The sequence below is a fragment of the Delphinapterus leucas genome, chromosome 20 (genome assembly GCF_059928025.1).
Source record: "Delphinapterus leucas isolate spDelLeu-1000000601 "Yukka" chromosome 20, BTC_Dleu_Yukka2, whole genome shotgun sequence".
NCBI lineage: Eukaryota > Metazoa > Chordata > Mammalia > Artiodactyla > Monodontidae > Delphinapterus > Delphinapterus leucas.
The window spans coordinates 14,771,327-14,901,143 of record NC_143148.1 but is presented as its reverse complement, the minus strand read 5'-3'; the positions used below and the strand labels follow the sequence as shown (position 1 = coordinate 14,901,143).

The 129,817-nt window shown below is 38.3% G+C and overlaps 2 protein-coding genes, 1 long non-coding RNA gene, 1 other non-coding gene and 1 pseudogene across 7 annotated transcripts; 4 read left to right on the top strand and 1 right to left on the bottom strand.

Moving 5' to 3' along the window:
• Nucleotides 1-2,255: 2,255 nt before the first annotated feature.
• Nucleotides 2,256-17,542, top strand: ZNF527 (zinc finger protein 527). 4 transcript variants are annotated; one of them, XM_030761362.2, is made up of 6 exons: nt 2,256-3,037; nt 4,709-4,830; nt 5,850-5,924; nt 7,267-7,393; nt 8,021-8,116; nt 15,338-17,542. In XM_030761362.2, the coding sequence occupies exons 3-6, from the start codon at nt 5,892-5,894 to the stop codon at nt 16,909-16,911; spliced, it is 1,830 nt and encodes a 609-aa protein (XP_030617222.1). In that variant the 5' UTR covers nt 2,256-3,037; nt 4,709-4,830; nt 5,850-5,891; the 3' UTR covers nt 16,912-17,542. The 4 variants fall into 4 exon arrangements, with proteins under 4 accessions (XP_030617222.1, XP_089758384.1, XP_030617221.1 ...); XM_030761361.2 differs by lacking the exon at nt 2,256-3,037 and having other exon boundaries at nt 3,112-4,830; XM_089902258.1 differs by lacking the exon at nt 2,256-3,037 and having other exon boundaries at nt 3,111-5,924; nt 7,267-7,383.
• A 9,981-nt stretch (nt 17,543-27,523) lies between these two features.
• LOC111181240 (uncharacterized) lies at nt 27,524-49,514 on the top strand. The gene is made up of 3 exons (XR_002646415.2): nt 27,524-27,628; nt 45,882-45,992; nt 47,119-49,514. It is a non-coding gene; the product is annotated as an uncharacterized LOC111181240 (long non-coding RNA).
• Nucleotides 49,515-61,371: 11,857 nt separating this feature from the next.
• Nucleotides 61,372-121,663, bottom strand: ZNF569 (zinc finger protein 569). Its single transcript, XM_030761355.2, has 6 exons — nt 120,746-121,663; nt 119,341-119,503; nt 91,979-92,036; nt 71,100-71,226; nt 70,696-70,788; nt 61,372-63,303 (listed from the first exon to the last, which is right to left on the bottom strand). The coding sequence occupies exons 2-6, from the start codon at nt 119,343-119,345 to the stop codon at nt 61,478-61,480; spliced, it is 2,109 nt and encodes a 702-aa protein (XP_030617215.1). The 5' UTR covers nt 119,346-119,503; nt 120,746-121,663; the 3' UTR covers nt 61,372-61,477.
• LOC115802602 (U6 spliceosomal RNA) lies at nt 113,587-113,693 on the top strand. Its single transcript, XR_004023104.1, has one exon. It is a non-coding gene; the product is annotated as a U6 spliceosomal RNA (small nuclear RNA).
• Nucleotides 121,664-124,296: 2,633 nt separating the features above from the next.
• LOC149744609 (small ubiquitin-related modifier 2 pseudogene) lies at nt 124,297-125,445 on the top strand (annotated as a pseudogene).
• Nucleotides 125,446-129,817: the final 4,372 nt, after the last annotated feature.

Below are 129,817 nucleotides of genomic sequence, written 5' to 3'. Positions count from 1 at the left end.
AGAAAGGGAGAAGGAACCCGCTTCCTATTTTCCAGTTTTTTTAGTATCTCTCTAGCAGCATTTAGATATATCTAGTATATCTCTAGCAGAATCTCTCTAGCTTGCCTGTAGAATCTTTCTGCTTTCTCAGCACCAGTACCAAACCTAGTTAACAGCCAGCCTGACACCCCTCTTCAGAGCTTTTAGGTTCTAGTAAATCCATCTCTTCCCCTTTGTTCCCCAAGCTCTAGGGTTTAGCTGCTTCCTGAAGTTACAAATCTCTCCCCTTTTTGCTCTTTGAGGCCTTCCTTCAAAATTGTGTAATCAATTTCCTGTAATTAAATCTTCTGTTTGAAATTCCCAGCATAGTTCTGCTTTCTTGATTAGACCCTGATAAACAGAGTCCTACGACAATTTCTTTGAGCAGTACAAACACTTAGTTGACATACTTTGAGGACCACTGCCGTACTCTACTGGAGATGACTGGGCTCAAACCAGTGTTGGACTTGGTGGTATGAGACAAGAAAAATAAAGTACAAAAAGTCTTCTTATGATCAATTACTGACATATGAAGAGATAGTCATACATACAGTTTCTCTAAAGGTACACCTTACCAGTCAGGAAGTATCTTAAATTTCTAGCACTTTAGAATGAAACATCCAAGAAGATCTCTAACCTGCGTGATAGTTAAGTCCAGGGAAGAGCTGTGTGATGTATTTGTCAAGCACCAAACCACAATTATTATCCAAAGAATTCTTTTTTTTTTTTTTTTTTGGCTGTGTTGGGTCTTAGTTGTGGCATGTAGGATCTTCGTTGAGGCATGTGCGATTTTTCATTGCAGCGTGGGCTCTTGTGACGTGAGGGCTTCTCTCTAGTTGTGGCATGCAGACTTTCTCTCTCTAGTTGTGGCACATGGATTCCAGGGCACGTGGGCTCTGTAGTTGTGGCGCTCGGGCTCCAGAGCATGTGGACTCTGTAGTTTGAGGCACGTGGGCTCTCTCGTTGAGGCACCCCAGCTCAGCAGTTGTGGCGGGCAGGCTTAGTTGCCCCACAGCATGTGGGGTCTTAGTTCCCTGACCAGGGATCAAACCTGCATCCCCTGAATTGGAAGGCAGATTCTTTACCACTGGACCACCAGGGAAGTCCCATCATCCAAAGAATTCCTAACTTGTAAATTTCCCATTAAAGCAACCCAACTATTAAATGTTTGTGGAGCCTTAAAAAATAATTGCTTGCTTTCTTCTGAATGTAACAATGCAATGTAACAACAGTTTCACAGAGTAAAGTGCAAATCACTTTAGTCCTAGTAGCCAGACTCCCCTTGTCCAAGACTCTGGGGCTTTAGCTATTTGAGGGCTCTTTCTCGGGAGGGGATTGGAGGGAATCTCCAAGGATGTGTTCTTATTTCAAGAACTTCCCTTTGCTTCCACACACCCCCACTTACCGAGATCTTGACTTGGGTGCACCTTCCAGATCTTCCAAGGTCTGGGGAAGAATGTTGGTTTGTTTGGAACCTTCACTGACAAAGACTCTCTCCTTGACCAAACTTTTAGTCAGACTCCTCTGAACCCTCTTCTTAACTAGGCTTCAACCTTTGGGCTTCAATGTTTGTCTTTGCAACACCCACTTTTAGCAAGAATTCTGTCATGTCAGTTTAGCTTGAGTTCTTGATATCTGATCAGTCTCAATATCTAATTAAATTCCTCATCCACCCAGGTGGTATCTGATCACTCTGGCCAGCCCTCAGCAAGAATCCTGTTGGTCAGTATAGTGAGAATTCCTCCCTACCCTTTATGTCTCCTCTTTGTAATTTTCCATGAACTGACCACCCCCCAACCCCAACTTGCTCCTTGCCTATAAATCCCCACTTGTTCTTGCTATATTTGGAATTGAGCCCAGTTCTATACTGAAGTCTCTTTCCCCCTATTGCAATATTTCCTGGATTAAAAAAAACAAAACCCCTCAACTACTGTTCAGCTCTGGTTTTCTTTAACATCACTCAGGGGTTCACATTCTTGTCCTCCTGACTGTGGACAGTTTTTCTTAAAGCTGGGCCCTAATTAAAGTTTTAAAGTGAAAAGGAGAAACAGCAATAAACCCCAGAGCTGTTGGCTACAACATTATAAATGGCTTTGGTGCAAATGAGCATCTTCCTACAACTGGAATATAATTACCCTCTGTGCCTGGCATCACATATGGGGCAATCAGAGAAGGGATAGTAAAAATAAGGATAACACTGACCCCACCCATGGCCGGAGGTGAGGGGTTGGGTGGGGGTGGGAGAACAGTTAGACCTGGAGACAGGCACACACACAGACACACAAACACTCTTCTCCCACGTACTCAACCCCAAAGACAAGCCCAGAAACACCGTCCATTATGGGTAAACTCCTGCGATCTCTGGGATAAGAACACAGTTACAGAAACGTCATGCCCAAAGTCAGCCACAGTTCTTCACACACCCACAATCACTCTCCCATTCTTGGCGGGACAGACCCACAATCTGTCACACAACGACCCACACTCACGGGCGTGACTGAAAATACAGAAGCTCACTACACCGACAGAACCCGTCGCCCCGTAGTGAGCAAGCACAAAAGTGTGCAGCGACAGTCACACACACAAACCGCCCCACCTGAGCATTCAATAACAGTCACGGACGTGCACAGCTTCACCACTCCCTCACACACAGTAGCCGAGTCATCTGAGTGCCCAAGATCGCCCAGGGTCGCACACAGCGTTCCGGGTACCCGCACCTGCGGCCTCGGTCACCTGTAGCGCAGGCGCGATGTCGAGGCGTGTCTCGGGGCCCTCTGGGAAATGTTGTTCTTTCCGCAAAGAGGCCGAGGCGCAAAGCGTTCTGGGGCTCGTGGTCCGCGTGGTCGGAAGGAGAAGCTGAGTCGTTAGTGCAGGTTCCTGCAGCTGGAGTTTACCCAGCGGAGCTCGGTGTCCCGCGCGCCTCAGTCCCCGCCCCGCTCCGCCCCGCAGGGGATTCTGGGAGGCGACGTCGCCGGTCTCGGGTCGTTGGGCGTGTTTCCAGAGCCAGCGGCGCTGGGAGGTGAGTAGGGCCTGGCTAAGCGCGAGAGCTAGAGGGCAGGGCCGGGCTTGGGGTGGACCGGCAGGGAACGGGGTGGGAACCAGGAGGGCGCCGCCGAGGAGACTGTGTGACAGGCTGCGGGTGTGACAGGGTGTGATCTTCTGTGTCACCGTGTATGTAATTGTGCGCGACTGTGACCGTCTGTCTCCGGTATAAAACTCCGAGTCTATGTGTGTTTGTGCGTGACTGTCTCCGCAGGTGTAACTGTGTTATTGTGTATGGGTTTGTGAGAGATTGCGGGTGTGACTTTGTGTGTGTGTGTGTCGCTGTGTGGGTGTGTGTGTGACTGTGTTTGACCCCTTGTCCCTGTGGATATAACTGCGTTTGAATGTGTGTGACAGAAGGTGTCATTACGTGCCCATGACCATCTATATCTGCAGGTATAATTTTGTGTGAGTAATTGTGGCAGGATATGTGACTTTGTGTGGTATGTCACTATGCATGAGATTGTGTGTGACTGTCTCTCTGTTGGAGTAACTGTGTATCGTCATCTCTATCTTTGTGTTAATACCACTGTGTATGTATGTGACATTACAGTCGCAATTATGTGACCATATATATGTGTGTGATTGGGTGAGAATTTGTATGTGTATGTCAGACCTAGTGTGTGATTGTGAGACACAGAAAGATTAAAATTACTCACCCACATTCACACAGTTACTAAATGACAGAATCAGGACTTAAGCCCAGGCAATTTGGCTCCAGAGGCCTTGCTTTTAATTGCTAAACTCTCTTGATCTTTCCCACGCTGTGAGGGTGAAAAATGGGGGCCCTGAGTTCTGAGGGTGTTGAAGAGTATTGTCTGTGGTCTTGGACTAGGACCCTTCTGGACATAGAACTTAACCTGGGTATCTTTGTTTGGTCCCCTTGTGAGTAACAGAACCCAATCTAAAGACACTGTGGTGAAACCATCCTCATATTGGCTGCATTTGGGGGAGGAAAGCCCAACCTGAAAGACCAGTCTTCCTCTCCTTAGGCCATGGAGTTTGAGATTTTAGGTTTGTCCTTGTCAAAACTCTTCCATGTCTGGTGCTGAGAGAGGCTGATCCCTGGCTCTTTTTCTCACATACCAAGTGAACTAAGTGTTTGGTTCTGACTTCACGTAATAAAGAAAAATGCTCTCATTTCCTTTTCAACTGTGTGTGTAAAATCTAAGTGGCAATAAGGGTGGCACTTCTCTATGCCAGGAGTTGGCTCAAGCAATCTTGACAGTGAGGAAAGGTTCTGACAGTTGGGTTGATTTGCCCAAGGTCACATAGCCAATGAGGAAAGGAATGGAGAGTCAGTGTGTGTCTGGGGGTCTATATAAAGCACAAGTCTTTCACAGCACCTTTCAGTGACTGATGGTTCATCTCAAACTTGAAAAGTATTATTCAAATGATACACAGCGATTTGAAACAGCAATTTAAAAGTTTTTTTTTTTTTTATGCATGTGCTACTTAGAGCTCCCAGGTGCTGAGAAGACTTCACTGATTCTCCTCTTGGGTTGCAAAGGCTTTTATAAACAAATTCAAGCTGCATTACACTAAGGAAATAATTTTCTTACAGATTGAGTTGGTTAGTGCAGAGTAGCAGAATTAGGGGGTTGTATTTCTTAAATTCTAAGTCAAACACAACTATCTTTGTTTTCAGAGTGAAGAAATGTTGGCTCTGAGAAGACAAGGAACTTGTTTCAGGCTGTGCAGTTTCTTATTGGTTTGGTATTGAAATTTGTCAATGTTTGCCTCAGGCTGAATTTCTGTGGAGTAATAGAGGTAACACCTGCCACCTCCGAATATGCTTCTCTGAAAAACATATAGCATTGATTTCTCAGGTTATGCTGAATATTTCCCATACAAACATTGTGGTCTCTTGAAAGAGGACCAGTTTTTGAGCCACACTGCAGTTTGACTCTTATGACTTTGAGTTAGCTGTTTAAGCTTTTTGAACCTCAATTTCACTTGGTGGTAAAATGGGGATAATAATACCTACCTTTGCAGTTTTGTGAAGATTAAATAAGATAATGACATACACAACATGTGTAACATTGCTATTTATATTACAGGAGCCACAGTAAGATTTATTTATTTGTTTATCAAATATGTTTTTAGCACTTACAGTGGTTCTGGCATTATTCTAGCACTAGAGATATACCAGTGAACCCAACAAATCCTGGCTGTCTTAAATCTTATACTGTTGTTTGGGAAGACAACAGTTAACAGAAAAAAGAAAAGTAACATGTCCAATGATGTTAAATGCTAAGAAGAAAAATAAATCAAGATAAGGAAAAATAATAACTGGGAGGGAGATTCCCTTTAGGTAGAATAGGGAGGTCCCTCCAATGTTGTTAACAATTGAGCACAGATAAGAATGAAGAGAGGGAATGTGCTGTGTCCAGGCAGAAGGAAAAGCCAAGGCCACAGCCTTGAAAAAGGAGTGTGGACAATGTTTGAGGAACTATAAGGAAACCTGTATGCCTGGAGTAGGGTGAATAAGGGGGAGAAGAGTGGGAAATGAGGTCTAAGGGGCAGCCAGGGTTAGATCATAAATTGTCTTATTGGTGATAGGATGGACTTTAGATTTTGTTGAGTTCAGGCTGTGTGTCTTTAATATCAGTCAGGAGTTCAGGGGTTAAGTTCAGCTTTGGCCTTTTTTCTCAGATCTTGGAACAGGGTAGGGCTGGTCCATGTAAAGAAACTAGAGACCATAAAGGGGCAAAAAACTCTGTGAGTCTCAGATCAGCAACATAGGGCTGCTCTGCCATTTTTTTTCTTGTTTAACTCTCCCTTCTCAGGACTTTGTTCTCCAAAAGAGAAAATTGAAGAAGGAAGGAAGAATGGCTGTTGGACTATGTAAATCCATGTCCCAGGTAAGTTGATGTTTTCACTTTGTTTCCAGAAATTCCACATCATTTTTCAGGACTTTGGGACCTCAGAGAGAGTCACAAGTAGCCCAGTGAGTGCACTCTTCACTTCTCTCTCTCCACTATTTGTTCATATAATCCTTCTACAAAACATTTAGTTGCTATTTTTACTCAGTGTTGTGCTTAAATGTATGGTGGAACAGAACTTTTCCTCTTTAGATGAATCACGATTTGTTGTGTTGGAGATGAATGCAAGTGAAATAAAGGATGGAGTGTGATTATCAAATAGGGAGATCAAGGATGGCTTTTCTGAGAAAGTGACAGTTGAGCAAAGAAAAACCTGAGTGAAAGTAGGGAGTAAGTTTTGTGGAGATCTGGGAAGAGCTTTAAAAAAGTAGAAGGAATAGCAAGTACAAAGTTACTGTGTTGGGAGCATGTTTGATGTGTTCCAGGGATAGCAATAAGCCAGTATCCTCAGACAGAAATGTGCATTGTGAGATTAGAGCAGTAGCTGGGGACCAAATTATGCAGGCCCTTAAAAGTCATGACCAGAACTTTGATTTTTGTTCTAAAGGTGAAGGAGAACCATTGGGGTATTTGTGATGTGATTTGATTTATGTTTTAAAAGGAAAATAAATAGCAGAGAAGTAACAGTGGAAGGAGGGAGGCCAGTCAGGAGACTGCTGCAATAATCCAGGTGGGAGGTGATAGCTGCCTGGACCATGGTGGTGGCATTGGAGCTGGTGAGATTCTGGGTGTATATTGGAGATATAAAATATGGGATTTGATCAGGGATTGGTTGTGGAGTATGAGAGGAAGAAAGAAATCATGAATGACTACAAAGATTTTTGACCTGGGCAATTGTGTAAATGGTCATGCCATTTACTGAGATGGGAAGACAGGGTGGGATGAGATAAGAATCAAGAATTGAGTTCTAGATATATTAAATTCGAGAGACCTTTTGGATATCCAAGTAAAGTATTGATTATATATCTAGAGTTCAGGACTGGAGATGTGAATTTGAGAGTCATTAGTGTATTTAAAGCCATGGGACAGGATGAGATTATCTTGAGGGTAGGGTTGTGGTGAATGTAGATAGGAAAGAGGTCCAAGGACTGAGCTTAAGGCATTCAATATAAGAGGCTGACAAGAAGAGGAGGAATCAGCAAAAGAGACTAAGAAGGACTGATGTAGAAGGAAAACCAGGAGAGTGTGGGTCCCGTGAGTCAATAGTAGAAAGCATTTCAAGGAGATGATCAACTGAGTTAAATTCTTCTGAGAGAGACTGAGGAAGATGCTAGGACCATATGGGAGTACTTGGCAAACAGCATTTTTTTAAAAATTTCAGGGTTTGGTGACCTTCAGGGATGTGGCTCTAAATTTTTCCCAAGAGGAGTGGGAATGGCTGGACTCATCTCAGAAGGATTTGTACAGAGATGTCATGTTGGAGAACTACAGGAACTTGGTATGGCTTGGTAAGGATATGTATCCCCCATAATTCAAATCTTCCCTATGAGATGTTTATGCTTCCTCCATTGGGAATATCTAGGGCATCTTAAATGCTTAGCTGGATTTCTACTTCGTGTTCCCAGGAAATTATTCAAAGTAGTTTCATAGAGTTATAAATGAGTATAGTTCCCTTTGCTCTAGAAAGATGGTTTGGGATAGCAGCATTAGTATGGCGTGGAAATTTTTTTAATTGCAAATTATGGGGTCCCACTATAGACCTACAGATTCTGGGAATAGGCCTAATAGTCTGGGTTTTAATGAGCTCTCCAAGTGGTTCTGATACCCATTAAAATTTGAGAACCACTGTGGCTTCTGATTCAGTAGGTCTGGTTGGGGCAGCCTGAGAATTTGCATTTCTAATAAGTTCCTAGGTGATGGTTCTTCTGCTCTAGTACTTTGAGAACTGCTGCTATGAAAGAAGCTTTGCCTCATTCTCCATTCAAACATCTTTCCATTCTCTGGCCCTTCCTCTAATGTCCTTTCTTGCCTAATGACCAAGAGATTGAGTCTGAGTCTGGAACAGCAATAGCAAGTTGATTTGTTTATCTATCTGTCTGTCTTGCTGGCTCTCATTTTTCTTCTCCTGTAAACAGGACTTTCCATTTCTAAGCCCAACATGATCTCCTTATTGGAGCAAGGGAAGGATCCTTGCATGGTGGAGAGAGAGATGTCAGATGGTCAATATGCAGGTGAGTGACGGGGAACAGAGAGGGCTGTTGTAAGGTGACAGCACAAGTGGTCATAAGAAGACTGCCCTGCATTTGAGGAGGCTGTCCTGGGCTTCAGGGGGTCATTTCCTCTCTATTTATATCAAGTTATATTCTCAATAATATTTCTACCTCTACCCTGAATCTTGTTCCTTTTAAGTTCTTCTTTCCCCTTTATGGATAGAGTTATATACATTTCTAGATTTCTTTTTAGAGTTTTTATTTTTATCAAAGTTATGCTTGCACATTGGTTGAAGAGACAAGTTGTTTTATAAGGCTTATTCCTTTAAAAAAGGAGGTCTCTTGCCCGCTTCCCAGTTTCCCTCTCCCTAGAGGGATCCACTTTCTTTACTTTTGCAGCTTCTTTTGGTGTCTCCTTCACGTCTCTAATAAATATGTTTATGTTGCTATTTCTTGATTGTTTTTTTCAGGTTTAGTCCTCATCCAATATCTTCACTAAGAAAATAAGAATTTAGTACTTTCTTATCCTGAATCCAACATGTGTGTGAGCATGCACGCGCACACACACAATTTCTGTCTTCCTATCTCACTGATATCATAACTTTTAAAGTTTTATTTATTTTTTTAATTGAAGTGTAGTTGATTTACCACGTTGTGCCAATCTCTGCTGTACAGTAAAGTGACTCAGTTATACACATATGGACATTCTTTTTTTTAATATTCTTTTCCATTATGGTTTATCACAGGATATTGAATATAGTTCCCTGTGCTATAAGTAGGACCTTGTTGTTTATCCATCCTATATGTAATAGTTTACATCTGCTAATCCCACACTCCCAGTTCTTCCCTCCCCCACCCCCTCCCTCTTGGCAACCACAAGTCTGTTCTCTATGTCTATGAGTCTGTTTCTGTTTTGTAGATAGGTTCATTTGTGTCACATTTTTAGATTCCATATATAAGTGATATAATATGGTATTTGTCTTTCTCTTTATGACTTATTATGGTAATCTCTTAGTTGCATCCATGTTGCTGCAAATAGCATTATTTCATTCTTTTTATGGCTGCATAGTATTCCATTGTGTGTGTGTGTGTGTGTGTGTGTGTGTGTGTGTGTGTGTACCACATCTTCTTTATCCTTTCATCTGTAGATGGACATTTAGGTTGTTTCCATGTCTTGGCTATTGTGAATAGTGCTTCTATGAATATAAGGGTGCATTTATCTTTTTGAATTATAGTTTTGTCCAGGTATATGCCCAGGAATGGGATTGCTGGATCATATGGTAATTCTATTTTTAGTTTTCTGAGGAACCTCCATACTGTCTTCCATAGTGGCTGCACCAACTTACATTCCCACCAGCAGTGTAGGAAGGTTCCCTTTTCTCCACACCTTCTCCAGCATTTGTTATTTGTAGACTTTTTAATCATGGCCATTCTGACTGTTGTGAGGTGGTACCTCATTGTAGTTTTGATTTGCATTTCTCTAATAATTAGTGATGTTGAGCATCTCTTCATGGGCCTGCTTGCCATCTGTATGTCTTCTTTGGAGAAATGTCTATTAAGGTCTTCTGCCCATTTTTCGATTGAGTTGTTTGTTTTTCTGTTGTTGAATTGCATGAGCTGTTTGTATATTTTGGAGATTAAGCCCTTGTCGCATCATTTGCAAACATTTTCTCCCATTCCATAGGTTGTCTTTTGGGTTTTTTTTAATGGTTTCCTTTGCTGTGCAAAAGCTTGTAAGTTTGATTAGGTCCCATACAAATATCTTAATTTTTATTGAACCACTGTTCAGTGTTTACATTATTATGGCTATTAAGTGCTAGTCGTAGCTGTGCTGTGCATATACCAAGGTTACTTTTTCTGTACTTTTTCTTTTTCTTAGCATTAATAATTATCTGGGGTTTTGTCTATTTTTTTCCCTTAGTTTTCTATATACATATTCCTAACTCAATTCTTAACTCCTGATCAATTGTTTAAATCTCTTAAGACACTCAGACACATTAGGTTATCTATTGATTTTACCTTCTTGGAGAAATCTCTCCAGAGTCTTCAGATATGCTTCACTCTAGACAAATGGCTCATTACATTTGCTTGCATTCTATTTGGGTTTATCTAACGTTTTCTCATGATTAGATTGAGGTGGTGCATTTTTGAAAAGAGTGCCACAGAAATAATGTTGTATCCTTCTCAGTGAGTGCATCATACCAAAGGATTGATAATATTGATATATCTTATTATCAGTGATGTCAATTTCCATCACTTGGTGAAGGTGGTATCTGCCTGGTTTCTCCATTGTAAAGTTACTATTTTTCTATTTATAATTAATAAATATTTGGGGAAGATACTTGATACTATTCAGTTTCTTCTGAAACTTTTGCCCACTAATTTTAGCATCCACGGCCCTGTTGGATCTTGTCTGCAACAGTTACCACTGTTGTGGTATTGACCTAATGTTGACATTTTTATTTCCTTCTTTTATTTACACATATTAACTAGGATTGTTCTGTCTGGAAGAGCTGTTTCACCTCTCCCATTTGTTTATATATTAAAATATTTCTTCATATTTATGGAATGATGGGTTTTTTTTCCCTATGAGTTAAAACTACTGTATCATTATTTTGTTGCTCAAAGTGTTCCAGCTTTGACCATTTAGATCTTCTTCAAGTTGGTTCCTATGACCTTTTAATATGCCCCACTTCGTGGTTCCAGGTGTTCCAGGTTCATCTTGTTTTCCTTTCCCCAGCCTTGAATCAACCACTTCTCCAAGGAGCCCTGGTTCCTTTTATTGGGAAATGATGTTTAAAACCAAGGTCTGGGTACTAGGTGTACTTATTGCTACTGGAAGTGATTTCTTCTAGGCCCTCACAGCAGACTGAGCTGGAAAATATATGTATGTATAGCAACACACACTTTTAGACAGACACACTTTTATATTTATTTCTGTCTTTATTTTTTTAATACATTAAATTATTCGTTTATATTGATACCTTGATTTTAGTCCTACCCTCCACAGGGTTTATCATAGCCTTTCTCCTTTACTTATTTGTAATTTCTTCTTCTGACAGTGAGAAGCAATGTATTTAATTATTTCCTCCATAGTGTACACACAAAGTAGTTTCAGAATTTCTAACCTATTCCTCTGTGAGAAATAAATTTACTAAGTAGATTACATTATTTGTGTTTAGGTACAAATGTACTTTTTTAGTCTTAAGTATTCAGTCAAAAACTATTTTCCAGAGTTACTTAGGTTAGTTCTTCTAGGTTCATTTGTTTCTGTTGATTCCTACTACATCCTGGTTGATTTTCCTTTTTTTTTTTATATCTGAAACATTACTATGCTCCTAAGAATCAGACCTTTGCAAGAATGTATCCTCAGAAAAGTGTCGCTCCCTCCTCATCCTTACTGTATTGTTTCTGTTCCCTACTTCTTCCTGCCCCTTTCTTACCCACCCCTTGTAGATCACCAGTCTTTATTTTCAGGTTGGTCCTTTTTATGTTTCTTTTACACAAATGAGCAGATATACCTGTAGTTGCATTTGCCCTTTTCACTTAGCTATAACGACATGATTTGAACTGCGAGGGTCCACTTATATGTGAATTTTTTCAATAAATACTTACTACACGATCCGAGGTAGGTTGAATTCATTGATGCTGAACTGCAGATTCGGAGGGCTGACTGTAAAGTTATACCCATAGCCCCTGTATTGTTCGGGGGTCAGCTGTACAGGAAATCACTCCATATGAATTCATGGAGAGCTTCCTCATTTTTCTGACAGCTGCAGAATACTCCATTCTGTGGATGTTATGGTAATTTATTGAATACTCTATAATGTGTGAACATTTAGGATGTTTGCAGTAGTTTACAATTACAGACAATGCTGCTATAAATAACCTTGTAAATATGTATGTTCCTGTTGTTGAGGCTTTATTTTCAGGGTTGTTTTGTAGATGTAGGATTGCTAAGTAAGTGCATATGTAGTTTAGGAATTGACAAATTCCTCCCCAAAATGTTGTACCTGTCTGCTTTTTATATTAGTTTCTTATGGCTGCTGTAACAAATTACCACAAATGTAGTGGCTGAAAACAACACAAGAATATTATCATACAGCTCTGGATCCAGGTCAGAAGTTCAAAATGGGTCTCACAGGGCTAAAATCAAGATGTTGGCAGCCTGCCTTCCTTCTGAAGGCCCTCGGGGAGAATCTGTTTCTTGCCTTTTTATGCTTTCTTTAGGGCCTTTATCATCTGTTTATTTTCAACTTTGTAAAATCACCTTGTTTTAAACGTGAGCTTTATATGCAGTATAGAATTGAGTTTTGCTTTGTGAACCAGTCTGGATATCATTTCAATTTAATAGGTGAAAGTCCAACCATGTTTTTAATATGTTTGGGCTTAATTCTGTACATTGTTTTGTGTTATATTTTCTGATTTTTACAGTTTTTAAAAAAGACTTTAGCTTGTCTGTTTTCCTAGGCTTTTTTTGGTCGTGTAATACTATAGTTTTTATAATAATTAGAAAGATTCTTCTTTTGTTCTAGTGCCTTCACGGTTATAGGGCTCTGTTTCTTTAGACAGTATTTATTCCTTCTATTACTTGATTGGTCAGCTTTAAAAACTAGCCTTTGATTTTTTCACCTGTTACAGATGTGTCAATAAGTAACCTTATTATACTCCCCACCTTGTTTTCCCAAATTTTGTTACTTGTATGCTTTTTTCATTGTCCAGGCATATTATATTTACATGCTCTTGTGTCACATTTATCCCAACCTTTCCTTTTGTCTTAATTCTGTAGTTATATATATTTAGTGTTTTCCACTAGGTCATTTTGCTGAAATTTCTCTGGATTGGCTGAAATCTGTTCTCTAGCAGTTTCCTCAAAAAGAGTTCATGCAAACAATGTCCCCCTAAGCTCTACCTTGTTCATAATTGGCCATTCCTTCCTTAAGTTGTTTATAGCATAGTATTGGTGTTGAATGTTGTTACAAAGAAGTCTGATGCCAGCTTGATATTTTCCCTTTATGTATAAGTGTCTTTATATTTTGTTCTGATCTCCTAGATGGGTACAGGCTAGGGTACGACTACGGGTTAGGGTTAGGGTACGGGTTAGTGTATGGTTTATGGTTAGGGTACGGGTTAGTGTATGGTTTATGGTTAGGGTACGGGTTACGGTTAGGGTACCGGTTAGGGTCAGCGTATGGGTTAGGGCTAGGGTACGCTTTAGGGAGAGGGTATTTATTAAACCTCTCCCACTCTCCAGATATCACTTAGCACGTAAAGGTATATTATTCGGGGTCCAGCCATGGAGAAGACTTTAGACACTAGGATAAGAGAAAGAACACACACATTATAAATAAATCACATTAGGATTTTGTTTCAAACCTGTACATTAAAACACTAGTGCTTAGGAAATCTAATGGAGGCAGAAGCAGTAAAGGGTAGTTTTATGGGAATAACATCACAGATTTTCTGTAGAATACACAGATTTTGACTGGTTAGAAAGTTAAGGAGGAATGCTTTTGTTCTGAAGACATAAACCCTCTTCTAAATTGAGCTGTTATTGGAAGTTAGAAATTTTTTGTTGCTGTTGTATTGCTTTGTGTTTTCATGATTATTCTGCTTGCATCTCCCTTGTTAAACCTTTGATTTGGGGAAGAGTGCCATTACTGGAAATGATTTTACAGAATTCTCAAAAACAAAAGGAAATGGTTCTCACCTAAATATTAAGCAATAATCTCTATACTGGTGTACTAACAGAATTATGATTCAGGGATAATAATTCTATGAAATGTAATTAAACACACAATATATTTTTTTCTTTTAAATTTCCATTGTTACTTTTTTAAAGTACAATTGTAATTCAAATTCTTTGTAACAAGTGGAATTTAAAAAGATTAAAGGAAAAGATAATATTTTACCACTTGCCATTCTTTCCCACTCCCTGAAACGACCAGCATAAATGTGTAGCTTTCTTATTTTATCCAGGTGTTCTATACATCTGGAACATCATGTTTCTCACTGTATAAAAACAGATTTAGCTCTCACAATTTTTTTTTTTTTTTTTGGCGGTACGCAGGCCTCTCACTGTTGTGGCCTCTCCCGTTGCAGAGCACAGGCTCCGGACGCACAGGCTCAGCAGCCATGGCTCACGGGCCTAACCTTTCATTTTAAAGTCATTTTATCAGGACATGTTTTAGTCTTGACCATTTTGGGTCACTTTTTCCTGGTAGATATGTTCTCTCTCAGGTTGGAGAGTCAAGTTTTTATTTCTGGAAATATCTTTTTCTTTTTTTACTGATGAAGTTAAAAATATAGGAAAGTATAGAGAATAATATAATAATATAGTAAAGGATTTCCTATCGATAAACAATTTTTGTGTTTCTGAATTGCATACTTCATCATGTGTATTATTTATTTAATATACTGCTTGATTCAATTTTTAATATTTAAGAATTTTGCCTGTTATCCATGAGATTGGTCTGATATAAGAACAGTGAAATAGATCAGTGGAACAGTGAAGAATGTACAAAAATACACCCATGTATATATGAGAATTTAGTATTAGATAAAAGTAGTTTTTCAAATTAGTGGTGTAAAAAGATTTTCTTAAAAGTTATAGATAATATTTGTATAATATTGGGTTTTGGAAAGTCTTTCTTAAAATGACATAAAGGCCAGGCTCTATAATGAAAAAATTGGAAGATTTGAGTTCATATAAATTTTTAAAAAATTTTATCAGAAGCATTATAAATCAAGATGACATGTGACAATAAAATTATAAATGAAGATGACATGTGATTTGAGGGAGAAAAATGCTCAAAAGCCTTAATGTCTTAAATTTATAATGACTTCTATAAATCACTTAAAAGAAATGCCAGTGTAATTAAAATATATGCAAAGTACCTGAATAAGGAATTCACCAAAGAAGAAACCATAAAATATATAAAAGGTACATAAATATATATGAAAATGCTCAATTTTATAATCATAGAATTGCAAATTAAAACAATAATGAGGTACTCTTTACTTGTAAGGGCAAATATTTTTAGAATGGTGTTAGCCAGTGTGAATGGGTTCGAAGACATATTTCATGTTGCTGACAGGAATGTAAACTGATAAAAAAAAAAAGTCATAACCATGACTTTCTCCCCTCTTTCCTCCAAGTAAATTCTTTAATTTCTTCTATAACAGTTTTCTTTCTCTTTGGAAGGGTAAAAAGGAGACATTTGCTTTCTTGATATTTTTCAGAATGGGACTCTTTGTATGAAATCAAGGCATTATCTCCAAAATGGTACATTGATGAAGAGGAAATATCCCAGGGGATGATAATGGAAAGACTTACAAGTTATGGCCTTGAATCCTCCAGTTTCAGAGAAGCCTGGAAATATGAGGGTGAATTTGAGCAGCATCAGGGAAATCGGGAGAGTCATTTCAGGCAAGTGACAACTCTTAAGGAAATCTCTGCCATGAAAAGAGACAATGAATATAATAATTCTGAGATAAATGTTCTCTTGAACTCAGTACTTTTAACACAACAGAGAGTTCCCACAGTAGAACAAGTACATAAATTTGATATTTATGATAAAATGTTCCCCCCAAATTCAGTTCTAACTGAACATAAAAGACTACATGCTGAGAAGGAATCTTTGATAGGTAATGAATGTGAAGAATTCAACCAGAATACATACCTTAGTAAAGATGCAGAAATTCCTCCTGGGGAGAAACATTACGAAAGTAATGATTTTTCAGATCTCTTAAGTTTCCACTCATTACTTACTCAACATCACACAACTCATCTTGGAAAATTATCCCATGGATACGTTGAATGTGGTGCTGCTTTTAGCTGTTATTCGTTCTTTACTCAACCTCAGAGAATTCACAGTAGAGAGAAACCATATGCATGCAATGACTGTGGAAAAGCCTTTAGCCATGACTTCTTTCTCAGTGAGCATCAGAGAGCTCATACTGGGGAGAAACCATATGAATGTAAGGAATGTAACAAAGCTTTCAGACAGAGTGCACACCTTGCTCAACATCAGAGAATCCACACTGGAGAGAAACCCTTTGCATGCAATGAATGTGGGAAGGCCTTTAGCCGTTATGCCTTCCTTGTGGAACATCAGAGAATTCACACAGGAGAGAAACCATATGAATGTAAGGAATGTAACAAAGCCTTCAGACAGAGTGCACACCTTAATCAACATCAGAGAATTCACACTGGAGAGAAACCCTATGAATGTAATCAATGTGGAAAAGCCTTCAGCAGACGCATAGCCCTTACTCTGCATCAAAGAATTCACACAGGAGAGAAACCCTTTAAATGTAATGAATGTGGAAAGACCTTTGGCTATCGCTCACACCTTAATCAACATCAGAGAATTCACACTGGTGAAAAGCCGTATGAGTGCATCAAATGTGGGAAGTTTTTTAGGACTGACTCACAACTTAATCGACATCATAGAATTCATACTGGAGAGAGACCTTTTGAATGCAGTAAATGTGGAAAAGCCTTCAGTGATGCTTTAGTTCTAATTCATCATAAGAGAAGTCATGCAGGAGAGAAACCCTATGAATGTAACAAATGTGGGAAGGCCTTCAGTTGTGGCTCATACCTTAATCAACATCAGAGAATTCATACTGGAGAGAAACCTTATGAATGTAATGAATGTGGGAAGGCTTTCCATCAGATCTTGTCCCTTAGGCTACACCAGAGAATTCATGCTGGAGAAAAACCCTATAACTGTAATGAATGTGGGAACAATTTTAGCTGTGCTTCAGCTCTTCGACGACATCAGAAAATTCATAATAGAGAAGCTCTCTGATTATGTATAACAAGTATAAGAAAGAAAACATTTAGTCACCATTCAGTCCTTATTAAATAAATATCAGTGAGTTCTTCAGTTAGTAATTCTATGAATGTAGTACCTATGGAGAAGCCTTCAGTTCATGAGCATCCCTTATTTGAAATAGCCTGAGTAGTAGACATCTGTTACTTTTGAATCTGTTCTGTACCCTATTTGAGACTTATCTCACCCTTAATGCATATCATTCTGATGAAATTGTTTAATCAGAAAGAGCAGTAGATTGGTCATAGGCAGGCCAATTATTTTCTTCAACCTCATGATGGATAAGGGATTTACAAATGGCCCTGTCTAGACCAGTAGAGTCCTAGGCGGTCATTGTTATGGGTAGTAAGAAAAGATTTTTTTTCCTCACCCCAGAATTGCAAGTTTCAAGGATTTAGTAAGGTTAAAAACTCACCAGTAGCCTTTTTGCCACCACATGAAGAAAGCCTTCCCAGGATAAATCTAACACAAAGGAAAACTGAGGTCAGAGACAGAAATCTGAGGATGCTGTTTGATCTTCTGTATCCAATCATGTCTGAAGTCTACACCATCTTTTACTTTTTCATTTTTGTGATCCAATAAATTTTCTTTTTTCTGCTTATGTTAATTTGACTTGGGTTTTTGCCTCTTGGAATCAGAGTCCTGACTCATACACCCCATGTTTGCTACACATGTGAGAAAGTCTTAATCTTTTATATGGCATAATTGTTTATCCTGAGGATAAGCCTCATAACAAGTATATGAAAGTTAAATACACAGCCTTCATAAAGCTGAGAGAATTGTTACATTTTATTTGTTGATAAAAACTAATTTAGTATTCATTAGTCTGTTTCACAATAAGGAAGAATTTTTAAAAATTCACTTAGTGAAACTTATTACCAGGCTTTCTCATAGGGAATTAAAATCATTTGTGGCAGTGACTCACTATAGACCTTTAAAGTAAGATTGGCCAGCTAAGAGAATAATGGATCCATCAGTTTAATGAATGGCTCTTCATCTTAAAGGAATTATTTGATTTTCTACTTTCAGCATGGGTTTAAACATATCATGTGATAGAATAAGATGGAATTGTAAGTGAGGTCTTTTGTGGGTGGGTTGTAAACTTGGTTTAAGAAGTTTATAGATAACTTCTTTGGAACGAGACATATTAGACAAGACATTGCTGGCAGACAAAAAGAATGAGCCATTTTCAACTAATGGTTAAAGTAAAGCAGTTGGAGTCTAAAATTTTTAGAGTATAAATCATTACTATTCAGAGTAATGAGAAACAGGAGGGTGTGGGGCAGTATATTCCTGTTTTATCTGAGTGTATATACGAAGGTAAACTTTAATATGGAGACGTTGCCACTTTGAAGAGTTAGAACCAGTTATAATCTTGGGCATTGTCTGGAGAGCATCTATAGAAACAGATCAGGACAAATGAATTATGAAAAAGTGAAGGATTTACATGTGTATATATGTGCGTGGAGCAAAACAATGACTACTAATATAATTTCTTTAATAGTCAATTTATACTTTAATAAAAATCTGAAAATTATTTTTCTTAAATATTAAGACAAATTCCCTTTGAACAACTTAAATTACAGACCTAGTATAATTGAATACTTCAAACCTTGAGCAGAAACAAATATAATGGTTTTAAAACACTGCCAAACTTGCATTATATCTAATCTAAAATATATTAATAATCGTAAGCTAAATTCATGTAATCATTCCTTTATTCTCATATTTTCTGGAGGTATAGGAACACTTATTTGAATATGTTCTAAGGGTTTAGTTATAACTTACATCAGAAAGCTCCTCAGGGTTACTCTAAACTTACTAAGCTTAAAGGAAAAAAAATAATGACTCAGACCAGTGATGAGTCTGAGTTGTTCACTAATTGATTCTTGATCTAAGTATGGCACCTGATTTCTTCCTCCAAGGTGATATAAACCCAAGCCACTGATTCTGTTTTTACAGTTAAACTTCACTTGTAATGTTGATAAAATCTGTTACACCCATGCCTTTAGCACAGGTGTTTGTACTTTACAATCTGATGTTTCTCCTCACAATGAGGTACCTAAATTTTGTTTATCTGCAACTATACAATCCATTGTCTTATTGTGATATACTGACTTGATCTTTTAGCATTATAACTCATGCTTTATTAGTATGTTATAGATATTAGGACTAGCTAGAGATTTCCTATCCTAAGAGATAAGAGTTTGAGTCTGTTTAGTTAATTATCTTTAGGACATGAACTAATCCATTTAGGACTCACTGGTTAAACCTTTTCCACTTGGTTGAGTGTGATCAATGGCAATGAATTTTTGGATTTCTTTTTTAATCTGGTTATTGTGCTGAACGTATCTTTCTGCCTTGTTACAGTTTATGCAGTTTTTGCTTGTCATATAGAAGAGTTTTCTTTATTTACTCTTGCTTAAGTAGAAGGTTTGTATTTGTGTGTTTATGTGTATGTGTTTTATTTAAAATTTTTGTATTGAGCACCTCTTCTGTTGCAGGCTTTGTTCTAATCCAGGCTTTGGAGGTAACAGTTGTGAGTTAAACAGACAAAAATCCTTGCCTTCATAGAGCTAATTTCTAGAGAAGAAGATAGACAATAAAAATATATATATAAGTAAAACTTATACTATGTAAGAGTAACTTCTAAGGAGAAAAAGATGAAGGAAGAGCTGGGTGACCAGGTTGATATTTTAGATTGTGTGGCCAGGGAAGGCCTTTTTTGAAGTTAACTTTTGATTAAAGACCTGGGAGAGATGAGAGATCTGTCTATTCATGCTACATATATACACACATACACGTACACACATATACACGTGTATAGCCCTTATCTACCTAACGGAAAGGAAATGCATATATGTATATGTATGTGTGTGTATATATATGTTTTATACTTTGTTCTTACTAAATTCTTTCTCATTTTATTATGCCTCTGTATTTATGTATTGCATTTTAACATTTTTCCTTTTAGTCTCATGAACTCATGGCCTTCTACAGTCTTAACACAGTTTAATTATAATGTATATATATTTTTTGATGCTCAAATTATCAGAATTTAGCCATTGGGGCCACTTTAAGCTAACTCCTTGCTCCCTTCAGCACTGCTGCCCTGACATCTCTGCAAGCAACTTTACTTTGTGGCAATAAAAGGATATTCCAGACCCATCCTAAATGTTTTCTGTCCGAAGTCATGAAGTTAGCTACCTTCCAAGGAATTTAGGGAGGGAGAAAACAGGCATATACTTTTGAAATGAGACAGGCTGGGACCTGGAACCTGGCACACTTTGCTACAGTGCGTGCACCTGGACAAATGTCTCTTGGAGAAACAGAATACAAAAAAACTATATAGGACTAAAAATAACTGCATGCATGCGTAGTTGGGGCAAATTATGAACAAGATACAAAAAGACCAAAAACCCAACTGCCACTTCTGAGGTGTCGAGGGCAAAATCAGGGTACTGCATATAATCCCTGCACACAGCACCACCAAGGAGGTGAGCCGACCACCTAAGCCACCCTTCCAGCCTGACCCTCACCCCATTTAGGGATCAGCTCACACCCCCACGCACACACCAAGAGCGAGCAAGGGCATCTGTTACTTGTTTTCTCTCCCTTGTGCTGCAGCATGAGTCCCAATAAAGACTTGCCTGAATTTCTCATCTGGCCTCATAGCAATTTCTATTGATTAAGGAGTCCAAGAACCTTGGTCAGGAACAGAAAGAGGTTATGAAATCAGAAATAGAAGTTTTCAAATAATTTTCCTCAGCAAAAAGTCTTGTTAGATGGATTTGGGGGCCTGAGAAAGAGTCTAAAGTAAGACTGCATTTTCCTTATATACTATATTTTCTATTGTTCCTCTTGCCCAAGAAGAAAACGATGGCCCACAGTAGAGCTCATTTTAATAAGAAATATATATTAATTACTCTATAAAACTTGAAGTTGTTTTAGGATTTGTGAATATTGTTTCAATAACATTGTTAAAAAAAAACCATTTGAAAATTGATAATTTAAAATTGCCTCGATTGATGTAAATGAGTCAAAATGGCTAAGCTTCTTCAGGTGTGTTAAAATTCCACTTGCTCTCTTCCTCCTAATAGAAGGTTTTCTTTCCTTTTAAAAGTATTTCAGACATCTCTTCCTGAGCAAATGCAAAGGTTTTTGTGATGTGTTGATAGAAGTAAATTTTCCATGGAGTCCTGTACCCTTTTAGCAGTTACTGTATTTGGATGCTAGGACTGCACATGAATTGAGGGCAAATTTGCTGCTATTATGATTGGGTCCCTTTTAGAGACAGCTGGAAAAAATGTTTCCTTTTTAGAGCATCATTTCACATTGATTCTAGTTCTTAGAATATTTGCCGTACCCTACTTTATTCACAGAGTTCAGGACAGGGAGACAATAAATTGTATGATAGAGAAAAGCAGATTGCTTGAAGCCATGAGTTGAGGCTACTTTAGTGACAGAAGAATGAGTCACTTTCCTGGTCAGCTTTCTTAAGGCATTTGTGTGGGGGAATTTCTCACATGTTCTTCCAGAAAGAGTAGTGGAAGTATCCACTCTTGATTATTGGCACATGTATAGTTGTTGGCATTAGACCTTCACATGGATGTCAGGTCTTTTAGTTGGGAGAACCTGAAAAGGTGATTATACTTCTTTCAGACTCAGTTTGGTTTTCTGTAAAACTAAAATAATTACAGCTTTCCATGTTTTTGTGAGGATTACTTGACTGTAATATATGTAAACAGTTAACATGGCAATTATTAATGATGAAATTAAGTAGGAAGTTGAATTGCATGCCTGAGAGCCAGCTGCTTATATGAGACAGAATTGCAAATTCTGCCCCTGTGTCCTGTTTCCCAGTGTATGGAGTCTCAAACAGCCGTGCTCCTAGCCCTTCTTTCTGATCCCGGAGAGGGAACTGCAGTTCCAGAGTCTCTTCGGAGCTCCCTGTTGGGATATATGGGGCTGTTAGGACTCTGCCTTCTATTAAAATAGAGGCCAGGAAGTGTATGGCTCTTGGTTTTTAAATTTTGCATTTATATTTTTGGACCTCAATTCCTAGTATATTACCAAAATTGTTTAGTCTAACACTCAGTTCTTGGTTCTTCCCCCCGTCGTTCCCAATTCCTAATCTCCCCCATGGGCACATACACATCTGTGTTTGGTATGCATCCTTAAATGTGTATATATCCCCTATCAAATAAGTCATGTTGTGTGTTTGAAATTTATATTATTGGTGTTATGCTATAAAAGTGTCACTTTTTTCTACTCAGTACTATATTTTGGATTGATCATGTTCTTCTGTGCACAGTGCTGTTATGCTATTCAGTGCTTCTAACATTTGCATAGTAATTCATAATAAATGTTTACTACTTTTAATTTATTCATTTCTGCATACAACTCCTGGCTGGCACAAAGAACATCCTGGTATGTGTCCCCTTGTGGACCTGAGCTAGGTTAGACTACTTGCTGTAGAATATTGTGCAAAGGATTTTTTTGCACAGTGTTATAAGGTACAACCAGATTACTTTCTAAAATGGCTGCAACTATTTACATTCTCCCCAAGAGCACCTCTGTGTCCTTGTAAACACTTGATAAGTTTTATCTTCCTTGAATGTTTTAGTTTGCATTATTGTTATTGACTACTGGTGAGTTGAAGCTTATATCTCTATACTTCCTCATCATTTGGACCTTCTATCAAGTGGGTCTTTATTGTTTTAGCCATGTTTATCTCTTATCAAATAGGTCATCAAATCTATTTACAAAAGTTTAGTTAAAATGTACTTGTAAGTCCGTCTGGGCTTTAGGGTTTTTCTTCTTTTGAGGGGATGTTTCTATATTATTTCAGTGTACCAGGTTTATTCAAATTTTGTTTCTTGTGCCAACTTTGGTATTTTATATTTTCTAGAAATGTATTAATTTTGTTTAGGTTGTCAAATTTGTTTGCAAGTAGTCATTCATAAGATTCTTTTGTAATTATTCTAACTTCATTTGGATTCTTACTCATTTTCTCATTTACATCTTTGCTCTTTTATTTTTATCAGCTTTGACAGAGGTTTACCTAACTTATTGATCATTGATCTTCAAAAAAACCTATCTCTTGGTTTTGTTATCCTTTTCTCTTATTTTTCCTAATTCTTTGATTTCTTCTGCCCTTTATGTTTGTCATTTAATTCTTTTTTGAGTGTGCTCTGTCCTCTTAATCTACATTTTTGTGTTTTTTTTAACATCTTTATTGGAGTATAATTGCTTTACAATGGTGTGTTAGTTTCTGCTTTATAACAGTGAATCAGCTATACATATATCCCCATATCTCCTCCCTCTTGTGTCTCCCTCCCACCCTCCCTATCCCACCCCTCTAGGTGGTCACAAAGCACCAAGCTGATCTCCCTGTGCTATACGGCTGCTTCCCACTAGCTATCTATTTTACATTTGGTAGTGTATATATGTCCATGCCACTTTCTCACTTCGTCCCAGCTTACCCTTCCCACTCCCCATGTCCTCAAGTCCATTCTCTACGTCTGCATCTTTATTCCTGTCCTGCCCCTAGCTTCTTCAGAAGCATTTTTTTTTTTAGATTCCATATATATGTGTTAGCATACGATATTTGTTTTCCTCTTTCTGACTTGCTTCACTCTATATGACAGACTCTAGGTCCACCCACCTCACTACAAATAACTTAATTTCGTTTCTTTTTATGGCTGAGTAATATTCCATTGTATATTCCAAATCTACATTTTTGAATTGAGAATTTAGTTTTTTGTTTTCCCTGCAAATGTACTTAAGTTGTATGTTTCCCTCTACTACATAGGTTGTGTCCTACAGTTTTGGCATTTAGCATTTTCATTGTTGTATTCTGTCCTATGCTGTTGCATTGTACATTTCCACGTTTTGTAGTTTATTTTAGGGGTTCCTCTTTAACTCACAATTTTTGGCTATCTTTTTGTTATTTGTGTCTAATGCTATTACATTAGAGGTTTATATTAATTCTTTGGAATTGAATGAGCCTTCCTTTATAGCCTCATATGTAATCAATTTTTATAACTGTTACATGTATATTCAGAAAGTATACGTATTTTGAGCTTTTGAGTATAAATTTCTCATCTGTTAGGGCAAACCATTAAACTACTGGATCTTTATCAATCTGATAAGTGGGAAATCATATCCCAGTGTAGTTTTTATTTGCTTTTTTCTTATTATGAATGGGTTTGAGCTTCTTTTCTGTGAATTGTCTATATTTCTTGCCCAATATTCAGTTGGAAAGTGACCTTTTACTTATATAGTAGGGAAGTTAGCTCCTTATTAAGTGATTTGCAATTTTTTTTCCAGTGTATTATTTGTTTTTTGAATTTGCTTACAGTCCTCTTTTGCCATGCAAAATTGATTTTTATGTTGTCTAATTTACCAATATTTTCTTTTAAGGCTCTTAAGTTTTGATTCATATTTAAAAGGCCTACATCTTGAGACAATTTAAAATGTTTCACATGATTTCTCCTTTACTTCTGTGCTTTCATTTTTTTTACATTTTAAGTTTTTTGGTAAGGATCTCATTTTACCCCCATATGGCTATCCCATTTCTCAGCGTCATTTACAAATAATCCACCTTTCCCACTTATTGTAAATGTCAACTCAAGCATATACTAAATAAACAGATGTAGTTTGGTACATTTATGTATTTCCTATTCTTTTAATACCTGTTATATTAAGTCTACTATCTCTTGTCCGTTGTTTTCAGAGAGGGGTTTTTGCCATCTCTGGCTATAATTGTGAATTTGTCTGTTTTTCTTTTTTAGTTCTATAAGCTTTTGCTTTATGTGTTTTGAAGTTCTTGTATTAAATGCCTAAACCTTTGGGATTATTATGTACTCTTAACTAATATATCCCCGTATCATTACAAAATGAACTTCTTAGTCCCTGGCAATATTCTTTGCTCCCAAACCTACTTTATCTGGTATTAATATGCCCACTCTAGCTTTCTTTTAATTAATCTTATCATAGCATATCTTTTCCCATCCTTTAACTTTTAACCTATTTGTGTCTTTCTATTTAAAATGCGTTTCTCATGAAGAGCATACAATTGGTTATTGTTTTTAAAATGCAGTCTGCAAATCTCTGCTGTTTAATTGCAGTGTTTACACCATTCACATTTAAAAAATGGTTGAAGTGAAATTTACATAATATGGAAATAGCCATTTTTAAGTGAACAATTTAGTAGTAGTTAGTACATTCACAGTGCTGTTCATCCACCACCTGTCTAGTTCCAAAACATTTTCATCATTCCAAAGTAAACCCCTTACCCATTAAGCAGTTTCTCCTCATTCTCCCCTCAGCCCCACTAAGGAAGGCAACCACTAATCTGCATTCTATCTCTATGGATTTATTTGTTTTGGATATTTCATATAAATGGAATCATACAATATGTGACGTTTTGTATATGGCTTCCTTAGCATAATGTTTTGCAGGTTCATCCATGTGAGCATTATTTGTACTTCAGTTTTTTTATGGTTGACTAATATTCCACTGTATGTATGTACCATATTTTGTTTATCTGTTCATTGTTGGATGTTTGGTATATTTACACCTTTTGGCTATTATGAATAGTGCTGCTGTGAACATGTGTGTACTTGTACTTGTTTTCAGTTCTTTGGGTATATACCTAGAAGTGGAATTGTTGAATCATATGGTAATTCTGTGCTTAACTTTTTGAGGAACTGCCAAATTGCTGTCTACAGTAGCTGAAGCATTTTACATTCCCACCAGCAGTATACAAGGTTTCCAGTTTTTACACATCCTCACTAACACTTATTTTCCTTTTTAAAGAATTATAGCCATCGTAGTGGATGTGAAGTGGCACTTCGTGTGGTTTTGATTTGCATTTCCCTAATGACTAATGATGTTAAGCATCGTTTTGTGTGCTTGTTGGCCATTTGTATATCTTCTTTGGAGAAATGTCTATTCAAGTCTTTTGCCCAAATTTTAATTGGGTTGTTTGTCTTTTTGTTGTTGAGTCATAAAAAGTTATTTATATATATTGGATACTAGACCCTTATCCTATACATAATTTGAAAATATTCTCCCTTTCTGTCGGTTATCTTTTCACTTTCTTGATAATGTCTTTTGATGCACAAAAGTTAATTTTTATTTTTAAGAAGTCCATCTTGCCCAACCAATGAGATGTGAGCAAAAGGGATGATTATCATTTCTGTGCCTGCTTTATCTGCCCTTCCTCTACCCTATTTGCTGGAAGATACTGAGAATTTTAATATTTACCTTTGCCCCAAAGATGGAAACTACTTGTTCAGGAAGGCAGAGCTATCCCACCAGTCCTGGACTGCTCACCCTTAGACTCTTACATGAGGGAGAAATGTATGATATTTAGGTCACAGTATTTTGGGGTCTTTATTATATCACCATAATCTACACCCTAACTTATACAACTCCAGTGTGCCATACAAATATTACCATTTTCTGTTTGTGCCATGATAAAGGTTGGGAAGCACCATGATCTGCACCATTTCTTCTTGGTCCCTTTTGCTAGCCCCTCCTCCTCAGTGTCATAAAGGGGAAAATCCTTTCTCTCCTATCCATCCAGGTATTTAGCTTATTCTGGCCCCAAGATAAACACTGAATACCTTTAATTCTTGTAGAAAAGTTGAGCATATAATGGGTGTTGGCCAAAGGAAGATATTGCCTTGCCTTGGGAGGCACCTGGGGTAAATAAAGGTTGGTGGGCCCTGGTGCTGGAAGCCCCCAGGCCCTGGTGCTGGAAGCCCCCCTCCACCAACCCCCCAGGAGTCCAGCACCCATGAAAGACTGTACCTGCATTATGGGTTGCCCTGGCATAGTGTTTCCTCAAGGGTTTCCTTCCTATTTGGGAGGCAAGAGCCGCCTCACCCAAGAAGACATTCTCATTGTTTCCGCAGCCCTCACAAGTCTTTTTCTCCTGCTCTGCTTGGCCTGAGACAAACAGCGATACCAGGAAAAACGAGCCTCTCAAAGTATATCTTTCAACTCTGAGCCCGGTTATAATGCAGTGAGCTACCAAAATTAACGTGAGCTGCTAGCTCCTTGGCTTGTTAGTCCCCCTGGACAAGCATCACCTGAGCGCTCCTCCCCTAGGAAGATCCTCCCACCTCTGGGGCTTGACCCCTTCCTTCCGGTCTCACGCCTACTCACCCTCCCCTCACCTCCTCCACTCCCCCGAACGGAGCTTATTCTTTTCCACTTCGGATTTCGGTCCCTTCCGTCCCACCCCTCCCTGCAATGCCCCTTGTCTGTGCAAGGGCACCACTTGGGACCCCAGCCCTAGTTCTTCCAGCGGATCAGAGGACGGGTCGGGGCTTTCTTTGGCTCTGGGGCGTATCCGGGGCCGCCCCTCGCGCGCGTTACAGCTCTCCGAGCACCGGCGTCTCCCTCCTAAACTACAAGCCCCAGAGCCCTTCGCACCTGAGCGTTTCCAGCCTTCTTCCGCACCCCCCACCTGCTCCAACTACATTTCCCAGGGGCCACTGCGGCCCGATTCAGTCTGGTGACGTAGCGGTGACGGTGGCTAGCGTTTCTCAGCGTGAGGCAGGTAAGTGTGTTTCCGTCCGGCTCTGGGGCGCTAAGCGGTGCGACCTGAAGCTCCAGAGGGGCCAGCCTGTGCGGGCCGAGGAGGTGCTGTCTCTCGGTCTTTGTCCGGGCGAGACGTGTACGTCCGGTTTGTTGGCGTGCGTTCGTCGGTGTGTCTACCAGGCTGCTCCTTCGAGTGTGTGTGTCAGTGTGTGTCTTTTTGTCTTGTGTTGCTACTAGGGTTGCGTGTGTGATGCCATAATAGCGTGTTTGTGGGGCCTACGCATGATCTGGTGTAGGGCGTTACCATGGGTCTGTGATTAAGGGGAGATTGTTGCAGCCTGTGTGACTCTGACGCTGTGTCACCACGTTGGTGAGACTGTGACCCTGTGTGGCAGTGGCAGTGCCAGTGTGAGCGTGCGACAGCTTTTGTGTGGCTGCCGCCGAGGGTAACCCTTAGTAACCCAGTGATTCCTTGGTGTTCGTGAAGTTCGTGAAGAGTTTCCTTTCTCTCTGCCTCAGATATGGCTGCCTCCACAAAAACAGATAGGGTGAGTGACTGAGAATCTGGCTTCCTTGGAGGAAAGGCCTGAGCCTTGCCTTTCTGCATTCCTCTTCCCTGTAGTGCCTCGCCTAAAAGTGGGCTCAAGCGGAGATATGAGTACCAATTTATGAAGCACGATCATGGCTCTCCCGGGCCATGGGTCTTTTCTAGGGTCTCTGATGCCTGCAGCTGTGAATCCCTCCTGCTTCTTCCTCCTTTTCCTCAATAGCCTTAGAGAATCCCTGGGAAAATGACCTCTAGGAGAGAAGGCAGGAATTTGAGTTTCAGTTTGAAGCTTCCAAGCACAGAGATTCTCCTGAGTTGCAGACTCGGTCTTGTAATGTGAATTCACAGATGTGGCCCCATATAGCCAAGAGAAGACAGCTGGAGTTTATGCTCCTCAAGGCCGCACTGTCTCTTACCTAAAGAGGGCTAGTTTGGGAGTCAGAGAAACCTATATTCTACTCTGGGCTCCATCACCTCCAAACCATGTCATTTTGGATGAGTTATGTTAACCTGGTTTCCATCATCTGTAAAATGGGGAGAAATACTTAACATTGCACTTTTGTTTTTTATTTTTTCCTTTTTTGAGAATCAAATGAGATAATATATACAAGTTCTTACCTAGTTGCTAGTATTATTGATTTTATTATTGCTATTAGAATTATTAAGGTGATTTAAACACATCATTTGAACATCTCTGGTGTGTACTTGCCCTGTTCAGGAGAGAAAGTTGTGAACTCCGTCCCATTGAACCTAAGGCAAGTTCTGTGGCAAAATGCAGCCATTTTGTCAAGGATGCAGGCTGCACCTTGGTGTCTAAGGGACTCAACTCCAGCTTTTGAGGGTTTTTTGGGGTTGAAGAATCTTCATGTGTTATCAGGGGCCAGAGAAGGAAGTGGGGTGAGTTTCAAATTGTATGTTTGGAAGCTGCAAGACAGGCCTGCAGCCTTCTATCTCCTTTTTCCTCCTCCAGACCTACAGGGCTCTGTACTCCCCACCAGAAGAGCCTGAACGGAGAAGTTTGTACCATTTAAGCCTTAAAGCCATGGCCTAGATGAGTTGGTATCTTCCCTCTTTCTTCTAACACCATCTTGTTTATCATGACTTATGCACGACATTTTGTCTAAAGTTTGCTATCCTAACAGCTTTCTATGAGCAATTGGTCCTCAGTTCCTTGCATCCCTAGGGATGAGAGGGCTGAAGATATGTTCTCAATTTACCCAATTCTTACTCTTATCATCCCTGCTCCCCCCACCCTCTCTTCATGTATTTATTCAGGAAACTAATTCCACCCATCCAGGGAACTTTGTGCTCCCCACAACCCTGATGATGCAGAAATATACATCTTGGAGAGAACTGAAAACCTTTGTAACTTACGTTGTCATGTGGAATATTTACCAGCACATGAGGCACAGGCACTGCCAGAAAGACATAGGCCAGGGATGGAGCAAGGCATTAGAAGGACCCTTTTAAATCTGAAATGAACCCTTTCATTTCAAGACTGGGGGAAACTGGGGAAGGGCGGGTGTCCCAGGTTTTGAGTAGGTCATTTTGGAAGGTAGTTGGTGCAGCAGCTGTTTACCAACAGATGAATCTGTAAAACTCTAAGACTGATCCATTCTCTTTGCATTTTAACATTTCTGAATTGGGGATGCCTTTTTTTCAACCAATGGCGTCTTCAGTTTGGTGAAATACAGTAACATTACCTACCTCATAAATAGTAGTTTTTAAGGCCAAAGAGGAGATAGTCCTGAGAGACCTGACGGGGACCACCTTCTTTAGGAGGACTTTAAAAGAAGGTTTGTGATTGATGACTTTAACACAGAGATGTGGGTCAACGGGGTAGGGGTTTGGGCAGGGAAATGATAAGAGATGAAGCACAGGGTTCATTGTTATTCCTGAAGGGTCCAGTTTAAAGTTGATGCAGTTTGAGTAATGACCGTGTATGTGGAACTCTGAGTCAGCTTTACCAGCTCTCTGTCATCAGGGTGTAGTGTGGCCCAATGGACTGTTACAAGTAAGGAGCTGATCTCCTTACCTGAAATTTGGGGATTCCTTGGACAGGTTCCCAGAGGTCCTTGAACTCTCAGAAGTTGTCTGTATGGAGTTGCATATTGGGGCCTAGGTGTATTTTTCTAGGGATCAGATTTTAAAAATTTGACTTAATTCCCAGAGAAATAACCCGTGTCCTAGCTCAGGCTGATATAATAAAATACCATAAACTAGGTGGCTTACAAAAACATTTCTTAGTTCTGGACGTTGGAAGCCACATCAGGGTGCTAGCTAGCATGGTTGAGTTCTGGTGAGGACCATCTTCCAGGTTACAGACTGTTAGCTTCTCCTTGTATTCCCATGTGGCCCAAAGAGGGAACTCTGGTCCCTTCATCGCCTTCATCCCATTTATGAGGTCTCTATCCTGATGACCTAATTATCTCCCAAAGGTCCCACCTCCAAATACCATCATATTGAGGGTTAGATTTCAACATAAGAATTTTGGGAAGACACAAACATTCAGTCCATAACAACTCCCAAAGTCTCAAGAACCCCTGGACTAGAATCCCAAGACTATAAGAACTGGCAAAGGTGTTTCCAATAATCTTGCCCTAAATCAGTGCCCTACAGTGAATGCATTGCTGAGTAATTTATGGCTTCTCTTTCACAGAAAGACTGGGCTTTTTCAGTCAGCTACCTCTCCATTGTTGGGAGGAGCAGGGTGCTTGTTATGAACATTTTCTTCTTTTGCTACAATCCTATACAACCTGTGAATATAAGCCCTGCTGGCCACCAGAGCCAGGTAATCAAGCGGCATCCCCTGGGCAGCAGCCACAAAATCTGGGACTCCAGATGTGTGCACAGGCTCCCTTCTGGGAGATACCAGCAACATGGAGTGAGGCAGAGGGATAGTGCAAAGTTGGTACCTGCCAGCCTTTCTGATCTTTGGAGAGTATTTCAGTAGACCTCTAGATATGTGTTAAGTTAGAAGCCTGCCCCTCAGGCTGAAGCTTTAAGATAAGCAAATAGGCCTCTTTCACAGAAAGCCGGGGGGTGTGTTTCATGCTGCTACGTCTGTGCTGTTTCTTTTAAGAGCAGCCAGGTAAGAACTGTTTCTGTTACCGAACCAAACTTGGGTCTGCTTGCTTGTGTGCGGTGAAGCCAATCTGCTGACACTGGGTTGTGCTGAAGGAAAGTGCAGCATTTATTGCAGGGCGCCAAGCAAGGAGTCCAGGGCAGCTAGTACTTAAAAGACCTGAACTCCCTGAGGGCTTTCAGGGAAAGGTTTATAAAGACAGGGTGAGGGAGGGGGTTTGTGGTGTGTGTGATCAACTCATGGACATTCTTCTGATTGGTTGGTGGTGAGGTAATCGGGAGTCAGCAGCATCAACCTTCTGGTTCCAACCAGTCTGGGGTCTACATGCTTGTGGGCAGCAGAGAGTTAACTTCTTCCATGTGATGGGGGTTTCAGTATCGCAAAACAGCTCAAAGGACATGGCTCAGAATATCATTTATAGCCCTTGAGGAAGAACTAAAGGTCCTTGACTTTGTTTAATGGCTAAAGTATTATTTTTGTCTTGCTTGACTGTTTTCCTTTCTGCATTTTCTCACTTCTTTGATTAAATTTATTCTTTGACTGAAGTTTTTCTGTAGACAAAAGGCAGGAGGATGACATGGGCAGGGGTCTATTCTGGGAAGGCCTCACAGGGTCCTGCCCAGTTACATTTCTCTGTTTGTTACAGTCCAGTCCGATTGGCAAACTTAAGCCGTGCTGGCCATGAGAGCCAGGCAATCGAGGGGTGTACCCTGTGCTGCAGCCATCAAAAATCAGAGCACAGATGTGTGCACAAGCTCCATTCTGGGAGATATAGGCAACCTGGAGGGAGACTGAGGGAGAGCATGAAGATCGTGCCTGCCTTCCCAGATCTCTGGAGAGGATTACACTCAGCCCTTAGATATGTGTTTAATTAGAAGCTGGGCCCTCAGCCCACAGCTGTGAAGATAAGCTAATAGGCCTCTTTCACAGGAAGACTGGGCATTTCAGTCTGCTACCTCTCTGCTGAGCCCTGGGATGGGTAGCTAGTAAAAACAAACAAACAAACAAAACCCCTCTTTCTCCATTTATTACAGTCCTGTGGGACCTGGGAACATAAGCCCTGCTGGTCACCAGAGCCAGGCAACCAAGGGATGTGCCCTGGGTGGTACCCACAAAAACTGGGGTCCCAGGCATGTGCATAAACTCCTTTCCAGGAGATACTGGTGACCTGCAGCAAGATGGAGGGAGAATGCAAAGATGGCACCTGCTGGCCTCTGTGGTTTTTGGAGAGTATTTCAATAGGCACCTATATGTGTGTTAAATTAGGTATCTGATCCTCAGGCTAAAACTTTGCAAATTCACTTCTTTCATAGATAGTTGGGTGCTCATTATGTTGCAGGAGAGGGAAATGTCATGACCTGGGACCTGCAGGAGTCCTTAGGACAGACCACAAAGTGAGAGTCCTCGGCTTCACACAGGAAAGAATTCAAGAGCAAGTCAGAGTAAAGGGAAAGCAGGTTTATTTAGAGAGATACACATTCCATAGGCAGAATGTAGACTGTCTCAGAAAGTGAGAGTGGCCCTTGGGCATGGGGTCATAGGTTTTTATGGGTTAAGTAATTTTGTAGGCTAATGAGTGGGAGGAATATTTTTGCTATTTTGGTGTAGGGTGGGGATATCCCAGGAATTGGGCCACTGTTCACGTTTTGGTCTTTTATGGTCCTCCTCGGAGCTGGCGTAAGAGGGAGTGATTTTTTGTTTTACAATGAAGGTATAATGAGCTAAAGGTCAATGACCGGACTATTCTCAAAGTCATCTTGGTTTCAGCTGGTTCCAGATAGTCTTTATCGCATCCCAACAGCCGTGCCCCGTCTTCATTATCTAGCATTTGTGTCCTACCCCTTTCCCTCCTGTCTCAATTAGGCTGCCTCTGTGCTGGGCCCTGGGAGGATAGCCAGGTGAGTCTGCTGGAGCCCTTTAAGAACTGTTTCTCAGTTTATCCTATCCTGTGGGTCTTGTGGATGCAAATACTATTGGCTTTCAAAGCCAGGGGTTTTGGTGGCTCATCTCAGGTACAGGTCTTAAAAGTTGCGGTTCCAGATGTGGGGTTCAAATCCTTTGCTCCTCAGGGAGAAGCTCAGAGTTGTGAGTTTCCTCCCAATTGTAGGTTGCCATGCCAAGGGTGGGGTTTATGGTGAGATTGCCTCTCAGCCTCTCCCTACCGGTTTGGTTTTTTAAATTTTATTTATTTATTTAACATCTTTATTGGAGTATAATTGCTTTACAATGGTGTGTTAGTTTCTGCTTTATAACGAAGTGAATCAGCTATACATATACATATATCCCCATATCTCTTCCCTCTTGTGTCTCCCTCCCACCCACCCTCCCTATCCCACCCACCCTCCCTCCCTATCCCACCCCTCTATCTCCTACCTGTTTTGATGGGGATTTTTTCCTTGTTTACCCAATACATGGGAGTTCGTCAACTAATTTTTGGATTTCTTTCAGAGGGAATTATTCTGTATGTAGCTGTAGATTCATTGTGTCTGCGGGAGAAGGTGATGAGTTCAGGATTCTTCTATGTTGCCATCTCAAACTAGATCCTCACTCCGCCCTTTTCTTGAGGGATAATGCTTGTCCAAATTCAGATAGCTCTGTTGACCCGTCTGTCCTGTGAAATCTCAGAAGTAAAACAGACTTCACTCTATCCTATTTTCTGTCCCCCTTTAGTCCCAGCTGGCACTTTTTCTGCTGCTATAATCTCATCTCTCTTCCTGGCTCCAGCTGAGATGGCTGATTAAACTCATTGGTAATCTCTTTATGGAATGACTATCCAGCCACACTCTTGGTGTTCTCTCCACAGCACATTTTCTCATTTTTTGCAACGTGAATAGGCTGAGAATTTTCCAAATCTTCAAGATCTGGTTCGTTTTTGCTTAAAAGTTCCTTCAAGGGGCTTCCCTGGTGGCGCAGTGGTTGAGAGTCCGCCTGCCGATGCAGGGGACGCGGGTTCGTGCCCCGGTCCGGGAAGATCCCACATGCTGCAGAGCTGCTGGGCCCGTGAGCCATGGCCGCTGAGCCTGCGCGTCCTGAGCCTGTGCTCCGCAACGGGAGCGGCCACAGCTGTGAGAGGCCCGCGTACCGCAAAAAAAAAAAAAGTTCCTTCAATTTATCTTCCTCTTCTCCCTCATTTTATAATAAACATTAAGAAACCAGGCTACACCTTCAACACTGCTTAGAAATCTCCCTAGCTTAATCCAAAGTTGTCACTAATTTCCACAAAACACTAGAACACAGTTCTGCCAAGTTCTTTGTCACTTTCTAACAAGGATCACTTTTCTTCCAGTTTCCAAGAGCATGTTCATAATTTCCATCTGTGAGCTCACCAGAATCACCTTTAACATCTGTATTTCTACGAACAGCCCATTAATGCAATCTAGGCTTTTTTCTTTTCTAAATTTATTTATTTCTTTTTGGCTGCGTTGGGTCTTCATTGCTGCGCATGGGCTTTCTCTAGTTGTTCTCTAGGCGAGCAGGAGCTACTCTTCGTTGCCGTGCGCGGGCTTCTCATTGCCGTGGCTTCTCTTTGTTGCGGAGCATGGGCCCTAGGCCCGCGGGCTTCAGTGACTGTAGCACACGGGCTCAGTTGTGGCTTGTGGGCTTTATGGCGCAGGCTCAGTAGTTGTGGTGCACGGGCTTAGTTGCTCCTCAGCATGTGGGATTTTCAGAGACCAGGGCTCAAACCCATGTCCCCTGCATTGGCAGGCGGATTCTTAACCTCTGCGCCATCAGGGAAGTCCGTAGGCTTTTTCATACATACACCTCAAAACTCCTCCAGCCTCTACCCATCACCCAGTTCCAAAGCCATAACCACTTTTTTTTTTTTTGGCATTTGTTACAGCAGCATTCCTACCTCATGGTGCCAAAATCTATCCACAACAGTCACTTCCCAGCTTAAACCTATTATTGTTTCCCTTTATCCAGTGGAAAATGCCTGATCTTTTCTGCATGAAATGCTTCATCATCTGGCCTCTGATTACCTAAACTAATCTCTCTGGACTCCATATGATTTTCTTGCAGTCTGCATAATCCCCACTCATTCTGCCACTTCTATGATACTACACATGAGGTTCCCTTTACCTAAAATCAAAATATCTGTTACTGTATTCCCAGTTTTTATGGGGTTTATTTAATTTGTCCATATTTATTCAGGGAAGGCTCCATGCCCGCCCCAGGGCTATGTCCCGTACTTTCTTCTGCTCTCCCAAGGCCTTCTGTTGTCTTTAAAACATTTATCAGAGTGACTTTTTCCATTTAAAATAACTTCTTTGAAATTATACATGCTGTTTGTAACATATTAAAAAAAATACACAGGTGTAACTTTTACTACAATTATTTTAATGTAATTTTTACATAACTCCCTTTTATCCCTATCTCTAATCCATTCAAACTCACCACGTCCTTAAGTTTTTCTCCTTGTGAAAAAATAAAAGACAAATGTTATTGGTTTTTGTTGCTTTTTAATTTTTTAAATTTTATTTATTTTTGGCTGTGTTGGGTCTAATTGCAGCGAACGGGGGCTACTCTCCGTTGTGGTGCACGGGCCTCTCATTGCGGTGACTTCTCTTATTGCACAGCATGGGCTGTAGGGTGCATGGGCTTCAGTAGTTGTGGCTCACGGGCTGTAGAGCGCAGGCTCAGTAGTTGTGCAGGGGCTTAGTTGCTCTGCGGCATGTGGGATCTTCCCAGACCAGGGATCAAGCATGTGTCCCCTGCATTGGCAGCCGGATTCTTAACTACTGTGCCACCAGGGAAGCCCCATTTTTTGTTGCTTTTATTTTTAATTTACATAAGCAATGTGGCACAATAGACTTTTTAAAACTTTTTTCACTCAGCAAAACCATGGCTAGTTCTTTTGTTTGTACTGCTCCATAATATTCCACCTGACTTTATTTGGCCATTCCCTGAGTGAGCGATACTAGATTGCCTCTAATTCCTCCAACAAACTCCACCCCTCCAACAGCATAACAAAAAAGACTATGATTAAAATTCTTATACATATCTTACAGAAATGTGAAATTTTCTCTGGGATATATACCCCAGAGAATGAGACTCGTGTATCATAGGGTTCACTTATACTTAATTTGACTAAGAACTGCCAGGTCACTCTCCACTACAACTGTATATTCCTGCTAGTAGTGTATAAGAGTTCCTCTTTCACCACACCACTACCAACACTTGGCATTATCCAGCTTTCTGATTTTCACAGTCAGCTATGTATAAATTGGTATCTTGTTTAAATTTTGTTTATCTGACTATTGAAAAGTTTGAACATTGTTTCTTTGACTTGTTAAATATTTGGTTTTCCCAGTCGGTAAAATGACTTCATATCTTTTTCTTGGAGGTATCTACGTTTTTCTTTTTGATTTGTATAGTTTAGTAGCATATTCTAGTTGATAGTCTAGATGATAGTTACATGTTAGTGCTAGATGTTGCAAATATCTTCTTTCAGCCTATCAGTTTTTTCTGGTAACTTTGGGGTCCTTTGCTTAATAAACATTAATTTTGGTATAGTGTAAGCCATCTTTGAAATTCTTTTTTACCTATAATTTGTGCTTCCTTGGATTTTGTTTTAAGGTCTCCCCAACTGAAGTCACAAATATATTCTACAGGATTTTTCTCCCATTTATCTTTCACAATTAGGTTTTTATTCCACCTAGAATCCTTATTTGTATAGGACTTATGGTCAGAACCCACTTATATTTTTCTCATGTAATGAGCTACTTTCCTAATATAATTTTCTAATAGTTTATCATTTTCTCACTACTAAAGAGTATATATATATATGTGTGTGTGTGTGTGTGTATTTCTCTACTTACGTCCATTGGTCTATGGGAAAGTTAACAACTAGAGGGAAGAGTCCACACAAAATTGCTCTCACTTCTGACACCAATTCCAAGTCTGAGGGGTTCCCAAAACTACCTTAAGTTGTTGGGTTTTTTTTTAATTCATTTTATTTTTTATTTCTTTATTTTTGGCTGCATTGGGTCTTTGTTGCTGCATACAGGCTTTCTCTAGTTGCAGCGAGTGGGGGCTACTCTTCGTTGCGGTGCACATGCTTCTCATTGTGGTGGCTTCTCTTGTTGCGGAGCATGGGCTCTAGGTGCATGGACTCAGTAGTTGTGACTCACGGGCTCTAGAGTGCAGGCTCAGTAGTTGTGGCACACGGGCTTAGTTGCTCTGTAGCATGTGTGATCTTCCCACACCAGGGATCAAAAACCTGTCCCCTGTATTGGCAGGCAGATTCTTAACCACTGCACCACCAGGGAAGTCCTTAAGTAGATTTTAGAATAAGATTATGAGGTAGCTCAAAAAATCCCACTGGGATTTTATTTGGAATCTCATTGAATTTATATATAAATTTGGAGAAATTTGATATTTTTATTTTGCTAAGTCATCTGATCCAAGAACGTGGAATATCTACATTTATTCAAAACTTCCCCTTTAAGAGTTTAAAGGTTTTTCCACAGTGGTCTTGTGTGTTCTGTGTTAATTCTTAAATATTCATTGCTAGTGTGGAGAAATTTTATTGTTTCTAATAAAATGATCTTGAATCTAGCAGACTAGCCAAACTCTCATAGCTGTCCAATAGTTTACATGTTCACTTGGGTGGATTTTCTAAGTAAATGAATCTTAATGTCCTCAAATATTGAGTTTTATTCCTTCCTTTTCAGTCCTCACACATCTTATTTTTGTCATCTTAGATCATTGTTTAGGAATTCCAGTAATATGTTAAACAATGGAAGTGGTACCAGTCATTCTTTTCCTGTAACCTATGTTTAAAAGGATTGACTAGTTTCTTCATTATGAACTACATTTTGCCATGGGGTTTTGCTGTGTATGTTACATATAATTAAGAAAGGTCCCATTTAGTCCTACATTATTGGAGGTTTCTTTCGCCCCAATGACTAGTCCTTGAATTCAATCAAATTACATTTCTGTACCATTCGCATTCCAAGGAACATCACTGAGGGAGCACCTTTTTCTCTTATCCTGAGGAGGCAGGGTCTTTATTCCTTTTCACTTCTGAGTTCCTTGTATCTCTGTCTTTAATGTAGGGCTTTTCCTTATACTGATACAAGTGGGACACTCCCAAATCCCTGCCCTTCCCATTCAGGAAATGGGAGACCTATCCTTGACAGCTCTTCTCTGTCATTTGCTTGCTCTGGAAACTTGACTCTTTCTTTTGTAATCAACAGGATATTTATGGTGGATTAAAAATGGGCCATAAATCGTTCAATGTTTTCCCATTGTGGGGAGATATCTGATTCCTCACTTCTTGAATCTAGGATGATCTTAGTGGTTAGCTTGACCAATTGAATATGGCAGAAGTAATGTTCTGTGGCTTCTAAGGCTAGGTCATAAGAAGCCGGTGCTTCTGCCTAGTTATCTTGGAATACTCACTCTTGGGATGCTTCATATTGGAACCCAGCCACCACACTGTGAGAAATTGAAGCCACACAGAGGCTGTATATAGATGTTCCTGGCAACTGCCTCAGGTGAGCTCCTAGTCAACAACCAGTGAGCCAAAGTGGATGTCCCAAATTAGATGAAAGACATGAAACTACACCTCCAAGAAGCTTAATGAACTCCAAGCAAGGTAAACTCAGATCCCCGCTGAGATGCAGTGTACTAAAATTCTCGAAAAACAAAGAGAAAAGTCTTGAAAGCAGCCAAGATAGAGACTTGTCACAAACAAGGGATCCTTAGTAAGATTAACAGCTGATTTCTCATCAGAAACCATGGGGGTCAGAAGGCAGTGGGAGGAAATATTTAAAATGCTGGGGGGGGGGTGTGGAACAAAAAACAACAACCAAAACTGTCAACCAGGAATTCTATATTGGCAAACCACTCCTTCAAAAATGAAGGAAAGGGCTTCCCTGGTGGTGCAGTGGTTGAGAGTCCACCTGCTGATGCAGGGGACATGGGTTCGTGCCCCAGTCCTGGAAGATCCCACATGCCGCGGAGCGACTAGGCCCGTGAGCCATGGCTGCTGACCCTGCATGTCCGGAGCCTGTGCTCCGCAACAGGAGAGGCCACAACAGTGAGAGGCCCGCATACCGCATAGCAGATAAACAAATGCTAAGAGAGCTCATGTCTACTACACCTGCACTGCAAGAAATGCTAAAGGGAGTTCTTAAGGCTGAAACAAAAGGACATGAGACAGTAACTCAAAGCAATACAAAAAAATAATGATCATTGACAAAGGTAATACATAGATGTACACATTAAAGCTATCACCATTGTTTTTCAGGTTTATAACTCTCTTTTTGTTTTCTATATGACTAAAAAGACAAATGCATACAACAATAATTATAAATCTATGTCAGTGGGCACATGATGTATAAAGATGTAATTCGTGAAATTACCACATAAAAGTTTGGGATGGAGCTGGATAACAGCAGAGTTAACGTGCCGTTAAACTAAGTTGGTATCAATTCACACTTGGTATCAATTCACAGATTGGTATAAATTAAGGGCATTAACTATTAATTCCCAAATTGCAACCAATAAATTACCTTAAAAACATACTGAAAAAGAAAGAGGGAATAAGAATTACACTGGAAAAGGCATTATTAGAAGAACTGAATAAAAATCATATAAGACATATGGAAAATACAGCAAAACAGAAGAACTATGTTATCAGTAATCACTTTAAATATAGATAACTTACAAATTAAAAAACAAAGGAAGCAGTATGGATTTTTTGATAACTTGATGCAACTGTATGCTGCTCACAAGTGATTCATTTTATACCCAAGTCACAAATAGGCTCAAAGATAAATGATGGGAAAAGATATTCTACGCAAATGAAGAGCAACCAAAAGAGATCTGGAAGGAGGGTCAAGATGGCAGAGTAGCAGGACGTGGAGCTCACCTCCTCCCACAAACACATCAAGAATACATCTACATGTGGAACAGTTGTCACAGAAAACTAACTGGAAACAGGCAAAAGATCTCCTACACAACCAAAGCAGCAAGAAAGATCAACATGTAACTGGGTAGGATGGGGGAAAAAAGACATCAGGTCAGGACTGGCACCCTGGGAGGGATTTGTAAGGAAGAGAAGGTCCACACGGGTAGACACTTGCCCTGGAAAGGGAGCATATTATATTGACTCACAATCTGGGCATCCCAGTCCTAGGGTCCTGAACAGAGGAGACAAGTCACCTTGCCTACTGGGAAATCCACTGAGACAGACAAAAGGATTGAAGAAGCCTAGACTCTACTCTCAAGGAGTGTGTGTGTGTTCTGGCTCACTAACAATCCATGCAGAGAGGGACTTGCAGTAGTGTGTGCTGCCTTGCCACACTTCCCAATCTGAAGGGGCGAATACCTTGGACCTGCTCACTCCTTACTACAGCCTGGCATGAGGTCAGGACAAAGATTCAGTCTAACTATGCAGAGATAGACCAGGGTGCCTAGGACATGATCCAGGCAGAACCATGGAGACCATTGTTACTGCATGCACAGGGGAGCAGCAGGGCTAGCTGGGCAGACATTGCAATGTGCAGACCAGGTGGCCACAGGAGTGGCTAAGCATTGAATCCCGGGAAGAGAGGCCCTGGGTGAGGACTCAATCTAGCTATAATGAAGCAGCCAGAAGGGCCTGGGGTGTGATCCAGGGGGAGCTACAGAACCCATTATCGGTGTGTAGAAGGAAGTGGCAGCTCTAGTGGCAGAGCCTATTGTAAGCATGCAAATGGCGGCAGCAGGTCCAACTGCATCAGACACTGTCAGCACACTCACTGGGCATTGCCACAAGAACGCACAGCAGCTAAGTGCTGAAACTGAGGCAAACTGGCCCTGGGCAAGAGTACCCAGCAATTCATTTCCCAGTGAGGGTGCCCCGGCTCCGCCGACTGCACACTGCACCTAGTGCCAGATCTGGGGCAGACAGATCCTGGGAGAAGTCTGCCACAGAGTCAGACCAGATGCCAGGTAGCAACACAGCCACCTCAATTCCTACAGCCACAACACCCTGACACCCAGCCCCAGTCTACTGCACACCACAGCCTTGCACTACATCTGGGATGAACAAAACAGAAAGACACGACCATGGGCTGCTTGTGAGCAGATGCCTACTCAGGCAGTGCATGCATAGGTTCTCTGTGACCACACAGGCCTCACCTGATTTAGCAATTACTTCCTTTGGGGCAGGACATGAACTCAAGGGCAATGGAACCTGATTGAACTTGACCTCAGGGCTTCTACCCTAACAACTGGAGAGCAGACCCAGCCCTGGAGAGGGTGATGACAGCCACAGGGTAAAGAGGAAGCCCCACCTCACATCCAGAACAGGCTCAAGGCACCACAATGCAAATCACACCCCCTATCAAGGGGATAATGGCCACCACACTCTGAGGAAACACATGGCTGGCATCCATGCCAAAAACAGCCCTCACACCAAAAATATTGGACACACAGCCTACACAGGGATGCTCCCACATAAAAACAGCCCTTCAAGAGCGCAGGGGATAACTGTTTCTTCTAAATTCATAGAACAGAGAAAGTTAAGTAAAGAGCATAGGGATTAATCTTAGTTAAAAGAATAAGAGAAATCCCCTGAATAAACAAATAATGAAACAGACCTCACCAGTCTACTAGACCCTGAGTTCAAAATGGAGGTAATAAAAATGCTGAAGGAATTAAGAAAGATTACCAATATAAAGTCAAATCACTGTAATGAGGAACTAAAAAACTATAAAGATGAATCAATCAAAAATAGACAATTTAATTGCTGAGATAAAAAACAGTCTAGAAGCAATGAATAGCAGACTAAATGACACAGAAGAATGAATAAGTGATCTGGAAGATAGAATAATGGAAGTCACCCAATCCAGAACAGCAGACAGAAAGATACATTTAAAAAAATTAAAGTAACATACAGGATTTATGGGATAATATAAAACCTGCCAACCTATGCATAATAGGGTTTCCAGAAAGAGAAGGGAGAGAAAAGGGAATTGAAAATGTATTTGAAGAAATTATGGCTGAAAACTTCCCAAACCTAAAGAAGGAAACAGATATCCAGGTACAGGAAGCACAGAGGGCCCCAAACAAGATAACCCAAACAGACCAATACCAAGACATATCATAATTAAAATTCCAAAAGTTAAAGAGAGGATTCTAAAGGCAGCAAGAGAAAAACAGTTACAAGGGAACCCCCATAGGCAATTAGCTGATTTCTCTGTAGAAATTTTGCAGGTCAGAAAGGAAGGGCATGATATATTCAAAGTTCTGAGAGAAAAAACCCTGCAATCTAGGATACTCTACCCAGCAAGATTATCATTTAGAATAGAAGGAGAGAGAAAGAATTTCTTAGACAAGCAAAAACTAAAAGAATTCAACAATACTAAATCTACCCTGTAAGACATATTGAAGGGTCTTCTCTAAATAGACAAGAAGCAAGAATATATAGGAAAGGGAAAACCACAATAAGAAAGGCAAATACATAAAAGGATTGAAGATCACTTAAATGAGCCAGTAGATAGATTTTAAAAGTCAGAAAAATTTGTAAAAGCGATAACTACAAGTAACAGCAAAAGGATAAACATAAATATGTAAAATAGGACATTAAAATCACAAAACGTGGGGGAGGGGAGTTTAAAATGTAGATATTTTAGAACATGAATTTGTATGACTATCAATTTAACACAAGTAGATATAGTTATGGGCCAACATACTTGAGCTCCACAGTTACCACAAATCAAAAACATATAGTAGGAACTTCCTTGGCAGCGCAGTGGTTAAGAATCTGCCTGCCAATGAAGGGGACACAGGTCAATCCCTGATCCGAGAGTATCCCACATGCCGTGGAGCAACTAAGCCCATGCGCCACAACTACTGAGCCTGCGCTCTAGAGCCCACGAACCACAACTACTGAGCCCATGTGCCTAGAGCCTGTGCTCCACAACAAGAGAATCCACTGCAATGAGAAGCCTGTGCACCACAATGAAGAGTAGCCCCTGCTCGCCACAACTAGAGAAAGCCGTGTGCAGCAATGAAGACCCAATGCAGCCATATATTAATTTTAAAAGTTCACTATTATTATCTGTCATCCATCCATCCATCCCTCTATTCACTCACTCACCATCCCTCCATCCATGTATCCATCCATCCTCCCTCTCTCCCTCCGTCCCTTAAAAAAAAATCAGAGGCAACAGAGGTCCTAAATGACATAATAGACCAGTTGGACTTAACAGATATCTGTAGGACATTACATCCAAAAACAGCAGAATACATGTTCTTTTCAAGAGCACTTGGAACATTCTCTAGGATAGACCACATACTAGGTCACAAAATAAGCCTCAACAAATTTAAAGAGGATAGAAATTATTTCAAGCACCTTTTCTGACCACAACAGTATGAAACTAGAAATCAACCACAGAAAGAAAAACAGGAAAATAATGAACTGATAGAGACTAAACAACATGCTACTAAAAAAACTAATGGGTCAACAATGAAATCAAAATACCTTCAGAGAAATGAAAATGAAAACACAACTTTACAAAATTTATGGGATATAGCAAAAGTAGTTATAAGAAGGAAGTTCAAAGAGATACAGGCCTTCCTCAAGAAACAAAAAAGTCTCAAACAACCTCCCTACCATGAAAAGAATTAGAAAAGTCAACAAAACCCAAAGTCAGTAGAAGGAAGGAAATAATAAAAATTAGGAAATAAATAAAATGGAGATCAGCAAAAATAGAAAAGATCAATAAAACCGGGAGCTGTTTTTTTTTAAAGATAAAATGAACAAACCTCTAGGCAGGCTCACCAAAAACAAAATAGAGAGGACATCAATAAACAAAATAGGAAATGAAAGAGGAGAAATAAATGATGTCATAGGAATACAAAAAAATCATAAGAGAATATTATGAACAGTCATATGCCAACAAATTGGGCACGATAGAAGAAATGGACAAGTTTCTAGAAACACAGAGCCTGCCAAAACCGAGTCAAGAAGAAACATAATTTGAACAAGACTGATGACTAGAAGTGAAATCATATCTAGAATAAAAAAAAAAAAAAAAAGAACCAACCTCCCTCTAAACAAAGGTCCAGGGCCAGATGGCTTCACTGAGGAATTCTACCAAACATACAAAGAAGAACTTATACCTATCCTTCTCAAACTCGTCCAAAAGACTGAAGAGGAGGGAACACTCCCAAATTCATTTTATGAAGCCACCATCACCCTGATACTAAAACCAAAGACACTACAAAAACGAAAATTTCAGGCCAATATCTTTGATATAGATGCAGAAATACTCAACAAAACATTAGCAAACCAAATCTAACAATACATAAGAAGGATCAGACACCATGATCAAGTTGGATCATTCTAGGATGGTTCAACATAACGCAAATCAATCAGTGTTATACACCACATTAACAAAAGGAAAGACATAAACCACATGATCATCTTAATAGATGCAGAAAATGCATTTGACAAAATTCAACATCCATTCATGATAAAAAAAAAATATCTCTCATCAACGTGGGTATAGAGTGAAAATACTTCAACATGATGAAAATCATTTATGACAAACCCACAAGCAACAAAATACTCAACAGTAAAAAATGAAAGCCTTCCTGCTAAATTCAGGAACAAGACAAAGATGCCCACTGTCCCCACTTCTATTCAACATAGTATTCGAACTCATAGCCACAGCAATCAGACAAGAAAAAGAAGTAAAAGATATCCAAATTGGAAGAGAAGAGGTAAAATTGTCACTAGTTGCAGATGACATGATACTCTGTATACAGAACCCTAAAGACTCCACACCAAAACTATTATAACTAATAAATCAATTTAGCAAGGTAGCAGGATACAAGATTAATATACAGAAATTTGTTGCATTTCTTTACACTAACAGTGAAATATCAGAGTATGTAAAAAAAAATCCCTTTTAAAATTGCATCAAAAAGAAATACCTAGGAATAAACAACCAAGGAGGTTAGAGACCTATATGCTGAAAACTATAAAACTGAAGGAAAACTGAAAATGATTCAAAGAAATGGAAAGATACCCCATGCTCTTGGATTGGAAGAATTAATATTGTTAAAATGGTCACACTGGGGCTTCCCTGGTGGCACAGTCGTTAAGAATCCACCTGCCAATGCAGGGGACATGGGTTCGAGCCCTGGTTCAGGAAGATCCCACATGCCACGGAGCAACTAAGCCTGCGCTCTAGAGCCCATGAGCCACAACTACTGAAGCCTGCACACCTAGAGCCTGTGCTCTGCAACAAGAGAAGCCACCACGTTGAGAAGCCTGTGCACCACAACGAAGAGTAGCCCTCACTCACCACAACTAGAGAAAGCCCGTGTCCAGAAACAAAGACCCAACTCAGCCAAAAATTGTCGGGAACCAGCTGCAAGCTGACACAGTTCTTGCAGCTTAAAGCATGGCAAAGTCCTGCTTAATCATTGACAGGACCCGAAAGAGTTATTAGAGAAGATGTGAGTCTTGGCCCATGAGGTTGCTTGCAGTTTCTCTAACTATAGTTTTTCCTTGGCATGCTTTGGTAGTCACAGTCTGTTCTCATGCATGTTTATATCCTGGTTTGCAGAATGTTTTGTACTATAACTTCAACACTAAGGAAATACTGTCTGATGATTCAGTTTGGTGATTTTAACAAAAAACATGTATTGTCTACTGCAGTATATAAAGAGGTTTGATGAGAAATAAAGTGTGTGTGTTTATACACCACCCTCCTGACCCTATCTCTTCTTAATCCCCTCACCTGCTCTCAGGACTTGTTCCTCAGTCTTACAGTGACTGACAAGTGGCGCCCGAACAGTGACCTGAGTACATGGGCTGTTGAGAGGGACCCCGGAAATATTTCACACGCAGACATATACAGGGTAAGTTGGATTGTACCGGGGGATATTTTAGATGTAGCCTTTCTTTCTGTTTTGTTCTCATCAGGAGTAAAAATGGGGCAAACTGGATTTAAGGAACGACAACTTTTCGTTCAGCTACTGTACTCTATGTTATCTGCTCAGGGTGTTAAGGTTACACATAAACAGCTTGATCATTTTCTTCATTTTGTGCAGGAAATTTGTCCATGGTTCCCAGAGGGAGGAACTGTTAATATTCAAACATGGGAAAAAATAGGTCAACAATTGAAAACTTTCTATTCCCTTCATGGACCTTCTAAGGTTCCTGTAGATACTTTTTCACTTTGGAATTTGATAAGAGATTGTCTTGACCCAACTCATGAGCTTCAGAAATTATTCAAAGCAGCGTCTTTACGCTGCTTCCCTTCTGCTCCTCAGTTACAAAATTCGCCTGAGGAACCTGTTTCTCCTACTGCACCTCCCTTGTTGGCGACCATGCCATCTTCAGAGTCCCTGGAGGAGGTTGATGAACTATCCCCAGAGGATGAGACTGAATTGGAGGAAGAGGCTGCACGATCCTGATTTTGATGATGGCATTTTTGCAGCTCTTAAGAATGTGCCTGCAGAATCTGAAAACTTTCCTATATTAGATAAAACTTCATTTACTGCTTTAGCCCAAGCTTTAACTTGGGTAAAACATTTACATGATGTTACTCAAGATGCTTCCCTAGCCCCTGTTGCACATTCTTCTGGCTCTTCCTTGCCAGCAAAATCTCCTGATGAGTCCCCTTCAGTAAATCAGGGGTCTATTTCTGTTTCTTCTACTTCCTCTCTGCCTGTGAGTCTTCCTTCTCCACTCCAAACTGCTTTATTTCAAGCTTCTAAGCAGGGGGAAGATATATCTTCTTTGGGGTTTAAAATAAAGAAGGGGGAATATACCACAACCCCGCACAATTTATTGCGACATTCTTTATATACTTTAAATTTTTTGAACGTAGATAAGCAAGGACAGACAGCTGCCGAAGGATTTTGGCATCCTTGTGCCTTGCCTTTTGCTGAAGTCCGTTGGCAGGATCCTCTTACTAATCAATGGAATGGTCCAGGATCCTATACTAATATGGGGATGAGGGCATGTTTGTATGTTTCCTAGGGACACTAAGGATCCTCGTTGGATACCTGAGCACCTCATGAGATTCTGTGGATCCAGACCAGATGGATGGTGAATTCCCTCCCCTGCAATATGGATCCAGACCGGATGGTGAACTCTCTCCCCCACCATATGAAGAGAATGCGGCTTGACGACACTTCCAATCCTCCTGAGAAACCAGCTCTCCAAGCTCATCAGTGTTGTCTCTCCTGCGCCACGTGGATGGCCAACCCTCCAACATGGGGCCAATTGAAACAACTGACCCAGAAGGCAGAGGAGATGTTGATGCAGCAGCAAGTGACTAAGTCCCCACAAACGTTGTTTGTGGCTATGTTGGCTATTATCTCTTGTCAGGTAGTTTTGGGTAATACTGATAATTATTGGGCATATGTCCCTGATCCTCCATTACTTCGCCCCGTAGAATGAAATGATCCCTCAATTCCTGTTTATGTTAACGATACTTCCCTTCTTGGCTATCCAAGCAGTGATTTTATTACCCCTCTCACTGTAACTTGTTTTTCATTTACTGCCTTTTCTTTGCGTGCCCCTGTTTTTCCATTCCTGCATTTTGGTATAACCAACACAAACAATACTGGCATGGATGTCTTTCGGTAGGACCCAGGCCTTCTTATACATATCAGTTCCAGTATTGGAATGAAACATGATCTCACAGGGAGTGGATTTTGAATATTATGAGGCTCTCCACTTCTTATTTTAAGGCTACAGAGGATCCTCCTAAGGACTTGCCTCCCTGCATTCAACAAATATTGTCCCCCTTTTCTAACCCCTCAGAACGTTTATGGTCATATCCTCCGTGGCATTGATGCCAATATTCTACACCAGTGTGGCATCGAATTCCTCATACTACTGCAGCTGTTTTGGACTGGTGTTTTCCTCAACCTTTTGCTGAACTTCTTATTAATAAGATTGAATCTCCAGGGGGATAGGTGGAGGGTGTCCTCTCCACCAATTTAGGAAATGTACAAAATAATATCTGGAAGTTGATGGCTGCTGTGGGGCCTGTTGTCCTTTCACATCAACAACATCCTGTTAGGAACTTAACCGCTTTTGTTATGGCTTGTGTTCCATCACCCTATGCTATTCTTACTGGTTCTCTCTACGTTTTTCAAAAAGAAGGGTTTTATGACATACGTTGTGATAATTGTAATTTGACAAATTGTATAAGCATGGGGGAACCAAACCTGGGATTTCTTCTTGTTCATCAGCCTCCCTTTGTTATGCTCCCTGTAAATGTTACAGGTCCTTGGTATTCTAATTCAGGTTTGCAGGTCATGCATGAACTTTCCCTTCTTTTACAATGGCCCAAGCGATTTTGGGGGTTACTTATAGCTGGAATTACAGTGCTCATTGCAGTCATTGCTTCTGTAGCTGCTTCTGATACTGCGCTGACTCAAAGTATTCATACTGCCACATTTGTGAATAATTTAGCTGCTAATGTCTCTAATGCTTTGGGAACTCAAGAAACTATTGATAGAAAATTAGAAAGTCATGTTAATGCATTGGAAGAAGTTGTTCTTATTCTTGGAGACCAATTAGCTGCTTTAAAAACTGCCTGTTCTATGCGTTGTCATGCAGAATTTTCTGCAATCTGTTAAGCCATATAACAGTGGCCTTGGCCTCAGATTAAGAATCATTTATTGGGAATTTGGTCTCATTCCAATCTATCCCTTGATATTGCTCCCTTACATGGGGATATTACAAATATCCAGCATGCAGCTCCCCTAGATGTAAATCCAGTGGAAATTGCTTGAGACATATTTACCCAGATTACACGTACTTTTGCCCCAAGTTCTCTTATTAACCTCCTTTATTCTATAATTGTTATTGGTATTTTAATATTATTGTGTATTTGTTGTTTTCCAGTCCTCCTGTGAATTGGCTTATGAGCAATTGCAGAACTCCAAGTTGGACTCTACTACCTCACATTAAAAAATAAGGAAGGGGGACATGTCGGGAACCAGCTGCAAGCTGACACCGTTCTTGCAGCTTAAAGCATGGCAAAGTCCTGCTTAATCATTGACAGGACACGAAAGAGTTATTAGAGAAGATATGAGTCTTGGCCCATGAAGTTGCTTGCAGTTTTTCTAACTATAGTTTGTCCTTGGCATGCTTTGGTAGTCACAGTCTGTTCTCATGCATGTTTATATCCTGGTTCGCAGAATGTTTTGTACTATAACTTCAACACTAAGGAAATGCTGTCTGATGATTCAGTTTGGTGATTTTAACAAAAACATGTTTTGTCTACTGCAATATATAAAGAGGTTTGATGAGAAATAAAGTGTGTGTTTATACACCACCCTCCTGACCCTGTCTCTTCTTAATCCCCTCACCTGCTCTCAGGACTTGTTCCTCAGTCTTACAGCGACTGACAAAAAATAAAGAAATGAAGGGAGGGAGGGAGGGAGGAAGGAATTTATATATATATAAAAAGAAATAGCCATACTACCCAAAGCAATCTACAGATTTAGTGTGATTCCTATCAAAACACCCATGATGTTTTTCACAGACTAGAAAACATAATCCTAAAATTTATATGGAGTCACAGAAGACCCAGAATTGCCAAAGCCATCCTGAGGAAAAAAGATCAAAGGTGGTGGCATAACCCGTCCAGACCTCAGAACTACAAAGCTACAGTAATCATAACAACATGTTATTGACATAAAAACAGACATATAGATCAATGTAAAAGAATAGAGAACCCAGAGTAAACCCAGACACCTACAGTCAATGAATCTACAAGAAAGGAGGCAAGAATACACAATGAAAAGACAATCTCTTCAATAAGTGCTGTTGGGATAGTTGGACAGCTACATGCAAATCAATGAAATTAAAACATACCATATACAAAAGTTAACTAAAAATTGTTTAAAGACCTAAATTTAAGACATGACACCATAAAACTCCCAGAAGAGAACACAGTCAAAGAGCATTCTTGGGCATAAATCACAGCAATATTTTCTTAGATCAGTTTCCCAAGGCAAAACAAATAAAAACAAAAATAAACGGACCTAATCAAACTTTAAAACTCTTGCACAGCAGAGGAAACTATCAACAAAACATAAAGACAACCTACTGAATGGGAGAAAGTATTTGCAAACAATGCAAACCAACAAGGGGTTAATATTCAAAATATACAAACAGCTGATACAACTCAATATTAAAAAACAACATAATTTAAAAATGAGCAGAAGACCTAAATAGACATTACTCTAAAGAAGACATACAGATGGTCAACAGGCACATGAAAACATGCTTAACATTGCTAATTATTAGAGAAATGCAAATCAAAACCACAATGAGGTATCACCTCACATTATTCAGAATGGCCATCACCAAAACTATAAATAATAAATGCCAGAGAGTGTGTGGAGAAAAGGGAACCCTCCTACACTGTTGGTGGGAATGTAAATTGGTGCAGCCACTATGCAAAACAGTATGGAGTTTCCTTAAAAAACAAAAAATAGAGCTACCATGTAATCTGGCAACCCCACTTCTTGGTAAATATTTGGAAAAAATGAAAACTCTAATTCCAAAAGATACATGTGCCTCAGTGTTCATGTAGCAGCACTATTTACAATAGCCAAGACATGGAAACAACCCAAATGCCCGACTGGCTTAAGAAGACATGATATGTGTGTGTGTGTGTGTGTAATGGAATATTAGTCATAAAAAAGAATGAAATATTGCCATTTGCAGCAACATGGATGGACCTAAGGAATATTATACTTAGTGAAGCAAGTCAGACAGACAAATATATATCACTTATATGTGAAATCTAAAAAACAATACAAATGAATATACAAAAGAGAAATGGATTCACAGGTACAGAAAACAAACTTATGGTTACCAAATGAAAAGGGGAGGGGGGAAGGATAAATTAGGCCTATGGGAGTAACAAACTACTATACATAAAATAGATAAGCAATAAGGATTTACTGTATAGCACAGGAGATTGTATTCAATATCTTATAATAATATATAATTGAAAATAATATGAAAAAATATATATGTAACTCACTTTTCTGTACGCCTGAAATGAACACAATATTGTAAATCAACTATATTTCAATTTTTAAAGGTTTAAAAGTTAGTTGTAATCTTTAAAGATATAAAAATATCCACTAGAGGAACTAAAAAAGTGATCTTGTGTAGATAGATTAAAACACAAAATGGGTTTTAGGTCTAAATTGTTACAAGACAAAGAGGAAATTATCTATTGATAAAGGTGTCAATGCATTTAGAAGATAAACGTACTTGCACTCAACATCAGAGCCTCAAAATATATGTAGTAAACATGTACAGAATTGTTGGGAGAAATAGTTCTACAATACTTGGGGACTTAAGTACCTTATTTTCAATAATGAAAAGTATATCTAGATAGAAGATCAATAAGTAAGTGGACTTGGACAACACAAAAACCAACTAGCCCTAACAGACATATTTGGAACATTCCACCCAACAACAGCAGATACACATTTTTCTGAAGTGCACATGGAACATTCTCCAGGATCATAAAGTAATTCTCATTTTAAACAACTGAAAGCATACCAAGTATCTAACTAATATGAAACAAGGTTAGAAGTCAATATTAGAAGGAAAATTGAAAAATTTGCAAATATGTGGGAATTAAACAACATACTCTTTAAATGACCGATTGGTCAAAGAAGAAATCACTGGTGAAATTAGCAAATACTATGAGATGAAGGAAAATAAAAACACAACATACCAAAACTTATGAGATTCAATGAAAGCAGTTCCCAGAGGGAAATGTACAGCTATAAATACCTATATTAAAAAGGAAGAAAATCTTAACCTAACTTTTACATCTTAAGGAACTAGAAAAGAGGAGCACACTAAACCCAAAACCAGCAGAAGGAAGAAAATATGGACAAAAGCAGATACAAAGAATAAATGAAACTTAAAAATAGAATCAGTGAAACCAGAAGTTGGTTATTTGAATAGATCAAAATTGACAAACCTTTAGATTTGTCTAAAAGTGGGGACATTACAAACCTTACAGAAATTTAAAGAATTATAAAAGAATACTACAAATAATTGTACACCAACAAATTAAATAATGTAGATAAAATGCAAAATCTCTAGACACAAATTACTGAAATTGACTCAATAAGAAATTGAGAATTGCAACAGACCTGTAACAGGTAAGGAGGTTGAATCAGTAGTTCAAGACCTTCAAGAAAGAAAAGTCCAGGTCCAGGTGGCTTCACCAGTGAATTTAAACTTTTAAAGAAGGATTAACACCAATCCTATTCAAACTCTTCTGAAAAATAGGAGAGAATTATCCCTAACACATTCTATGAAGCCAGCATTATCCTAATATAAAGCCAGACAAAAATACCACTAGAAATGAAAACCACACATAAATACCTCTCATGGATATAGGTACAAAAATCTTCAACAAAATATTATCAAACCAAATCCAACAGTACATTAAAAGGATTGCACAGCTTGACTAAGTGTGATTTATTCCAGGAATACAAAGGTGCTTCAACATAAGAAAATAAATGAAGTTAATACACTTCATTAATAAAGCAAAGGCCAAAAAAACCCAACATGATCATCTCAATTGATGCAGAAAAGGCACTTGAAAAAATTAAACAGCCTTTCAGGTTAAAAATGCTCAGCAAACTAGGAATAGAAGGGAATTTCCTTAACATGATAAAGGGCATTTATGAAAAACCCACAGCTAACATCATCCCCAATGGTGAACATCTGAAATCTTTTTCCTTAACACCAGGAACAAGACAAGACTATCTGATTTCACCATTGGTATTCAACATTGTACTGGAAGTCCTAGCCAGAGAAATTAGTCAAGAAAAATAAAAGGCATCCAAATTCTAAAGGAAGAACTAAACTATCTCTATTTGCAGATGACATGATTCTATACATAGAAAATCCCAAAATGTCCACAGGAAAACACTTGAGCTAATAAATTTAGTAAAATTATAGGGTACAGGATCAGCACAAAAAAAATTGTTTTTCTATACACTAGCAATCAACAATACAAAAAGGAAGTAAGAAAATTCTATTTATAATAGCGTCAAAAAGAATAAAATATGTGGGAATAAATTTAACCACGGGAGTGAAAGACCTGTACACTGAAAACTACAAAACATTGCTGAGCAAAATTAAAGACATTATTAAATGGAAGGACATTCCATTTTCACCAATTGGAAAATGTAATAGTGTTGTATTACTCTACCAGGTCTGCCTAGTACCACAGACTGGATGGCTTAAACAACAGAAATTTATTTCTCACAGTTCTGGAGGCTGGATATTCAAGATCAAGCTGTCTGCAGATTTGACGTCTCCTGAGGCCTCTCTCCTTGACCTGCAGATGGCCTTTTCTCTGTACATGCACATTCCTGGTATTTCTTCCTCTTCTTAAAGAACAAAATTCGTATTGGATTACGGTTCCACTCTTATGGCATCATTTAACCTTAATTGGCTCCTTAAAGGCCCTATCTCCAAATATAGTCCCATTGTGGGTTAGGGCTTCAACATAGGAATTTGGGGACACAATTCAGTCCATAACAACTAGTAAGATGGCAGTAATCCGCGAAGCAATTTACAGATTCAGTGCAATCCCTATCAGAATTCTAATACTTTTTTTCAGATTGGGAAAGCTGATCCTCCAATTTATATGAAATTTCAAGGGTCCCCAAATAGTCAAAACAACACTGAAAAAGAAAAACAAAATTGGAAGACTCACACTTTCCAATTTCAAAAACTACTTCAAAGCTAGAGTAATCAAAACAATGTGGTACTTACATAAGGGCAGACATATAGATCAATGGGATAGAGTTGAGTCTAGAAATAAACCCAAATATCCATAGCTGATTGATTTTTGGCAAGGGTGCCAAGAAAATTCAATGGGGTACAAATAGTTTCTTTAAGAAATCTGCTGGGACTACTGGTTAACTACATGCACAAGTATCAAGGTGAACTCCTGCCTCACTCCATTTACAAAAATTAACTTGAAATTGAACAATGACCTAAATTTAAGAGTTCAATTTTCAGATTCTTAGAAGAAACACAGGGGTAGATCTTCCTGACCTTGAATTTGACAATTAATTTTTAGATTTGACATAAAAAACACAGGAATCAAAAGAAAAGATAAATTGAAATTCACAAAACTATAAACTTTTTCTACAAAAAGACCTTATCAAGAAAGTGAAAAGATAACATATAGAAGAAAATGTTTATAAATCATGTACCTGTTGGCCATTTGTATCTTCTCTTGAAGAGACAGAAATCCTAACACAACTCTGCTTGCTTGTGGTCTATTTCAATTAAATGTGTGTGTGCATGCAATCACACTACCACTCTATTATACTGTCAGATTTTTCTTGGAATTCCATATGTTCTTTTACTGTAGATTAGACCTAAAACTGATTCCTACCTTATCCCCGACTGCCTCAATTCCTGTTTCTCTGCATACTCTAGGGTTAAACCAGCAAAAATCACAAGGCTGACTTCAGTGGTCAGTTTGGATATGTGTCTTAGTATCCCTAATAATGGTGAGACCTTCATGAGCAAGGGACACCTTCGATGGTGAACATGGTTAATGAGAAAATAGCTAGAACTTATAGGGATCTTCATTACTTGGTCTCATCCTGCTCAATAGTTTTTCAACTGTGGTTCCAGGAAGGAAGCTCTAGTTAGATCCCACAGTATTTATCAAGATTCTTCCTGCTGGTAGGAGCAAAACTCCATCTAAATTACCTTCTCAATTAGGTTATTTGAAACTCAAGTCATTTCAAGGAAAAGAATAGTGGAATTTTCTCTGTAAAGGTGACAATTACTCTAGTAATAGGCCAGTCTCGTCTCTTAAATATTAGCTCTGCATCTTTTTTTGTTGCCTTTTGTATTTTGGGCTTTGTTGATCACTTAACTTTTTCCAGTATTCAGCTTTAAAATCCCATTCCAGAAGTTAACTGGCCATTTATCCTAAAGAAAAATGGAAAACATCCTAAGATTAGGAAAAAGGCAAGGATGTCTTCTCTCACCACTGTATCTGGAAGGCCCAGCCAGTGAAATAAGACCAGAAAAGTAAATAGAAGGCATACAGATTGGAAAGAACAGCAGCAACAACAACAAAATTGTCTCTATTTGCAGATGACGTTGTTTTCTACATAAAGAATGGAAAGGAATCTACAAAACAAAAATATCCCTCTCCTGCCAATGAAACAGTTAAGTTTATATCTAACAATATATGTACAGGAGCTGAAAACCAGAAGACACTGACGAAAAAAATCAAAGATCTAAATAAGTGAAGAGACATATTGTGCTTATGGATTGGAAGTCTCAACACAGTAAAAAATTTCAATTTTCTCCCATGTAATATAAAGGTGTACTACAATTCTTATCAAAATCTAAGCAGCATTTTTGGGAAAAAAAATGGTGGATCTAAAGTTATAAGGAAAAGCAAAGGAATTAGGATAAAGCAGTTTTGAAAAAGAAGGATAAAGGGAGAAGAATCACTATTTTGCTACAGTAATCAAGACAGTGTGGTGTTGGTAGGGTGACAGATACATAAATCAATGGAACAGAAAAGAGTTCAGAAATAGACTCACATGAGTAGGCCACCTGATCTTTTACAAAAGTGCAAAACAATTGAATAGACAAAGGATAATTTTTTTCAACAAATAGTGTTGGAACAATTAGACATCATAAGCAAAAAAAATGAACCTTGACCTAAATCCTATACCTTATACAAATTAACTTAAAATATATCATAGACTAGGTAATATCCACATTAAAACTTTAAAATTTTTGTGCAGCCAAAAAACCAATATTTTAATAATGCAAATATTTGACAAATGGTTTGTATACAGAATATAACACTAAAAATAAAAAATTAATTACCCATTAGGGCCACACCCAGTGGCAGTGAGGTAAGTTTTTTTTTTTTTTTTTTTCGGTACGTGGGCCTCTCACTGTTGTGGCCTCTCCCGCTGCGGAGCACAGGCTCCGGACGCGCAGGCTCAGCGGCCATGGCTCACGGGCCTAGCCGCTCCGCGGCATGTGGCATCTTCGCAGACCAGGGCACAAACCCGCGTCCCCTGCATCAGCAGGCGGACTCTCAACCACTGTGCCACCAGGGAAGCCCAGTGAGGTAAGTATGCCTCTGCTTCACCAACAGGGTAGTATCAAGCAGGATGAACTTCTATGGTGGCCCAAAAGCACTGAGGTTGAACTAGGTTGTTCCAAGCAGTGCTGCTCAATAATCAGCTTCTCACCCTCCTCAGTGTTATCAGGGCCCAACAGGGAGCTGAACTTTCATCCCCACTTAACAAACTGTAGCAACAAAGGTGGTGATAGCCAACACCCTTTCCCCACTTTCATCTTCCCCATCTGTTCTAGCTGGGCTGAATGGAGAGCTTAACTTCCACCCCCATCCACTGAAAATGAGGCAGATGGCCATGTTCCACTTTTGCTGGGGTGGAGACTGTGGGGCCTAGTAGGGTGCTGAACACCTACCCCAACCTGGACTTCTAACCTACACCTAAATAGAGTAACTGCCTGCATAAAGGAAGGATCTACAGTCTAACAACATAACACCCAAAATGTCCAGAATAGAACTGAAAATCATTAATTGTATCAAAAAACAGGAAAATCTCAAACTGAATGAAAAGACAATCAAGAGACATCAACACCAAGATAATTTAATCTGACTAGAAATTTAAAACAGCAATCATAGAAATGCTTCAATGAACAAATTATGTACACATTTGAAACAAATAAAAAAATAGAAAATCTTAGCAAAGAAAGGGAGAATAAAAAAAAATGGATTTTTGGAGGGGGCTCTGTTGGGTCTTTGTTGCTGCGCTCGGGCTTTCTCTAGTTGTGGCGGGCGGGGGCTACCCTTCATTGTGGTGCGTAAGCTTCTCATTGTGGTGGCTTGTTGTGCTGTATGGGCTGTAGGGCACACGGGCTTCAGTAGTTGTGGTGCACATGGGCTCAATAGTTGTGGCTCATGGGCTCTAGAGCGCAGGCTCAGTAGTTGTGGCGCACAGGCTTAGTTGCTCTGTGGCATGTGGAATCTTCCCGGACCCGGGATCGAACCTGTGTCCCCTGCATTGGCAGGTGGATTCTTAACCACTGCACCACCAGGGAAGTCCCCAAAATGGAATATTTTTAACTGAAAAATACAGTAGCCAAAGTAAAAGACTCAATGGATGTACTCAAGAACAGAATGGAGGGGAGAGAGGAAAGTATCAATGAACTTATAGAACAAGAGAAATTACCCAATATGAACAACAGAGAGGGAAAATATGCTGAATCCTAGAAGGAAAGGGGAAAGTCAGGCTGAAAAGGCATTCAAAGAAATGGCAGAAAATTCCTCAATTTTGTCAATAAACATAAGCCTACAGATTCAAGAAACTAAGCAAACCCCAAACAGGATAAACCCAAAGAAATCCATGCCAAGACACATCATAATAAAAATTCAGAAAACTAAAAACGAGAAAAAAAATGAAAGCAGCATGAGTAATTATACATTACCTGCAGAGGAACAATGATTTAAATGACAGATTTCTGATCAGAAAACATGACGGCCAGAAGGAAGTAGCACATTTTTCAAGTGCTGAAAGAACTGTCAATCCAGAACTCTATACCAGCAAAAAATATTCTTCATGAATGAAGGTGAAATGAAGACATGCTCAGATGAAGGAAAACTAAGAATCTGTCAGGAGATCTATTATAAGGAAGTTCTTCAAGCAGAAGAGAAATGAAGGAAATGTGGAACATCAGGAGTGAGAAAAAAACATAAAGTAAAAATATGGGTACATTTAATAGATTATCTTTCTCCTGTTGAGTTTCCAAAATTATGTTAGATGGTTGAATCAAAAATGGCTACATTATCTCATGTAGTTCTTAAGGTACATAGAGGAAATATTTAAGATAACTATGCAATAAAGTGGGGGTAAATTAAAGGAGCTCAGTTGAGATAAGGTTTTGAACTGGCTCAATGTTAACAAAAGTAGACTGTGATGAGTTACATATGTATAATGTAATACCTAGGGCAGCTACTAAAAAATTATACAAAGAAATGTACTTAAGAACTCTATAGATAAATCAAAGTAGAATTCTAAAAAAATGCTCAAATAACCCACAGTAAGACATGAAAAGTGAAACAGAGGAACAAAAAAACAGAAGAAAACAACAAAGTGGCAGAGAATGTTCACAGCAGATTTGTAATAACCCCAAACTGGAAACAATTCGAATGTCTTTCAATGGCTGAATGTTTAGAGAAACCATGGTATATCGATACCATAAAAAACTACTCAGAAATTACCCAGAAAAGAACAAATTATTGTACCTGCAACAAGTGGAATTGATCTCAGGAGAATTATGTTGAGTGAAAAAAGCCAATCTTAAAAGGTTATATAGTGATTACATTTATAGAGCACTCCTATATGAAGAAATTATGAAGAATAGATTAGTGGTTGGCAGGGATTAGGAGTGGGGAACAGGGGGAGGAAAGAAGGATGGTTGTGACTACAAAGGGATAGAACAAGGGATCTTTGTGCTGTTTCAAGTTCTATATCTTGATTGTGGTGGTAGTTACATAAATTTACACTAGATAAAATGGTATAGAACTAGAGATACACATACAGAAGTGCATGTAAAATCAGTGAAATCTGATAAGGCCTGTGAATCACACTAGTGTCAAATGTGATATATAACTACAATTACATAAGACATTACCATTAGGAGAAAGTGGATATAGAGTACACAGAGTAGTCTAGGTTATTATTTCTTCAACTTCTATAAATCTATAATTATTTCTAAATAAAAACATTTTTTGGAAGTCCCAGTAGAAAAAATAGACAAAATACATGAATGGGCTATTCACAGAAAAGGAAATTTGAGTTCTATAAATATTTGAAAGGCCTGAATATGAAACAGCTGTGGTATAGGAAGAAGTGAACTTTCACATCCACTGAGCTCTTACCTGACACATAAAAATCACCAGCATTTGAATTCCCATGTAAGGATCTAGAAACCAAAGAAAGAGTTGTTGAAATACATTGAAACTGCTTCTGCTCTGATACAGGTAACTATCCTTGGCTTGATATTTTACATTAACATTTTACAGTATGCATGAATGGTCTTTATCCCTCAATTTGAACCAACCCAAATGCAGGTGACTTTTTTTTCCAAATGGAGAGTCAGTTACCCCAACAACTGAATATTTCTTTTGTTTCTTCACTGCTTTCAAATAGGGAAGAACTTGTGTTTAAAAATGAAAAATTTAAAAATTGGTCTCAAACAAAGGCTATTTTATACTTCTGATGTGTGTATCCTAATTAACATTATGAGGAGAGGGTAAGCAAAATATTATCTTAATTCAGTTTGGTTTATGTATTATTAAAGATATTTTCTATAAATGTTAGTATCTGATCAAAAATAAGAATCCATTTTAAAATTGTTTCTATAAGTCCAGGTTTTCTCTATCCATTTGAGTTTTTAAAAAATAAATGTATTTATTTTTTTGGCTGTGTTGGGTCTTCATTGTTGCATGCGGGCTTTCTCTAGTTGTGGTGAGCAGGGGCTACTTTTTGTTGCGGTGTGTGGGCTTCTCGTTGAGGTGGCTTCTCTTGCTGCGGAGCACAGGCTCTAGGTACATGCGCTTCAGTAGTTGTGGCGCACAGGCTTAGTTGCTCCATGGCATGTGGGATCATCCCAGATCAGGGATCAACCCCGTGTCCCCTGCATTGGCAGGCAGATTCTTAGCCACTGCACCACCAGGGAAGTCCCTATCCATTTGATTCTTATTTTAGAGAAACAAGAAAATAAAGACAGGCAAGAGAGAATTAAAAAACAAAACCTACAACATAATTTTGACAACCAGATTTGTTACTACTGTCATATTTGCTTTCATTCTTTTATTAAAGAAATATTACAGATAAATATAACAAGTGCCTTCACTTCCTAAAAGGCAATCAATGTCATATATGTATCCATGATAAATACACAGTACTGTTCTTTGCATTGTTTTATTAAATTTATAGAAATGTTATACCATGTTTCATTGTACATTTTGCTTTTTTCTGTCAATATTATATAATCTATCCATGTAATGATATATCAAATTTGTATCTTTAAATATTGTGTTCTATCATACAAATAATCACATTGTATCAATCTATTCCTCTACTAATGGAAATGTATGTTCTTTTCAATTTAGAGTAATACAAACCATGATGCAGTGAACATAAAGAGATGCATGAACACATGCATCTCTGTGCATATATGTGGGTGCCTCTGAAGCCAATACACCAAAGTAGAATTGAATGTTCCATATTTATGTGTTTTTAAAGAGATCCTGTTACTCTAAAGTAGTAAATATAGTCTATTTTTTCATTATATAGAATTTTGCTTTTTATATTCTAGTCTTCAATCTGGGTTTTATTTTTGTATATGGTATAAAGAACTAACATTTTTTGTTCATATGAATCTTCCATTTATTGAATAGGCCATCCTTTTCCCAATGATTTCAATAGCACTATAATACACAAAATTCCCATGTCTTTCCTCCAGTCTTCAATTTGTTTCCACTGATTTATTTACTCATAAAGAACACACTGTTTAAATGCTACGAGCTTTGAATAAATATGCAATGATATCTAGTAGTCTATCTTCTCTTTTGTTTTTCACGTTTGTTTCAGCTATTTGTGGCCCTTTACATTCCCATATAAAATACTGAATCAGTTCATGAAATTCTTAAAATATAACTAACTGGTAAAAACTTTGAGTGGAAGTACTTTAAACTTAGTGATTTGTGAGAAAATTTATATATTTTTTTACCATGTCAAGTCTTTTCAGAAAATGTTATTTTTCTCAGAATTTCAAGTGTGACCTTCAAAATGTTTTATAACTTTATATATGTCTTGTAATTCATTATTGTTTATTCTCAGGTATTTTATATCAAGATATTTTCTAATTAACTATTCTAGTATGAGAGGTTATTTTAAGAGTTTTTTTTTTCTCCAATCTTCTTTTTCTTGGTTAAGAGATTGGCTAGGAGCTCAAGTATCATGCTGGCATGCTGATGAAAATATCTTATTTCAGGTTTTAAAGATAATGCTGGATAAATATTATCATTAGATAAGATATCTGCTGAAGATTTTTGATGATCAGCTTTCTCATTATACAATTTGTCACCTTGGTAAGAACTGTGTCACAAATGTGACTTCTTCAAACGGCTTTCCCACATTCACAGTTTTCTGCTCTAGATCCGATAATGTACTGTGCAAGGTGCTAATTCCTTCCAAAGGCTTTTCCATATTCACAAGATTCAGAGTTTCTATTCCTAATGAGTATGAATTCTCTGGTGTCTAACAAGGTGTGACTTTTGGCTGAAAGCCTTACCACACTCATTACAATGATAAGGCTTCTCACCTGTATGTTTTCTCATATGAAGTGTAAGAGATGAGATTTGAGAAAAGGCTTTTCCACATTTACTACAGTCAAAGGGTTTCTCACCTGTATGACCTCGTATATGTATAGTAAGGGAGGAACTTTGGGAGAAAGCTTTTCCACATTTATTACATTCATAAGGTTTCTCACCTGTATGACCTCTCATATGTACAATAAGGGAAGTTCTTTGAGAGAAAGCTTTTCCACATTCATTACATACATAGGGTTTCTCACCTGTATGACTTCTCATATGTAAATTAAGCAATGAGCACTGAGAGAAAGCTTTCCCACATTTATCACATTCATAAGGCTTTTCCCCTGTGTGACTTCTCAGATGAAGAGTAAGGGAAGCAATTTGAGAGAAGGCTTTACCACATTCATTACAATCATAAGGTTTCTCTCCAGTGTGAACTTTCTGATGTGTAATAAAGTTTTGCTTTTGGCTGAAGGCTTTACCACATTCATTACATTCATAGGGTTTCTCTCCAGAATGAATTTTTTCATGAGCAATGAGATTTGATTTCTGGCTAAAGGCTTTGCCACATTCCTTACATATATAGGGTTTTTCTCCAGTATGAATTCTCTGGTGTCTAACAAGATTTGACATCTGAATGAAAGCTTTCCCACATTCATTACATTCATAAGGTTTCTCTCTAGTATGAATCTTCTGGTGTGTAATGAAGTTCTTTTTGTGGCTGAAGGCTTTTCTACATTCCTTACATTCATAAGGTTTCTCACCAGTATGACTTCTCATATGTACAGTAAGGGCTGAGCTTTGAGAGAAGGATTTTCCACATTCATTACATTCATAAGGTTTCTCACCTGTATGAATTCTCACATGTATAATAAGCATGGAAAACTGAGAGAAGGCTTTTCCACATTTATCACATTTATAAGGTTTCTCTCCTGTATGACTTCTCATATGAAGAGCAAGAGATGCTATTCGAGGGAAGGCTTTACCACATTCATTACATGCATAAGGTTTCTCCCCAGTATGAACTTTCTGATGTGCAATGAGGCTTTGCTTCTGGCTGAATGCTTTTCCACACTCATTACATTCATAAGGTTTCTCTCCAGTATGAATTTTTTCATGATCAATGAGATTTGATTTCTGGCTGAAGGATTTCCCACACTCCTTACATGCATAGGGTTTCTCTCCAGTATGGATTCTTTGATGTCTAATGAGATTTGACATTTTAATGAAAGCTTTTCCACATTCATTACATTCGTAAGACTGCTCCCTACTGTGGATTTTATGATGTTTAATGAGTTTTTCCTTTTGGCTGAAGGCTTTTCTACATTTTTTACATTCATAGGGTTTCTCTCCAGTATGAATTCTCAGGTGTCTTATGAGGTCCAAAGTTTGATCAAAACCTTTTCCACAATGATTACACTTAAAGGGGGTTACTACAAGATGGGATAAGCTATTGCCAAATGATTTCATAGGTTCATTATATTCACAATGTTCTTTTCTTATAAGGATTCTCTCATTATTATAATAGTTGAAATTATTATGTTCTAAACACTTTCCAAATAAGTCGTATTTATAGAGATTGTGACTGGAAGGAAAAAAGTCTGAGTTTGGAGAAAATGCATTTGCAAATTTCTTATGACATTCATTCACTTTTTCTTCAGTCAGTGTTTTTGTGAATTTATCTTCAAGTTGTGTCAAAAGTCTGTCCTGGATTTTCTGATGCTCATCCATCCCCCATATTTCTCCTAAAACAAATTGCAAATAAATATCACTTGTAAATTTTTCCAATATTATATCAAAAAAATTTTTTAAATATACTAGTATGGGATTGGTTCTTAGCTTATGGCCTAGTGTCCTATTAAGCAAATTCCAGGTACATATAGCTTCTATTTCCTAAGCTTTAGGAAATTCCAGGAAAGGAAATATGAGTAGAGACAGATATTTATGAATACAAATAGCTTTGACTGCTTTTAAATGGGATCTGAAAGAAAAAAGGTAAACTGTTGGATAAATAAGAGGGAGAATTCAGAATGTACAAATTAAGAAGAAATAGCGATAGAGAAAAAGACAAAAACAGGAAGCTAAAAACTCATAAAAGTACTTTACAGGACTCCATTTAAATAAACTTTTTGACATAATTTTCTGGAAAATATAAATGACCAAAACTGACTCTATAAGATGTAGAAAACAAATACCAATTTCCACAAAATAAACAGAAAAATATGAAAAGAAATACCCCAAAACAAAACAAATAGAAAAGGCCCAGAGATATTATCATGGGAATTTAAACAAACACCTAAGGGACAGCTGTCATGCTGTACAAAATATTATTAAAGAAAAAAGAATTCCCATTTTTTTGTGTGTGAGACAAACATAATATTAACACCAACATCTGATAAAGATGACAACCAAAAAAGCAAACTATACACCAATTTCATTTTTGAATATCAATGCAAAAACTCTACATATCAAAATGACCCGGAAGAAAAAACAAGTGACCCAAAAGCACATTAAATATAAGACATATATATGTTGTTTTTTTCCAGGAATATGTTTCAATATTAGAAAATCTATTACTATAAGTAAATACATTAACAGGTCAAAAGTGAAAAATCAAGTAATCGTTCCAAAGATATTAAAAAGATGATAAAATTCAACACCTATTTTCCATAAAAATCACTTTATAAAATGGGAACAGACAGACACTTATTTAACTTGAGAAAAAGCACAGTATAACTTAAACCCTGGCACTGTTCTTAATGGGAAAAATCCCAAAGCATTCACATTAAAGTCAGGAATAAGAAAAAGATAAGTACTATCACAACTATTATTACAGTACAGGGTAGTGTATTAAATAAGAGAAAGAAATGAGGTATAAAAACTTGGAAAGGAAAGGTAAAGTTAACATTATTTGTCAATACTAAAACTGTTAACTTGCAAAATTGATTCAACTGAAAAATTATAAAAAGTAAAAAATTAAATTCACTATATATAGTAAATTAATATTCAGTTTCAGTAACCTTCATATATACAAACAACTATTTAGAAAATATAGCAAAAGACTACACTTACAATGACAAGAAAAATATGAAAAATCTGGGAATAAATTTAATAAGAAATGTCTAAAAATTATAAGAAAAATTTAAAATGCACACACAGATTTGAACAAATGAAAGTGTTATAGGTTGAATTGTGTGTTCCCCCTTTAAAATATATGTTTAAGCCCTAACCCCCAGTACCTCAGAACGTGAAGTTATTTGAAAATAAGGTCATTGCAGATGTAGTTAGTTAAGATGAGGTCATACTGGAGTAAGGTAAGCCCCTAATCTAATATGACTGGTGTTCTTATAAAAAGAATGCCACATGAAGAGACAGAACACAGGGAGAACACTATGTGAAGATAAAGACACAAATTGGAGTTATGCTGCCACAAGCCAAAGAATGTCTGGGGATACCAGAAGCTGAAAGATACAAGGAATCTTCTCCTATAGGTTTCAGAAGGAACATTGCCCTACTTACACCTTGACTGTGTATTTCTAGCCTCTACTTCATTATGGCAGCTCTAGGAAACTAAGACAAAAGGTGTATCACATTCCTGGAAAAGAATATTCGATAGCAAAAATGGAAATTATTTGCAAGTTAACCTATCAACTTAAAGTGGGTTCAATAAAAATGTTTGAAAATGCAAGTAAATAACAGCTCAAGGGAAAATGATACTAGGGGTTGCCAGCAGAGAGGAAGACATGGGTAAGAGAAGAAAAATTACTTTTCAATATATATCCTATTGTACTTTAAAAATTTTGTACTACAAGTATGTATTATATATTTAAAAAAGTGAATAAATAAAATTGCTCTGAACAATACAGTAATTAATAAAATGAGAACAAACAATAGGAAGGTAAAAATTGGATAAAAGAATCAGAATAGGGACTTCGCTGGTGATCCAATGGGTAAGACTCCGCGCTCCCAATGCTGGGGGCCTGAGTTCGATCCCTGGTTGGGGAACTAGATCCTGCATGCATGTTGCAACTAAGAGTCTGCATGTCACAACTAAGAAGTCCGTATGCTGCAACTAAGAGTCCACGTGCTGCAACGAAGATCCTGCATGTCGCAACTAAGATCCAGCACAGCCAAAGTAAATAAATAAATATTTAAAAAAAAGAAGAATCAGAATATAAAACAGAAAGAGCCTGTGTAGCATGATTGAAAGGGAAAACAAAGAGTGGGAAATTATGCTTAAATATGGCCTCATAAATACATGAATTTATCTCTGATCCTACACAAAACCACACTAAAATTAGATAAGGAAAAAGATATAAACTAACAAAGACAAAGACCACTCTTCCACCCTAGAGAAGATGGGAGATTACTCTCTTGAGAAATATAAGCAGAAAGGCTCTAGAGTCAAGGACACCAGGCAGAGAAATTCGGAGATAAGGAACTGGCTCAAATGTAGAATAAATGAACGTCTACATACCCAAAGGTGAGACATTCAGTCCCCAGTGGCTGCTTAGCTCTAGGAGAGGAAAATGGAGATTTTTCTCCCTCTCTGCCAGACTGAGAATAAAGTAAAGGAAAAATTCTTGTGAAGCTATAATGCAGGTAAAGTTAGAGACGTGGTTGCAGATTATAAATGTAGAAAAGAAGGCAGAATACTAAGCTTAAGCTATTGAGTCCCCTCAGTTCAGGGAAACAGAAAAGCTCAATTAAGCAAAAGGTGTTGAGGGAGAAGGTAAGATCAGGTCTTTAAGGTACTATCCAAGTAGAAGTGGAAAAGAGTTCCAAGGGCAAGATCAAAATATCAAATGTGACAGAAAAGACTCCATGTTTTAAGATGGTGAAATGAAAAAGTATCTGATCTCTTTTCCTCTATACAAACAGGAATGAAAAGTCATTGATTCTTCAATAATCCTAGGTGGTGGCCGTAACCCCAATTATAATAAATGAGTTAGTGTTGACAAATACAGTGAAGGGTGGAATAGGGAAAAAAGGATTCTAAGAGAAGACAGCTGTTCATGCTGATCTTGGGCACAGCAAGCAGCTGACATTGTCAAAGTGGATATCACACCTTGAAGGGCAGAATTAAGTAACCCCTGATTACAACATGGAAATTTGGGAGTAGAGACTGATTACAGGAGACTTGACATCCCAAGGTATGTCAAGGAAGCCAGGGCTGAACGAGGAAACACTGTGAAATACTGTCTTTTTAGGAAGAAGTCTGTTGGGGTGAGAGTGTAAGATTCAGAGTTATGAGAAGAATTGCAGCTGCAGTTCCTTTTTGGATGAGAAGAAGTAAAACCTAAACATATTCACAAAACCATGTAGAATAAAAGGCTTTAGTATGAAGAACAGATGCATTCCTATACATCAAGAGTCGGCAAACATTTTCTTAAAGGTCAGATAGTAAATATTTTAGGCTTCGTGGGTCATACAGTCTTTGACACAACTATTCAACTTTGCCTCTGCAATGTGAAAGTATTAATAGTTAAGATGTAAATGATTCATTGTGGCTATATTCCAGTAAAACTTTATTTACAGAAACAAGTGGCTGGCCTACAGGTCATAGTTTGCAGATTCCTGCTCTAGATCAGAGAACTTTCTTTCCTTCCCTAACAATATCCTTCTTTAAAAGTCAGGTCAAGGAGGAACTATCCTCACTCATAAATGAGAAGGTACTGGAATCAGATCTCTAAAAAAGTATAAGAGAAAAAAGAAAAGAAACATGAGATAAAGAAAGCAGACAAAAAATTCAAGCTAAAACAATTGACACATAGTAAATGAAAATCTTGATTAAATGTATTGCCATGAATGAAAAAACTTAATGAAAATATCAACTATAAATGAGCTCAAAATAGAGATACAAATGCATGAGGAAGAAACAATGAGAAAACAAAAAGGGCTAAAAAAAATTAACTAGCAGAACCAAGAAAGAAAGAAAAGAGAGAAATAAAACCATCCAAAGTAATGAACACCATGCAAGTGGGGGGAAAAAAGAGAGACAGATAGGCTACATAAAGACTTTTAGGGACCCCCCTGGTGGTCTAGTGGTTAAGACTTCACCTTCCAGTGCAGGGGGTGTGGGTTTGATCCCTGGTCAGGGAGCTAAGATTCCCTCATGCCTTGGGGCCAAAAAACATAAAACAGAAGCAATACTATAACAAATTCAATAAAGACTTTTAAAATGGTCATCAAAAAAAAAACCTTAAAAAATTTAAAAACTTTAAGTATTGAAATTACAGTAAGGTAACCTCATATTGCAAAACAAGATAGTGGATAAAGCAGAAATTCTGAAGCATCACTGGGCTTATAGGAAGTAGCATAAATCTCCAAGAACACTACAATCCTCTCCAACAACCATGCCTGAGCACCATACACACAAAAAATGAACAAAATAAAAACAAGTATTAGCTAAAGTCAGGTCTGAGAGAGAACAGACCTGAAAACAACCTGCAAGACAGATCTGTCTTGAGTACCTATGCAAAGCCTTGTTAACTAAAGTATAAGGCTCTTGGGCCATCAATAAAGAAGAGAAGCTCAACTAAGATTCCTACAAAAAGCCAGGACCTTCAAAGAATGTTCAACTGATCCTCACTTGGTAACGCCTCTTGGCACCCACCAGAAGTACATGCAAATCATCTTCAGAGGAAAGCAACCCCAATTTAGGACAACAGAATTAGCACAAATTAAGATTTTAAAAATTTAAATTTAGGATCAGCAATCATCAACTATGTGAAGAACCAAAATACACTGAGTCCTCAAAAACAAGATATTTAAACCTGAGAACTTAAAATACTGGAACTGTCAGATACTGAATACAAAAGAGTTATGTACAGTATTTTTAAAGAAACAAATGATAGAAACACAAAGCTGAAGAAGCCACAGAAATTACTAGGAAGAATCAGAAAGATGTGAGAAGAAAAAAACATAGCAAAAACAAAAAGAAGAGGAACTTACAAAAATACAAAATACTACTACTAAAAATTTTTCAAAGGTGGATGAATTAAAAAGATGAATAAACATGATTGAAGAGAGAATTAACAAAATGGAAGATTTATCTGAAGTAATTACTGAGAAGGCAACACAGAGATACAGAGGAAGAAAATAGCAAAGGATATTTAAAAATATGGAGAAAAAAAGGTCTAGCATCTATCTAATATGACTCTCAGTGGTAGAGTGTTAAGGCAATGAATGAGAGCCAATATTTGATGATGCTAGCTGAGAATGTTGCAGTATTTATGGAAGACATAAATAAGAAGACAACACTATGAATAATTTTATACAAACATTTGAAAACACAGATGAAACAAATTGTTAAATATAACAGATGGCCCTGGAACATCAATATATGGTAACCTTCTTAAAATACAGAGGAAATTTAAATATTTATGGCAATTTCTTTGTTCAACTCTGTGAAAATTAATTCGAAAACCAGGATTAAAATGGTATCTTTCTGGAAAATTACAGCCTATTATCAAAAACTATTGCCAAGAGAGAAAAAAACATCTATATAGAACAGTTATAAAAGGAACAATGGAGAAGGGCTTCCCTGGTGGCGCAGTGGTTGAGAGTCCGCCTGCCGATGCAGGGGACACAGGTTCGTGCCCCGGTCCCGGAAGATCCCACATGCTGCGGAGCGGCTGGGCCCGTGAGCCATGGCTGCTGAGCCTGCACGTCCAGAGCCTGTGCTCCGCAACGGGAGAGGCCACAACAGTGAGAGGCCCACGTACCGCAAAAAAAAAAAAAGGAACAATGGAGAAAAGCTGTCAAAGAAACTTCCCTCAAAAATCTGCAAGGTCCAAATAGTTCAACAGGTAAGATAAATAAAAATTTTATGGGAGTTTTATGCCAATGCTATATAAATGTTCTAGAACGTGAAGAAAAGATTCTAAATTTTATTTACAAAACCGGTGTAACATTGACTTCAAAGCTTGACAGAGTTAGGATATTTAAATTCATAGCAAAAATGTAAGTATGATTCATTATTAAGAAATATTTAAATAATATTCACCCATATACACAAAAGGAAAAAGAATCATATGATAAATCTCCTGTAAGAAAAGATTGTTATTTTAACTATGTGAACTTTAACGGTGGTAAAAAGTACTTTAAAGAGCAATGAGTGACCAGAAAAAAATACTAGAAAAACAAGAGAAACGGCTAATCACCTTAATATGTTAAGAATTCATATAAATTAAGAACTCAACAGAAAAAAAGGGGCATAAAACACAAACTGTTCATAAAAAAGAAATATAGATAGATTTTAAACATATGAAAAGATGCTTGCCTTCATTTATAATAAACGAAATGCAAATTCAAACTATAGTAAGTTATTTTTCATTTATCAAACTGGCAATGATTTAAGGAATGCTAATAGACTAAGTTGCAGAAATTGTCAGTAGAAGTATAAATTGTTATCTCCTTGAAGAGCAAAAAAAGACATCACAATATCTTTCAAATTAAAAATATATGTATGTATATGTATGCATGTATACATATATATGTGTACGCATTATACATATGTATACCCATGTATCACAAACACACAAGCACATGCATATATACGTGACAAATGTAGCAGAAAATGGGAGATAACAGAAAAGTAGGACTGACTTTAAAACTTTATCGAAGTAAAAGGATTGTAGTCATTACTGAAGTATGAGAGCAAAAGCTAAATTACAGTGGGAAGTGTGACTATGGGTACAAAATATGATGCTAAAGCATTTACAATGGAAGGAAAAAGACAAAATAGTAAAGGACTCTAAATGTCAACAAGTTTATTTAAACAACTTCAATTCTGTAAATATCTGAACGTAAAAGGAAAGGAGCCTATGTAAAAAGGTGGGCAGAAAGACTAGAATGATTACCAAAGCAAAGCTGGGAATGAATTAGGAAATGTTGATATCTAACACAGAGGTAAGAAAGCTAACTGGTCTTTTAGGTTCTGAGGAAAGAAGTTAAGAATATTATCTAGAAATGACATCTTACATATATAAAAAATTCACACCAATTGTCACTACAAAGTTCTATGGCCTTAAAAAAAATAACTTTGAAGAACATTTCAGAGGGATCAAAAACTTACAGATTAACAATTAAAGGGCCCTGGCCCCTCCTCACCTGTATGGTTCCTTCCCACTAACCTGGACAATGTCTCTTTGACACTTCTTCCTCCACCACCCATGGTTCTTCTTGCTCCAACTTGAAAATCACATCAGGTTTGGTGAATGGACATCCTGTCAAAGGGAAGTGACATAAGATTTGGGCATAAATACTAGGAACAATCATTCAAGAACTGAGGCTGGCCCAGGGAAACCAGGCTTTCTGAAGGACAAGAAAACTATGTTTTCTAGGAATACTGCCGCTTGAAACATAACCAAGGATGACATTTTGCTTTGAAAGCTGCAGCATGCACATGAATGTGAGCAAAGGCACCTAAAGGTCACACTCAGGCTAACATTTAAAGGTTTCACACATTTCAGAAACACTGAGGGAAAAAAAGGTAATTTACTCCCAGAGTTTTAGTTATATAGGAAACTACCCTTACCCACAGTGATTAAGTTGTTATAGTTTTCTAGCATCACATTCCAGTACAGGTTCCTTTGAGCAGGATCCAACTGCTGCCACTCTTCCTCAGTGAAGTCAATAGCCACATCTTTGAATGTCACTGTTTCCTGTAACAACATATTCCCACTCAATCTGGAGTCATCCATCTTAGATGTAGTGGACAAAACATATTGAAACTTGTTCTGATAGTACACAAAGGTAAGAGATTATAAAATAAATTTTACCTGTTTTTGTTATTGTCTGAAAGAAAAATATCATTTTAGCAACATCCTGTCAGTTTATGTTCATTCATTGATTTAGCAAGCACACATTTTTAATAACTACTGTGAGTTAAAGAGATCTTGGGTACTAATTTATACTGAGTGTAAAAACTGGGGGAATACAAAACTGTACTAAAGTTAATTGGTCTGGGAACTCACTAGATCCCTGTGATTCATTGGTACATGAAAAAATGAAAATAGGATTTGGATGGAAGCAGAAATGGGGAGAGAATGACTTTGAAGTATAGTAGGAACATCCAAACAGAGATATTCATTGATTTAGCAGTTGCATATATTGTTCATTAGATCAGAAGAAATCTAGATTGAAAATGAGAATTTATTGTTCATAAGCCTATAACAGGTGTCTGCAGCCACGAAAACTGGATATATTTTTGTTCAGAGTTCACATATACTGAAAAAAGAGTGCCACAAATAGAATGCTACAAATACCAACAGATATAGAAAAAAGATTAATGAAGTTTTTTTTAAATGGTCTGAACATGAATTACAACCAGAACTGTGAGAAAACAGTACCAAGAAAGATTAAAGTGTCAAAAATGAGGGACTGGTAACAAATTTCTTCAAAGAAGTGTGATTTGAACAAAGAAATCAAATGCACTTTTTCTAGTTAAAAACCAACATGCCCCAAAAATATAAACATAAGAAAAAAATCTTCAACAGCACTGGAAAAAAGGTAGCTTTCCATATTTCCTATACTTTGAGGAATGTCTATGAGATGGGGTAAGATAAAAGGAAATCACCAGGAGCTGGCTCATAAAAAATGTTTCTGATAATTTATTTCTAGGTCCTAAAAGGACCCTATGACCATGAACATCCACTAAAGTTGAGAGTATGCTGTGGGAATAATGGAAACTCCTCTTTTGGAGCCCTTTTCTGCTGAAGACCAAGGACTTATAAACAATCAGGCTTAAGAAACCAAAAGCAATCATGGCAAAATAAGACATCCCTCTGCAGTGGCCCCACTGCAAAAACAGTAATTTGGCATCCATCTATGGACAAAAGTGCCTTTGCGGGAACTGTGGGGTCCAGCACCGTATGCTAAGGGACTGCGAAGGAGTCTTGCCTACCCACACGTTAAGTTATAAGCATACAGACCTCAGTCCTGGCTATAGACCCTGAGAGGCATGTGACTGACTCTAGCCTCTCTTGGTCATGGTCCAGAAGCCCCCAGAAAATGACTGTCTTAGACAAGCACCCAATGGAAGACAGAGCTTTTGTGAAAGTACACATCTCCAGCCAAGAAGTTCCAGTACATCAGTGGAGCAAAAAATACAAGTTTGGACTCATCAGAGAGGGTAAGAGGAACAGTGTGACTTTACCTACTTCACCCCTCCACCAAGGCAACACAGCTTAGGGCCAAGAGACATCTTGGCCCATGATTTCGTTCATGAAGGAAAATAAGGATGTGTGAGTACCCTGCTTTCCCAGCTATGTGGGATGGTGCCAAAGAGTGTCATTTTTCTCTCATCACATCCAAAGTACTGAATTGTGAGCTGTGTCACTGAAAAGTCTGAGACAGCAGCAGATAACATTCTCAGAGGACATTACAGAGAAGCGGATCTTACTAACTGTGCTAAGGACACCATCAAGAAGTAAAAAAGAGGAGTCAAATAAATAAAATAAAAAATGAAAGAGGAGACATTATGACTGATATCACAGGTACAATGACCATGAGAGACTGCTATGAACAATTATATGGTAACAAAGTGGATAACCTAGAAGAAACATAGAAACATACAACCTACCAAGACTGAATCATGAAGGAATAAAAAATCAGAACAGACCAATAATGAATAAGGAGTTGAATCAGTAATCAAAATCTTTCAATAGAGAAAACCCTCCCCTCCCACCAAAAAAAGAAAAGCCGAGGACTAGATGGCTTCCCTGGTGAATTCTACCAATCATTCAAAGATGAACAGATGCCAGTCTTTCTCATACTTTCCAAAAAATAGAACTGGAGGGAACATTCCCAAACTCATTTTACAAGGCCAACATTACCCTGATACCAAAGGCAGATAAGGACACTACAAGAAAAACTATAGGCAAATATCTCTAATGAATATAGATGCAGAATTTTTCAACAAAATATAGGCATACTAAATTCAACAGCATGTTAAAAGGATCATACACCACAATCAAGAAGGATTCATTCCTGGGATGCAAGGATAGTTCAACATATGCAAATCAATACATGTGATACATCACTTTAATAGAATGAAAGACAAAAATTATATGATCATTTCAATAGATGCAGAAAAAACACTTGACAAAATACAACATCCTTTTGTGATAAAAACTCTCAACAAACTGAGTATAGAAGGAACATACCTCAGCATAAACAAGGACATATATGATAAGCCAACAACAATATCATATCCAATGGTAAAAGGTTGAAACTTTTCCTTTAATATCAGAACAAGACAAGGTACCCACTCTCACCAGACCTATTCAATATAGTATGGGTAATCCTAACCAGAGCAATCAGGCAAGGAAAAAAAATACATCCAAATAGGAAAGAAAGAAGAAAACTGTCTTCTTTTTCTTTGCAGATGATATGATCTTATATATAGAAAATCCTAAAATCACTGCCAAAAAAACTGTAAGAACTAATCAACGAATTCAGTAAAGTTGCAGGACACAAAATCAACAGACAGAAATCAGCTGTATTTGTATACAGTAACAACAAAATATCTGAAAAAGAAATAAAACAATCCCATTCACAATAGCATCAAAAACAACAAAAATACTTAGCAATAAATTTAACCAAGGAGGAGAAAGCTCTAGACACTGAAAAATATAAGATTTTGATGAAGGAAACTGAAGAGGACACAAATAAATGGAAAGATATCCCATGTTCATGGATTGCAAGAATTAATATTGTTAAAATGTCCATACTACCCAAAGCCATCAACAGACTCAATGCAATCACTATCAAAATTCCCAAAGACTTTTTTCACAGAAACAGGAAAAAGTGATCTTTTTATGGAAAAACCCGAATGAATTTTTTGGCCAACCCAATACAATTTGTATGGAGCCACAAAAGACCCCAAATGGCCAAAGCAATCTTGGGAAAGAACAAAGCTGGAAGCATCACATTTCCTGATTTCAAACTATATGACAAAGCCATAGTAATCAAAACAGTGTGGTATCTGCATAAAAATAGACACATGGACCCATGTATAAGAAATGAGAGTCTAGAAATAACCCCCTTGTATCAGTCAACTAATACTTGACAAGGGAGTCAAGAATATTCAATATGGGGAAAGGATAGTCTCTTCAATAAATGGTGTTGGGAAAACTGGATAATCACATGCAGAATAATAAAACTGGACACATCTTACACCATAAAATTAACTCAAAATGGTTAAAGATTTAAAATTAGACCTGAAACAGTAAAACTCCTAGAAGAAATCATAAGGATAAAGCTCTTGACATTGGTCTTGGCAACAATTTTTTAAATATGACATGTAAAGCATGAGCAATATAAGCAAAAATCAATAAGTGAGGCTACATCAAACTAAAAAGCTTCTGCACAGCAAAAGGAACAATCAAAAAAATAAAAAGGTGATTTATGGAACAGAAGAAAATATTTGCAAATCATATATTTGATAAGTGGTTAACATCCAAAATAAAGAACTCATACAACTCAATAGCAAAAAAACCCAACTTGACTAAAATTGGGCAGAGAAACTGAATAGACATTTTTCCAAAGAAGACATACAATTGGCCAACAGGTACATGAAAAAATGCTTGACATCACTAATCACCATGGAAATTCAAATCAACACCACAATGAAGTGTCACCTCACACCTGTTATAAAGGCTATCATCAAAAAGACAAGAGATAAAATGTGTTGGAAAGGATGTGGAGAAAAGTGAACCCTTGTTCACTGTTGATGGGAATGTAAATTGATACAGCCACTATGGAAAACAGCACAGTACAGAAGTTCCTTAAAAAACTTAAAAATAGAATTACCATATAATCCAACAATCCCATTTCCAGGTATATGTCCAAAGGAAATGAGAACAGGAGTTTGAAGACATATATGCACTCCCATATTCACTGCAACATTATTAACAGTAACCAAAATATGGAAACAATCTAAGTGTCTGTCTGCAGATGAATGTATACAGAAGATGTGATATATATATATATAATGGAATACTATTCTGCCATGAGAAAGATGGAAACCTGCAATTTGCAACTCCATGGATAGATCTTTAGGGCATTATGCTAAGTGAAGTAAGACGAAGAAAGACAATTACTCTATGATATCCCTTATATGTAGAATCCTGAAAAGTCAAAATTATAGAAATAGAGAACAGAATGGTGCTTGCCCAGGTCTAGGAGGTGGGGGTGATGGGAAGATGCTGGTCAACAGGTATAAACTTCCATTTATAAGATGAATAATTTCTGGGGATCTAATGTACAGCATGGTGACTATGGTTAACAATACAGTATTATATACTGGAAACTTGCTAGAGAGTAGATCTTAAATTTTCTCGTCCTAAAAAAGAAATAATTATGTGAGGTGATGGAGGTTTTAAGCAACTACTGTGATAATAATTTTGCAGTATATAAGTGTATCAATTCAACACGTTGTACACCTTAAACACAATGTTACATGTCAATTATATTTCAATAAAGCTAGAAAAGAAAATTTTTAAAGAAATGTAAAAAGAAAAAAAAAAGAAACCAAAGGCAAAGTGTCAGGGTAAAAAAACACCGAAAGGACTTCCCCGGTGGGACAGTCGTTAAGAATCTGCTTGCCAATGCAGGGGACATGGGTTTGAGCCCTTGTCTGGGAAGATTCCACATGCCACGGAGCAACTAAGCCCATGTGCCACAACTACTGAGCCTGCACTCTAGAGCCCACGAGCCACAACTACTGAAGCCCGCATGCCTAGAGCCCATGCTCTCCAACAAGAGAGGCCACAGCAATGAGAAACCTGCACACCGCAATGAAGGGTAGCCCCTGCTCACCACAACTAGAGAAAGCACAGCAACGAAGACCCAATGCAGCCAAAAAAATATATATAAATAAATTTATTTAAAACAAAACACTGAAATGCACGGGATAGTTGGGACTTCCCCTTAAGTGGGATAAAGACCAAAATAAGCTCAGAAAAAGTACCTGGTGAGGAATTACGGCTGAGGAGAAAACATAATGCAGAAAGCTAGTCCTACTATAATGGTTTCATTAATCACATGAAAGGAGAAGAGCACATAAGATGAATTCTTGCTGACAGTGCCTCAGCCTCAGATTTCTCCTCAGGGAGTTGTATTTTCCTAAGTTGGATCAATAAAATAATTAATAAATTACAAAACCAACACCACAGATTTTGCAAGAAAATTGTAATTGCTCAAGAGTGACAGAATCCAAAAAGAAATCATTAAAATAAACGATGAAAATACTTTTTAAAAAATTTAGTAAATATGAAGCATAATCTTAATATGAGAAATCTAGAACTTATATACATAAATCCCCATAATTAAAAATTGACATTTTAAGTATAAATACTGAGTTAGGCAAATAAGTTTAATGAAGAAAAATAAATTAAAAAAAACAAACATACAAAATTAGGAATAAATACTGAAACAAACTGAACTTCAATGAAATTAATAATTTAAAAAGAAATATGAAACCAAGACTGATCTCAAAATGAAAAAAAAAAAAAGAAAAGAAATCCAGAACAGTTGATACTGTAGCAAAGACTTTTACTCTTCTATCCCAATATTTCCCCCCATTTCCAAATTTTTGGCTGGGCATATGGCCTCCTGTGCCATTATCATTCTTATTATCATTCTTCATCTCCTTTGAAGCTAGGTATTTTTATATAAGGTTCTGGACAATAAGATGAAAGGAGTATTATGTGCAACTACTGGTAAGTGAGCTTAAAGGGAAGAGGTATACATTTTCTTCCCAGCTTCCTCCTTCCTATAGACTGTTAAGTAACTATGATGGCTAGGGCAAATATAGTCATTTGGGATAATGAGGTAGAGCCAAGTATTAGAGGATAATGAGGTAGACAAATGAAATAGAGGAATCCTGGTTCTCTCTGCCTTAGAGATACAGGACCAGCCGTGATTTGTTGGTACCTGAATTCCTACAGAGACTAATAAAATTCTGTCCTGTTTAAGCAACTGTTATGGAAGATTTCTGTCACAGTCAATAATACTAGGTAAATCTATTAAGACAGATAAATGCTTATGGTAGAAAGAGAACATTTCAAAATGCTATCTTTGTGGCAGCCATAGAAATATGCTCCCAGATCCCCTTCAAGAGAACAAGCTGTGAGACATATAATTGGTGAACAACCTCCAGCCGTTCTATCTTTAGTTCTACTACTGTGTTCTTGATGAGACCATGCTATTCTCAAGCCACCACTGGCTATTTTTCCAGCCAAAGGCTAAGCACAGTGAGGGTATTAGGGACTGGACCATCCTACCTGACATGGGACTCCTCTAATGGGAAAATTTTGGTCAGCAACTCCCCACTGGCCTGGATGAGACTTTCTCACAGCTGCATGAAGGTCTGAGATGGCAGAATAAAGAATCAGCAAGCTTAACGATCAAGAGATCAATAGAAACTATACAATCTGAAGATGAGGGAAAAAAAAAAAGAGTGAAGAAAAATGAACACAGACTAGGAGAAATGTGAGACAGAAATAAGTACATCCACATACACATAATATGAGTACCAGAAGGAGAGGAAAGACAGAAGACTACTCAAAGAAATACTGGCTGAAAACTTCCTAAATTTGATTTTTAAAAACCACTAATATACATATCCAAGACACTCAATGAACCCTAAGCTGGATAAACACAAAGAGATACAAACACATCATACTCAAAATGCTGAAAGTAACAATACAGAGAAAACCTTAAAAGCTGCAAGAGGAAAACAATCCTTTATCTACAAGGCAGCCACAGTAAAATTGACACCTGACTTCTCATTAGAAACAATGAAGGTCAAGGCAATGGGACAGCAATATTTCAAGTGCTGAAAGAAAAAACACTATCAACGAATAATCCTGTAACTAGCAAAGTTACCTTCAAAAATGATTATACTAAGTGAAAGAAGCCAGACACAAAAGTCACATATTTTAGCATTATATTCATATAAAACATCTGGAATAGATAAATACAGAGACTGAAGGCAGACTGGTGGTTGCCAGGAGCTGGGGGAGAGGGGAAGGGGGGAGTAAATGCTTAATGGGTATGAGGTTTTATTTGGGGGTCATGAAAATGTTTTGTAACTAGATAGAGGGGTGGCTGTACAACACTGTGAAGGTACTAAATATCACTGAATTGTTTGCTTCAAAATTATTAATTTTATGTAAATTTCACCTAAAAAAAAAGATGAAATATATTCCCAGAGAATTCATTGCTAGCAGACTGGCCTAACAAGAAATAATAAACGAGAAAAAAAAAGAAATAATAAAGGAAGTTCCTGAAGCTGAAGGGAAGTGACACCAATCATTAAATCCTCATGAAAAAATGAAGAGTTCAAGTAAAGCACTAAGCAGAATACAGAACACACAGCAGGTTTGTCAATTTAATTTTATTGTCCTAGGCACTCTGTTCTATGTTTCTGGAGATGTGAACATTTGCAGATGAAACTTATTATGGCAACAAAGAACAAAATGATGTGATACTCTTGAGCTATGGGTTAATTTTTTTGCCTCTGGATGGATGTGCTTTGTCATCAGTAATATCTTCAGACCTTCCATGGCCTTATTTATACTGCCTTGGGACTCTCACTGGCACTCATAGATTCCAAACATGTAACCAGTATACTAGTTTTGAAACGCTTTTTAATGTATGTTTCCTTATTCTTCATAACCTTTCTCCATTTTAGTTTTACTGAAAAAAGAAAGACAGAGGGGAAGATGACTGGGGGAAACCCTTTCCTCCCCGGAGGCCTGGGATAGAGAAGAAAGGCCATGGAGGTAGGGACACAGGCAGTTAAATGTGTGCTCAGAACTTCCCACACTCCAGGGCATTAAGGTGAAGTAAGAAACGTAGTGAATTAAGAGGGCAAAGTGTCATGGTCAAATTGGGGGAACTTTAAGTAGCCTTTGTGTCCCATGTAGCATATATCCTGATTAGGGAGTGATAGGACCCTTGCAGAAGGCAAGATGACCCCACAGACTATTGCACATGGAAGCCAGGGATTCTTTGGAGGTTATGACAGAGACTCAGAGTCTATGGAGACAACAAGATCCAAGGGAGGAAAGACGAAAGGAGGGGGCCCTTGCATCATGACTGAGCTGAAAAACATACCACAAATTCATCAGCTACAGAATGCCCAGTAAAAGAAGCCAGCTAAACTAGATTCAGTGGATACCAGTCAGCACACATCCATGGAGAATCACAGAGGACCCTCTTCCTCCCAAAGCTATGAAGATTTTCTTCTATATCTCAGATACCACCTTAAGAGAGGACAGGGGTTTAGAGGGGAATCTGAATAACTGAATAATTATTCAAAGAAACAGTTTACTGATAGGACTAAGTTTTGAATCAGACTGCATCAAAACTAGCTTTTCTTTTCATGCCACTGATCAGAACTCATAAGAGATATGCAAACAAATTTTTAAAATAAACTATATTTTTAACATACATATCAGTGTAGTATGAGTAATTCTGTGACTCATACATATGAAGTCATTGAATAAAGTTAAGGGACAAAGAAATACGGACTATATGTATGATGTGAGGAGGTAAATGACTTTCAGACAAGGTTCAAATCTCTAAAGAATTTACAATCACAAAATTTACTTTAATAGAACAGTATTGGCCTTGGGCAAAATTCATCTTCATGGTTTAAGACATCTTGTCCAAAACAGCATTCACTGAGGATGTGTGATAGGTACAGAACTCCTGCTAAATAAAACAGGCTTGCAAGGAACTTATATCTTGGCTTCACCTTACCTTCTAACACCAGACTCAAGAAAATCTGCTTTCAATAAAGTTCTGGTATCTGTTGTGTATACCTTAGTATAAATTAAATGAATGTATTAAATATCCAGGAAAAAAATATTCAAGTGTATCCCCCAACCAGTTAACAGGATTAGTTTAACATTCAAAAATTGATGACTTTAGGGCTTCCCTGGTGGCGCAGTGGTTGAGAGTCCGCCTGCCGATGCAGGGGACACGGGTTCGTGCCCCGGTCCGGGAAGATCCCACATGCCGCGGAGCGGCTGGGCCCGTGAGCCATGGTCGCTGAGCCTGCGCGTCTGGAGCCTGTGCTCCGCAACAGGAGAGGCCACAACAGTGAGAGGCCCGCGTACCGCAAAAAAAAAAAAAAAAAAAAAAAATTGATGACTTTAAAGGAGGAGAATCAAGATGGTGGAGTAGGAGGACATGGAGCTCACCTCCCGCCATAAACACATCAAAAATATATCTACACACGGAACAATTCTCACAGAAAACCAACAGGAAGCTGACAGAAGGACTCCTATACCTAACCAAAGCTGCAAGAAAGATCTCCACAAAACTGGGTAGGATGGGGGAAAAAAGGCATCAGGTTGGGACCTGCACCCCTGGGAGGGATCTGTAAGGAAGACAAGGTCCACACAGGCAGATCCTCGCCCTGGGGAATGATCAGGTTGGCTCACAATCTGGGCATCCCAGTTCTGGGGTCTTACATGGAGGAGACAAGCCTCCTTGCCTAATGGGATCTACTGAGACAGAAAGAAGGGCTAGAGAAACCTAGATCCTACTCATGAGGTATGCTAGAGAAGCCTAGACCCTACTCATGAGGTGTGTGCATATGCTGGCTTGCTAACAATCAGGATGGAGAAAAGGTTTCACCGGCAGCAGCCACCTCACCGCACTTCCTAATCCTAAACAGTAAATGCCCCAGCCCTACTCCCTCCACACCATAGCCTGGTGCGAGATCAGGGGAAAGATTTGTTTAGCTCCACAGAGGCAGACGGGGGCGCCAGGGGTGTAATCTGGATGGAGCCATGGAGCCACTGTCAGTGTGCACACGGGAGGGTGGGTCTAGCCAGGGGAGGCACTGTCAGCACGCACATCAGGCAGCAGGTCTAGCTGGGCAGGCATTGCCAGCACATCGTGTAGTGCCACAAGAATGCATAGTGGCTAAGCACTGAATCTCGGGCAGGTAGGTCCTGGGAGAGGGCTTGATCTAGCTATGCAGAGACAGCCCAGATGGCCTGGGGTGTGATCTGGAGGGAGCCACAGAGCTTCACTGTCAGCTTGCACACAGTGGTGGTGGCAGCTCTAGCGGTGGAGACTTTTGTCAATGTGTGCACAGGGGCAGCAGAACCAGCTACCACAGACAATGTCAGTGTGTGCACTGGGCAGTGCCACAAGAATGCATAATGGCTAAGTGCTGAATACTGGGCAGACAGGCCCTGGGGAGGAGTGCACAGCACTTGGTTTCCCAGCGAGAGTGCTGCAGCCCCACGCATTCAACACAGCAGCTTAGCACCAGACCTGGGGCAGACAGATCCTGGGATAAGTCTGCCACAGGGGCAGCCCAGATCTCAATTCCTGCCCACCTCAATTCCTGCAGCGACAGCACCCCGAAACCCAGCTCCAGTCTACTCCACACCACAGCCCTGCACTAGATCTGGGAGGAACAAAACAGAGAAAAGGATGCACCTTGGGCTGCTTCTGAGCAGAACCCTGGACACCTACACACGTGGCACATAGGTTTGCTATGAGCGCATGGGCCTCACTTGCTTCAGCATTCACCTTCTTTGGGGTAGGCCATGCACTGAAGGGCAACAGAGCCTGAGAAACCTGACCTCAGGACTTCTACTCCAACATTTGGGAAGCAGACCCTGCCCCCGACAGGGTGGTGACAGCCATGGAACAAAGAAGAGACCCCACCTCCCATCTAGCGCAGGCTCTGGACACCAAAAGACCAACTATCAAGGGAATAACAGCCAGCACACTCTGAAGAAAAACGTGGCTAGCATCCACACCAAAACCAGCCCTCACACCAAAAATGTTGGACACACACAGTCTACATAGGGACACTCCCACGTAAAAACACCCCTTCAAGAACACAGTAGATAACTGTTTCTCCTAAATTCACAGAAGCAGAGAAAGTTAAGTAAAATGAAAGAGCAGAGGAATTACTCCTAAAAAAAGAACAAGAGAAATCCCCTGAAAGAACAAATAATGAAGCAGACCTCACCAGTCTACTGGACCCCAAATTCCCAAAAAAAGGGTAATAAAAATGCTACAGGAATTAAGAAAGATTATCAATAAAAATGAAGATCACTGTAACAAGGAGCTAGAAACTATGAAGGTGAACCAATCAAAATTAGACGATTCAATTGCCAGGATAAAAACCAATCTAGAGGCAATGAATAGCAGACTAAATGACACAGAAGAGCAAATAAGTGATCTGGAAGATAGAATAATGGAAATCACCCAATCAGAAAAGCAGACAGAAAGACAAATTTAAAAAAAAAAGAAAGAAACATGCAAGATCTATGGGATAATATAAAATGTGCCAAGCTATGCATAATAGGGGTTCCAGAAGGACAGGAGAGAGAAAAGGGGATCGAAAATGTACTTGAAGAAATCATGGCTGAAAAATTCTCAAACCTAAAGATGGAAACAGATATCCAGGTACAGGAAGCACAGAGAGTCCCAAACAAGACGAACCCAATCAAACTCATGCCAAAATATATCATAACTAAAATGAGAAAAGTTAAAGAGAGGATTCTAAATGCAGCAAGAGAAAAACAGTCAGTTAGAGGGAACCCCCATAGGCTATCAGCTGATTTCTCTATAGAAACTTCAGATCAGAAGGGAGTGATGTGACATATTCAAAGTCCTGAAAGGAAAAAACCAGAAACCTAGGATACTCTACAGCAGGATTATCATTTAGAATAGGAGGAGAGATAAAGAATTTCTCTGACAAGCAGGGCTTCCCTAGTGGCACAGTGGTTAAGAATCCATCTGCCAATGCAGGGAACACGGGTTCAAGTCCTAGTCTGGGAAGATCTCACATGCCACGGAGCAACTAAGGCTATGCACCACAACTACTGAGCCTACGCTCTAGAGCATGCGAGCCACAACTACCAAGCACGTGTGCTGCAACTACTGAAGCCCGTGCGCCTAGAGCCTGTGCTCTACAACAAGAGAATCCACCACAATGAGAAGCCTGCACACCACAACGAAGAGTAGCCCCTGCTCGCTGCAACTAGAGAAAGCCCACGCACAGCAACTAAGACCCAAGACAGCCAAAAATAAAATAAATTAAATAAATTAAAAAAGAAGAATTTCTCAGACAAGCAAAAATTATAGAATCCAGCAATACTAAACCTACCCTAAAAGAAATATTGAAGGCTTTTCTCCAAATAGACAAGAAACAAGAATCTATAGGAAAGGGAAAATCACAATAAGAAAGGTAAATATATAACAAGATTGAAGACCACTTAAGCCAGTACATAGATTAAAAACAATCAAAAGAAATTTTTAAAGCAACATAACTACAATTAATAGCAAAAGGGTAAAACATAAATATGTAAAATAGGACATCAAAATCACAAAATGTGGGGGAGGTGTGAACTTGTATGACTATAAGTTTAACACAAGGAGAGATAGTCATGGGCCAACAAACTTGAACTCCACAGTCACCACAAATCAAAAACAGATTCACAAAAAACAAAGATAGGAACTCAAGCATAAAACAAAAGAAAACCATCAAACCACAAAGGAAAAAAACCAAAAAGAAGAAATGAACAAAGAACTGGAAAAACAACTGGAAAACAAGGTTTAAAATGGCAATAAGTATATACCTATCAGTAATTACTTTTAATATCAATAGACTAAATGCTCCAATCAAAAGACACAGGGTGGCAAATTGGATAAAAAAGAAAGAGCTACCATATGATCCAGCAATCCCACTCCTGGGTATATATCCAGGAAAAATGAAAACTCTAATTTGAAAAGATACATGCACCCCAATATTCATGGCAGCACTATTTACAATAGCCAAGACATGGAAATAACCCAAGTGCCCATCAAGAGACGAGTGGCTTAAGAAGATGTGGTATATATACACAATGGAATGCTAGTAGCCATAAAATGAATGAAGTATTGCCATTTGCAGCAACATGGATGGACCTAGAGAATATTATACTTAGTGAAGTAAGGCAAAGACAAATATTATGATATCACTTATATATGGACTGTAAAAAATAATATAAATGAATCTATATACAAAACAGATACAAAACAGAAACAGACTCACAAACATAGAAAACAAACTTATGGTTACCAAAGGGGAGGGGGAGGGACAAATTCGGAGTATGAGATTAACTGATACAAAGTACTATACAAAAAACAGACAGGCAACAAGGATTTACTCTATGGCACAGGATACTATACTCAATACCTTGTATTTATATTTCAACATCTATAATTGAAAATAATCTGAACATATATATTTATAACTGAATCTCTTTGGCTGTACACCTGAAACTAACACAATACTGTAAATCAACTATACTTCGATTTTAAAAATTGATCACTTTAATTGACCAAATTAACAGAAAAAAGGAGAAACCTTATTTGATCAAGATCACATATATGGGCTTCCCTGGTGGCGCAGTGGTTAGGAATCTGCCTGCCAATGCAGGGGACACGGGTTCAAGCCCTGGTCCAGGAATATCCCACATGCCGCGGGGCAACCAACCCTGTGGGCAACAGCTGCTGAGCCTGCGCTCTGGAGCCCGCGAGCCACAACTACTGAAGCCCACGCACCTACAGCCCGTGCTCTGTAACAAGAGAAGCCACTGCAATGAGAAGCCCACGCACCACAACAAAGAGCAAAAGCAGCCAAAATAAATAGATAAAATAAATTTATTTTAAAAAAAGATCACATATACAAGAAAATTGTATGACAAAAGTCAATACCAATTCATGATAGACCCCCTTAGCAGGCTAGGAATAAAAGGAAATTTCCTTCATCTGTAAGAGTATTTACGAAAAAACTTTCATGGTATATCGTACTTACTGGTGAATCATTGAAAGTATACCCTTAAGACTGAGAATGAAACAAAGATGACTGCCACCACATCTATTCAGCATTATACTGAACATTTAGCAATTGAAATAAGGCAAGAAAAAAGGGGGGGCATGAGAATTCAAAATGATGAAAAGTGTCTATTTGCAGATGCTATATTTGTAAACATAATTCAGTTCAATTTGAAATAAAAACCTAAGCAGTTTTAATTGTGGAAATGGACTAATTCTAAAAATTCTAAGGAAATATATAAATCACTACAAATAGCTACAGCAATGTTAAAGAAAAACAAAGATGGAGATTTGTTTTCATTATCAGATACCAATATTTATAATAATAAAGACATGGTAATTAAGATAGAATGCTACTGACATAAGGAAAAGTAAAACAGTGGAAGAGGATGTAAAGTCAGAAATACATATATTAACATGAATATGTCTTGAAAGCAATATGGAGTGAAAAAAGTGAGTTGCAGAACTGTCAGTCCATTATGTTCCCTATTATTTAAAAATCTAAAACAGAGCAACATTATATAATATTCATATATACAAATCAGTGTGGTAAAAACATAAAACCGTGGACTCTTGATATACATAACATTCATGAAAGTGACTGACTCTGGGGACAGAGTATCTGTAATATTCTAATTATTTTATTGAAAAAATCTCAAAGCAAAAATGACAAAATATTAAATATGCTAATTCCAGGTATTCGGTATATGGCTGTTTATTCTATTTCTCCCTCTCTCTTCCTAGATTTTAAAATAATAATTTTTTAAAAAGATGAGAGAGATGGAAGCAAAAGCAGCTCTGTATTAGTTCAATTTTATGTGTTCTCACTGACTTCAAGTTTATTCTCATCAATTCCTTCTTCTATTTTCTCACATTGTTTCTAATTTCTAGAACTATATTTTGTTCATTTTGTTTATATTTATTAACGTATCATTATTATTCAGCCTGCAGGTTTTCTTCTGTACATTATTTTTTAGATGTTCTGTAACATAAATTTTTATGTCTTTCTTGATCTAAGTTGCTTATGCTAGTTTTAAAATTTCCATGTGGAAATGTTTTCTTTTTGAATTTTTATTATTAACTTCCTATGTAACTGCATTCTGGAACATGTACAGTTTGTACTTTTGAAATTTATTGAGTTTTATTCAGGCCTAACATACGGTCAGTTTTTTAGTTTTTCCATATCTAAAAAAAGGATATAAGCTATGATAATCAATTAGCTCTATCAAATTATTACTGGTAGTTATGTTCATTTTGTTGTCTGCTTTATGTGTCTATCATGAGCTAAGACAGACCAATAAAAGTTTCCTATTGATATGTTTCTTCTTATTTTTCACAGTATTCCTTATAGTAAATTTTCTGCAGTTTATTTGGTACAGAAGTAGTCCTAACCATTTATCTTTATTACCTAACGCACTTATCAGCATTTTAAAGCATCATTCTTTTTGTTTTTTTAAAACTTACAGTCTTGGATGAATGGATAAAGATGTGGTACATATATACAATGGAATACTACTCAGCCATAAAAAGAATGAAATAATGCCATTTGCAGCAACATGGATGCAACTAGAGATTATCATACTAAGTGAAATAAGTCAGAAAGAGAAAGACAAATACCATATGATATCACTTATATGTGGAATCTAAACTATGGCACAAATGAACTTATTTACCAAACAGAAACAGACTCACAGACACAGAGAAGAGGCTTGTGGTTGCCAAGGGGGAGGAGGGGGGGAGAGGGGTGGGCTGGGAGCTTGGGGTTAGCAGATGCAAACTATTACGGTTAGAATAGATAAACAACAAGGCCTACTATATAGCACAGGGAACTATATCCAATCTCCTGGGATAAACCATAATGGAAAAGAATATTAAAAAAAGAATGTATAGTTAAAAAAATAAATAAAAAAATAAACAGCAAAAAAAAAGAATGTATATATGTGTATAACTGAATCACTTTGCTATATAGCAGAGATTATCACAACACTGTAAATCAACTATACTTCAATAAAAAAATAAAGCTCACTGTCTTGAATTTTATAGTACCTGATATTAACAAACAGCCTTTTTTCTTTCTTTTAAACTGCATTGATACGGCTTTACTTAAATAATGTTTAAAATTTCTCTGGGTCAAAAGCTTCCCATCTATAAAATAAAAATGTTGGAATAAATATTCTCTTAAATTCTCTTTTAAGAGTTAATCATTCTCAATAGAAAAGGGGACAGCTAGGAAAACGATGAGATTCTTTCATGAATCCTGAATTTTTTGACAGACTGTAAAAATATAGTTTTTTCTAACAGGAAATTTTGCTTTTCTAATTATCATATGTTTATTTACTACCTAGAATCCAGTTAGCAGTTTGCCATTGGTAGTTCACTATTTCAGGTAACATTACCTATTCCATATCAGGTTTTTGAGGAGATATAATATTCAGCAATTTTTGCTATTAACTTTCTTATCTTCATTAATGGCAACACTAACACCTTTTCTGAAAAATGGAACTGTAGCATAAGTTTGTTTTGTTTTTTTTGCGGTACGTGGGCCTCTCACTGTTGTGGCCTCTCCCGTTGTGGAGCACAGGCTCCGGACGCACAGGCTCAGCAGCCATGGCTCACGGGCCCAGCCGCTCCGCAGCATGTGGGATCTTCCAGGACCAGGGCACGAACCCGTGTCCCCTGCATCGGCAGGCGGAGTCTTAACCACTGCACCACCAGGGAAGCCCTGTAGCCTAAGTTTTGATTCCTACCTCTTCTTCAACACCTAGGTACAATGTGTCAACAAGTTCATTTGACTCAGTCTCACCAATACCTCCTAAGTCTCAACTCTTCTATTTCCCCTATATGTTAAAGTAGTGGAACAGGAGAATGAAACAATTGAAACTTTTCTTTCTGATAGCTCAGAGACTATTTGAGGGTCTCATAGTAGTTGAGGTTTTCATTATGAATATTAACTGCCACTGAAGAGAATGAGAAAATAATTCTTATTTGAGCCCTGGAGTTATGGTTTTTTATTCAATAAGTTACCAACTTACTAGATGTGCCCAGCACTGGTTTAGAGCCTAAGGATATAGCTGTAAGACAGACATAAGTTCTGGTCCTCCTGTAACTTACATACTAGTTGAGGGAAACAAATGAAAACATAAACATGTAAATAGGTAAGATAGAATAAGATAGTGTAATTGGTTGATCTTATGTGTCAACTTGACTGGGTCGCAGGTTGCCCAGACATTTGGCTGAACATTACTCTGGGTGTGTCTGTGAGGGTATTTCTACATGAGATTAACATTTGGGTCAGTAAAGTGAGTAAAGCAAATCGTCCTCCCTAATATGGGTAGGCCTCATCCAATCAATCGAAGACCTGAATAGAACTGAGTAAGAGGGAGCTGTTTGAGTTGGGACTTTAGTCTTTTCTGGTAGCTTTACTAGCATGTTCAAAGTTCCCCAGGGATAAACTTTGTCTGTTCCAAGTGTGGAAAAAGCTAGTATCACTGAAAGACAGTGAATGAGGGAGGGTGTAGCAAAAGATAATGGTAAAGACATAGGAAGAAGGCATATCATGAAGGGTTCTGTAAAGGACAATAAGAAACCTGGATTTTATTCCAAGTGTAATGGGAAGCCATTAGATGATTTTAAGCAGAGAAGTTAACACCTCAGGTTTTTAAATTATCACTTCAGTTGTTCTCTGGAGAATGGACTACAGATGGTTAAGAATGTATGCAGGGAGATTAACAGGCACTTACTGAAGTACTTCCAGGTAAGAGATGATACGGCCTGGGTTACAAGAGCCATGGAAATGTTGACAAGTGATCAGATTTGCGATATGATGAAAAACTGGACTAATCTAATGATTATTTTAGAAAATCATTTTATTTGCATTTCATTAATCATGAGTGAGGCTGAGGTCATACAGGACTGTGGTTAAGTTTACAGGCTTCACAGTTACACCACCTGGGACTAAATCCTGATTCTACTACATCCTTTACCTATGACCTTGAGCAAATTTCTTAATCTTTCTATGCTTGTTTCTTAACTCCTGAAAAAAAAAATGAAGATTCTTTATGAAGTCTATATGAGGTAATCGATGTAAAACTTTAACAATAGAGATTAGTTTTTATTATTATTTACAATTTTTATCAGGCATTTGTTCTTACTTTTTCAACTGTGGATTTCTTTTTCATGTCCTATATGCAGTTTTCTATTGGATTTTAATTTGGTTTGTAAATATGTATTTAAACACCAGATTGGGTCTGCCATATGTATTACTAAGATTATTGTCAAGTTTTGCCAATTTACTTTATGGTGATTGTATCAATAGGAGAATATAATTTTTATGTACTCAAATTTAGTTGAGCTTCTTTTTTTACTGCCTATGAGTTTGATATTATGCCAAAAAACCAGCTAGTGACTGCAGAAAATACACTCAAGATGGTTGTCTTGCAGTAATCAGAACTCTCATACACTGTTAAGAGTACAATTTTGGACAATCACTTTGGAAAACTGTTTGGCAGTATCAATAAAAGGTAATCTTAAACATAACTTATGACTCAGAAATTCTATTTTGGTAGAAAGAAATATGTACATATGTGCAACAAAAACCTACAAGAAAATTCATAGGAACAATATTTTAATTGTTCCCAAATAAAAGCTACCTAAATGCCTATCAGTAATAGAATGGATACATAAAATTATGGTTTATTCACATTAATTAAATAATATACAGTAGTAAGGTTAAGTAAACTACTTACATGCAATGATTCAACATGAATCTGACAAACAAAATATTAAGCAAAAGAAGTCAGACACAAAGTATATAGGTTACATAAAGTTTAAAAATAGGCATAAATAATCTATAGTGATATAATCTGAACAGTGGTTACCCCTGGGGTGAGGGTAATAACTGAGAAAGATGCAGGAGTCTAATGGGTGTTAGTGTAATATTCCATTTCTTGATCCAGTGCTTATGCTGGTTAAACACGTATTCACTTTGAAAATTAACTGAGGAAAAAACTAGAGATACAGAGAAGCTGCTAGATAGGGGCACCTGGTCAAAGAAAGGCATATCTCAGTATGGCAAAGCTTTGAGCTAAGGGTAAAAAGGCAGCAAAGTGAGATTTGTTCAGTAGCTAAGAGTGCAGGATAAATCTGAAAGAGAAAGATTCCAAAAGAAGTCTGAAGAAAAAGGATGAAGTTCTGAGGAAAAGGAAATGGCCTTGAAGAGGAGACAGGCATTACTTATTCTAAGAGTAAAATGAAGAAGAAATAAGGAACCATGGACTCAATTCATTAAAACCACAAACATTCACAAAAACCACATATACCAGGCATTGCTCTAGGGGCTGGAGATACAGCAGTAAACCAAATAAAGCATACTCTTTGTTCACATTCTAGTGGACTAAAATTATAAGAATTTTCCATAAATGATTACTTCAGACTGTGGCTGAATCTCAGCAAACACACATGGAAAAAGATAATTATACAGGGTCATTTGAAAGACACATCCCATCTATTTCTTCAGATATTCTAGTTTTTTAAAAAATAAGGTATGAAAGCATAGAATAATGTGGTAAAATGCATTAATCTTAAGTGTAAAACGGAGACATTTTTATACATTTATGTATTTGTGTACCTACCACTCAGGACAAAATACAGAGCATTTTCAGCATACTAGAAGATTCCCTCATGTTCCTTCCCAGTAAATACCCGTTCAGGGGTAACCACTATTTTCTATCACTGAGATTAGTTTTCTAACTTCATATATATGGAATCACATAGAATGTATTCTCATTTCTGACTTCTCTTATGACACATGTTTGTGAGATTATCTATGTTGTTATAAGTAGCAGTAATCTGCTTTGGGGAGTGTGTGTGTGTGTGTGTGTGTGTGTTTATGTGTATAGTGTCCAACTGCATGAAATACTATAATTTATTCCATTTTCTGTTGATGTTGATTTGCGTTCTTTCCAATGCTGGGCTATTTTGACATATATTCTTTGCCTTATCCTCGATCAAAACAGACCATCAGTGGGGAGTTCCTTGGTAGTCTAGTGGTTAGGATTCGGCACTTTCACTGCCATGGCCCGGATTTAACCCCTGGTTGGGGAACTGAGATTCTGCAAGCCGTGTGGCATGGCCAAGACTTTAAAATTATTTAAAAAAAAAAAAAGACCACTAGAAAAGCTGGGTTTACCAACTATGGGAAGTCTCGCTACAATGTATTCATTGACCTAGGTGCCAATGAAAAACTTACTTCTGCTAATAAATGTTCATTTTTATCCTTATGGACAAGGCAAAGTATGTAATGAATTTCTGCCCTTGTTTACCTATTATAATGAAATTCAAAATTGAAGCCCAACTTTAATCTCTCTGAATGAAAGCATTTCTGCATAATCATATTTTAACTCTTTCCTGGTCTTAATCTTCCAACTCTGTTTCCTCTGAAAATATGTTTTATCTGTATAGGATTTTCCAATTTAGTGTATGGATTACTGCAATTCCCTTAAACTGCACTGTAAAATAAGGCAGGGAACAAATATACTACTTAAAATTTACCTGCAACTCAGTCATTTCCTTTTCTTTCTGGGAGTGGACTGGGCCTGAGAAGGCAGAGCTGGAGAAGAGAATAAAAGCCATTAAACAAGGTTTGTTTTGCAGTTTCAGAAATCTGCACCCACAAGGTAGATTAAAGGTCACTCTATAGCAAAATGATACTTGGAGCCATCAGAAAGGCCAAGAATATACATTCCCCAGGTATAAAGATGACTACTACATCATGTGGAGCTTATGCATATGGTGAACAGGAATAGGAGTACATGTGTAGGAGATGCCCCATGAATTTATCAGTAGCTCTGTATCAGAGAATAAACAGTTCACGTGGAGCAGAAAGATATATAGCTTCACGAAAGCACATCACCAAGAAAATTATGAAACTGACAACACACCTAAGGTATTTTAATGCATTGAGGCTTTTAAAAGAAATATTTTAACTACAAACTAAATGGGAATTTAACTAAAATGGTGACGATTTTATATTTTGAGAAAAGAGTCAGGAGAAGTTTGTGTGTGTGGGTGATGTGTATCAGAGGTACTGGTGGTGGTAAGAACGTTTAATTCTTATTTTCCATAGTATAAAAAATCTAAATCTGAAAAGTGTCAAATAATAGCAGGATAAACATATGATTTGGAAAAACGGAGTAAACAAAAGAAGGCACAGTTAAGAGTTGAAAGTGATTCTTTCTGGGGACAGGAATTAGAGATGGGGAGAAAAAAGGAACAGGGTATAGTTTTTCTTATTCTTATTACAAGTCTAGTAGCACTATTTGATTTTTTTAAAAACAATTAACATATTATTTTGCCCAGATACAAACTGAATCATAAAACAATGTACTATGTACAATTAATAATATTATGTATTATGTAATATTCATAATATAATGTACATGCTTATAAGTATGGGGTAAATAATGCATGATTATAAGTATAATGTAGTATGTACTATCAACAGGTTAATGCAGGGGTCCCCACATCCCCGGCGGTCTGCGGCCTGTTAGGAACCGGGCCACACAGCAGGAGGTGAGTAGCGCCAGAGCAAGGCACTCCCCATTGCTAGCATCACCGCCTGAACCATCGCTCGCTGGCATTATGGCCTCAATCATGCCCCCCGCCACAGTGGAAAACCTGTCTTCCAGGAAACTGGTCCCTGGTGCCAAAAAGGTTGGGAACCTCTGGGTTAACATACACTCTTATAAGCATGGGGTAATTAATTAATGCACGGTTATACATATAATGTATTATGTGTGGCAGCGGTTCCCAACCTTTCTGGCACCAAGGACCGGTTCTGTGGAAGAAAATTTTTCCACGGATGGTGGCGGGGGGGATGGTTCAGGCGGTAATGCGAGCAATGAGGAGTGGTAGATGAAGCTTTGCTTGCTTGCCCACCGCTCACCTCCTGCTGTGCGGCCTGGTTCCTAACAGGCCACAGACCAGTACCGGTCCGCAGCCCGGGGGTTGGGGACCCCTGATTTATGATATAATATATATGCAATTCCAGGACACCGAAATCAAACAACTCTCATATCAACACAATGAGGTCTATATTATGGACAATGCTCAGAAATTTGTGGATCAAATCATAGTTTTATACCCATTTTAGTACCACTAAAATACTTTGAAAAATGATCCGCATCAATATTATAAATTCATTAAGAAGCTAAACAGCATTAACCTTTTAAGTTAAAGACTGGGAGTTAGGGGGACTTCCCTGGTGGCACAGTGGTTAATTATCCGCCTGCCAATGAAGGGGACATGGGTTCGATCCCTGGTCTGGGAAGATCCCACATGCTGCGGAGCAACTAAGCCCCTGCGCCGCAAGTACGGAAGCCCGCACACCTAGAGCCCGTGCTCCTCAACAAGAGAAGCCACCACAATGAGAAGCCTGTGCACCACAACAAAAAGTAGCCCCCACTTGCCTCAACTAGAGAAAGCCTCGAGCAACAACAAAAGACCCAATGCAGCCAATAAATAAATAAATAAAAATACCTTAAGAAAAAAAAAAAAAAGACTGGGAGTTAAAACTCCCCTTAATGATATGCTACAACTGGATATAGCAACATGATTTATTATTATTCTATCAATAATTCTACTCCTATTTATTATATTCCAACTAAAAATTTCAAAATATATTATTCAAACCCAGAGTTGAGGTCTACCAAAATACAAAAACAACCTACCCCTTGAGAAACAAAATGAACGAAAATCTATTTGCCTCTTTCATTATCCCAACAATAATAGGACTTCCTATCATTATCTTAATTATCATATTCCCGAGCATTTTACTCCCAACACCTAATCAACTAATCAATAATCGTATAATTTCTATTCAACAATGACTAGTTCAGCTAACACTGAAACAAATAATAGTTATTCACAATCACAAAGGACACACCTGAGCACTAATACTAATATCACTCATCTTATTTATTGGATCAACAAATCTATTAGGGGGCTTCCCTGGTGGCGCAGTGGTTGAGAGTCCGCCTGCCGATGCAGGGGACGCGGGTTCGTGCCCCGGTCAGGGAAGATCCCACATGCCGTGGAGTGGCTGGGCCCGTGAGACATGGCCACTGAGCCTGCGCGTCCGGAGCCTGTGCTCCGCAACGGGAGAGGCCACAACAGCGAGAGGCCCGTACCGCAAAAGAAAACAAACAAACAAACAAAAAAACAAATCTATTAGGACTATTACCACATTCCTTTACACCTACTACACAACTCAATAAATCTAGGAATAGCAATTCCCCTAAGGGCAAGAACTGTAATTACAGGCTTCTGTCATAAAACAAAAGCATCCTTAGCTCATTTTCTACCACAAGGAGCACCAGTTCCTCTTATTCCTATACTAGTAATCATCGAAACTATTAACTTATTTATTCTCAACCAATAGCTTTAGCGGTACAATCAACAGCTAACATCACAGCAGCACATCTATTATTCATTTAATTGGAGGAGTGACTCTAGCATTGCTGAATATTAGCACCACCACAGCCCTCATTACATTTATTATCCTTGTATTACTATCCTCGAAATCGCCATTGCCATAATTCAAACTTATGCGTTTACCTTACTAGTAAGTCTTTATCTACATGACAATACACAATGACCCACCAAACCTATGCATATCACATAGTAAATCCCAGTCCCTGACCCCTTATAGGAGATCTCTCAGCCCTTCTAATAATATCAGGCCTAATTACATGATTTCAATTCAACATTATTATCACTAGGCCTTAACAACGTATTAATGATGATGAGACATCATCCGAGAAATCATTTCCCAAGGCCATTATACATCAATTGTTCAAAAAGGACTTCGATATGGAATAATCTTATTATTTCAGAAGTCCTCTTTTTTACTGGCTTTTTTTGAGCCTTCTGTCACTCAAGCCTTACCCCTACACCTGAACTAGGTGGATGCTGACCACCAACAGGCATCCGTCCCCTAAATCCATTAGAAGTAACACTTCTTAATACCTCTGTATTAAGGGTATCCATTACCTGAGCCCACCACAGCCTCATAGAAGGAAACTGCAAACACATACTCTAAGCTCTTATTACAATTGCCCTAGGCTTTCATTTTACAAGTCTACAGGCCTTAGAATACTATGAAACATCCTTTACAATTTCAAATGGATCAACTTTCTTCATAGCTACAGTATTCCACAGACTACATGTAATTATGGCTCTACTTTCCTTATCATTTGCTTCTTACATCAATTAAAATATCACTTCTCATCTAACCATCATTTTGGCTTCGAAGCTGCTGCCTGATATTGACATTCTGTAGATGTAGTATGACTATTCCTTTACATATTCATTTATTGATGAGGATCTTATTCTTTTAGTATTAAACAGTACAGTTGACTTCCAATCAATTAGTTTCAGTATAATCCCAAAAAGAATAATAAATCTAATACTGACATTAATTACAAACATAGCACTAGCCTAACTAATTGTATTAATTGCATTCTGACTTCCCCAATTAAATATTTACACAGAAAAAAACAAGTTCTTATGAATGTGGGTTTGACCCTATAGGACCAATACATGTACCATTTTCCATAAAATTTTTCTTAGTAGCCATTACATTCCTTCTTTTCGACTTAGAAATTGCTCTCCTTTTACCCTTACCCTGAGCATCTCAGACAAATAATCTGAAAACAATACTCATTATAGCTTTATTCCTAATTTTATTACAAGCAACAGCCTAGCCTAACCAAAAAGGACTAGAATGAACTGAATAGGCAGTCAGTTTAAACTAAATTATTTTGACTTGTTAGATTATGATTAAGTTCATTACCAAGTGCCTTTATATAAATATTATTATAGCATTCACAGTATCTCTTGTAGGATTATTAATATATCGATCTCACCTAATATCTTCACTATTATGCCTATAAGGCATAATACTATCACTATTCATTATAGCAACCCTGATCATTCTAAATACACATTCTACCCTAGCCAGCATAATGCCAATTGTTCTGCTAGTATTCACAGCTTTCAAAGCCGCACTCGGACTGTCCTTACTAGTAAGAGTATCAAACATATACGGCACTGATTATGTACAAAATCTTAATCTCCTCCAATGTTAAAAATTATCATTCCTACAATTATACTAGCACCACTAACATGACTATCAAAGAACAGCATAATCTGAATTAATATCACAGTCCACAGCTTATTAATTAGTCTCATGAGTCTTTTCTTCTTAATCAATTTAATGACAATAGCCTCAACTTTTCACTAATTTTTTTCCAACTCCTTATCAGCACCATTATTAATTTTAACATGATTCTTCCCATTAATACTAATAGCCAGCCAAGTTCACCTATTCAATCATTAACTCAAAAAGTTATATATTACCATGCTAATTATATTACAAATATTCCTAATTATAACACTCACTGCCATAGAATTAATCTTATTTTATATTTTATTTGAAGCAACACTAGTCCCGACACTTATCATTACCCAGTGGGGTAATCAAACTGAACGACTTAATGCAAGAGTTTATTTCTTATTTTATACACTAGTAGGATCGGTTCCACTCTTAGTAGCACTAGTAGATATTCAAAATATCAAAGGCTCACTAAATTTTCTAATACTTCAATATTGAACACAAGCAATATCCATCTCCTTATCCAACATTTTCATATGACTAGCCTGTATAATAGGCTTTATAGTAAAATACCCCTTACAGCCTTCACCTTTGATTACCTAAAGCATATGTAGACGCCCCCATTGCAGGATCCATAGTCCTTGCAGCCATACTACTAAAACTCGGAGGCTATGGTATACTATAAATTACAACAATACTAAACCCATTAACAGATTTCATAGCATACCCTTTTCTCATATTCTCCTTATGAGGAATAATCATAACGAGTTCAATTTGTTTACACCAAACAGACTTAAAGTCACTTATCACATATTATTCTGTCAGTCACATAGCACTTGTTTTCGTAGCCATTCTTATCCAAACACCTTGAAGTTATATAGGAGCCACCGCTCTAATAATTGCCCACGGCCTCACATCATTCATATCATTCTGCCTCACAAATTCAAATTACTAACAAATTTACAGCCGAATAATAATTCTAGCCAGAGGTCTACAAACATTCCTCCCATTAATAGCAACAGTGATGACTACTAGCAAGCCTAACAAACCTAGCTCTACCCCCAACTATTAAGCTAATTGGAGAACTATTTGTAGTAGTATCATCCTTCTCATGATCAAATGTCACCATTATCCTAATAGGAATTACTATAGTAATTACTGCCTTATACTCTCCATATATGTTAATCATAGCACAACAAGGCAAATATACAAACTCTATCAATAATATTAAGCCATCATCCATACGAGAAAATGGTCTCAGAACTCTTCACATTTTACCTCTCTTACTCCTATCGTTAAGTCCCAAAATCATTTTATGGCCCTTGTACTGTAAACATAGTTTTAAAAAACACTAGATTGTGAATCTAGTAACGGAAGACTAAACCTTCTTGTTTACCAAAAAAGTATGCAAGAACTGCTAATTCATGCCTCCATATCTAATAGTATGGCTTTTTCAAGCTTTTAAAGGATAGTATTGATCCATTGGTGTTAGGAACCAAAAAGTTGGTGCAACTCAAAACAGAAGTAATAAACTTATTTACCTCTTTCACACTAGTTATACTAACAATACCAATCATAATAACAAATACCAACATCTACAAAAGTAACATATATCGATCCTATGTAAAAACCACTATTTCATATGCTTTTAGCACCAGCTTAATTCCAACAATAATATTCATTCACACAGGACAAGAAAGAATTATCTCAAGCTGACATTGAATTACTATCCAAACCCTTAAATTATCACTTAGCTTCAAACAGACTCTTTCTCAATAATATCTGTGCCAGTAGCATTATCTGTCACGTGACCTATTATAGAATTTTCAGTCTGATATATGCACTCAGATCCTAACATCAATCGATTCTTTAAATACTCCTTTTTCTTATCACAATACTAATTCTTATCACTGCTAACAATCTTTTCCAGCTTTTCATTGGATCAGAAGGAGTTGGAATTATATCTTTTCTACTTATCGGGTGACAACATGGATGAGCAGAGTCAAATACAGCCGCTCTCCAACCAGTTTTATATAATCGCATTGGAGATATTGGATTTATTATTATCAGTAGCATGATTCCCATTTAACTTAAATGCATGAGACCTACAATAAATATTTATACTTAACCTAAATCACCCAAACCTGCCTCTAACAGGACTTGTATTGGCCACAACTGAAAAATCCGCCCAATTTGGCATCACAAATGACTTCCCCCAGCAATAGAAGGCCCTACCCCCATCTCAGCCCTACTCCACTCAAGAATAGTTGTAGCAGGTATTTTTTTTATAGTTGTTTTCTTTTTTTTTTGGCTGTGTTGGGTCTTCGTTTCTGTGCGAGGGCTTTCTCTAGTTGTGGCAGGCGGTGGCCACTCTTCATCGCGGTGCACGGGCCTCTCACTATCGCGGCCTCTCTTGTTGCGGAACACAGGCTCCAGACGCGCAGGCTCAGTAGTTATGGCTCACGGGCCTAGCTGCTCCGCGGCATGTGGGATCTTCCCAGACCAGGGCTTGAACCCGTGTCCCCTGCATTAGCAGGCAGATTCTCAACCACTGTGCCACCAGGTACTTTTCTACTTATCCGCTTTTACCCTTTAACAGAGAATAATAAATTTACCCAAACAATAATATTATGTATCGGAGCAATTACCACATTATTTACAGCAGTATGCACTCTTACCCAAAATGACATTTAAAAATTGTTGCCATCTCTACTTCATGCCAATTAGGCCTTATAATAGTAACAATCAGTATTAACCAGCCTTACCTAGCATTTCTCCATATTTGCACACATGCCTTTTTCAAGGCCATACTATTTACATGCTCTAGATCTATTATTCATAGCCTAAATGATGAGCAAGACATTCAGTAGACAGGTTTATTTAAAGCAATACCTTTTACCACAACAGCCCTCGTTATTGAAGTCTCGCACTGACAGGAATATACTTCCTCACAGGATTCTACTCTAAAGACCTAATCATCAAAATCGCTAACATGTCATATGCCAATACCTGAGCCCTACTAATAACTCTCGTCACCACATCCCTTACAATTGTCTATATCACTCACATTATTCTCTTGCACTATTAGGACAAACTTTTCCACTTTAATTCTAATTAATGAAAACAACCCACTCCTAATCAATTCTATTAAATGTTTACTAACTGGAAGTATTTTGGCTGGATTTCTTATCTCCAACAATATTCCCCCAACAACAATTCCACAAATAACTATACCTTATTATTTGAAACTAACTGCCCTTGCTGTAACCATCTGGCACTGAAATCAGCCTCACCACACAAAACTTAAAATTTAAGTACCCTTCAAATTTCTTCAAATTTTCCAACCCCCTAGGGTATTTCTCCATTATTATACACAACTTCCCACCATACTTAAATTTATCAGCAAGCCAAAAATCACATCAGCCTTCCTAGATTTAATCTGACTAGAAAGTATCTACCCAAAACTACTTCCCTTATTCAAATAAAAATTTCTATGCTAGTATCAGACCAAAAAGGCCTAATCAAACTACATTTTCTTTCATTCCTCATTACCCTCACCCTAAGCATAATTCCGTTCAATTACCATGAGTAACCTCTATAATAACCACAACACCAATAAGCAATGATCAACGGGTAACAATTACTAATCAAGTACCAGAGCTATACAATGTCACAATTCCTATAGCCTCTTCACTAAAAAAAACCCAGAATCACTCATATCATAAATTACACAATGCCCTAGTCCATTAAACTTAAATACAATCTCCACTTCTTCATCCTTTAAAACAGGGGTCTGCAACCCCCGGGCCATGGACTGGTACTGGTCCACGGCCTGTTAGGGACAGGGCAGCACGGCAGGAGGTGAGTAGTAAGCAAGCGAGGGAAACTTCATCTGCTCCTCCCCATCGCTCGCATTACAACCTGAACCATCCCCCACCCCCACCCGACCATTTCTTCATAGAAGAAAAAATGTCTTCTATGAAACTGGTACCTGGTGCCAAAAAGGTTGGGGACCGCTGCTTTAAAACATAGAAGACTATTGAAAATTCTATCAACCCTGAAAGAAATATACCTAGAATGGTCTTACTAGAAACTCAAACTTCAGGATACTGCTCAGTAGCCATAGCTGTCATATAACCAAATACTACCAACATTCCCCCTAAATAAATCAAAAATGCTATTAGAACCCAAAACGAACCACCAAAATTCAACACAATCCCACAACCAAAACCACCACCTACAATCAACCCAAGTCCACCATAAATAGGTTTTTTAAAAAATTTATTTATTTTATTTATTTTTGGCTGTTTTGGGTCTTTGTTGCTGTGCACGGGCTTTCTCTAGTTGTGGCAAGCGGGGGCTACTCTTCGTTGCAGTGTGCAGGCTTTCCATTGCGGTGGCTTCTCTTGTTGAGGAGCATGGGCTCTAGGCACGCAGGCTTCAGTAGTTGTGGCTCACAGGCTCTAGAGTGCAGGCTCAGTAGTTGTGGTGCACAGGCTTAGTTGATCCACGGCATGTGGGATCTTCCCAGACCAGTGCTCAAACCCACATCCCCTGAATTGGCAGGCGGATTCTTAACCACTGAGCCACCAGGGAAGCCCTAGGTGAAGGTTTTGAAGAAAAACCCACAAGACTAATTACAAAAATAGTACTTAAAATAAATACAATGTATGTTATCATTATTCTTACATGGAATCTAACCATAGCCAATGACATGAAAAATCACTGTATTTCAACCATAAGAATACTTAATAACCAACATCTGAAAATTATCCATTAACAAAAATTAACAATGCATTTATCGATCTCCCAGCTCCATCAAACATTTTATCATGATGAAATTTTGGTTCCCTACTGGGCATTTATTTTTGTTTTTTTTCTGGGGTTTTTTTGGCCCCGCCACAAAAAGATCCCCACCCTGGCTTGCAGGGATCTTAGTTCACTAACCAGGGATTGAACCTGGGCCCTCAGCAGTGAGAGCACAGAGTCCTAACCACTGGACCACCAGGGAACTCCCTAGTTCTACAAATCTTGACAGGCTTATTCTAGCAATACATTATACATCAGATACAATAACCACTTTTTAATCAGTAACACATATACGAGATGTAAACTATGGATGAACTATCCGAAATCTACATGCAAATGGAGCCTCCATCTTTTTTATTTGCCTATTTATTCATGTAGGACAAGGATTATACTATGGATCCTACACCTTTTTAAAATATTTACTTATTTTATTTTCTTCCTTTTTAATTTTTTTGGCTGCATCGGGTCTTAGTTGCGGCACACGGGATCTTCATTGAGGCATGCAGGATCTTTTGTTACGGCGCGTGGGCTCTTCGTTGTAGTGCTTAGGCTTCTCTCTAGTTGTGGTGTGTGGGTTTTCTCTCTCTAGTTGGGACGTGTGGGCTCCAGGGCGCATGGGCTCTGTAGTTGTGGCCCTCGGGTGAGCACGTGGGCTCTGTAGTTTGTGGCACATGGGCTCTCTCATTGAAGCACGTGAGCTCAGTAGTTATGGCAAAAGAGCTTAGTTACCCCATGGCATGTGGGATCTTAGTTCCCCGACCAGGGATCGAACCCATGTCCCCTGAATTGGAAGGTGGATTCTTTACCACTGGACCACCAGGGGAGTCCCAAATCCTATACCTTTTCAGAAACATGGAACACTGGAATCATCTTATTATTTACAGTCATAGCTACAGCATTCATGGGCTATGTCTTACCTTGAGGACAAATATTCTGAGGAGCAACAGTTAACACTGTTCTCCTCTCAGCAATCCCATGTATCCGCACAAGCCTCGTCAAATGAATCTGAGGTGGCTTTTCAGTAGATAAAGCAACTCTTACATGATTCTTCGCCTTCCATTTTATCCTCCCATTTATAATTGCAGCACTAGCAGCTGTCTACTTACTATTCCTCTACAAGACAGGCTCCAATAATCCTACAGGAATCTCATCTGATATAGACAAAATTACATTTCACCCCTACTGTACAATCAAAGACATCCTAGGTGCCTTGTTACTAATTTTAATACTAATAATATTAGTGCTATTTTCACCCAACCTACTAGGAGACCCAGACAACTACACTCCAGCAAACCCTCTCAACACACCGCCTCATATCAAGCCAGGGTGATATTTTCTATTTGCACATGTAATTCTACAATAAATTCCTAATAAACTAGAAGGAGTATTAGCCCTAATCTTTTCAATCTTAATTCTAGCATTTATCCCAATTCTTCACACATCCAAACAACGAAGCATAACATTTCCACCTCTCAGCCAGTGCCTATTTTGAGTACTAGAAGCAGACCTATTAACACTAACATGAAGTGGAGGACAACCCGCAGAACACCCCTTCATTATGGTATTTGTCTTTCTGTTTCTGACTTAGTTCACTTCACATGCTAATCTCTAAGTCCACCCATGTTGCTGCATTTCCATTTATTTTTATTTTCTTTCATCATGTTTTTTTTTTCATTTTCAGCATACAGTGCCTGTACATACTTTGAAAGATTTATTAAGTATTGTATTTTGGGGGTGCTAATAAAATGGCATTTAAAATTTTACTTCAGCAGCAACATGGATGCAACTAGAGATTATCATACTAAGTGAAGTCAGAAAAAGAAAGACAAATACCATATGATATCACTTATATGTGGAATCTAAAATATGATACAAGTGAACCTATCTATGAAACAGAAACAGTCTCACAGACATAGATAACAGACTTGTGGTAGCCAAGCAGGAGGGGCAGGGGGAGAGATGGAGTGGGAGGTTGGGGTTAGCAGATGTAATCTATTATATACAGAAAGGATAAACAACAACGTCCTACTATATATATAACACAGGGAACTATATTCAATAGCCTATGATAAACCATAGTGGAAAAGAATATTAAAAATGTACATATGGGCCTCCCTGGTGGCGCAGTGGTTGAGAGTCCGCCTGCCGATGCAGGGCATACAGGTTCGTGCCCCGGTCCGGGAGGATCCCACATGCCGCGGAGCGGCTGGGCCCGTGAGCCATGGCTGCTGAGCCTGCGCGTCCGGAGCCTGTGCTCCGCAATGGAAGAGGCCACAACAGTGAGAGGCCCGCGTACCAGAAAAATAAATAAATAAATAAATAAAGACAGGGTAAGAGGGGTGGAGTTGTGTGATCAGCTTGTGCACCTTCTTCTGATTCGTTGGTGGTGAGGTAATCAGGAGTCAATATCATCAATCTGGTTCCAACCCACCTGGGGTCAACTCGCTCATGGTCAAGCAGCAGTTAACTTTTTCCACCTGATGGGGGTTTCGCTATCTGCCAAAGAACTCAAGGATGGCTCAGAGTATTAACTACAGACCTTATGGAGGAACTAAAGATCTTTAACTTTGTTTAATGGCTAAGCTATTATTGTTTCAAATTGCTTGACTGCTTTCCTTTGTTTCTGAATTTTCTCACTTCTCTGATTAAATTTGCTCTTTGGAACACCCCCCCCCAAAAAATCTGCATCTACCTTCAAATAATATGACACTGCTTCACTTGTAGTATAAAGACCACAACAACATATTCCAAATTCCTCCCATCCTTTGTGCTACATTCGTCATATATTTCACTTTTACCTATGCCATAAACATACAATATTTACTTTAGATGATCACGTATCTTTTAGAGCAATTACATATAAGAAAGGAAATGAATTTTATTTGAATTTCACTGATTCCAGTTCCAATGCTCTTCATTTCTTTGTGCAAATCCAAGTTTGATTGATATCATATTCCTTCTGCATCTCCTGTAGAGGTCTATTGGCAGTCTTTTTAAATAAATAAAAATTTATTTATTTATTTATTTATGGCTGTGTTGGGTCTCATTGCTGCACACGGGCTTTCTCTACTTGCAGTGAGCAGGGGCTACTCTTCATTGCAGTGCTCGGACTTCTCATTGCAGTGGCTTCCCTTGTTGTGGAGCACAGGTTCTAGGCATGCAGGCTTCAGTAGTTGTGGCACGTGAGCTCAGTAGTTGTGGCTTGTGGGCTGTAGAGTGCAGGTTCAGTAGCTGTGGTGCACAGGTTTAGTTGCTCCACAGCATGTGGGATCTTCCTGGACCAGGGCTCGAACCCGTGTCCCCTGCATTGACAGGTGGATTCTTAACCACTGCATCACCAGGGAAGCCTGCAATGAGTTTTTGATTGTCTGAAAAAGTATTTTATTTATTTATTTTTGGCTGCATTGGGTCTTCATTGCTGCGTGTGGGCTTTCTCTCGTTGTGGTGTGCAGGCTTCTCATTGCAGTGGCTTCTCTTATTGAGGAGCCCAGCCTCTAGGTGCACTGGCTTCAGTAGTTGTGGCTCATGGGGCTCAGTAGTTGTGGCTAGTGGGCTTCAGTAGTTGTGGCTCGCAGGCTCTAGAGCACAGGCTCAGTAGTTGTGGTGCATGGGTTTAGTTACCTTGCACGGGCTTAGTTGCTCCACAGCATGTGGGATCTTCCCAGACCAGGGATTGAACCCATGTCCCCTGCATTGGCAGGTGGATCCTTAACCACTGCGCCACCAGGGAAGTCCCTGAAAAAGTATTTATTTTTCATTTTTGAAGCATATTTTTGCATGGTATAGAATCCTGTATTGATAGCTTTTTTCTTTCAGTACTTTAAAAATTTGTCTCCATTGTCTTCTTGCTTGCATGATATCTGATGAGAAGTCTGCTGTATGTGATTCTTATCCTTGTCCCTCAGTACGTAAAGTTTCTATTTTCTTGAAGTTGCCTTCAAGATTTTCTTCCTTATCTTTCTTTTTAAGAAGTTTAAATATGATAATACCCAGGGGCATTCTTGGTGGTCTAGTGGTTAAGACTTTGTGCTCCCAATGTATGGGGCCCAGGTTCGATCCCTGGTCAGGGAACTAGATCCCACCTGCCACAACTAACAGCCTGCATGCTGCAACTAAAAGATCCTGCATGCCGCAACTAAAGATCCTGCGTGCTGCGATGAAGATCCCACATGTGGCAATGAAGATCCCTCATACCACAACTAAGACCCAGAGCAGCCAAATAAATAAATAAATAAGTATATTTTTTAAAAATATGATATGTCCAAAAGTGTTTTTCATTTTTATTTGTATTTATCCTGCTTGGTGGTCTCTGAGTCTACTGGTTTGGTGTCATTAACTTTGAAAAAGTCTCAGCCATTATTTCTTCAAATATTTTTTCTTCATTCTGTCTCTTAACTGGGATTCCAATTAAGCATATATGAGACATTTTATACTGTCCCATACCTCTTGGATGCTCTATTCTGGCTTTTTTCACCCACTCTTTTTCTCACTGTGTTTCAGTATAGGTAATTTCTATTACTCTAAATTGAAGTTCACAGATTCTTTCTTCAGCTGTGTCCAATCTACTAATGAGTCTATCATAAACGTTATTCACCTCTGCTGTGATTCTGATTTCTAGCATTTCTATTCAACTTTTTCTTATAGTTTCCATCTCTCTGCTGTAATTACACATGTGATCCATTACATATTAGTCATAATTATTCTAAATTCCTATTGGGTTGCTCCAATATCTACGTCATATCTGAGTCTGGTTCTGATGATTGCTTTGGCTCTTTGAAGTGTTATTTCTTGCCTTTTCACATACCTTATAATTTTTTGGAAAGCTGGACACCTTGGGTAGTACAGCAAATATAAAGTTAAGTATTTCTTATGCTTACAGATTAGCATGCCTTTCTTTCTGCTAGGTTTTTTTGTTTTTTGGTTTTTGGTTTTTTTTCCAGTATGTGGGCCTCTCACTGTTGTGGCCTCTCCCGTTGTGGAGCACAGGCTCCAGACGCGCAGGCTCAGCGGCCATGGCTCACGGGCCTAGCTGCTCCGCAGCATGTGGGATCTTCCCAGACCGGGGCACGAACCCGTGTCCCCTGCATCAGCAGGTGGACTCTCAACCACTGTGCCACCAGGGAAGCCCTCTGCTAGGTTTTTAACATGGGGGTTTGAGTCAGCAGATGGGTGGGGTTTAGGTTTTTCATTGCTGTGGTTACCTTCATTGTACCACAGGCTTCAAATTCCTCTAAAGATACCTGTGTTTAAGGTATGGGTTGGTTTGCCAGGCATGTTTACTCAATATATGTTTCTCCCTTGGCAATGAGTATTCCGTCTGTGCTGTTCCCCACAGAGAATCTCTCTTGCAGGTCTCCCAGCTATGTTCCACTATTATTTTTATTTGATGCTTGTTATCCTCATGGGGGGTTGGGCAGTAGGGGTTGGTAGAGAAAAGCAGTCTCTTATATTCTCACTAAGCCTAAGTCTTAGGCAGGCCCCATGTCCCTCAGTCTTGGTTATGTATGTGGCTTTCATGAATGCTCTTGCCTCTCCTCCAGCTGTGTGCTAGGTCTAGCACATATTCCTTCCCCACTCCCAGAGGTAGTGCTTTTTTTTCAGTTCACTTTCTTAAACTGCTATAAGTTTCCACCTGTGCCCTAAGGTAACAGTTTTTTTGCTTTTTATTATACAAACTAAAGTTTTTATTCTGCAGCAAAGATGGGTCTGTGCTGTTGTTCCCTTTCCCAAAGCAGCACCACAAGGAAAGATATCACAGGGTTCTCCTCCATTTTCACAGTGCGTGTCTGGTGGGATTTCTGGAGGAAAAGCCTAACAGAGATTGAAAACTCCCAAATTTGCAACTCCCTCAGTGGCTTTATACTCTTGCTGGTCCACATTCAACCTTTGACAAGCTGTTAAAAAATTTTAACTGTATCTTCTTACTGGCTTATATGGTGTCTGGCAGTATCCACCCCATATGAGTGAAGGCTCAAGTCTTATACTCTTGCTGGCCCACATTAAACCTTTGATAATTTGTTTAAAAAATTTAACTGTATCTTCTTATTGGCTTATATGGTGTCTGGCAGTATCCACCCCATGTGAGTGAAGGCTCAAGTCCTGTTTCTCCCAGAAGGCATCTGTTTTTCCTCAGATTTCAGGTTAGTTGGTTGCCCTGTGACCTCAGTTCTTTGATGAGTTCAAAAAAAGTTGTTAATCTGCAGTTCGTCCAGTTTTTTCCTTGTTTTAAGGGTGGAGGCAGAGCTCTTTCCATCTATGTCCCTGAGCAGAAACCCAAAGTCCCTCCACTACAATAAACTTTTAAGAATTGCCCCACTTGGAAGGTACACAGCAAAAGTCCCTCAGCTTATTCTGGCATGGGGCCCCAAAATACCTCCCACATGAAGTTAGGATTAAGATGGTATCTTAATGTTAAGTAAATTCGCTATGTTGGAGTTGCTGCGGCGAAGTGTTACAGGCAAAGCAGTAGCAATTGGCAAGGCGTCAGGGAAAAAAGAATAAATTTGGAGGAATTCAAAGTGGACTGACTGGAGAAATACTTTAAAAACAAATTCTCATATTAGATGTTCTATTCATACCAAATGTTATTTTTCTTGTCCCTTTGTGAAGAACTTACTTGAGGTATATCCATTTGTTCAGTTTCTGAACTACTATCCATACTTCCCTCCTGAAATGAGCTCGGATACAGTTAAAAAACGTTAACAACTTGGGCATCCGTATCATCATCATCGTCATTATCATCATTTCTGCCTGCTTGAATCCAAATTTTGCCAAAAACTCTAGAATCATTGAGAGCCCCACCCCTGGCTGCATTTCCCAAAGCAATTCTCTAGATAGTTTGAGCTAACTTACATACTGGGGAAATGGCTCCATCGTGGATGAGTATTTTCTTTCCACCACCACCCCAAATTTTCCCTAGTCTTCTCTTTCCCTAGTCTTCCCATGTGTCCCTGGATTCCAGGTCCTAACATCCACTTGGCAACATATGTTTAAATCACATGGGAGGGGGGCACAAGTTATGGTTATGCGCCTTTTAAAAGAAACACAGTGCACTCACTCCGTTAAAAGCTACTGCATATCATTTCTCCCTACATAGAAACCATTCCCTGATTGCTGATCAGCTGCATCTTTCACTTGACCAATGCCTTCTCATCCTTAAGTCAAATTAAGGACTACTTTATCCAGGGAATTCCCTGGCAGTCCAGTGGTTAGGACTTGGCACCCTCACTGCTGTGGGCCCAGGTTCGATACCTGGTTGGGGAATTAAGATCCTGCAAGCCATGCAACATGGCAAAAAACAAACAAAAAAACTACTTTATCCCTTGATCAGGATATCCCTCTATTGGATATATCTTACTCCTACATCCCATGAGCTTGCCCAACATTGGCATTTATCATTCTGCCACAGCATTTGCTGATTTGTCTCTCTCCCTAGGACTGTGAATCACTTATGGCAGGGACTACTTATATGGCTTCTTCATGGCCTAGCACAATAATTTACATTTCAAAGGGCACAGTAAAAGTTTGTGCAGTGCATTTAAAATAACTATGACTAATATGTTTAGGGCTCTAATGAACAAATTAGGAAAATAGATAATGTAAGGGGAGAAATAAACACTATAAGAAAGAATCAAAAGGAACGCTAGCAATCAAAAATATATCAACAGAGGTGACCTAAATGGGAAGGAAATCCAAAAAAAGAGGGATTATATGTATACATATAGCTGATTCACTCTGCTGTACAGCAGAAACTAACACAACATTGTAAAGCAACTATACTCCAATAAAAATTAATTTAAAAAATACACTAACAGAAATGAAGGCATTCAGGAAGAGGTAAAATTGTCATTGTATGTAGATGACATGATACTCTATATAGAAAACCCTAAAGACTCCACACAAAAAACTATTAGAACTCATAAATGAATTCAGCAAGGTAGCAGGATACAAGAGTAATATACAGAAATGTGTTGCATTTCTTTACACTAACAAAGAAATATCAGAAAGGGAAGGTAAAAAAAAAAAAATCCCATTTAAAATCACATCCAAAAAACAAACCACCTAGTAATGAACCTAACCAAGGAGGTAAAAGATTTATATGCTGAGAACTATAAAACATTGATAAAGGAAACTGAAGAGGATTCAAGGAAATGGAAAGATAGCACATGTTCTTGGATTGGAAGAATTAACATAGTTTAAATGGCCATAGTACCCAAAGCAATCTACAGATTTAATGTGTTCTCTATCAAATTACCCATGACATTTTTCACAGAACTAGAACAAATAATCATAAAATTTACATGGAACCACAAAAAAACCAGAATTGCCAAAGCAATCCTGAGGAAAAAGAACAAAGCAGGAGGCATAACCCTCCCAGACTTCAGACAACATTACAAAGCTACAGTAATCAAAACAGCATGGTACTGGCACAAAAACAGACAAACAAATCAGTGGAACAGAATAAAGAGCCCAGAAATAAACCCACACACCTACAGTCAATTAATCTTTGACAAAGGAGGCAAGAATATACAATGAAGACAAGACGGTCTCTTCAGCAAGTGGTGCTGGGAAAGGTGGACAGCCACATGTAATCAATGAAGCTAGAACACTCCCTTACACCATGTACAAAAATAAACCCAAACAGGCTTAAAGACTTAAATATGACATGACACCATAAAACTCCTAGAAGAGAACACAGGCAAAACATTCTCTGACATAAATCACAGCAATGTTTTCTTAGGTCAGTCTCCCAAGGCAATAGAAATAAAAGCAAAAATAAACAAGTGGGACCTAATCAAACTTATAAGCTTTTGCACAGCAAAGGAAACTATCAACAAAATAAAAAGCCCACAGACTGGGAGAAAATATTTGCAAATGAAGCAACTGACAAGGGGTTAATCTCCAAAATATACAAACATCTCATGCAACTCTTTGTCAAAAACACAAACAACCTAATCAGAAAATGGGCAGAAGATCTAAATAGACATTTCTCCAAAGAAGACATACAGATGGCCAAAAAGCACATGAAAAGATGCTCAACATCACTAATTATTAGAGAAATGCAAATCAAAACTACAATGAGGTATCACCTCACACCGGTCAGAATGGCCATCATCAAAAAATCTACAAACAATAAATGCTGGAGAGGGTGTGGAGAAAAGGGAACCCTCTTGCACTGTTGGTGGGAATGTAAATTGATACAGCCACTATGGAGAACAGTATGGAGGTTCCTTAAAAAACTAAAAATAGAACTACCATACGACCCAGCAATCCCACTACTGGGCATATACCCTGAGAAAACCATAATTCAAAAACAGACATGTACCACAATGTTCACTGCAGCAGTATTTACAATCGCCAGGACATGGAAGCAACCTAAGTGCCCATCAACAGATGAGTGGATAAAGAAGATGTGGCACATATATACAATGGAATATTATTCAGCCATAAAAGAAAGGAAATTGAGTTCTTTGTAGTGAGGTGGATGGGCCTAGAGTCTATCATACGGAGTGAAGTAAGTCAGAAAGAGAAAAACAAATACTGTATGCTAACACATATATATGGAATCTAAAAAAAAAAAAGGTTCTGAAGAACCTAGGTGCAGGACAGGAATAAAGATGCAAATGTAGAGAATGGACTTGAGGATGTGGGGAGGGGGAAGGGTAAGCTGGGATGAAGTGAGAGAGTGGCATGGACATATATACACTACCAAATGTAAAATAGCTAGTTACTGGGAAGCAGCCGCATAGCACAAGGAGATCAGCTCGGTGCTTTGTGACCACCTAGAGGTGTGGGATAGGGAGGATGGGAGGGAGATGCAAGAGGGAGGAGATATGGGGATATATGTATAGCTGATTCACTTCGTTATAAAGCAGAAACTAACACACGATTGTAAAGCAATTATACTCCAATAAAGATGTTAAAAAAAAGAACTCAACCATGTTAAAAAAAAAAAAACTAAAAGTAGAGTTGCCATATTACCCAGCAATCCCACTTATGGGCATATATCCAGAAAAGACAAAAACTCTAATTCAAAAAGGTACAGGCACCCCATTGTTCATAGTGGCACACTATTTACAATACCCAAGACATGGAAGCAACCTAAATGTCCATCGGCAGATGAATGGATAAAGAAGATGTGGTGTACATATATATATAATATATATATACACAATGGAATATTATTCAGTCATAAAAAAAGAATGAAATAATGCCATTTGCAAAAACATGGATGGACCTAGAGACTATCATACTAAGTGAAGTCAGACAAAGACAAATATTATATATCACATGTGGAATCTAAAAAATAGTACAAATGAATCTATATACAAAACAGAAAACAGACTCACAGACATAGAAAACAAACTTATGGTTACTAAGGGGAGAGGAAGCAAGGGAGGAATAAATTGAGAGTATGGGATGAACAGGTGCATATAAAATAAACAACAAGGATTTACTGCATAGCACAGGGGACTATATTCAATATCTTGTAATAAACTATAATGTAAAGTATCAAAAAAAGAATATATATATAACCAAATCACTCTGCTGTACACTTGAAACTAACATAATATGGTAAATCAACTATACTTCAACAACAATAAATAAATAAAAGTCCAAAATTTTCCAAAAAATATTTATATGGGAAAAAAGAAGAGGAACCAAGACTGTCTGAAGAAATATCTGATTTTAGGGCTGGAGTGGGAAAACTACAAGATGAGCCTAGAACATCTTGTGCCAGAAATTAAGGAAGTGCTCAAAAACTGATAGGACCATGTTAAAAAGATGTGAAACTGGCTCAAAGAAGCTCCCATTGGCCAAATTAGGGGCAATTTGAGCATGAAAATAAATATTTACAGTAATAAATTATAACCTACTAAATAAAATAGAATCCATGAGCTCAACGTGATATAAATCAGTAGGGAGAAAGGAAAGCTCTTCCTTTCCACTATAATGCCAACCAATAAATGTAAAAGGAATAATATAAACATAAAACCACTTATCAACTGGAGAGTGGTTCAGACTGAAGTTGTCAATGGAGGCTAAGAATGGGTAAAGTTTCGATGAGGAACAGGATTTTAGCACCATATTGGAACATTTTCCAACAGTTACAAGGAAAAATAGAACTTTACAGTGAAGACATCAACATGACTAGATGATCAAGGTTAACATCACCAGTGATGGGAAAGAATGACATAATGAGAAAATCAAAGTTTGTCAGGAATACATGCCTGAGTCTAGGCATGAAGAAACATCCAATGGAATCAAGTTGAGTGCCAGCCTACAGAATATAAGTCCTGTATTCTTTTAAACTCTCAAGGACATGATAGACAGAATGACTGAGGAACTGTTCCAGGTTGCAGGAGGCCAAAGAGACATGACAACCAAATGTAAGGTATGAAGGAATCCTGTACCTGAAAACTAAAAAAGACATTTTGGGAGGACTTCCCTGGTGGCGCAGTGGTTAAGACCCCATGCTCCCAATGCAGGGGGCCCAGGTTCAATCCCTGGTCAGGGAACTAGATCCCACATGCATGCCGCAACTAAGAGTTCGCATGCCACAACTAAGAAGCCCGCATGCTGCAACTAAGAAGACGGCAAACCACAACTATGGAGCCTGCCAGCTGCAACTAAAAAGCCCACCAGCCACAACAAGACCCGGCACAACCAAATAAAAATAAATAAATATATATGTTTTTTAAAGTATGAAGAAAAAGACATTTTGGGGACAATTGGCAAATTTGAACAGGTTCTCTAAATGGCAATGTTGTATCATTGGTTGACTTCCTGACTTATTGGGAGGTCTCTGTTTAGGGAAATACACACTGGAGTATTTAGGGGATGAAGGATCAGGTCTGAAGCTTGTAGTCACATGGTTCAGAAAAAGACTCATTGTGTGTGTGTGTGTGTGTGTGTGTATGTGTGTGTGAAAGAAAGAGAGAGATATTAAAAGTTGGTGAGTCTGGGTGAAGGCAATAAGGGAGTTTTTTTGTAATGTACTTGCAAATTTTCTGTGAGTTTGAAATTACTCTGAGATCATTTTTTTTTAATTAAAATTGCTTAGTGCTGATGGAACTCTAAAAAAAAAAATGAATGCCTTCAATGGACTCATCAGTAGACTCAACATGACTGAGGAAAAAATCAATGAACTTGAAGACAGGTCAACAGAAACCTCCCAGTGCTCACTTCAGCAGCATATATACTAAAATTGGAATGATATAGAGATGAATAGCATGGCCTCTGCACAAGGATGACATGCAAATTTGTGAAGCGTTTGATATTTTTTAAAATGATGGGGGGGCAGGGATAGAAATGTAAAGCTTTAGAATGCATTCAAACTTTGATTATTATCAACTTAAATTAGACCATTATAAATATAAGTGGGTTTATGTCAGTCTCATTGTAACCATTAACCAAAAATTTGCAGTAGATAACAAAAGATAGTGAGAAATGAATCTAAGCATACCAATAAAGAAAGCCATCAAACCACAAAGAAAGAGCAAAGAAAGGAACAGAGGAACTACAAAACAGCCAAAAACCAATTAACAAAATGGCAATAAATACATACCTATCAATAATTACTTTAAGTGTAAATGGATTAAATTCTCTGATCAAAAGACACAGAATGGGTTCGTGCCCTGTTCCAGGAGGATCCCACGTGCCGCGGAGCAGCTGGGCCCATGAGCCATGGCCGCTGAGCCTGCGCATCCAGAGCCTGTGCTCTGCAACAGGAGAGGCCACAACAGTGAGAGGCCTGCGTACCACACACACAAAAAAAGAAAAGCTTTCAAAAAGACACAGAATGGATGAATGGATTAAAAAAAACAAGACCCATCAATATGCTACCTATGAGAGATTCACTTCAGTTGTAAGAACACACACAGACTGAAGGGTCCATCTTTTTGCATGATGATATTCCATGCAAATGGAAACCAAAAGAAAGTTGGGATAGCTATACTTATATCAGACAAAACAGACTTTAAAACAAAGACTGCCATAAGAGACAAAGAAGGGCATTACATAATGATAAAGGGGTCAATCCAACAAGAGGATAAACATTTGTAAATATATATGCACACAACATAAGAGCACCTAAATATATGAAGCAAATATTAACAGGTCTAAAGGGAGAAATAGGCAGCAATACAATAAGACAATGGATAAATCATTCTGACAGAAAATCAATAAGGAAACATTGACCTTAAACAACACATTAGACCAGATAGACTAAATAGATATATACAGAAATTCCATCCAAAAGCACCTGAATACACCTTCTTCTCAGGTGCACATGGAACATCCTCTAGGATATGATAGGCTACAAAACAAGTCTTGACAAATTTAAGAAGACTTAAATAATATCCAGCATCTTTCCCAACCACATGGTATGAAACGAAATCAATTACCAGAAGAAAACTGGAAAATTCAGAAATACGTAGCAACTAAACAACATGCTACTGAATAACCAATGGGAACAAAGAAATCAAAAGCAAAATCAAAAATATCTTGAGACAAATGAAAATGGAAGTACAATACACCAGAATTTAAGGGATGCAACAAAAACTGCTCTAAGAAGGAAGTTCATAGCAACAAATGCCTATTTCAAAAACCAAGAAAAATGTCAAATAAACAATCTAACTTTAAACCTCAAGGAACTAGAAAAGAAGAATAAAAGAAGCCCAAACTTAGTAGAAGGAAGGAAGTAACAAGAATCAGGGCAGAAAAAAATGAAATAGAGACTAAAAAGACAAGAGAAAAGATCAATGAAACCAAGAACTGATGCTGTGACAAGATAAACAAAATGGACAAACCTTTAGCTAGACTCACCAAGTAAAAAGAGAGAAGACTCAAACAAAATCAGAAACAAAAGAGGAGATGTTACAACTGATACCACAGAAATACAATACAAAAGATAAGAGACTATTACAAACAATTATATGCCAAAAAATTGGACAACCTAGAAGAAATGGATACATTCCTAGAAACATACAACCATCCAAGACTGAATTATGAAGAAACAAAAAAATCTGAACAGACCGATTACTAGTAAGGAGGTTGAATCAGTAATTTAAAACCTCCCAGCAAACAAAAATCCAGAACCAGATGGCTGTACTGGTGAATTCTACCAAACATTCAAAGAAAAATTAATACGAATCCTTCTAAAAATCTCCCAAAAATAGAAGAGGAGAAAACACTTACAAACTCATTTCACAAGGCCAGCATTACCCTGATACCAAAACCAGACAAGTATACCACAAGAAAAGACAATCACAGGCCAATATTCCAGATGAACACAGATGAAAAATCCTCAACAAAATATTAGCAAACATGAACTCAACATACATTAAGAATCAAACACCTCAGGGCTTCCCTGGTGGCACAGTGGTTAAGAATCCGCCTGCCAGTGCAGGGGACACAGGTTCAATCCCTGGTCTGGGAAGATCCCACATGCTGCGGAGCAACTAAGCCCATGCACCACAACTACTGAGCCTGCACTCTAGAGCCCACAAGCCACAACTACTGAAGCCCGCATGCCTAGAGCCCACACTCCGCAACAGGAGAAGCCACTGCAATGAGAAGCCTGTGCACCACGATGAAGAGTAGCCTCCACTCGCCACAACTAGAGAAAGCCCATGTGCAACAAAGAAGACCCAATGCAGCCAAAAATAAAACAAAATAAATTTATTTTAAAAAAAATTTTAAAAAAGAATCAAACGCCTCAATAAAGTGGGATATATTCTAGGGATGCAAGGATGGCTCAATAACCACAAATCAACAAATGTGATACACCACATTACCAAAATGAATGATAAAAATCCATATGATCATCTCAATAGATGAAGGAAAAGTATTTGACAAGATTCAACATCCATTTTTGATAAAAACTCTCAACAGGGCTTCCCGCGTGGCACAGTGGTCGGGAGTCTGCCTGCTGATGCAGGGGACACGGTTTCGTGCCCTGGTCCAGAAGGATCCCACATGCCACGGAGCAGCTGGGCCCGTGAGCCACGGCCACTGGGCCTGTGCGTCTGGAGCCTGTGCTCCACAACGGCAGAGGCCACAACAGTGAGAGGCCCGCGTACAGCAAAAAAAAAAAAAAAAAAAACTCTCAACAAAGTGGGTATAGAGGAAATGTATCTCACATAATAAATGATATATATGACAAGCTCAGAACTAACACCATAGTTAATGGTGTGAAGCTAAGAGCTTTTCCTCTAAGACCAGGAACAAGACAGGATGCCCATTCTCACTATTTTTGTTCAACATAGTACTGGAAATCCTAGCCAGAGCAATTAGGCAAGAAAAAGAAATAAAAGGCATCCAAATGGAAAGGAAGAAGTGAAACTTTCATTATTTGCAGATGACATGATATTATACATACAAAACCCTAAAGACTGCCAAATAACTGTTAGAACTTATAAATGAATTCAGTAATGTTGCAGGATACAAAATTAATATACAGAAATTGCTGCATTTCTATGCACTAATAATGAACTATCAGAAAGAAAAGTTAAGAAAATAATTCCATTCACAATTGCATCAAAAAGAATAAAATACCTAGGAATAAGCTCAACCAAGCAGGTGAAAGACTATACAATGAAAACTATAGGACACTGATGAAAGAAATTGAAAAAGACACAAATAAATGGAAAGAAATTCCGTGTTCATGGATTGGAAGAATTGATATTGCTAAAATGTTCATACTACCCAAAGCAATGTATAGATTCAATGCAATTTCTATCAAAATTCCAATGGAATTTTTCATAGAAATAGAACAAACAATCCTAAAATTTGTATGGACCCACAAAAGACCCCAAATTGCCAAAGCAATCTTGAGAAGGAATAACAAAGCTGGAGGCATCATGCTCCCTGCTTGCAAACAATACAAGACTTCTCTTTGTTTTGTGTGTTTGTTTTGCATATTTGACTTTCCAACCATGTAAATGTCTTACATGATTATAAAACAAAATTAAAACAAAAGCTAAAATAATTAATTAAATAAATTAAATTAAAACAACAACCAAAAAAACCCATAAGCTATACCTAAAAATCAAAAGCAGAATGAAACAAATGAACCTACTCATATGTTACATTTGTGGCTTAACCACACACAGAGAAATTAGTTCTAGTTACTTTAAAGCACAATAATTGGGTTATATGTCCCTAGAGAGACAACCCCAAAGCAAATAGATCTATAAAGAAATATTAAATTATTTGCAGTAGGAATATTTTAAGTACTAGTAATATTGCTCTGAACTATCTTATTTATATATACATATACACATCTACAGATGGATGGATTAATAAATAAAAGACACAAAAATGAAACTAAAGTAGAAACTCTGTAATTCTAAATTTTTTTGATTGCAAATAGCAGTATGAACTCATGGGGTCTACTCTGTTAAGAGTATATTTCCAGCTACAACGTTAATGAACATTGAAAACATATCACGTGAAAGAAGCCAGTCACAAAAGACCACATATTGTACAATTTCATTTATATGAAATGCCTGAATAGACAAATTCATCAAGGCATAAATCAGATTAGTGGTTCATTAGACTGAGAGGAAGGAGGAGAATATGAGATTGACTGCTAATGGGTACGATAATTCTTTCGGGGGGACAAAAATGATCTAAAATTACATGATGGTGATGGGTGCACAACCCTGTGGATTTTTTTAAAAAACATTCCGTTGTACACTTTAAAGGGTAAAATGTATGGTATGTGAATCAAGCTACTACAAAAAACTAAAAGAATATATTTCCTAGCTCTGCCCACCAAAACAAAAAGCCTAGAAACAATGACCATGTCAGTAGGACTAAGCACCGTAACTGGGGTTTTCTCCCAACCATTCTAGCTAGTCCCTTTCAGTCTTTTTTGCTGGTTCCTCCTCATTTTCTTTGACTTTCTCATGTTGAAGTGACCCAGAGATAAGTCCTTTACCTCTATCATTTTCCATCTACCCTCTAAGTGATCTCCTTAAATACCACGTATATGCTGATAATCCCCAAACGTATGTCTCCAACCTAGGTCTCAGATCTTTCTTTTGAACTTCAGACTTGTATATCCCACTGCCAACTTAATATTTCCACCTGAATGTCCAAAGGGCATCTCATACTTCAGATACAATATTCCAAACTGAAATCTCAATATCTCTCTATGCCCCAGATTCTTCCTACATTCTTTCCCTTCTCAGTTAATGATAACTCCATTCTTCAAGTTGCTCAGATTAAAAAATATTGTGTCATCTTGTCACACTTACACTCCACATCAGTTCTATCAGCAAATTATGTCAGCTTTACCTTTAAATTATATCCAATACATGACTACTTCTCACCATTTTTACTACTCTGGTCCAGGTCACCAACATCTTTTCCCTAGATTAATGCAATAGTTTCCTAATTGGTCTCTCTGCTTCTGCCCTTGTCCCTGCCCTCTTCCCCTATTCTTCTTCTCATAATTCTTTCATCAGAGCAACCAAGGCGATCCTCTTAAATCGTAAGCAGATACTATCACTTGCATGTTCAAAACTCTCCAATAGCTTCCCATCTCATTCACAGTAAAAAACCAAGATCCTTAACACGGCCCATAAGGCCCAATCTGATCTGCCCTCCTTCCCTCCAATTACCTTTCTTCTCTCATCTCTCACTACTCTCCCTCTCATTTGCTCTATTTCAGCCACACCAGCCTCTTTGTAACAGGCATATTCCCCTCTCAGGGCTTTTCTAACTGTTGTTCCCTCTTCCCTTAATTATGTGCATAATTAGCACCTTTATTTCCTTCATATCTTTATTATTACATTTTCAGGATGCATTCTTAACTACCCCATCTAAAACTCCAACTCTCATCCCTGATTCTATATATCCTCCTGCTTTCCTTTTCTCTTAGAATGTTTCACTATTTAATGTATGTTATATTTAACTTACTTACCTCATTTATTATCTGGCCCACAACAATGTAAGTGCCATGATAGCAGAGAGTTTGTCTCCTTTGTTCAATGTTATATCCCAAGCATCTATAATTATTCCTGTCACACGCAGCATTCAATAAATGGTGAGTGGATGAATGAATGAATCCTCAGTACCTGAAGAACCTGGAAAAGAAATTTGAAAATAGAACACTGCTTTAGAAAAACACCTTAGAAAACACATAATTCACACAAAAAAAGATTTTTAAATGGTTGACTTCAGTAGTAGTTAAATAACTGCAAATTAAAGAAATTATTTTACATCTATGAGGTTAACAAAGATTATTAATACTAACGATAACCATTGTTATCAAGGGTGTATGAATATAGGCAATCTTATACTATGCCAATAATACTGTAGATTATTGGAACCTTACAAGAGAATAACTGGATAGAATTAGGGAGTCTTTAATAAGCATATATATCTCAACCTATCAGTTCCACTTCTAAGAGCCTGCTCCCCACCAAAAAAAATTAAGAAAGTGCATCATAACATGCCAAATAGTTGCTGATAAACCCATTCTATATAATGGCAAGAAGTTAAAAAGAACCAAATTACCCATCAACAGGTGTAAATGCATTAAAACGTATACCATAAAAAAAACTTTTAAATGATGACATAGATGTGTAATTGTTTAAATGGAAAAATATTAACTGCACATTGTTAAATGGCATAGGTAGATTACAGAACTGTATGTATAGCGTGATTCCAATTTTATAATATACGAATGCGTATGTATGTATTCACAGAGGGAGGGGTGAAAAGATGGGAAATAAATTTTGATAGTGGCTGGTAGAAGTATAAATGATTTTTGCTTTCTTGGAGCTTTTCTTTATTTTGTGATTTGGGGCGGGGAGTGAGGGGCAAGGAGTATTGTTACTAAGCACACAAAACAACGTGGCCATTACACAGAAATAAAATTTTAAATAAATACTGAAACAACGTGTTGGGGCTATTGATATCTCATAGAAAAACATATTTACGATTACCATCTCCAAAGAAATGAAGCAGTGGTACAAAGAGTCTCACAAGTCTACACACACAACCGAACTCTGCCTTTTATCGTGGTTTGCAGCCACGTTCATAGTGAAACAGAAAAGGAAAAGCACATCCACAAAATCCGCCTGCACACACGACTCCACGGCCATATCCGTCACAGACAAATGCCTGGCAAATAAAGTCCTATCAAGCCACACGCTCACAGTCCTTCACACGTCACTCCCACGGCCTCAGGGAACCACCCGCACGGGTAAAGCGCTGCCCGGCGTCCTCCTCCAACAACACAGGCACCGGGTGGTCCGCAGGCCCCTATTCCACCCAGCACAAAGAGTCCCGGACTCTGAGCTCGCGACTTCCCGAGGACTCACCACCGAGCCCGCAGACACAGGCCCCAATTCCGCACCTCAGCGCTGCCCAAGTGGCACAGCCGGTGCAGCCCGAGTTAGGTAATCCATTAAGGTCAGTGCCGGCTGTGGCCGAAGGCAGCACAAGCCTCGGTCCGTTAGACGCAGGATAACTCTTCCCAGAGCCCCTCGCGCCTCGCCGGGGCGGGACTGGCCCTCCAGTTGACGAGTAGCGGGAATAAGCAACCGCTGCGTTGAGGGGCTCTCAGATCTGCCGATGGGCCTCAGCTGAGAGTTTTGCGGCAGCTGCCTCCAGTTAGTCCGGCCCTCGGAGCCTGGGAGTGCCACTTGGTGCTGAGAAGAATGTGAAAAGGTCCGCAGTTTTCCTGCCCCGGACTACATTTCCCAGAGGCCGTCTCGGCCCAAATCTATTTTCTGCGAAAAGTCGCCTCCTCCTTACAGTTGTCTGGATCTTTGGGTTCTAGGCGTTACGGTATCTGGTCCGTGAGGGAAGCACCGCTGAGTCGGTTTCGTTCCGTCTGGTCCCGGCTCCACCTGGGACTGGACTTCAGTGGGGTGAAAGTGGGGCAAGGTCTGGGCACCTTGAAGAGACGAGATGGGCCAGCCTGAGCCTCAAGCTCCTGGAGGCAGTCAGAAAAGGGAGGAGTAAAAAAAAAGAAAAGAAAAGGGAGGAGCACCGTTGCGTGATCGGGTGTGGGAGCTTTCAGAGGTGGAATTTGTGGTAGGGAGTCTACGGGGTCGAGGGACTCTGAGGTCCAGTGACTTTAGGGTCGTTCTAGTTTGCGACCATTCGTGTGACCATGGTCGCGTCGTCTGTTCTAGTGACCTCTTGATTCTGACTCTGCAGTTTTTCAGAGACAATGTGCACTGTCCGTTCTTTGTGTTTCTGCTTTTCTGACGGGCACCTGTTACAATATTGAAATTTACATGGTTAGGTCAATACATGAGTCACCAAAATATTAAATGGAAAAAAATTATAGAGATTCGTGATTGTGTATTACTGGAAACACCCACGCTTTTTTTTTTTTTTTTTTTTTTACACTGTGTTACTCCATATTCCATGTGTGTTATATGGACAGAAGTGATACAGGTAATCTAGAAAGATGTCGTTGAAGAAGGCAAAGACACTGAGCCATCAAATGAAAGGTCATGTCAATAATTCAAAGTAGCCTCGCCATCAGGAGTGAAAAGTGTAAGTTGAAAAGTAGACAAGTAACCAGGTGCAAAAACCTAAGAATCCAGCAACCTGGACTATATGTCACTCTTGCCCTAAAGACCCGATTTCTTTTTTCAACATTTCATATGAGTTCCACTCTGATTTAAGAACTTAAAAACAATTGACAGGGCTTCCCTGGTGGCGCAGTGGTTGAGAGTCCGCCTGCCGATGCAGAGGACACGGGTTCGTGCCCCGGTCCGGGAAGATCCCACATGCCGTGGAGTGGCTAGGCCCGTGAGCCATGGCCGCTGAGCCTGCGCGTCCGGAGCCTGTGCTCCGCAACGGGAGAGGCCATAAGAGTGAAAGGCCCGCGTACCGCAAAAACAATACTCACCGCAATAATTTTGCAGTAGAGACCAAAATGGAGAAAATATCCAAGAAAACACTATTGTATGCTTTTGTGCAATAGTATGTTGGCAAAGAGAACAGAATACAGTAGACTACAGCATGCTAAATATCAGGAACTTGTAGTCGTGAAGCTACACAAAGCCTAAGGAACTATGTTATCTCTAGGAAGCAGAATAAGATAGTCTTCCTTTCACAGCCTTCCTTTCACCAGATGATAATGGGCACTGTTTCCGAAAAATGTGAATTTCTTTCTGGGAAGGGAAAAGAGGCTCCCAAACACTGCAGAGAGAGAACATGTCCTCTAAATAAGTTTTGCTTATTTGTCTCATGTGTCTTTACCAACAGTACATTTTTCTGTCAACTGTAAGAATTATTTTTTGCTAATTATTTTGTTAAAAGATGAGAACAGAGTTGGTTCTATGTCCATTCAGCTTCCTGATTTCATTTTTTATACTTGTAGATTTGTCTATTTCTCCTTTTATTTCTGTTAAGCTTTGCTTTATATATTTTAAAGCTCTCTTGTTGGATGATACATATTTAGAGTTGTAATAGCTTCCTGTTGGATTGATCCAATAGGAAATTATGGAATCTACCCTTTATAATATCACTTTTTGTCTTAGTTTTGATATTACTGTAGCTTCACCATCCTTCTTTTGGCTAGTGCATTATCTTTTTCTACCCTTTTGCTTTTAACCGTTCTGTTTTATTTTTAAAGTATGTCTCATTAAACAATATTATTTTAAAAATAATGACAATCTTACTCTGACATATTTAGTGAATTTACATTTAATGTAGTTGGGTTTTGGTCTACTACCTTAGAATTTGTTTTCTTTTCGGCCTAGCTTTTTAAAAATTTTTAACTTTTTATTTTGAAGTAATTCTTGATTCTCATGCAGTTGTAAGAAATAATTCAGGGAAATCCCATATACCCAATATCCAGTTTCCCCCAGTGGTAACATCTTGCAATATTATACACTGTATCACAACCTTCACATTGATACTTTCAAGTTATTTCCATCATCACAAGAATACTTCATGTTGTCCTTTTACAGCCATACCCACTTCCCTCCTTCTCTTAACCCCCTCCTTAAGATCTGGCAACCCTAATCTGTTCTCCATTTCTATAATTTTATCCCTTCAAGAATGTTATGTAAATGGAATTATAAAGTATGTAATTGGACTATTGACTTTTTCACTCAGCATAATCCCCTGGAGATTCATAAGTGTTTTTACATGTGTAAGTAATTCATTCCTTTTTATTGCTGAGTAGAAGTCCATGTGGATATGCCACAGTTTGTTTAGCCATTCATTCATTGAAGGACATATGGGTTGTTTCCAACTTTTGGCTGTTATAACTAAAGCTGCTATATACATTCATGTACAATTTTTTCATGTGTGTGAAAACAAATTTTCATTTCAAACACCAAGGAGAGTTTTAGAAGGAATTTGTCCATTTATTTATTTTTTTAATCTATCTGGAATTTTCACTGAGATTGTATTGAGTATATAGATCAATTGGGGAGAACTGACATCTTTAAAATGGTGACTCTCATAACCATAAGACACAATATGAGCACAATATATATCTTCTTTAATTCCTCTAAGCAATATTTTATATTTTTTAATGTACAGATAATGAAATATTTTGTCAGATTTACCCCTAGGTATTACAGAGTTTTTGATGCATTGTAAATGGTATTTTAAAAAATCCAATTTCCAACTGTTCATTGTTGGTATATAAGAAATACAATTGATTTCTGTATCTTGTAGCCTGATACCTTGCTTAAGTCACTTAGTATTTCTACGAGAGTTTGGAGGTTCCACTGGATTTTCTACATAGATGATCATGTCATCTGTGAGAAAAGACAGTGATATCTATTCCTATTGCAATCGGCAGATATAGTATGGACCTGCCCACCCACCCAAAATATGGTTGGGATGTTGAGACTGATGACGCCACACACACACCAAGAGGGTATGAAAAGTTTTATTACTCACACAATGAAGCTTTCTAGGAAAAGCAAGGCAGGTATCCCAAGAAAGTCTGCAAGTTGTTTGCAAAAGCAAGGAAAGGAAATTGGCGTGGAGCGTTTATGGCAGAGGCTTGTGTGGTTTAAATCTCCCGCTAGTGTCAAAAAAGAGAGGAGCTGAGCTTGCCCAGATTGGGGGCACAAGAGAAATAAGGAGTGAAGCTCAAAGCTGTAAGCAGCTTCTTCTGCTGTTCCTGGTGCTGCTTGTGTGCGTGTTTGGTGTGGATCTGGTGAAACAGCAGCTGAGGAGACTCCGGAGATCACCATGGCTGACAAAAAGACCAAGGAAGGACTGAGTACAATGATCATATTAATTTGAAGGTGGCAGGGCAGGATGGTTCTGTGGTGCACTTTAAGATTCAGAGGCACACACCACTTAGTAAACTAATGAAAGTCTATTGTGAATGACACCGTTTGTCAATGAGGCAGATCAGATTCCGATTTGACTGGCAGCCAATCAATGAAACAGACTCACCTACACAGCTGGAAATGGAAGATGAAGATACAAATGATGTGTTCCAGCAACAGACAGGAGGTGTCTACTAAAAAAGGAACCTGCTACTTTACTCCAGAACTCTTTTCTACAGACCAAAAGGACATTCTCGATTAGAAAAATGCAATTTGGTTCCACCACATCCTAACTATTACAGTACGGTTTTCTCTAGTCTTTCATTTTCCTCTTCCCCATTCCTTTATTGTACGTAAAGTAACTGGTGTATGCAGAAGCATATTGCTTTCCTAAAAAATAAATTATGGCCAATGGTATGTTTTGATTGACATCAAATGAAAATGGGTTGGGGGAAAATACTAGTTCTGTGAAAATGTTGCCTTTCCATTAGTGGTATGCTTGGTCACCTCTTATCTTTATATGCCAGTAACTTATTTTGCTCTCGCTATTTAACAAAAAAAAGGAATATAAAAAATCCTTGCAGGGCTTCCCTGGTGGCGCAGTGGTTGAGAGTCCGCCTGCCGATGCAGGGGACACGGGTTCGTGCCCCGGTCCGGGAAGATCCCACATGCCGCGGAACGGCTGGGCGCGTGAGCCATGGCCGCTGAGCCTGCGCGTCCGGAGCCTGTGCTCCGCAACGGGAGAGGCCACAACAGTGAGAGGCCCGCGTACCGCAAAAAAAAAAAAAAAAAAAAAAAATCCTTGCATACCTTGTTCAGCTGGAGAATTTTAATGTTTTTCATTTATCATTGTTAAACCAAGGACAATTTTATGACTTTTTTCTATGTAGATGTCACAAGTAAGGAAGGTAGTCTCTTTAAGTAGGGATAAATTACTCTAAAAGAACTAAATCCTAAAATAGTATAAATACACTTATTTCCAAAACAGAAATAGAGTCACAGATGTAGAAAACAAACTTATGACCACCAAGGGGGAAGGGGGAGGTAGGATAAATTGGGAGATTGGGATTGGCATGAACACACTACTATATATAAAATAGATAACAAACGAGGAGCTACTGTATAGCACAAGGAACTCTACTCAATACTCTGTAATGACCTATATGGGGAAAGAGTCTAAAAAAGAGTGGATATATGTATAACTGATTCACTTTGCTGTACAGCAGAAACTAATACGACATCATAATTCAACTATACTCCAATTAAAAATTAATTTTTAAAAAATAAAGAAATCCTAGATAGTTGTCCCTTCAAGACAAGCACTTGTTGTTTAAATAAACTTCTTGGTTTGGTTTTCTTTTTTAAAGCTATAAGCAGGCAAACATCAAAAAATGAAATTAGGCTCTTCATCACACTATCAAATCTGTATGCTGTTTATTTCTTTTTCTTTCCTGGTTTCTCTGGCTAAAACCTTCTATAAAAGATTGAACAGAAGTGGAGACAGTGAATATCTTTGCCAAGATCTTACTTCGAAGGAAAGCATTCAGTTTTGTACTATTAAGTGAAATGGTAGCTGGAGATTTTTTGTAGATGGCCTTCACTGAGTTGAAGCTTTTTTTCTTTTTCTGCTAAGTGTATTTATCAAAAATGGATGTTGAATTTTGTCAAATGCTCTTTCTGCATCTGAGATGGCAATACTGTATTTTCTTTCTCTTTTAGTTTGTTAATATGTTGAATTACACTGGACTTCAAATCTTAAACCAATCTTATATTCTGGGGATAAACACCACTTGGCCATTGTTGCATTATCATTTTTTTATATTGTTGGATTCAATTTGCTAAAATTTTATTAAGAACTTTTTGCAAATAGGTTCATGAGGGATATTAATCTGTAGGTTTTGTGGGGGCAGGGGAGGTGGGGTAATTTTGTCTAGTTAACTCATAGAATGAATTGGGAAGAATTTCCTTCTTTTCAATATTCTGGAAGTGTTTGTATAAAATTGTTATTATTTATTCTTTAAATGCTTAAGAGAATTTTAAATGTTTAATAAAAATTAAAATTAAATAGAAATGTTTCATAGAATTTACCAGTGAAGCCATCTGGACTTGGCTTTTTTTGTAGGAAGGGTTTTTTTTTTAAGATTTATTATTTATTTGTTTATTTTATTTATTTATGGCTGGGCTGGGTCTCAGTTGCAGCATGCGGGCTCTTCGTTGTGGTGCACGGGCTTCTCTCTAGCTGTGGCATGGGGGTTTTCTCTTTAGTTGTGGCGCGCAGGTTCCAGGGTGCGTGGGCTCTGTAGTTTGCGGCCTGTGGGCTCCAGGTGAGGCGCGCGAGTTCGGTAGTTTTGGCACACGGGCTTAGTTGCCCTGCGGCACGTGGGATCTTAGTTCCCTGACCAGGGATCGAACCCGCATCCCCTGCATTGTAAGGCAGTTTCTTTACCACTGGACCACCAGGGAAGTCCCTGTAGGAAGGTTTTTAATTCCAAATTCAATTTATATTATAGATATAGGGCTATTCAGGTTAATTATTTATTCTTTAGTAAGGTTTGATAGTTTGTGTCTATCAAGAAATCTTTCTATTTCACCTAAGTTGTTTAATATATTGGATTAAAGTTTCTATGCTGTACTTTGTCGTCCTTTTAACATTTGTAGAATCTGTAGTGATGTCACTTCTCTCATTCCTGATATATCTCCATTTCTTTCCTGACCAGTCTTGCTACAGTTTTATCATTTTTATTAATCTCAAATAACTTTTGGTTCCATTGATTTTTCTTTATTTTTCTGTTTTCTATTTCATTGATTTCTGCTCTGATATTTATTATTTCCTTTGTTTTGCTTACATTGTGTTTAATTTGCTCTTCTTTTTCTGGTTTCTTAAAGTGGAAGATGAAGTCATTGATTTGAGACCTTTGTTTTTTGTTAATATAGACATCTAGTTTCTAGAAATTTCCCCTTGAACACAGTTTCAGTGGTATCTCATAATTGCTATGTAATATGTTTTCATTTTCTTTCAGTTCAACATACTTTCTAATTTCCTTTTTGATTTATTTTTTAATCCATGTGTTATTTAGACATGTGTACATTTCCAAATACAATATTCAATAATTATCCAGGTATCTTTTAGTTACTGATTTCTAATTTAATTCCATTGTGGAAAGAGGCTTGTTTTGTGGCCCAGAATATGTTTTATTTTTGTAAATGTTCCATGTGCACTTGAAAAAAATTAGTATTTTTTGCTGTTGTTGGTTGTAGTGCTCTGCAAATATCAATTAGTTCAAATGATAGTGTTTTTCAAATCTTCTATGTTTTAACTGATTTTCTGTCTACTTGTTCTAGCAATTACTGAGAGTATTACTGGACTCTGACTTGTAATAGTGGATTTATCTCTTTCTCCTTCCAGTTTTACCAGTTTTTGTTTCATGTATTTTGATGCTATTATTAGGTGCATGAACATTTACAATTGTTATTCTCTATTGATGAACTGACCACTTTATTATTATGAAATGATCTTCTTTATCTCTGTAATATTTTTTGCTCTGAAACCTGCTTTGTAGATATTTATATCCACTCCAGCTTTCTTTTTTGTTGTTGTTTTTTGTGGTACGCGGGCCTCTCACTGTTGTGGCCTCTCCCGTTGCGGAGCACAGGCTCCAGACGTGTAGGCTCAGTGGCCATGGCTCACGGGCCCAGCCGCTCCGCGGCATGTGGGATCTTCCCGGACCGGGGCACGAACCCGTGTCCCCTGCATCGGCAGGCGGACTCTCAACCACTGCGTCACCAGGGAAGCCCCATCCAGCTTTCTTTTTTTAAACAGCTTTATTGAGATGTAATTTACATACCATATAATTCAGCCATTTAAAGTGTATGTAATTCAATGATTTTTGGTATACTACATGATTACATTTTTATATTATTGTAAAATACATAACATAAAATTTGCCATTTTAACAATTTTTAAGTGTACAATTCAGTGGCATTAAGTAGATTCAAAATGTTGTGCAATCATCGCCACTATCTATTTCCAAAACTTTTCATCAACCCAAACAGAAACTTTGTAACCACTAAGCAATAATTCCTAATTCCTCCCTCTCTGCAGTAACCTTTAATCTATTTTCTTTCTCTATGGATTTGCCTAATCCAAATATTTCATATAAACAGAATTATACAATATTTGTCCTTTTGCATATGAGTTATTTCACTTTGCATAAATTTTTCAAGCTTCATCCATGTTATAAGTGTCAGAACTTTATTCCTTTTTGTGGCTGAAAAATATTCCATTGTATGTGTATAGTACACTTTGTTTATCCATTCATGTTTTTTCCACCTTTTGTCTATTTTGAATAACGCTTCAATAAACATTGGAATACAAGTATCTGTTCAAGTCCCTGCTTTCAGTTCCTCTGGATATATACCTAGGAGCATAATTGCTGGGTCACATGTTAATTCTATGCTAAACTTTTTGAGGAATTGCCAAACTATACCATTTTATATTTTCACCATCATTGTACAAGGGTTACAAGTTATGCACATCCTCACTAACATGTGCTATTTTCAGTTATTTTGAAAATACCCATCCTAGTAGGTATAAAGTGGTATCTCATAGCTTTATTTGCATTTCCCTAATTACTAATGATGTTTAGTCTTTTTATGTGTTTATTGGCCATTTATATATCTTCTTTGCAGAAATATATATTCACGTCTTTGCTCACTTTTTGAATTGGGTTGTCCTTTTGTTGTTGAGCTTTAGGAGTTCTTTATATATTCTGGGTATTAAACCCTTATCAGATATATGATTTACAAGTATTTTCACCATTCTGTGGGATGTCTTTTCACCTTCTTGATGATGTCATTTGATGCACAAAAGTTTTTAATTTTGATGAAGTCCAATTTATCTATTTTTTCTTCAGCTTCTTGTGCTCTAGGTGTCATATCTAAGAACCCACTGCCAAATCCAAGGTCATTCCAGCTTTCTTTACACAGCATTAGCATGGTATATCTTTTTCCATCCTTGTACTTTTAACCTATTGGTATATATTTAAAGTGAATTTCTCATAGGCAGCATATGGTTGAGTTGTGCTTTTTTTATCCGATCTGATACTCAGTCCCTCTTAATTGGGATGTTCAGAT

What these genes read in the sequence shown, in the direction of transcription:
- ZNF569 (XM_030761355.2), bottom strand. An exon ending in AGGAAATGACTGAGTTGCAG is followed by an intron (nt 71,227 to 91,978) that starts GTAAATTTTAAG and finishes ATGTTGTTACAG; the next exon opens with GAAACAGTGACATTCAAAGA. An exon ending in GTCAAAGAGACATTGTCCAG is followed by an intron (nt 63,304 to 70,695) that starts GTTAGTGGGAAG and finishes AATTTGTTTTAG; the next exon opens with GAGAAATATGGGGGATGGAT.
- ZNF527 (XM_030761362.2), top strand. Translation starts at nt 5,892, where the DNA reads ATGGCTGTTGGACTATGTAAATCCATGTCCCAG. An exon ending in TATGTAAATCCATGTCCCAG is followed by an intron (nt 5,925 to 7,266) that starts GTAAGTTGATGT and finishes TAAAAATTTCAG; the next exon opens with GGTTTGGTGACCTTCAGGGA. An exon ending in GTCAGATGGTCAATATGCAG is followed by an intron (nt 8,117 to 15,337) that starts GTGAGTGACGGG and finishes GATATTTTTCAG; the next exon opens with AATGGGACTCTTTGTATGAA.